Below are 144179 nucleotides of genomic sequence, written 5' to 3'. Positions count from 1 at the left end.
ATAGTTTGTGTCCCGATTCTCGGTAAATCTGCTCTATTTTGAGGAATTTGCTTCTGATTGTTGACTAACTTTGCACGTTTCTTGATCAGAAATCGTCGCCTCAAGCATTGTTGCTCCAAATGAGGGAGTTTTTTTTTGTGCGTGTGTACGGAATGTGTTTGTTATTGTTCATATGTTTACTACTCATTACGTTTGGTGCATTTCTTAGTTGGTTCGTTCAATTTTAATTTCGTTTGGTGGATATATGTGTAGTTCTTATGCTTGCTAATCTTGCTTATTGATTGTTACAGAAGGATAGTTTGCGAATTGGGACTTATTTGGCTTTGAGAGGAATCATATATGGATATGGGCATATGTAGGTAATAAGTAAGCATATTTTGTATTCCAATATGCGTGGAAGACGGCGGATTACTCGAGGAGGATCATCTCGACAGAAGGATCTAATACTTCCGGATGAAGTATTTGTCATCGATGAGGAAATTGCTCATCTCACCAGGCTTAGATCAGAACCGAGTGATAAAATGCGTAAAGTTATCCGTACAGGGAGGAAGATGCCAATCTCAATATTTAAGATGTTATCCGGAAGAGAATCTAATTGTTCCGGAATGGGGAGATTCTCGTTATCTGATCGCTCCTATCTGCTTGGTCAATACGGGCCTCATAAAGGTCCGTGCTGTGTGGATAGCATGGATAGTGAAGCTTATGTCTCGCAGTTCTCTCTTGATGGTTCGCTTTTTGTAGCTGGATTTAGGGTATGTAGTAGGATTTATATTGCAGTAGTTTATAGCTCAACTCTTGCCTTATTTAATTTCATTAAAATCTAAATTTTCTATATTGTTAATCAGGGCAGCCAAATCAAAATATATGATGTTGTCAATGGCTGGAAAGTGCAGAAGGACATTAGTGCCAGAAGTTTGCGATGGACGATAACTGATACTTCTCTTTCACCTGATCAACGGTATCTTGTAAGTCTCCATAGCAGTTAAATGACCACTTCAAAATATTAGTTGCTTTAGGTCCACCAGTTTAAATTCTTTGAATTCACTTGTATCTGATATTTATTGTAGTGGAACTGAACTAGTAAATGTTTCCCTTTTCACATGTATGCCCTTATTGCTAATCATGTCTGATAAACCAAGAAGGTCAGATCCCAATTTTGCAATCTTTAGTTTTTAAGTTGGCTGATTTGTAGTTGCCGGCATGACTTGAATCCAACTATTCACATGCACTACAAATAAGAAGCATTGTCTAAACTAATCATCATTTTTCTTTGATTGAACTTGGTTTCAAATTTCTAGTGAGGACTCGTTTGGAGCTGTTGTCTTACTAGTTGGTTGTACTCGCTAATTCTATGGTTGAGCCTGTTTCAATGCATGTGCTTTAACTTGATTGGGAAATTTGGTTAACAAGGAAAAGACATGCCATTTTTAGGCTCAATTTGATTGTTATCTGACATGAAAACCTTAAAATGGAATGCCTCAAATGTTTTTGTTATATTAGGTTTATTATGGATACATGTGGTATAAAGTTTGTGTACGTTACAAAATTCTTTCTACTTTGTTGCTAAACATCTTAGTGTGGTTTAGTTCTAGACAAAATAGTGAATAAAGGGTACCCCAATTTATGAGGCTCTTGCCTATGTGGGATTTGGGGAGAGAGATGTGCACAGATGTACCTGCTTCCAATAAAGGTTGTTTCCAAGTTTTGAAACTGTGTCCAAGAGGAAGCCCTATTGTCTTGGATCCAAAGGGCAAAACCTTACCATTACACCACGTGACATCCTCTCCTGCAAGAAATAGTAGTATATTAAAAATTTAAAATGATTGTTATACTTGATTGGGCTTATAGTGTATGATCGAACTAACTTTATGCAAGTGAAAGCCTTATTGTCTTCGCTGGCAATTAATATTACACTTAAATATTTGGAATATCTTGATTGCTGCTTAAGCATAATGGTCGGGTAGTTTAGTGACTTTTGTGAACATGTGAGACTTGTATGAAATTAGGTTAATTCAGTAGTTCAGCTTAGGCAGGTAGACAACAAATTCTTAGTTGTTCGCACAAATACACTCAAGTAAAGAGAGCCTTATATCATGACATAGATGGATGGGTTTGGTGCAAGATCTCAAACAATGTTATTGTGCTGACTCATAAGTAGTAATGAGTGTATATAAGACCAAGGTTCATAGTTTCACCTGATCTTGACCCTAGACTAGTTTCAATGGGGTATCGAGTCGGTCCGAATCGGACCATTTTAGCTGGATCAAATTCCATCTAGCCAAAACAACCTAGATATGAGACTCACCGCATCTATTAAAACACCCTGACAATCCATCAAAATAGAAGTCAAGCAAGCTCCTCCTCTGACAGATTCGATGGCACCAACTTTGACGACCTTAGGTATGATGCGAACTGAGTCAGATAGGATCGTATTATGAGGACATTGAGCTTGATTGATCGATTCTATTTATTTTTTAATTAATTCATGTTTATCTCTTATGTAAGGCCTTTAGATAAGTTTAGTTATGTCATGTAAGCTCTTAAGACAAGTCTAGTTAAATCATGTAAGCCACTAAAATAAATTTAATTAAATTATATAAGGTTCTAATGCAAGTTCAATTAAGTCATGTAAGCCTTTAAGGTAAATCTTAGCTCGAGCCATATAAATCTTTAGGATTAAGTTCGAGTAGGACTCGTTATACCCGACCTCTATATATGGAGGGACTATGCTTTTTTGTTTATTTATCCAAGCATCCAATGAAGAATTTATAATTATGTTTTAGTTTTAGACTATCTTAAGAGTAAGAGTAAGATAATCTAGGAGTATAAGTAAATTAATTATAGTCGAGCAGATCTAACTTAAAACTCTATATCTACTCCCAATCTATATCCACCATCTATCTCTACGAGTCACCCACTCACACGACCGATCACCACCATTCACGGCTGTCCGCCACTCTCCGACGACCTCCACAACATCGGTTTTTTCTATTTCTGTTCCATTCTGACCTTGCTCCACTATTTTAGTCATAACTTTCCATCTGGATCTTCGATTGACTTTATTCCAAAGCCATTAGATTTGAGACTTTCGAGGTTACTACCTGTCAAAATCTCAGGATCATCCTGTGAACGGATAGTTCCAGATCTAGTTCGTAACAAGGTAAGTCCTTTTTCTCTCTTTTTCATTTGTTTTGCCTTTTTAATTTCTCCTCTCTCTCTCTCTCTCTCTCTCTCTCTCTCTCTCTCTCTCTCTCTGCGATCTCCCCACCTTGTCTCTTTCTCCGGCAACCTCTCCACCTCTTTCTCTCTTCGACGATCTCCCCACCTCTCTTTCCCTTCTTTACTCTTCTATCTTCCTCTCTGTTCAGCACAAGAGAGAGAGAGAGAGAGAGTGGAATAGAAGAAGAGTGCAACCTTTTATTTTTCTTAGACTTCTAACACTCAGTCGAGGAGAGGACATGGGTGAGAGAGATAGTGGGAGAGAGAGAGAGAGTGAGTGGGTTTTTTTAATTTTTGGATTTAATATATGAGAAATTCATATTTTATTTTTCTTATATATATTTTAAATTTTCAAGATTTTTTCTGTATTTTAAAATAATTTTGTAGATTTTTATGTAGTTAAAATAGTTTGATACTGAAATCTGATTCTAGCAGTTGAATACGTATCATTTTTTTAGCAGCCGATCCCGATATTTTAAACCTTGTATAAGTCCTAGACCCTTACGGAGGTAAATGCAACATAGCTTTTGACTTTGAAGCATGCGCAATGCGACGTAGCTTTATAGATTATTAGGTGCACATCTTATTTGTAATTAATTTCTTATGTGTGCTTAGCTATGCTTGTTTTATTTTAATTGGATTGCCTCATCTCACCAACGGTATTGTGATCCCTATGAAATATTGGACTATCTAAATATCACTAGTATATTTGCTAGTGCTCCAAATAGTAATATTGAAGATGATAATAATATTGTTTGATGATTGATGCTTGAGAGTTTTGCCCCATAAACCTAAGATAGGTTTTAGATTACACATTCTCTCCATTTTATGTTTCTATTGCAAAATCACCTAAATTTACTATTTTCTGACCATATTACCCCTACTTTATTTTTGAGCGGGAGAAAGAAAGTTTTGCTTTTCATTTATTGCCAGTTTGTTATTTTTCAAAAGCAAACAATGCTTTTTTAGAGAAATCAGTACCTTTTTAACCCAAGGAATAATTTCTTTTCTTCTTTCTATTACCAGGATTTTATCTAAACAAACTTGCCATCATTTTTTTTCACAAACCATATAGGAGTTCATAAGCATACTAGTGAGCCTTTTTTTATATGATTTAGTTTAGTATTTAAGTTATTTTTGAACATATATATATTAGGGGTGTAAACGAGCCGAGCCTGAGCAAGCCGTCTCTGGCTCAGGCTCGGCTCGAAATTAGTTTCGAGCCTCATAATGTTGCTCAGGCTCGGCTCAGCTTAACCCGAGCCGAGCTCGAGCCTAACCGAGCCCGAGCCGAGCCCGAGCTCGTGGGTGGTGGCGACATGGACAGCGGCTTGTCAAAGGAGTCGGAGACGGATGGAGGAGGCCAACGGCAGAGGAGGAGGAGGAGGAGGCCGACGGAGAGGAAGGCGTGGCGCCGTGGTGGTGGCGTGCCGTCGTTGCCGATGGAGGCCGACGGGGAGGGAAGAGGTGGCGACATGTGGGGTGAGGTTAGGAGTGGTGATCGGGTGGATGAGGGTGAGAGTGAAGGTGAGGGTGGGGTGGGAGAATTGAGGATGGGGAAGGTGATGTGATGGGAAAGGTGAAGTAATTAATGAGGGTGGGGTAGGTGAGGGTAGGTGAGGGTGGGGTAGGTGAGGGTGATGAATGTTGTGTTACGGGTGAGAATGAGTTAGTGAGGGACACGTGGCAATATTTCTTTATGCCACGTGTCCTTAGTCATAGGGAGTCAGGCTATCGAGCCGAGCCTGAGCGAGCCGGCTCCAGCTCAGGCTCGGCTCGATATTAATTTCGAGCCTATTATGATGGCTCGGGCTCGGCTCAGCTCTGATCGAGCCGAGCCGGACTCGAGCTTCACCCGAGCCGAGCCCGAGTTGCTCGTCAAGCCTGACAGCCCTAATATATATATATATGTATATATTTTATAGGGAAATTTGCATATAGCACTCAGTCTTTTAATAAAATTATGTTTTATATCCTACATTTTTATTATTTATAAATCGAGCCCTATGATTTAGCGAATATGTGTAGAAAATACCATGTCATAAAATTAGTTGATTAAACTTAACTAAATCTCTGAGTTAAGTTAACTATACTAAAAAATTATGAAAATACTCTCAACTAAGTCATATTAAGGGCATTTTAGTTATTTTAGAACTAAGGGTATTTTAGAAATAAAATATCTCTACTTAACGGAATATTCTCATGGTGTTAGTTCAAATCTAATCCTAAGTGTTTTTTGCATATATTCGTTAAATTATAGGGCTCAATTTGCAAATAGTGAAAATATAGAGTGTAAACCATAATTATGTTATAAAGCAGGGTGTTATATACAAATTTTCCTATTCTATAACAACAGATTACGACTACAATATATATTTAATATTTTCATCATATCATTCTCATATGAATTTCGATTGGTATTATTTTACTTGCGTTGGAGAGCTTATTCAGTACTCTACAAGTTATCTCTTACGAGTATCTTCAAGTTAGACCATTTCAGGGGTTAAATATTCATTTGAAAATAACAATTTTAAAAAATAACATATAACTGAAATAATCCATTACGAAATAATGAATCAACTTTTGTTCACATTTATGCTCATATCATTCTTATATGAATTCTAGTTGGTATTATTTTATATGCATTGGAAAGATTATTCAGTCATCTACAATTTATTCTCTCATGAATATCTTTAAATTTGATAATTTCTAATGCATATAAAATTTTAAACCCTTAAAATAATTGAATTTGAAGATATTCATAAGAAATGAATTTATAGAGGATTGCATAAGCTTTCCAATGCAATCAAAATAGTATCAATTGAAGTTCATATAATGAGATGATGGAAATACTAGACATATATCATATTCAGTAATCTATTGTTATATGAAAAATTAATAATATGTTCAATAATAACTTTAGGTAAATATTTGACTACCAAAGTAAATCATATAAAAGAAGGGCTGACTTATAGGCTTATGGGCTTGTATATGGTTTGTGAAGAGTGAAGACAATAATGGTAAGTTTGTTTAGATAGAATGCTTGTTAGAGAAAGAAGAAGGAAAATATTTTATTCCTTAGGTTAAAAAGATACTGGTTTCTTTGAAAATAGTACTGTTTTTTTTGGAAAAGGACAAACTGGCATTAAATGAAACACAACTTTTTCTCTCCATCTCAAAAATAAAGCAGGGGTAATATGGTCAGAAAATAGTAAAATGGGTAATTTTGCAATGAAAACATAAGACGGGGAGAACGTGTAATCTGAAACCTATCTTAGATTCATAGGGCAAAACTCTCCTGATGCTTCTAATAAAGGCATAAAGTTTTACATACTTTTCAGAGTAGTGTTGTTTGACAACTGATGTTTTTAATGAGGGGGTGAAATTTCACATCTTCTTTCGCTCTTTACTTAGTTATCAAGTAATTGGGTAGTGAGCATGTATAAATTACATTGAAAGCAGACTAAAGAGTTGGTGCTCTTTTGATCCTTTGAGCATAATTTGGAACAATTTTTACATGTAGTCTGAGCCAGATGTTTGAACAGCATAATGAAATTGCCAGCATTTGTGTTCTTGATCTTAGGTACTCTGGAAGATAGACGACATAAGATTGGGAAATGTAACTAGTCTCCTTCAATATATTAGTACTTCAGGAATTCAATTTCAAAGTGCCATTTTGAAGTGACTAGAGACTAGAGAGGCCATTGTGCTTTCTTAATGAAAGAAGGTGTTGCACAGATTGAAACAAAACCTGTTAGGGAAATCAACAAGTAGCTATTGACTTGTACAAAAGTAAAAGGAAATCCTAATTTATGCAAATAGTTATATTTAAGATATAAAAAGCATAACATGCTAGTTTGCTTTTATAATGGTTATCTTTGAAAATAATGTGTTGAACTTCTTACATGTTGACCATAAATCAATATTTTGCAAGTTCCTGTTATGGCCTTTCTTTGGATCTTGACTCAACTTTCTTGTTTTCCTTGAAATCACAAAACTTGCAGCTTTTGACCTAGTTAGACTCTATTCCAGCTTTAGAGATTTATATGGAGGTTGACTGAGAAATTAATCAATCCTTTAGATGTTAGGAATTGTTTTGATTCAGTGAGTACAAGGTTTTGTTAGCTTGCATGCTATCAAGCAGTGTAACATCTCCAAGTGCTAAAGAATGTAGAGAAAGAAACAGATATCTTTAGAGAAATGTATGCGTAAAATCTTGTCTACATATGAGTTTTGCTCAGGTAGAAGTACAGTATTTTTTGGAATTTTTAAGAAAGTTCATCTTTAAATTGCTTCATGAATATTTTTCGGTGTTTCACACGTGTATCTCTGCTCTAAACATGATTTATAATTTATAATTTCATTCTTGATGTATCTTTCCTTGGCATTCACTTATCGTAAATATCATTGAACCATCCATACTCTATATAGTGTGTGTGAAAGACAGTCATATATGGTACTATAATTGTACCATACAATTTTCTAGACAAAAAATTTTAACATTCTTAAAAATAGTAAAAGATTAAATCGATTCATTCAGAATTACCTGTGTTAGTCACATATTTGTGATTTGGGATATTGCACTTAACAAATTAATGTTCCATAGTTAATCTTTTATGGTGTTCTCATTTAAGTTTAATTAATCCTTTTGCAGGTTTATTCCAGTCTGTCACCTGTTGTACACTTGGTGAACGTGCAGAGTGCTGCAAAAGAGTCGTGCGCCAATGTTACTGTATGTTCATCAGCAAGTTGTTTATTTCTGTTAAAAGGGTAAAACAGTAAAAAAAATGGAAGTCCTAATTTTTAGAATTTTTTTTACCGTTAGCTTATCTTTTTTAAAAAACATTTATGTTCCTCCATTTTTAAAAAAATAAATAATATATTAAAAAAATTTAAACAGTACAGAGAGTACTGTACAGGGCTAATAATTGATTGGATAGGTGTGCTAAAAAAATGTAAAACAGTATAGTATCAAAATTCCCATTGATTTTCATTGTAGCAGAACGGGCAGGCTATTGTAGCAGAACCGGGGGCCAAATGGGTGGGCTTCTAGGCTGGCCCGTGCTGCCCATGGGTAGTTTGGGCATGGGCTGGCCAGGCCCAAACCGGGCCAAGTTGGGCCGGGCACGGGTGAGCTAGGCCTTTGATCAGGTCTAATTATAGGCTTAAGCCTGGCTCAGACCCGGTTTGGGCCTAGCCGGGCATGAGCAAGCTGGGCCTTTGATCAGGTCTAATTATAGGCCTTGCATGATAACTAGTTGGTGCAGTCTAACTTCTCAAGGTTATAATGATAGTTTAACATGGAGGGCATGTTGTAAGTAAATGATTGTGTTGATGTAGTTTGAACAGATGGGCATTATTAAATTACTAAAACATGATATTTTCTACATAGTTCTTCTTTCATCATCTCAGACTATCACAATCTCTTGGCAGATAATAATTAATGATTTAAGTATCTCTAAGTATGAATATGTGAGGTGAATAATAAATGACAAGAGTAAATGATAAATACTATGTTGTTCATACCCTGATTTTTGCCAGCCTTTTTGTTCTGTCATCTTTTTTAAATTAGACCTTCTGATACAGCTGTTATATTAGTATTTTTACCTTCAATTAATGTGAGTTATCTTCTTTTAATGTTGTATTGTTTTTATTTAGGATATACATGAGGGCCTGGACTTCACTGACTATGCCGAAGATGAAGAATTATCCTTCGGAATATTTTCTGTAAAGTTTTCAACTGATGGTAGAGAGCTTGTTGCTGGTAGTAATAATGAGTCAATATATATCTACGATCTGGAAGCAAGTAAACTGGCATTGCGTTTTCCAGCTCACACAGTATGGAAATTCTCCTTTGAATATATATATATATATATATATATATATCTTTTCTAACTATACCATAAATGTGAATGTGTTCAATTAATTATAGTAGGTCTTCAAGTTCTAAAGTAAAAATATGTAGTGGGTAGAGGAATAAGTTTGGATTAATCGTTAGCATATGAATCTTTACCTTTTGGGCGAATTATCAATGAAAACAGCCTGTATGATGTTATCTTGTGGCTTTTCATGCAAATCCTGACCTGTTTCTACTGCACATATGATATATCTTCTTTACTATCATTATCTGCATCTTAATGTTGAATCACTTTGTTGGAGGCTGAAGATGATAATAACTTTTCTACATTGGAGATCTTTAGAATTTCTTCCTGGCCTTGGTCTAACTGAAGTTCATGTCTATTTTTTTGGCTTGCTGAAATCCTTTAGCTGTGAAATTTTAGCAATTTAAAGAATAACTTAATCAATTTAATTAATATATGCCCAATTTTGTTGAACTTCACTTCTATAATATGCCAACACATATTTTTCCAGATCTTGTCCATCACATCCTCCCAACGAATTGGAACTTGCTGATGATGAAGTACTTGTGAAGTATTTGTGACTCTTTCTTAGTCTTTTCTTTTCTGCAATCTAAAAATCCTTCCAAACTTTTTATATCTATTTCATGGTTATTCTTGCAAATTATTAATTGAAGTGTAACTTCTTTTCTGAAAACCCCTTTTTTTTTGGTTGCTTCTCCAGGCTGATGTCAATGCTGTCACCTTTGCTGATGAAACTGGCCATCTTATATTTTCTGGGAGTGATGACAGTCTGTGTAAGGTCAGTTGCTCCTCAGTAATCTGCTCTGCAGAAACTGTGGCATTTTCCTGGTTAATGTTCTGATTCCGCAATACGTAACCAATAATCTTAGAAAGGCCCAAATAGAGTTAGTACTGATTTGTAGACGTCCACATGGTGCTCTTCTTCATTGTTACCCTTGCCTTTTCTTCACTAAAAATGTATGGGTATATTCTATCATTCAGGTTTGGGATAGGCGTTGTTTTACAAAGGGAAAACCAGCAGGTGTTTTGGCAGGTCATTTACATGGCATTACATTTATTGATAGTCGCAGAGATGGGCGTTATTTGATCTCCAATGGTAAAGATCAAACTATCAAACTTTGGGATATCAGGAGAATGTCCTCCACAATTAAATTGTAAGTGTTCGCTTACCTTTTATATCATAAATTTATTAAATATACTTGCATCTCGATTTGTAGCAATTAGAAAAGGCCATTACATGATACCCATATTGGGTTAGAGATATCTTACCTCTTATACTTATGTTTAAAGTCACTTATTTTTTGTATGAATGTTTAAAAACACTTTACCCACTTGTACAATTTTTTGTATCAAATCAGTCACTGTACTTATAACTAAAATGAAATGGTCATTTCTGATTAAATTTAACATGATGGTCATAAATTAACAAAATACCCCCACTCGTCTTGTTCCTCACACAACACCCCACACCCACCCCCTAACAATGGAAGTAAGAAAAGAAAGAAAAAAAAAACCCTAGCTACCTAGCCGGTAGCCACTAAGCTCTTCTCCTCTCCACCTTCCTCCTTCCACTTCTCACCTGCCTCCTATCTACTTCTCTTCTTCATCCTAAGCCGATCCAGAAAAAAACAAACAACATTGAGATTTTGGCTTCAATAACAAGAATGGAAGGATTAGAAACTGTAGAACAACTTATGACAGTCTTCTTGGCACATAGAGTAATTCAACTTGTTAACCATCATGAGTAGGATAATCATCTCGACTAGTTTAATGCCATGATAGAAGTTTGTGATCATAATAGTATGTTCAGATGACAGTAGAAGTTCTCATTCCACTGCACAAAAGAATGAGATTTTGTGGTATAGTCTTTTTTTTAACATTTAATCAGTCTTTAAAATGTAGTTCTTTTCAGACTCTTGCATGCTGTATTGGTTTTCTGAGTAACTTGTTTGACTCGATTTGATATGAAGAATTGCAACTTAAGAAAAAAAAAAGAAAATAGTAGAGAAGCCTGTGGTATCATATATCTCCATCTTGGATTTGTATAAATCGCTTCGTGACACATAAGATTTGTTATGGATTTTTAAGATTGAAAGGTGGATTGTTCCAATTAAGAGATGGATATTTAATTGAGGTTTTGACTTCAATAACAAGAATGGAGGGATCAAAATTTAAAAGACAGATTTGAAGACTCATTTCAAACTAAAAATGAATACTTCCGTCTGGTGACATCAAAATAGGCAATAAAAAGGACACAATTTTGATTAGACACCAATTTTAAAGAGGGTTCCTTTTATAGCATTGGCTGAAATCTGCGAGGGTTTCTTGATTTTATTTTGTAATTTTATGAGATTTCTAAGTGCAAGACAATGTCTAATATTTGTGCTAATATTGACTGAATTAATAAATACTTTAGTTAATTAGTTTAATCTGCGAGTACTATCTCTCCTCTCTCCCTCTTACTGTCGCATTCCTTAACTTTTCTTTTCCTCCATTTCTTCTCTTCTTTTCTCTCTCCTCTATCTTCCCTCTCCCTTTAATTGTCGCAGCCCATTTCTTTTTTTTCCTCCATTTCTTCTCTCTCTCTCTCTCTCTCTCTCTCTCTCTCTCTCTCTCTCTCTCTCTCTCTCTCCCCCCCTTCTCTTCCCCTCTCTCGCTTTTTCTCCTTCTCTTCTTCCCCGTCCCTCTTATTGCCGCAGCCCACCTCTTTCTCTCTCTCCTTCCTGCACCCGTATCGAGCGTGATCAGCCGAAATGACCGATCCCAACCTGATCTGGCCGATACCTATCCGTTTTGGTCGATCTGACTCAGGATTGACTGAAACTGGGTTCCATGCGCCGACCCACACAAAGTGGAGGAGATGTTGCCGATGGTAACCAGCAAGCCATTCTCCATGGCCGACGGCCATGGAGCTTGCATCCACAGTGGTTCGAGCCATGAAAGCTATAACAAAAGGTACAAATGGAACGAGGCAGACGATGCAAGGCTTCTAGACCAGTGCGACAACAAAGCTGAACACAAAAGTTTAGGTATTTACAATCTATTTTATTAAACTTTAATTAAATATGTGGGATGGGAGAGGACTCACTAGTGAGTCGAGTTGTGCTCTTCAATTGCTTCGGTGCTTCAATCCGATGAGGCAACTCCGGCGGGGAAGAAAGGAAGAAGAAGAGAGAGAGAAGGAAGGAGGTGGTTTTAGCATGGGGAGAAAATGGGGTTTGGGGTTAGGTAGGGCTTCTTTTATAGGAAATTTTTTGAATCGAATTCAGAAATTCGACGTTTCGGCTAAAGATCACAGGACTATCTCCTCATCGTGTAACGAGTGAGAGGAATGGGAGGTGGGTCACATGCGCTGCATGTGATAAATTATTTTATTATTCTTTTCTGGTTATTACATCACCAGAGAGTTGATAGGTGGTTATTGCTTGCTTTGGCAATGCTTTGACGTTGGATCAACAACCCAGATTTTGGCGAGGTAAGGAGGAAAAAGAAGAAGATGGGTGACTGCAGCGTTGGAAAATGGAGGAGGTTGCTAGGGTTATATAGAGAGGAATTTTCCTAGGGTTTGGCCATTGACATTGCGACAATGTTGGCGGAATTGTCATGTGGGTTGATCAGAGTGGACAAGGAAAGGGGAGAAGAAAAGGAAGAAGGCAGGACCTTCCTCTCTCTCTCTCTCTCTATATATATATATATATATACACACACACACACACACACACACACTTTTTTTTTTCTTCTGGTTATTACACATAAGATTGAGGCTTTTATCTTCCAGAGGAAGGACTATTGACAAAGAAGCTATAAATCATCTCTATCATATCAGTTGTTAGATTCACTTTGTTGTAAGTCTACCATTCTTTAATCATTTTTGTACTGATGATGCAGTTCATTACCCAAGACATTTGAATGGGACTATCGGTGGATGTTATACCCAGTGGAAGCTAGATTTTTGCAACATACTCATGATCAGTCGTTGGCTACATTCAGAGGTCACTCAGTCCTGCGTACTCTAATTCGCTGTTATTTCTCCCCCGCACACAGGTCAGCACCTCATTGCTTTATTTATCAGATATAAGTTATTCTGGCTGCATTAAGGTGGATATATTGAAGATAGGATTAGCTTCCTTGTTACTTTAAGTTTAAAGTTTCTCCAATATTCTAATTTATGCTCCCGTCTCTATGGATACTTCTAGAGAGTGGAGCTTTGTACAGTTTCGAATTTGAATAACCTGAACACCAGAAAAGAATGATTTATATCTTCTTTTTCATTTGTTGCAGCACCGGTCAGAGGTATATCTACACTGGATCCAGTGACAAATGTGTTTACATTTATGATGTGGTAATCCAAATCGTCTTCTCTCTCATGTTTTCTGTTTATCCATTATTTTTATTTTATCAAGTACATTTTTCTCATAATTTCTCAAAATTTCTTTTAGATCTCATAAACCTTATTAAAATAAGGGATTCCCTATTTCTCAAAAATGGTATATTCTTTAGTATGGATTTGAGTGCTAGGCCTAATTAAATCTTGTTGTCTGGTGCTTTTAGAATTAAAATCCAACATACTTTTTAGCTGGCTAATTGATGCAAAATGTGGTGGAGAGAAAGAATGGAGGAGAAAATAAAGGGAGAAAAGGAATAGGGTTTCACACATCCACCCTTAATATGGTTTTACACCAATTTTCTCGAAGGAGAGCAGAGCTAAATAATCTTCATTATCTTCAAAAGAAAATACAACGAATCTATATATAGACCTACAATAAAAATAAGAAAAAGATATTATAAATAGAAAATAAACAAAAGATATCCTAAATAAATAATAATACAAAATTGATCATAATCAAATTCTTATAGAAGGATCATCAAAACTGTCCTGTGGTATACATGCCATCATGTTCAATCAGTGATGTCGGCATCAATGATGTACCAAGTGAACTTGTGCTTATTCTTAAGAGATTTGAAAATCTCTTAGATGCCTTTTAGATAAAGTCACTAGCTTTACATTTTGTGTATAGTTGATTCCAGGTTTTAACCTTACATGATTTTAGCCTCTTGGTGGAGTTCCATTCAGGGAATCCATATGAGCTCATGATTTTCTTAACAGATCCTGGAACTCAATCTAGTCTGAGCATTTTGTTATCCCTTTTTTTAGTATATAACTTTTTGTATCTTTGAAGTAGTTTGGTTGGAACTTGGAAGTGAAATGGCAGTGGTATGATGATATTGTTCTAAGTTTATTTTGCAACATTTCAGGTAAAGGGGAATATTGTGGCAAGGCTTTCATGGCACGGATCAATCATTAGGGACTGTAGTTGGCACCCTGAGATTCCGGTGCTTGTTAGCTCCTCTTGGGACGGATACATTGCGAAATGGGATGCTTCAGGGTATGATGCAGATCTCGCAGTATAACTTGTAAGATAGATCAAAGATATAAATAATCTTTGTGAACTAGTGAAGAATACCAGCCTGCAGCAAATCAGCGGGGATTGAAGTATTTATGCTCAATGTTCAATTGTTTAGCATAGATTATCGAAGAACGCCAGACATCATAAATAAGTCTGTACATAGTTTCTGGAAGGTACCATCTCTCTTTTCAAAGATTTGGTCGTCAAAATAGAAGAGACATTTTTGTATAATTTTTTATCCAAGCAAAATAGGCCCTTTGTTATTTCAGTACTTCGAATTATTGTTTTGTGAATAAGCAATAAATGTACCTGAAGTTGGAATATATGCTTGGCGACATTGACATATAGTAAATGGTATGATTGCGGCTCTGAGTCTCCAGTTGGACTCAGCCCTTAACTCGGCGAAGGCTAGGTCTTTAGCTCAGGGCTTCTCCCTGCCAAGCATTGCCTGTGATGGTCTCACTCTCACATAGCCATGGACCCTCCTACTCACGTACTAGCTATGAGCAACGGTTTAGCTAACCGTCACGTGCTCGCTACGACAGTTGGTTTGGGTTACGGTAACGGCTGTTTTGTCCTACCCGTTTGAGGTGATTAGGTAGGTGTTAGTTATCCCTGAGGTGAGAGGTACATGCAGGGCTGTCAAAAAATACCGGTCAGGCTTGCAGACTCAGCTCAGCTCGAGCTCTAAATGAACTAAGCTGATGTTTTGAGCTTGAATAAATTATCAAGCCGAGCTAAATTTTTTCAGCTCAAATTGTGCTCGAGCCAAGTTGAGCTTTTTCACCTCTTGAGCCGAGCCGAGCCGAGATGGGCCCAGCTATCTCGTCTCGTCTCGTTAACACCCCTAAGTACGTACATGTGAAACGCCTCAGATACATACAGATAGTGCTTCAACTTCATCCCTTTCTTGCTCATGTATTTTCTCAAACGTGGTGATGCTGGAGGTTTTAGAGCCTTTTGTAAGCTCTTGATGGTCCTCGTATTGCGTGGACTCGTCAAAAATGATTAAAAGAGTCACTTGGCTAGTTGGCTTGGCCATGGCAACAAGGCCAAGGCTAAAAATGGTTCTATCGACCCCCTATTACAAGTCATTTTTTTTGTCCCAAAAGAAAGTTATCCAAACAGTGAAACCAGGATTCTCTAGTCTGTAAATTAAGTTAAGTGGATTACACAACCCTTTTATGTTAATTCTATTTGAGGTCCACAATTCCTATACTACTATATAGGGTTGGCAAGGTTGATAAAATGGCTGCATCTCCAAAATTCCCCCCTATTTTGGTGACATCTTACTAGAGATTGCTCTGAAAGTTAGAAGTTCTTTTTTGTGGTAAGTTACGTAAGAGAAGCTTCCTCTCTGGGTTGGGCTTGGGCTTGGGCTTGGGCTTAGGCTTAGGCTTAGAAAATATAAAAGGAATATTACTTCATTATAGTAGGAACAAAGCTAGTTGTTCTACATCCAAAAAGGATCAAAATAATATCTATGATTGATAAACTTGACCAAAATTCATTATTAAACATGAACTAGGAGTATGTCATTCCCTCCCCAAAGATCGTCTCCCAAGTCCAGGACAATGATTTCAGTAACAAGTATGTTACTCAAATCTTTGATTGAGTCACAGCATCATCAACATCAAAAAGGAAAATTTAGCCTTCTGGATGAAATAAGCCTGAATCACACAGTTACGAGAAGGATCAGATCAGCGCACCCTCGCCGCATAAGCAAGGGATAACGCAGCCAAAACAGTTGTGGTGGCAGGATACAGCCAGGTCCACACTCCACCCTTCTTCTGCGCCTCCGCAACCACAACCGCAAGCTGCAAGACCTGGATCTCCCGGTTCAACTCTGCAATCTTCTCTACCTTTCCATCTAGTGATTCCTTAGCCTTCCAAAGTTCCTCATCTCTCTCAGCCTTGCTCTTCTTCAGCTCCTCTAGTTGCGACCGCAGGCTGCAGGTTTCCGATTTCTCAAAGTCGAGGTCTCTTGCAATAGAATCTATATCAGCTTGCAACTCTGCATTGATCTCTTTATAGCCTGTACAGGTTCCTTGCAGCTCTGACACATTGAATTGAAGCCTTTTGATCTCATTCTGTAGATTACCAAGTTCAACCTCCTTCTCAGTTTTCACACTCTCGATGACATCCTTGCTCTTCTTCAGCTCCTCCATTTGAGACTGCAGACTGGAAGTTTCCAACTTCTCAAAGTTGAGTTCTGATACAGTAGAATCTATCTCAACTTGCAACTGGGTATTGCTTTCTTTGTAGCCTCTACAGATTGCCTGCAGTTCCGACACATTGCATTGAAGCTTTTCAATCTCACACTGCAGATTACCAACCTCAACCTCCTTCTCAGCTTTCACTACCTCAATTGCATCCTTTTCCTCTTGAATCTCCTGCATCCTTCTCTTCAGAAGTTCCAACTCCCTCAGTGCTTCCATCTTCTCCGCATCAAAACGGAGCTTCATTTCATTCGTCTCCTTCTCTAAGCTATCAAATTCAACCTGAAGCCTACCTATCTCTTCTGTAGCCTTGACATTTCTCTCTTCTATGACAGAAATTTTACATTTCAGCGTTTCATCTTCTTCCTTCAGGGAATTAACGACGGCCTCCAAAAGATGAACTTCACCTTGCAGATAATTGTTTTTATCGACGAGTCCTCGACACTCCTCTTCCAAAGCCGATAGCTTCACAGCAATCGCCTGTTTTGCGGCTTTCAATGAGTCGATCTCCTCTTCCTTCGCCTCAACCTTCTCCTCCATCTCCCTGGCAAGATTATCCACCAACTTCTGGTACTCTATAAGGCTTTCTTCCATCACAATTTTCTCGCGATGCATGGAACACACAACTTCTTCTCTGTTCTTCACTTCTTTCAACAGATCGTCTCTGTCAATCTTTACCTTATCAAGATCTGCCTTAGTCTCCGAATTCCCGAACTCCAAAATCCTAACTTTGGATTCAAGCTCCAAGACAGAACTTTTCTTCTGATCAAAATCCCTCAGAATCATATCCCTCTCCGAGACGAGCAAATCTAGAGATTTCTTGATCTCACACTTATCGCCTTCCGTTGCTTCCAATCTCTCGTACGCAGATCTAAGTTCTAGCTCCAGCGCATCCACCTTCTCCCCGAGAGATCTCACCCTCTCCTCCTTCGCCGTCTTCTCCACCGCCATCACGTCAATCTTCGCTATAAGGTCGCGCCTTTCCCCCTCCGCAGCGAGCTCTAAGGTCTTGGAACCGCGCTCGAGGTCCGCGAGGGAGGAGGAGATTACGAGGCGACCGACGTCGCGCTCGACGTCGGCGAGGAAGGAGTGCTCGAGGGAGAGGTCATCGATCTGGGACTGGAGCTGGCTCACTTGCTCCCGCCGCTCAACCGTCTCCTTCAAGAGGAGGTGGTTTAAGTTCTTGAGGCTCTCCAGCTTCTCCGGCGAGGGGTTCCTTGTCGCCTGCGTCTGCGCCACCGCCACTACGGTGGAGGAAGACTTCTTCTTTGCCATTGGAGGAGGAGGAGGAGGAGCAGAAGCGCCGCCTAGGGTTTTGAGAGAGGAAGAGGAGACAGAGAGAGAAAGAGAGGAACATTGAGAAATGATAAGTTTTGAGTTATTTATAGGAGAGAGGACAGAAGGTATGGAGAGGGGGGAATTGACCGTTGGGTTTCGAAATTCGAATTCGTGGCGACGGAGACGAACGGTTGAGATTAACCCTAACTCACCTTATCGTCTTCCCCTCCGATTTTTTTTATTATGATTTCGTTTTCCAAAAAACCTCCTCTTTAATAATATATTTGCATTTTGCACATTTAGGGTTGGGATTAACCCTAAAGGTTTTGCTTAAAATCGAAGTATTTTCTAAAATTTTAATTATATCATTTTATTCTTTTATAATTTAGACTAAAATAAAAAACTATTAATTTTTTAATTATTAAAAAAAAATCCCCACCATAATTAATATTAAAATATCAAAATTGTCTTTTTCCTTCTATTAAATCTAACCATAGAATTGTATTCTTAGATGCTCTTTCAATCTCTATCTTTTTCACATCTAAGATTATTACAAGACCTGAAAAAAAGAAAAAGAAAATCTTAATTATTATCTAACTATCACAATATGATCATGGAGTGAAAAACTTTTATCATATTAAAAATATAAGTGGAAGATCTATATTTACTCAAATAATTAAGTTTATTATATCATACAAATATTATGATAATTTATACTTTCTCAATTAAATTTGAATGGAAAAAAAATAATACCTACACACATTAGCCTAAAAAAAATAAATTTTTTTTATAAATCACAGCCTACATTTTACCTATTTTATGATTCGCACCCCGTATTTGAGAATTTTATAACGCGACCCTTCATTTTTTCTTATAATATTTATTTAACATCCCGAGTTAACTTAACATATCTATAATCAAACTGAATGAAACTAGAAAGATAATGTTCTATTATAATCCACTAGAAAGATATGGTACACGTGGCAACATCTTGTTTGGTGTGTGGCTCAAGAAGATGGGTTGGTGATACATGTAGTAGCACGACCACTCAATTAAATGTGGTCCTTTTTATTTTACTCACCAACTCCTTTATTTTATTTTTTATTTTTTTATATCACACTTTAATGTGGAGATTGAAAGCCAGGAGAGGCACGAGGTTGGAAGATAAGACAATAATGCAAAAAAATTAAAAATAAAAATATTACCAGTGAAATAGGTAATATTGTTTTTAAATATATTATCTTGCATTTTATTTTTTAACAATTATATAATCTTAATAATTTATTATCCTCGTAAAATGGGTATTGATATCTTTTTATAATTACGACGAAAATTTAATTAAATTATCTCTTCGATTATTTTTTAATTTTTTCATATATTTCTCATTTGTTTAAGATCTATTTAGACAAAATTTTGATAATAAATAATCAAATTTAAATTGAAGTTTGTCTCCTATAAAGGTAAAGAATCAAATTTAAATTATCTAGTATTAAATAATATCTCCTTTAATTACGGCCTAATCATATCTATTACATTCATATCTAAGAGAGAAATCTTAACATAACAAAAGAGACGTGTAACTCAAAAGTTAAGGTGCAGGTCAACTAATCTTCTTGACTAATATGTCATTTTTTCCTAATATAATTTTGGAATCGATACTGAGAAAATCAGTACTAGGTGTAAAAATAGGCTATTATAGCCGTTATATTAGGATTATAAATTTTAGAAGAGTATTAAAGTATTTGCCTTAGAAATGATAATGATTGGGGTGATAATGATTTAAGGAGTGCTGTCCTAATCTATAACTGTAAATCCCTACTATGTTTCTAATATATACTATATATTTAAAGTAAAAGTATGCTTCTTATAGATTTACAAATCAATATGGATATTTTCTACATTAACTGTGCCCATATTAAACAAACAATGTAATTCCTCGTCTGGTTAGTACATAAGCTTCCTTTACTCTCCCTGATTTGTAAATAGCACCAAAACAGCATTCTTTCTCTCTCTAAAAATGTGCACAACTATAATCAGCAAGCATAACTTCAAGTAATGCATATTTTTCTATCTAAAATAGAGAGGTGTCATAAAGTTATCAGTTTTATTCGCATTTTGCTATCAGTCTGCTATTCGAGAAATAAAAGTGGATATTGATATATAATTTGCCAATATCTAATCTGTATTGGAACCACTTTCAAAGTTTCACCCCTATTTGGCAAGCAATGAAAACTGCAAAAATATCCCTACATTGCAGCAAAATTTTTAAACCAAGCACAAGATTGCAGTATGCATCACTCTCAAAAGAAAAACGAAAAAAAAAGCACAAGTTATACCTGGCAAATAGTTGATAGAGTTACTTGCAAGCACCTTTACTCTATTGACAACTCTTTCCACATATTTGAGACTTGAGAGGCCAATTTGGAAGTTCTCGTCATTGGGAAAGAAGGCACTATACCAAACCTAATCGAGTGCTACCTCTATGTTAATCCTGTATGAGCCTTGAAAATTTATTTGATTACCCTACATTACATAGAAAAGGAAAAGAAAAGGTATAACAAAGAAAAAAGTGAGTAAATTATGAAACAAACTACCAGAGTGAAAGATTTCATCTAAGCATGTATAAGAACCTGCAAATTATCATGTGATCAGGACACTAGGACTGGCTTTTGTATTGTTTGCACCAAGAATGAAATAATATGAAATATTTGAACTCCCCAAGATATAAATTGGATATTTTAGGTGCCATTTTAGCATGGAAAATGATCATCTATGAAGAAAAAAATATCTTACCATGCTATCATGATTAAGAAAAGAGATTGATCTAGCAGTTAGTCAACATGAAGTATCAGACAAGATTCAAACACCACTGAAATAAAGAAATTATGTGATTCACTGCTATATGCATTAGAATTGGAATCCATAGAGTTACTCTGAAGGCTGCGAGAAGAAGGTTTGCTTTCTGGCAATTGTTCATACCCTCAAATATTATGGTTTACATGGGGATGTTTACTTTGAAGCCCATGAAATGTAGAGTAAATACAATACTAGGTTTATATCAAGTAATTCTTATCTCATTGTATCACAACAAAGCAACCTCAATAACAACATTTTACTTTCATCACAAGAATGGAAAAAAACTTGTGCCATAGATTCTTTTCTCTTGAAGTCAAGCATACACAAGAGAAAGGAAAAGGAATAACATACGTGACAACAGATATGTAACACATGCATAAGTTGTTGGGGGATTTTTAGATTCATCTACATTGACAAACCACTGGCCAAATGTACTAAAGGCTAACATTATCAAGCAGCAAATACTTACCAAATCTGTAAGACATAGTTCAACTACTGGGGAATATAAATTTTTAATTTTCTTGCCTCAACTAAATGACTGACATGAAGTCCAATATCATAGATGTATTGCTACCTTTACCAAGTTCAGTATTCAGTGCCAATCTTGGCCAGGGAGAGAGATGGAATATGAGGTTCTGATACGAACCAACTTGGGGTCGATCCGAATCAGAAGTAGTTCTATACAGTCAGGGAAGAATATTCGCCAAATCTTCTCTTGATTCCGAAAAATTACGAAACAAGTTGGATTAGCTTCGTAACCTCCCAATCTACATTTTTGTTATTCAGACCCTTTTCAAGTTCAGATAATATCTGGGTTTCATCTGGTTGGCAAGCTGATAGTGGAGTTGGTGGCGGGTGTAGTCGGCTTGTAGAGATGGAGATGGCATGGATGGTTGATGACGATGGTGGTGATTAGTTAGATTGATATTTTAGAAAAGGAGGAGAAGTAGACTGGCCCTACGGGACTAGAAAGATCGACATACGAGGGAGATTTGAAGTAAGACGAAATGATTCCAACTAAAGAGGCGACGGTGGTTGGCGAAGAGAGAGGAGGGAGATTGCGGCTTGCGGCCAAGTTTAGAAAGGAGATAGGGAAAAAGCTAATTAATTCTTCGTTGATGCATACATAAGATACAAGCGATACGACTTTTATCGAGAATAAAACGTAAGAGTCCTAAACTTAGTTAAACTAGTCTTCTTTATCCTTTTCGGATTAATTCCTTGTTCTCCCGAATTTGCATAAACTTTGAATATGAAAGTTGTAGCTTATGACTTTACTGAGCTTATCCAAGTGGTTTCATAATATTCCGCCGTTTGATGAATACTAATTATTTTACTGAAACTGCCAGAATTTAACTGAACTAAACTTAGCTAATTAAATAAATTCTAACCTCCTAAAACTCCGACTAAATCACATAAGCAGAATAATTAAGATAATTAGACTCATCCATTGAGCCCAATGTCCCCATGATGTGATACGAGTTAACCCGATTTGCATCAATTCACCACGTTTCCGATCACATTATCCTCAATGTGCTTATGGTGATTTTCAAACCTTTCGTGATTGCCAAATTATTTCTTCCAACATCTGCGCTGAGTCCAAGAGCGCAAGACTTATGGTGGAGGAGGCTACGGCTGGGCCAAGTGTAGCCCAATGTGGCCCACTAGTTGGTGCTCGACCACTTAGTCCAAAACTAGGACTATACTCACCCGCAATCCAATGCAGACTTTGTAATAACCCAAAAAATAAAATAATAATAAAAAATAATAAAATAATAATAATAATAATAACCTAGAAAAAATAAATAATAATAATAATGTATAAATTAAATAAAAAAAGAGACAAAAAGAAAAAAAAATTTGGTGTTGCATGGCACGAGCTCGTGCCATGCAACTTGTGGGCGCACGTTGAGGGCGCCACGTGTGCCCACAACTGCCAACCCGGCCAACCGGGCCGGGCCAGCTAGCTGCGGCGGGCCCCGCCGCCGCACCCTTCCCCCTTCTCCATCGCCTTCCCTCTCTCTCTCTTTATATCTCTTTCTCTCTCTTTCTCTCTCACATATTCTCTCTCTCTCTCTCTCTCTCTCTCTCTCTCTCTCTCTCACACACACACACACACACACACACACACACACACATCTTTTCTTGCCGACGCCGGCTTACCATGGCCGTCGCCACTGCAACACCACCCTCATCGTCTCTCTCTATAGCTCTCTATCTCTAAAGACTCATTCTCTCTCTCTTACCCTCCTCTCTCTCCCAATCACCTCTCTCTCTCTCTCTCGGTCTCTCTTTCTCTCCTTTGCTTATCGATGTCGGCCTGCCGCTATCGCCGTCATCACAGTTGCCGCCGCCGCTACGGCCGAGGTGAGCCTCCCTCCCTTCCCTTCTCTTCTTCTCCTTCTTCTTCTTCTCCTTCTTCTTCTTCTTCTTCCTTTCCTCTACTTCTTTTTCCTCTCTTTATTTTACTTCTCTGGTAATAAAACACGTGTAAAGTACTTATGTTATTTAGTTAATCTAAATTAGATCTTTAATTTAATTTGTCAAGAATAGATATATCTAGTAACATGGTAAGTGTAATTAGTGTAATTTCAATTAATTATAATTATAAATATTTGTACATAAATATATTTTTAACTTCATATATTTTATTAGATTAATACATGTCTTTATAATTAGCTATATATATATATATGTATAACTTATTATACATTATTATGCATGTAATATAATAGTAGGCTTACTTAATGTTTATATTACATGATTAAGTAAAGATTATTTTATATGCAACTCTTAATTTGTTTAGTAAGGGTAGTAGTGACAAAGTAATTAAAGTATAATTATATAATATTATATAATATAGGTGCTTGTATCTTAAATGGAGCTCTTTTACGTTTTTTTTATCAAAAGAGATTGACTATTATATACTTAATATATAATTAGCAAACTATGGTTTTATAAATAAATCTACAATTAGAATAATAACATACTAATATTATTATAATTAAATATATGATATAGATCAAATTATTTAATAAAAATAAAAGAAGGAATTTTAAACCTAATAAATCATCATATGTTACACAAACGGATCCTAATTGGATAAATAACTGACCTTATATTACTTAAATATTTTTAGATCCCGAACCCTCTTATGTGAGACCCTGTGGACCTTGACGATGAGTTGATGTTTGACTGACGGACGTGAGAGATACATGGTTTGTCTTCTGATCAAATTGTGGATAGTCTTATCCCCTAGACGCCTTTTTCAAATTAGGTTATAGTATATCTTATGTACATGCATGTTTTAGCCTCCAGCATGATTATATGACTTTATATAGAGATGATTTCAGTCAAACATATTTTCTTATGCATTTGATTAGGCTGATATGAGATATGAGTACATTGGTGATATATAGAGATGATTATACTATTATGATTTTGTGTCGAGATGATCTCTATCATGAATATGCATGTGATAGACTATCAAAAGTATACATGTGTTAGATACATGGTTAGAGTCGACATTGCATCATTTTTCTCTTAGCTTCTTTACCACCTAAATTCCTGAGTTGTATGATCTATTGAAGTACTGGATATATGCATATGATGTATCATGTATAGAAAATCATAAAAGTACATATGTATGTGATGTGATGTGATATGATGTGATGGCTGAAATGGTATCTGGTCCGGACTGGTACTGGACATACTCTTAGCGTATGGTAGAGTATGGTGATGACTGATGGTTGTACTCTTAGCATCTAACAGGGTACAACTATCATTGATACCCTTAGCGTATGATAGGGTATGATTACTTTTTTCTGAGATACCTTTAGCGTATGACAAGGTATGATTTATCTACAGAGATACTCCAGCTCGTACTTCAAATGGCTCTATGTACACTGTACAATATATGTTTCTGGGATAACAAAAAAGTTTTCATTGTCCTTTCCTTTGTCTCGGCTTTCATGACTTCTCCCTCTTGCTTCTTTGCGGACTGACTTTGTCTCAGCCAAGGATGTGGATCAAAGACCACCCTCTAGATTTTCATCTTCTTCCTTAGCAGCAACAACATCCGCCTTATGTCTATCAATCAATACTATGCTTTCCGTCGCTTTCGTACACCGATGTTTGATTGTGAAGCGTTAATCACATATAAAGCATAGACCTTTGGCTCGCCTCTCCTCCACCTAAGCAGGTGTTAGAATCCAAGCAATAGGTCTAGCTCCTCCTCTTACATCAGGTGAGATCCGAAACAATGTCCTCAGTCCAGAATTAGCAGCAGCCATCTTTGGTCTAGCAGAAAAGTTATCTGTTGTCGAGTTTGACTGAACCAGGTACCTCTCACTTGGCTGGGTCCAACAGTCTGCATTTGGTTTCAGAGTCCTCTGTTTCTTTTCCATGAGTATTGCATCTTTGTAAGCCTCCTCCAAGGTCTGTGGTCAAAAAGCTTGCATGTCCGCTTGTATTTCGCTTCGCAACCCCGATATAAAAGTACTCTTCAATAATGCGACCAACCATGGTGGGAAGCAACGAGCGCTAATTTTATCGAATTCTTCTTAATATGCAAGCACAGTGGTTCACTACACCGTCTGAGTGAGAAAAGCATCGAAATCCTCATAGCTCGCTGCTCCAAACCGTTTAGTGAGGTTGAAACTAAAGATTTCCCATCGATCCAAGTTTTATGTCCTTCGGCGTCCTCTGCGAGCAAGACTTTTTGATCCTCATGCGTCTTTTGAAAGACAAAGAATTGCTCTGCATGATATAGTCAATCAACCGGATTTTTGTCGCTGAATTTTGGAAAATCTAGCCGCACTGTATGCCCTTGGATCCCATGGTTGCCATCCGGATCGTATCCTCGTCCAGATTTGACCTAGGGTGGTCGTGGACCCATTATATAGTGGTTTCTTCTCCTTTCTACCTCAGCTTGGCATGGTTCAAAGTTAAGTTCCTCTGGCCAATAGTTATCTTCGTCGAAATTCTTAAAATTGACTCAGTTCTTGCGCCAGCCATCGAGCAGTTCTTGAAAGCCAATGTTTGTTGCTCTAGCCATACTTGGATGGGGCAGCAAAAATTCCATATTCTGGTTTGGAGCTATTTGAGAGCCTTGAGAGGCCGGTTGTGGAGCTAGAACCGTCGAAATTGGTTTAGCTAATTAAATTAATTCTAGACTCTGACTAAATCACATAAGTAAAATAATTAAGATAATTAGATTCAATCCATTGAGCCTCATGTCCCCATAATGTGATCCGAGCTAACTCGGTTCATATCAAATTCATATAAGGTGCATTAAAAGAATTAAAGAAACCATAAAGATGATACCCATTGTCTGCTAAAATGGGCTTCTTCCAATGACTACAAAAAAGCAACCACATCAAACCAAGCTACATGCTTTGCTCCTATCTGAAAAAATAAATGAAGAAAATTGGCTAACCAAAAGAGGATGCAATAATGAAAAGGATGCTTCCAGCATTTACTTCAACATCTATGAAGAAGATCCGCATAAACAATCAACATATTTCACCAGTTGATAATCTTATAATCATACTAATTTTCATTTTCTTCACAAGAAATACTAGCAGTGAGTTTCATATGTATTTTCTTAATAGAATAACAAGATGCTTTATAGTTAGTTCGCTTTTACAATTCCCACTGGTGAGATACACTGCTCTACTGGTTCTTCCATCAATTATATTAGCTAATAAGCTTGGGTATTTAAGTAATTTTAAATTGCTCCTGATTATGACAGAAGGTAGTGGATGTGATATGCTACAATGCTAGTACAAGTCTTATTAGAGTGATAACTTTTCATATTAAGATTTTATTAAGCTTTATTCCTTATTTATTGTCTTTTTGCTGTCACTCTTCAAAAAAAAAAAAATTATTGTAGATATTCGTAGATCTTTCGTAAGTTGATTGTAGTCTCACACCCTTTGATATTTCTCAGTCTAAAGCATTCCTTCTGAAGATGAATAACTATCATTCTTCCTTGTTGAAACACATTCAACTTTCAAATTTGTCTTCCATTGCATTTTTTTCATATGTTTATGCTTATTAGAAAACTAAATGGAATTATCTTCAAATTCATTAACCAATTCTAAGGACTACAACACGTCCAATGACGCGATATGCTCCCAGAAACCATGCAGTTGTACTATGGCACTGCATGGTCCAAGCTTACAAGCTTGAACAGGCATTTCCAGTTAGGCCTTCATACCAGCTGAAGATAGAAAAGTCTTCTCCAAGTTCTCTAGGGGTGAATCACTAAATTTTGCTACATAATTTGCATAAAATACTTAATAATCAGAGAAAGGTCAGGAGATGAAGTGCATTATGCAACTCAAAAGAAGCTAGGAAGTAAGAACGGCCTAAAAAAGGCATAACTGGGTCGCCCATTATTTCTCAAAAAAGGACGGCCTCAAAAAGGAAATGGTACTAGAGAGGAAGTAAGAACTACATCTTAGACACTCAAGAAACCTGCACCAAAGGAAGACAAGGAATGGATAAAAACTCATACATCTTGATTTACTAGACTTGGACCCTCCCCGCAACAGGATATAAATGCTAATTACAGGTTTTCCAGAAATTAAGTCACAGATAGAACAACTAAAAAATATCAAGGCCAGTTATCACGGTTGCATGAACAGACATGTCAGGATAGTACACGTGGATTCAATTGAAATAATCAGAAAAATTACGAAACGGAGAGTACTTTTATGTATATCAGTAAAACGTAGGAACCTTATGATAAATAGAAAGTTGACATTTTTTCCTTCAAAGATATTAATGTTTCTAAAGTAGTACTCTCCCATAAAACTCTGCCACCATCTAGTTTCTTCAGATTCCCACGCTTTCTTACAAAGAGGACCAAATTAGCAGTTTGAGACTTGCAAAAGCACTTCCCTTTCACATGCATTTAAATGTTTCTGTTTACAAATGAAGCCCCAAGGACTACTCCGGCCATGAAAAGCAAAGTTGAGTATCTGTGGTCCACCTAAACCTCAGCCTCAAGCTTTACTGTCAATTCTTACAAGGGTTGCCATCTGCTAGATACTCAAGAGTCACATGAAGTTTCCTCAACAAACATTCTGGCACTGAGATTTTTCAAACTGAAATGGAGATATTTTTACAAAGATTTTTAGTATATCAGATCATGCAATTCTGTTACTAGAGGCTTAGAAAAGCTTGTAAGTTTGACCTAATTTGTTGTGTGAGTATTGCTCTCCCATAAAAAAGCCCAACTTCCAATAAAAGGTGACACATACAATCTGCTTGCTTCAACATATCTCAACTCATCAAACTTCTGAGGTTGCTTGTCGTCGATGATCAATCAACTTCCAATAGAGTTGGTGAACATTCCCTACCTATCTATCTTGTTTTCTCACTCATATATATTCTTTATCCTGACCAAATAGGCAAAAATGATGAATCAAATTTCTCGTCTTTGTTAGTTTAGTGAGCGTGCCACTCACCATTGCAAGTCCAATGCATTCTGAGTCAAGGAATGTCAAAATAGTGCGTTCATGGAAATGCTAAGGCCAACAATAATCAATAGTAAAGCAGGCATCATAGTAAGATAAAGTTGTATACATAGTGATACTTTACTTTGTTGTCTAAAAGAAATTTATATGGCCAATTGTGAAAACTAAAAGAATTGAGATTTTGCTAACTAAATGATATTTCCAGATCAAATAAAGCTCCTACTGTTCTAAAGGAAAACAAAACAATGTGGGAAGGTACATAAATTAAGGATACCCACACAATGATATATGCAGAAGTTCTTTCCATGATATATTTCATGTCAAGCATAACTTGTGTAATAAAATAAAAATGAGAAGTGAGCACATCCATAACATAGGTATTTTCTATAAGCATACTAAGGACACCACAAAGAAGACCCACACAGGAAAAACACACAAATATAAATGAAAGATGGACAACGAATTTTCTGTTGGCTGACGAGCTGAATTCACTTTTTCTTCTTCTCTCTTCCCTTCACCCAAAGAACCTCTTCTGAAATTGATTGCACACATATGTGGAAGCCCTCAGTCAAAACACTGCATCTTTTATGACTGTGGATGATAATGCTTCTTTATGAAAGCATGTTACTAGGATAAAGAAATTGGGAGAAGGTAGAGGTAATCATAATTTTAAATGCAACTATTGTTGACAAGTCTACCGAGGATCATACTATAGAGTAAAGAATCACTTGTTGAAAATCACACGGAATTAGGGGTTCTTCAAAAGTGGGCAATGAACATTTATAAAAATGAAAAATGTTGTTGATATGACCTGAGTTGAGGATAAAAAATTTGATGCCTAAACAAATTCCTTTACCAAAATTTGTTTAAGCTACATATTCTAGTAGCTCATTTGGAGTTGGAGGTGTAGGTTTGATATCAGAGAGGCATAAAAAAAAGAGTAATAAGAATGCTAGTTATTGAAAAGTCATTTAATTCCGATACTTGTAGCCAATTAAATTATGAGATTGCAAATATATTCTATTTAGTTCGGTTGTCTTTTCATTTAGCAAGGAACCTTTGCTATGTTAAGAGCCTTTCAATTTATGGCTAATAATAATATTTCTGGATTTGTACCCCAACAAAGAGAGCAAACATTGAAATGCTGCTAAACCATATTAGAAGAACATGAAGGGGGAAAGGGATAAGTATTGTATGTGATAGTTAGATTGATACACAGAGGCCGCTTATAAATATTTTAGTGTTGACTGACCTATGTTCTTGAGGGCTGTTAATTATAAAGGAGAACATAAATTTTTTCCATTTTTAATTTGATAATTAAAATGATTGAAGTGATTGGACATTTTAATGTAGTTTAAGTAGTCACAGATAATGCACATGTTTCTAAGATAGTAAGGATGCTTCATGAGGCAAAGTTTCCTTATATTTTTTAGACTTCATGTATAGTTCATATTCTTAACCTACTTTTAAAGAACATATGCACAACAAAAAACACCGAGACAAATAAAATTGTGTTTGATGAGTGTAATTAAATTTCAATAATTGCAGGGAATATAATGTGCATAAAAAATTGTATTATGCAACATTCCATGATGTTGGCTATATTTAATGCATTTGTTAACTTAATATTTATTGTTATTGCGAAGACTTTGCTGCGGTGATTATGATGTTGAAAAGATTTAGAAAATTTGAGAAGAGTCTTCAATTGATAAATGGAATTGTTATAGAGAAGATGACGTACTCAAAACAAAATTTGTCAAAGATAAAGTTCTTGATGTACTTGCCTTCACAGAGCTTATATATAATATGCTATAGGTTGCAGACACAGATAAACTATATTTATATTTGATATATAAGATATGGGATACCATGATTAAAAAAGTGAAGAAGATCATATTTATGCATGAAAATAGGAAGGAAAGTGAGGAATGAGGAATCTCTTTTCTATTTAGTGGTGCCCAAGATCTTAGTGAGGACGACCATATTTATGCATGAAAATAAAAAAGAAAACGAAGAATCTCTTTTCTATTCGGTGGTGCAAAAGATCATAGTGGATAGATAGTATAAAAATAATACACCACTACATTGCTTAGCACATCTTTTGAACCCAAGGTTATATTAATTTCTATAGTATTTTTTTTCGATTTAATGTTTTATTATTTCTTTCATTGTTATGTATTGTTTATTAATTTAAAGATTATGTTAATAGGTATTATAGCTCAATATAGCTTCAAGGGGATCCAAATCGTTCACCATTACATAAGAATTTGAAATTTTCTAATATGAGAAATAAATGCTCAAAAAGGTCATTTTCAATTGTAGAAAAATGAAAAATGGTATACAAAGAAAATATCAGTTTCTCTACAGCAACTAAAAGTTTTGTTGATTATGATTATATAGGAGATAGAAATGAATTTGATCCAAACATATGATGGGTTGCTCATGGTGCTTCTGCTTCTATTCTTCAAGATTTAGCATTTAGGTTACATAGGCAACCTTACCTTTCTTCAGGTTGTGAGAGGAATTAGAGCAACTATACTTTCATCTGTTGAATGAAAAGGAACAAGACAAGTCGATAGAAAGATAAAGATTTAGTATATATGCATATGAATCTTCGCCTTCTATTAAGGAGCTCTTCAGATTATTTGAAAGAGGAGACTAAGATGTGGGGCACCCGGAGAGGTTGTTATGATTTTTTTGATGTTGCAGAAGTATTAGAGTTTGTCGATCTCTCAATTGATAAATCGGATTTAGAGACTATAATGTTTATTGATGAAGGCCAAGGATCTACCACCAGCTGAAGATGAATAATCGACCTTATGCTGCCTTATTACTTTTTAATGATTGTTAGTTTTTAAAATTCTATGGAACTCAATTACTCAAACATGTTTTGTAGCTTGTATTGATAATTCTTATGGATTGTAATGATTGTCTTTCAATATCTCATTATCTCTAAATTCTCATGAATACTTCTTATAGCTTGACGTGTGCATATTTTGCACTATTAGATTATAAACTTTTGCTTTAGATATATCAATATACTATATGTATATATATTATTTGCCTATTTATTTATTACATTGTGTCTTGTGCCATGTCCATGTTCTATTTTTTCAAGATTTGTTATATCGTCATGTTAGTATCGTCTTGTGTCCGTGTCCTATGTCTGTGCCTGTGCTTCATTGATAACTCAAGTCTACTTGAAAGTTTAGCAAATATACATATTTTTAGATCACTGCGGTGACTTTCTTAAATGATTCTTACAAAATTTAGAGAACAGTCTCAAGCTAAATCAAAATTTATTTTTCTTAAATGACTAATCTCTTCAATGGTCAAAGAAAAAAAATGCTGTATTTATCATATAAGGACACCTCTTAATGACCATAATTGGATCCACTATAAGAAAAGGATTTGAGCGTCATTTTGAGGCTAACTTTTAATTGATGTAAATCCACGAGCACAGACCCAAAATGAGAAATACGACACTTATTGAGATTAAAAAGTTTCGAATAATAAGATTTTGAGCATGTTCTTAGCTTGTTAATTGCATTATTATTACTTGTGCTTATTACTCACGTTATGAGCATGTTGGGTAATTTTCATTCATGTTGTATGGATTCTAGGTTTTATTGGTTTTTGTGTGGATTCACCAATTGAGCTAAAACTGTTAGCTTATAAAACTTTCTTTTAAAATTTCAAATATTGGTCAACATGGAGAATTAGTGTCATGCACTGGAACTCTATCTCCACTTATTTTGGTCTTTCTACTTTCAATTACAGTAGTTATTTTAGTTTCAATTTGAAAAACTATTAGTTATCTTAGTTTTCTTTGGAATACATTTGTTGTCTAACTTGGATTTCTTTATTTCTATTTGGAGTTTTATTAGTTGACTTTGAGTTATTAATTATATTGAGTTCCTTTATATTGTGGACTTCGGAAAATTATGTTAAAGCTTTTGTATATCTCAAATTCTATTTGGTATTGTGTACAGTCATGATTCCAATTTCAGTTCACGGCAAAACAGCTGCATACAAGATATAAGAAAAACCTATATTCATAAAGTCTATGGTTCAAATGGCAAGAAAGCTTGGCAAAGTGAAACTACAATTACAGAAACCATGAAGAACACTTATAGAAATTGAGATCCTGTTGAAGGAAACAGTGTTGACAGAATCAGAAGTCAACAGAAATGCACAGTACAAAACTCAAACGCTTGACCTTAATCAGTCATCAAATAAAGTTTCAGTTGTGGAAGATATCATTGCATTCCAGGATTGAAGATCAACGAGGTAGAATCTGAGAATACTTAATTTTTTCTCAGATGATTCAAATGACATGATAACAATCAGATCACTTGCAGATTTCATACTACAATGAATCACTAATTCTTCAAGATATTTGCAAGATGTTCAAAGATAAACATGGTCAAATGGAACTAAAATGATGTGAATAGCTTTGCAAGACTAATCAAAATTGGAAATGACATATATGTACAAAAGCATCAAAATTCATACGAATATATATTTAGACTGTACGGCTGAACACAGGTGGACATGGGCTAAAGGAATGCCGAACTGCTATCAACACCTACTCCCACCTCCCCTCCCCCAAATGATAGGCACTGTCTATATCGAGCTAACTTGTTGTGTATTCCACTTGCAGTGAAAGAATAGATATTTGATCAAACTTCAAACTATCCTCGCGCATACTGTGCACAAGTGCAGATGGCCAAACTACTTGGCCTTGACCACAGAATTGGATATGCATGGATACTGTAATTCCTTTAACAGCAGACTATATAAGATATAATCAAACAATTTGACATTATTACTCATTGCTGAACCTAGTATATGGAAAACCTGTATTCGTAGCTGCAGGATACAGAATTATAGTGGATCATTATAGATGTAGCCACATCAGCAAAACTTTGAGAGTACCTTACCAAAAACAAAACTTAAAGGAATTGAATGGGCCTGACCCAACCGGTGGAGCATGTTGTTTAACTTGATAAAAAGAAAAAGAAATATTAGCAGGGCTTGACATGTTGTGATCCTCTTGAATGATGGTTGCCTTCAAAATCACAATTTATCAGAGAGAAGCTATATTCCTTTCATTTCCTAAGATCTTGAAATGAGGTCAGATATACCAAATTTTTTAGCAATTCCTAGTTCCTACCATATGTAATATCACCTAAGGTCCTCCCCTCCTCTTCCTAACATTTCACATGATTATACATGCCTTGTAAGTCGTAACAAAGCATCCTCATATTTTTTGCTATAGACGCCCATAGTATCCCAATATTCTTGTTTATTCTCTAGTCCACGTAGTATTGCTGCACATCTCGCTTACCACTTATGCTTGCCGAAGTCAACTAGCAAACGAACTACAAAATTCTCATTCCATAAGCATGATTTGAATGGATCATAACTGGAATCGTTAATGAAATGGAATAAGAATATCATAAATAAATCCTGTTCATTCAGGGGGGAAAATTCTGAGACTATCTACAAGAAAATCTCGTGATTTTGAATCAAAAAAACCAAAAATTGCAAGAACTGCAAAATGCACGCAACGTACCAGATTGCCCCTGTGAGAGCTTCAAAGAAATCTATTCTACATCGAGCAGTGCCGTATTACTCAGATAAGCCAGCATCAGACTTTCTCTGAGAAATCAGAACTAACATTGTCATTTCCATAAGTAAAAGTCTGGAAGCCAGCCAAACTAAACAGCTGACCTGAGCCACTGCTGCTCACTGATCTCTCAATATCATCCATGTTTGCAGTGATGGGTATGGGTCGGTCCGGAATGGACGGCACCGCCAAGTCAGTCTCCAGTATCTGCACAATCTGATCCATCGATGGCCTCGCATGTAATTGAGGATGCGTAGAGATGATGGCAACATGCACATACTTCTCTAGCAATTCTCTTGGCCCTAACTCCTCCATTCCTTCCTGGATGACATCTAATGTCTTCCCTTGCCGCACCAGTGACCAAGCCCAATCGGTTATCACAAAGCTCTGGCCTTCGCCAAGTGAAATGAACGCCTTCTTCCCACTCAAGAGCTCGAGGAGGACGACTCCGAAGCTATATACATCGCTCTTTTCAGTCAACTGCCCGTATAAGGCATACTCTGGAGCTACATATCCAAGAGTCCCGGCAACCCTGGTGCTCACATGAGTCATCCCCTCTGGCGCAAACTTTGCCAATCCGAAATCCGCGACCTTGGCTTCGAAGTCCTCATCCAAAAGAACATTATTCGCCTTGATATCCCTGTGGATTATCGCTGGCTGAGCTCCGTGATGCAAATAGGCCAATCCACGTGCCATCCCAACGGCGATCTTTTGCCTAATCGGCCAAGAGAGCTGGCTCTCCTCGGAGCCAAAGAGGTGGTCATGGAGGCTCCCATTTCGCATCAGATCGCAGACTATTATCCTCTGGTGTCCCTCCATGGGGGTTGTGGCGATGCAGTAGCCTCTCAGAGCGACAAGGTTGATGTGGCGGACGCTCGCGATGACCTCCACCTCGTGGGCGAAGCTGGCGTCGCCGGCGGCCGAGCAGTTCTTGAACCGCTTGACGGCGATCTCCGACCCGTCCGGGAGGGTTCCCCGGTAGACATTCCCGTACCCTCCTCGCCCGACTATGTTGCCTACAGAGAATTTCGCCGTCGCTGCTTTGATCTCGTCGAAGGTGAACTTGATCAGCGTCGTGCTGGCGCTTATCGACTCGAGGGCCTTCGAATGCGACGGCTTCGGTGGGCCCCTCGTCCGTCCCCGCCTCTGCCTCCGCCGCCGCCTGATTAAGAACCAAACAGCCAACCCCGCGAGGATAGCAACCGCGACTAAGCCGGCAACGAGTCCGTAGACCCATGCGGCGACGCCGCCGCCGCCGCCGCTGCCTCCGCCGGCAGAGGGAGGCTGGGAGGTGGAATTAGAACTGAGGAGGAAGAGGCAGAAGGCGGTGCCATTGTCGGCGGGGCCGAAGCGGTTGACTTTGGCGCCGGCGTAGATGAAGGGGTAGGCGGCGCAGCCCACGACGGTGTTGCCGTCGTCGGCGCTGGAGAGGTAGTTGGCCTTGACTCGGTTGAGGCTGGTGGTGCAGGCGGTGCAGACGGGGACGGGGAGGAGGGAGACGTTGCAGCTGCGCGCCATGTCATCTCGCGCCGTGATCGGCACGACGGCGTCGAACTCCGCGAGAGTACTGATGTTCATGCACGGATCCGCGATCCAATTGGCCTGGTAGCCGCAAGAGGAGGGCAGAGCAAAGGAGGACGGAAGAACCGGAGCGAGGGCGGACTGCAAAGAAGACCAGCAAGCAGACGCAGAAGCTTGCGGGGGGACGAAGCGGGAGGCAGCGAGGAGGTACTCGGCGAGGACGAGGCGAAGGGATTGGAGGGCGAAGCCACAGCGCGAGGAGTTGTCGGAGGGAGGCGAGGAGGCGGCGGCGGCGGAGACGAACTTCTGGAGGACGGAGAAGTCGAGAGGGCAGGATGAGGAGTTCTGGGAAGAGATTTGAGTAGGAAAAAGGAATGAGTAAAGGAGGAGGATGAAGAGGATGAGCTTGTGATCTCTTTGGCTCCTTTTCTTGATTACCATTATTGGATTTGGGGCGGAGGAGGAACAAGATTTGGGTACTGAGTTGATATTTAAGGGTAGATGGAGTGAGCTTGATGCCTGGTGGGGTGGGACTTCTAGAATTTGATACTAGAGAAGGTTACTATTATATTGAGATAGGGTGAAAAAGAGGGAACTGAGAGAGAGAGAGAGAGAGAGAGAGAGGCTTCTTGGAAAAGAGAGGGAGAGGAGGAGGGAATATCAAAGTTGGTAGGCTGAGAAGAGATTGATTTGTGATTTTTGTTGGAGAAATGGGAGGGAGTTTGTATTGGTGAAGACTGCTGCTGTGGTTGGAAGTGGAGAGGAAAAGATTTGAGAGAAGTAATGTAGTTTATTATATAAACTTTCTGTACTAAAATAGGTGAATTTATTTGAATATGTGACTTTTAATCATGTATATATATCATATAGTTTACCTTAATAATAGAAGTCACTGTAAATCTAATCTACTAATAATAGAAGTCACCTGTTTGATTCTCTTATAAGCTTTGAGTTGAAATCTAATATAGCATTACATATACTTTCATAGTTAATCTAATTATTTAGTATAGGCTGTTTAGTTGGAGGTTTTTATAAATAATGCATTAATAGATACAATATCTAATTCAAAAATTATTGTTTGGTTTGGTATATCAAATTAAAAAAACTGGTTATACTTATATGCAGTTTTTTGGCACCCATTTGATCTAAATGGATAACAAAAGACTGTATCTAGTCTAACTTATCTTTTTTTTTCTCATTTCAACTTAAATTTAATTTTTTTTTTAGTTGAGAATATAATTGCAGCCTTTTTGTTCTAAGAAATATAACTAAATACTTATAATTATAATATTAAAATAGTATTACAAAATACAATAATAAAATAGTTTTTACCAAATAAATTATTATAAAACACAACAAACCAAGCATGTGTTTAATAAATACAGCATTATAAAATATAATCATAATATCAAAATAGTATTACAAAGTACAACGATCAAATAGTTTTTACCAAATACATTAAAAGACAACGAACCAAACATGTGTTTAATAAATACAACATTATAAAATATAGGGATTATTATAAATTACACCCTACATTTTGTTTTGTGATTCGCACTCCGTCTTTGGGGATTTTATAATATTCATTTAACACCCCAACGTTACTTTAGCTAACTGACATTAACCATGTTATATAGTTTATGTGACTCTAGTTCAAAGATTACTAAAATACCCTTAAAAAGTTCTAACATAATCTAAATCCCCACAAAATCCTTCTTTCCCAAACTAAATCCTAACGCCACAAAATCTAAATCTTTTTATCTATAAATAAACTCCACCTCACAAAATTATAATATCGAAACCCACAATCCACAAGAATCCCTCAAAATTCCTACCACGTACAAGCCTTAGAAGCTTCCTCTAGTTTTACTTATTTTTCTTCGTATCTCTAGATCAAACCCTTTTTTTCTCCATCTTTCCCCAAATTTTCTTCATCTTCCTCCCCATTTTTGAGGTCACAAGCAACAAAATCGGCTTGACGTTTGGGGAGCTTTAAGATCTCCATGGCTTGGAGTTTGAAAGCTCTAAGATTGGCTTGACATTTATGTGATATTCTCCATGGTTTGAGAAAAAATAACAAGTATGAATATTCATGTTATGAATAAAATTAGAGATAAGTACAAGGGTAATTTAGAAATGTTATAAATTATATAATGGATTATAACAGAATATTCTCTTTCTGCTATCATTCAGTTTGATTATGGTTAGGTTAAGTTAACTCATGGTGTTAAATGAGCATTATAGGGAAAAAGAGGGGTCGCATTATAAAATTCCCAAAGATAGAGTGCGAATCATAAAATAGATAAAATATAGGGTGTGATTTATAAAAATTCCTAAAATATAATCAACCAAATAATCTATTTATTTTTTTAGATACATCTTCATCTTCTAGAGAAACATGTATTTCTTAACCAGATATGTATTTTGAAATATAAAAAAGCAAACAACTCCTAAGTAAATAAGTTTATAACTTATCTATTCAAATGTATATTGTTTGGCCGTGCCGACCCAGACCAATAGGAAAAAAAATGAATAAAAGGTGATGAATTTGACTGCTTACATGGGAGTTAGGATTCTTGAGAGGGAGAGATGGATAGAGACTGAGGAGTTCACCTACTCCTGAAACGGAGAAAAGGTGCAGTAGATCCGTTGTCCACGGTGTCTAGAAATCTTGGCATGAGGCATCATCTGGGGTTGTTTTCTTGTTGGATAAAGGAAAAGGTATTTTGCCTACCATCACTTTGACAAATATCTTAGGAACAATGAAGACGGCTAGTGAGGTGGAAAGAGAGATTAGTGAGAAGAGTTCAATAAATTGGCACCTAATTTTATCTCTGGTGTTTTTAGAGCTATGGATATGTACTTATGAATCTTAGGTAAGGCTAAGAAGTCAATGGTTTATAAGCCCATAATTCTATCTCTATCCTTAGAGAAAACTTACTTAAAGCCTATTAATGATGATGAAGCCTACTTTGCTCAATGTTAATCTTCTTGCTAATGGGAAGAAAATTGCCTATCCCCCATCGTTAGTGTATGTGACAAGTGAGTTTGGATCCCTAACTCTTCAGGTTTCCCTACAGTGTTCTCTATAACTAAATTTCTTAGTGAACCTAATATGGGCCTAATTTACACCCTATGTGTGACAAAAGGCTCAGGAGTTTCTGGTCCAATTAGTAAAGATAACTTGATTGGCCTTTCAGGTTTATGGACTCCTGGATTAATGGTGACTGGAGAGGCGATTAGCTTTATGTTGCTGTATTATTTCTAATGGATCCTAGTACCATTATGCTGAGGCCTTAGCTCTCAAATGAGCTTCCACAAAGGCCTAAGATTTCTCCTACTAGGCCATTACTATTGAAGCTAACTCTGAATGTATGATTCAGATCCTTTGGAAAAAGAAACAACCACCTTGGCAACTTCAGCATATCTTCCGAGATTTTTCTCATCTAATTAACTCCTTTCCTACTTTGTTTTTAAGCCACTGTTTTAGGGATCTCTCTTTCAAAATTTGTGCTGAGATTTTTGTATCCTTTTCTGACATAAAAATTGTTACTTTTTTTTTTAAACTAAAAAGACTGTGTTTGTAAGCAAAATAACATTATTCTTTGAGGGCCCATTTGGATGTGGGGTAAGAGAATAATAAGGATAGGATAAATGATGGTGTCATAAAAGTGTTTGTAAGAGAAAAATAAGGATATGATAAATGATGATGTTATGAAAGTGTTTGTAAGCAATTATTCTTTAGGACCAATTTGGTTGCAGAATAAGTAAATAACCAGATATACTATGAAAACAAATCATTGTGTTATCCTTATTAATATTTTGTATTTGGTTTAAAAATAAGAATAATGTATAATAGTTATAGGAGATAAGGAACAGTTGTTTCTTATCTCATATTGAAGGTAGGATAAGAAAATCGAACTTGGTTGAGATAATTATCATTTCTTATCACAACTCACATATCCCATGATTGGTTATAAGTTTTCTGATGGAGGGGCCTAAGGGGAATAATGTTATGGTTCGAGCAGAGTCCTAGCCTAAGTCCATGGGTTTGATTGAGTTGAATTCACTGCTTATTGTATTCAGTTTAGTCATTTGATTATTATATTAACCTAAGTTTATGTAAGATTTAATCCAAACCTATTTATGCTCTATGTTGGTATGGTCCTACTCAAGTCTGCTATATGATCTAGGTGGGCCTACCCTCCCATATATGCGGTGGGGTGCAGCGTCATGTAAGATTGAATATGACGTAGTCCTTTCTCCCTCTGTCTCCCCTCTCTCCTTCCTTCTCTCTCTCCCCTCTCCTTCTTTCCCTCTCCTTCTTTCCCTCTCCTTTACTCTCCTATTTTCTCTTCTCAACTAAATCCTAACCTAAGTCATTCCTACCTAGCACGCGTCCATTTCCTTTGCCGAGCACTACCACCAAGCTGAGAGCACCCAACTCTGGTGCCCTTGGCCTCTTGCCTTCCTTCCATTCCCATCCCTAGACATTTGCTCATCTCAACCCTCCATCATCATCTCCATGGTTGGAACCACTAGCCACAAGCCAACACGCACTACCACCCCAGCCAAGAGCCCTTATTGTGGCCCTAGCCCAAGTTGAGCCCACTATCACTTTGCTTTTCGCCTTGCCTAACCCGAGCTTAGTTACTCCCTATCCTAGGGTGGTAACATTTGATATTAGAACCACCAGTTCTCGGCCATCAAAGCTTACCACTCATTTCACGGCAGCAGAAACAACACCACAAATCTGAGCTCTTCAATGTCGAAAATAGTGTCATTCGATCAGTTGATGAAACACGAGATCGAGGGCGTCCAAGAGGAGATGCTATCAACCCTAGCCCTTGACCTCATATCCCTAGTGGCTATCAAGCACGTAATGTTCACCGAGTTGAGGATATCTATTGCGGAGAACACTCGAGTCCTCTCCAAGATAAAGAACAATAGTGAATTATGACCAATGGTTGAATCACTAATCATGGTTGTCGTAGCCACATTGGTGTGCAGCCTTATACCACCCCCCCTACAACAGTCTATGCACAAAGATGTGACCCTTCCACCCATGGAATAACAATTACCACATGTGTCGTTGCTGCCTACACTAGATGAGAGCAATCAGCACACATGTGGGCGAATACTATGTACCCACAGATTTGTGCTATCCTGCGCACAATCTGTGGGTTGAGCATTATGAGCCATGGCAACCATACCATAAGGTAGAGGAGGATCTCTACCATGGTTAAGGAGACTGTGGATGTGGTGACCCTCGTTGACTACTGATCTAAGATTGAATTGCACGACTGATTTTTTTTTTTAATTCGGTGGTAGAGAACCGCTTGATTGAGTTTATCATGTGGAGCAATTCTTCTCATACCAAAGCACACTAGAGGAGCATAAGATGTTGCTGGACTAGAGGACATTGCAAGCCGATGGTTCCAAACAGCATAACGGAACTGTCTGTTCAGGCATGAGACAAGTTTGCGAAGACTATTTGCCAACATTTTGGATCATCCAAGTTTTAAAACATTGAGGCTATTCTCCCTAAACTCACATAAACCTCCCTATTAATATCTACCAAGAGAAGGTTGAGAGGATATCCAATCGAGTCCGAGAGTAGTCGGAGTTCGCTCTAATGAATACTTTTATTACAAGACTCTGTCATGATAACCAAGCCGAAATGAAAGCAGCTCGACCTTGTTCTCTTGCTGAGCCACTAGCTGGCATGGTGGACAAGCATGGGTGGGCTCGGCCACTCGTGGCAATCACGGAGATGCATGAACTAGCACGACCACCTACAACCAACTTGGTCTCGTACTACTTACAATATTTTGGGGACACCCACAACCTCTATGCGACATCTTACAGAGCCCAAGTCGAAGAACCAAGGGTGCAAATCCTATGTTTTTATTGCAATGAAAAGTTATCTCAAGGCCCAAATGTGTAAGACCGATTGAGGAGGTGGAGGAGATTGATGAGGAGGTCCATGTCAAGATCTAGGGGTGTCAAAATAAATAAGCTAAGCTGAGGCTGAACTTATTTTGAGGCTCGATTTAAATTTCGAGCCGAGCTTAAGCTGGATTCGGCTTGCTCAGGCTCGACTTAATAGGCTCGATTACAATTTTGACTCTCTCTCGTATAGATTCACATCGCTTTTCTTATACCAAATAAATATTTTATTAATAGCATTGATGGTGGAGGAGGATGAAGTAGATGAAGTACACCAAAATCTAGGCATTTGGTCTCCATTACATCATGTCTTAGACCACCATCAATGCAATTGAGATGTATGACTTCACCATCCATGTGACATGCACATAGGTGGGCCCTCATGCATCTCATCACAATGTTTACATGGATGCCTGTCGGATGCGTAGAATGTGTAGTTTACTCAAGAACAGCATGAGTATCTGTGCCAACCATCCATCCTCCACTCAAGCACCACATGAGTACTGGTGTCAACCTCCTCCTATTCCTTCGGCGGCCTCCTCCTCCATCAGTCTCCTCCTCTTTCGGCAAGCCCCCGTAGCCTTCGCCTCCTTCTGTAACAAGCTGCCACCTCAGCTCGATCCTACTCAATTTGGCTTCCTCCTCCTCGATCGGCCTCTTCCTTTTCGACAAGCTACCATAGCCTTCATCTCCTTCTACAAGCTGTCACCTCCAACTCGGTCCGACTTATCTAGCTCGATCCGGCTCCTCTAGAATAGGGCTCAATAATAGGCTCAATTTAGACTTCAGCTCAGTTCGAGTTGAGCTGAGCCGAGCCTGAGCTGAACTAGTAGGCTCAAAATTAATTTTGAGCCGAGCCTGAGCTAGAGCCGGCTGGCTCAGGCTCGACTTGTTTACACCCCTATCAGGATCTCCCTTTATCCAAATCTATCTCACCGTGGATCATACAAGTGGACTGTATGATAAAGAAGCAACAAGTCCGTGTTCGCATTAATACCAGAAGTACTCACAACTTCTTTCTCCTTCAGCCTACTCCTCCTCCATCTGCCTCTTTCTCCTTCGGCGAGCTGCCGTAGCCTCCGCCTCCTCCTCCTTCTGCAAGATGCCACCTCTGGCTCAGTCCGACTTAGTTTGGCTTGATCCGACTCGACTTCAACATGGTTCAATAATAGGCTCGAGCTCGGGTTGGACTCGGGCTTGGTCTGGCTTTGCTTGAGTTGAGCTGAGCCTGAGCTAAGCTAGTAGGCTCGAAATTAATTTAGAGCTGAGCCTAAGCTAGAGCTGACTTGCTCAGGCTCGGCTTGTTTACACCTCTATCAGGATCTCCCTTTATCCAAATCTATCTCATTGTGGATCATACAAGTGGACTGTATGGTAAAGAAGCAACAAGTTCGTGTTCTTATTAATACCAGAAGTGCTCACAATTTCCTTAATGAGAAGATTGTTTGGTGGATTGGGTTAGAGGTGGAGCCATCTTGGATTTGATATGGCAATTGGAGATGACACGTTCTTGAGAGCTAATAGAGTATGTGGCATTGCGCTTTAGATCCAACGATACTTCTTTACTTTAGACCTTACTGGACCTTTGAGGCACTCACATATTGTCATCTAGTGGCTCCAAGGCGTTGGCAAGGTAATTTTTGAATTTGAAAATTTGATTATGGACATCTGAAGGGGCGAGCATGAGATGCATTTAGAGGGGGCAATGACTGGACTCAGGTGTAGCCTTGCATTCAGTGAGTTCATCGCCTACTCGGTGCCAATTTTTTCACTATTGCAAGAGTTGCTGAAAATCCTTCAATCAGATCCAAACGGCAAATTGTAATACATATTTTGAGATGGATTATTTATGCAAGGAACTTGCATTGTAGTGTATATGGACCCAAATTTGAGGACAATGATCATTTGACACTTTCATGATTTGCGCTTGGCCAGACATGAGGGAGTCTTTAGAACCTACAATAGGGTCTCTTAGAATTGTACTTAGAAGGGGCTAAAATGGGATGTGCGAACTTATGTGTGCAGATGCAATGTGTACTGATGCACTAAGGCTAACTCGACGAAACTAGCTAGTTACTTTAGCCCTTGTCGATTCATGGGTAGGTGTGGGAGGATGTGGCAATGGATTTAATTGACGCGTTGCCTATGACAAAGACCTATGTTTGGTATATGGCCAAATTGCATGGGATGCCCCGCTCAATTGTGTCTAATCAAGATCTAATATTTGTGGATCAATTTTGGTAAGATTTTTTCACTAGTTAGGGAACCATTTTCAGGATGAGCTCGACCTACCACCTGCAAATAAATAGGCAATTGGAGATGTTGAACATTGCTTTGAGTAGTACCTTCACTACTTTGTGGGTGATTATCCTCGATTGGCCTTCCTATTTACCATGGGTAAAGTGGTCCTACAACACTGTATACTACTCTATAATTGGCACCATTTTAGGCCTTTTACATGCGTCCACCACTTGTATTGCAGTCCTATATGTTGCCGTAGAAGAAAGATGAGACCAAAGTGGACTTGTATTACTATACCATGATGAGCTTTGAAGCAAGTTTATGATTGACAAACTAGAAGCAGTTCTTTGAAGTTAGAGATTGAGTTTATGTCTGACTCTAGACTTATTGCAAGAGTTCAGTTATCCAAAATCAAAAGTTAGCTCACCACTACTTTGGGACATATCAAGAGGAGGAGCACATTAGACTAGTGGCTTACAAACTTGCTTTACTAGTGGATTTAGAAAGTGCAATCAATGTTTTGTGTACATTACATGAGTCTTACTGACCGAGCTTGTGTTGGCTACATGCTTGACCTAGTCATGGACATGGATGAGCCTATAACAATTTGAGTCTGATCTATCTAGATGCCAAGTCTAATGTGAGGGTTGGTTGACAACTAAGGTGCTGATCAAGTGGAGTGGACGACTAGTCGGCGAGGCGACTTGGATGACCGAGCCAGATTTCATGGGTAAGTTCATCGAATTCTCACTTTGAAGTCAAGATGAATGGAAGCATGGTGGGATTGTTATAGTCTACTCAAGTTCGTCGATCTATTGAGTCAATTATTTTGTTTATTGTATTTAGTTTGGTCATTTGCTTATTGTATTAGCTTGAGTCCCATATACGGTTCGATCTTCGATCTAAACCTATTTATACTTATTGTTGGTTGGGTCCTAGCCAAGTTGACTAGATGGTCTAGTAGAGCTAGCCTTCTATATATGTTATAGAGTGCATCCAAGTTATATAAGTTTAAAATAAGTCTACTCTTTTCTCTCTCTCCTCCCTTTTTGTCAACCAAACCCTAACCCCACCCATCCCTACCTCACGCATGGCCACCTCCTAGTTGAGCATTGCCACTAAACCAAGAGCACCCAACCCTGGTGCACTTGGCCTCCTTCCTCCCTTCCATCCTAATCTCTGTCGTACTTATCTCAACCCTCCATCATCATCCCCATGGCTAGAATCACCGGCCACAAGCGAACTCGCATCACGACCCTAGTTGAAAGCCGTAGATACCTACCTAACCCAAGCTGAGCCCATTATCACCTTGCTTTCGGTCTTGCCTAGTTCGAGCTCGGTTACTCCCTAACCTAGGGCTTTAGCAATTTCTTTCTTATCCCCCCATTTTGTCCCAACAATCAAACAAAGTCTTAATTAATTTATAAAATAGAAAATAATAAATTAGCTTTATTAAGACTATGGACTAATTCATACCCTCCATTTTTTGGATAAGAAAATTTTGCATTTACTTATATAGATGGCAAGAAATTATAGATAAAAGGGAAATTGTAGCATAATTGCAATTGCACGCAGTTTAATAAACTCTTATAACTTTTATCGTTTAGTACGAATATATAAACTAACATTATTCAATCTATAGCACATTTGAAACATATGTAGGAAAAATGGGAGTAAATAAATTATAGTTCATCCCAAATAGTTTGGTTTGATTTTAATTTACCCTTATGTACTTTGAATATAAGCAACTAACCCTTTGTGTAAACTTGCAGCTGTTAACAGGGATGTGAAAATATTTAGTTATTCCTATAGAAATGCAGTTTGATTTAATAATGGCAGGAGTAGGGATGAAAACGGATCGGATAGTGCTCAACTCACATCTGGATTCATATTTTGGGTCCGGATACTAATATTGAACAAATTACTAAATTTAAAATCATATCCTAACTAAATGAATACAGATAATTTTAGAATAGATGATCTGATTTTAAACGGATGCAGATCAAATTTTAAATTAATTATGACATTTTTTTGGAAGACAATTAACACAAAATATTAAAATTTTCATTTTTTTTCGCATGTCAAATACATATAAATTTAGTAAAATCAATCTTATAAACAATAGAGAACATATTATTAGTAATAATTTTAATATTCATCATTTAAATAAGTAAACAAAAAAACTATAAATTGTTCAAAAAATAATGCAGATAAATGGATATCCGTATCCATATCTGAAAAATTAATCTGACCCATATCCGTACTCGTATTTGAGTTTTTTACTTATATTTGAATCCGTATCTAAGTTGGATAGAAATTTTTTATTCGATTCCGATTTAAATCGGGTCGAATAATGAATCAGGTCAAAGTTAATCAAACCCATTTTTACTGCTACATAGGAGTGAGTAATATAAGAATGTAAGTTGAAATCGGCCAATGCACTCGGTAAGTCAAAATTTGCCGAAAGATTAAATACAAATTAGTATATAAAATTAGAAATTGCACACAAAAAAAAAACGCGCCAAAAAAGGTATGAATGTTCCATTTTCCATTTGCTCCTTAGCTTGGGTCTTGGGATAAGATCTCATAAAAATATCCAATTTCTCGTTATTAAGGAATAAATTTTTAGAGTAATAATTGGTAAACGGAATAAAATTCTTACATTATAGCAGAATAAGGCAATAAATATCAATCATCTCCGGACTATAATCTTCCAAGATATCATTCCTTTCCTTTTCATGAGCAGAAACTTTAATAATGGAAGACAAGCTCGGATCTAATGGCTTTCAACTCAAAGGTAAATGTTTTAGCATTAAGAAACTTTGGAATTTTCCAGTGGTTGTTCATCTTCTTCTTCAATGCTCATCTTCTTCTTCATTTAATCACATTGATATCTTCAGGTAATTCAGATAGAAATAACAAGAAAGATAGCAAATACTCTGCTTCGTTCATCTGTTTCTTCTCAACGTTTGTCAAACGATCTTCTTTTCTTTTTCTGGTTTTGTGTATAAATTCACATCTACATTTGTTCTTGCATATATATGCATGAAAACCTTAGTTTTTGTATGAATAATTGATCCATTCTTTTATTTTTCATGCATACCAATCTAATTACAACAAAGAGACTTTTTTAGAGGAGTATACATGCAAGTACCAAATTTGGGTAGGCTAACTGTGAATGTATATACAAATGAGCCTTTGTTTTGTTCATTAATATCCATTAACCTCTTCATATCAATGCACAGACTATAGACAAGTGTTTGTGGAATCCACCCCTCGAAGAATTATCGGAAACTTTGTTTGGTGATCGCATTATATACTGTGGCCCAAATGGCTAGATGCAAGTCTTCTATATGTAGAGGATTCCTTTGTCTGTGGACGTCGAAGTCTAAGAGGTGCTTGTCAGGCTTTCCGCTATTTGGGGTCCCAAAGATCACCGGAGGGAAGTGGAAGGGAAGCAAGAGTTGTCGAGAGAGCCATGTTTTGAGATTGGACTCGACGAGCGAGTCTGTGAGTTTGAAGAATTTTACATTGTTAGAGCTTCAAAATGCTACAAATAACTTTAGCCCAGGTTAGTTCTCATCTTGTTTTAAGTTGTTCAAATTCAAGTTCATTTCTAAGGAACTATGAACTTAGGAGATCTCTAAAAGGAACTATAATTAGTAGTCAGACATATTACATTACATTTCATGACCTTAGTCTAGAATGAAGTTGCGAGAAGTAACTTAAATTTATCATATTAAGTTATCATCCTAATCTTGATATGTTGAGCTTTGAAGTTGGAGGTTAACTCAGAGAAGTTCCTTCTTGCCTGCCATGAATTTGGCAGATGATTTGTTTGTCTCAAGTTTTCAGCTGGTTGAAAATTTCTGCATAAAATCTTCAACAGATCTTTAAGAACTGAGACTTGAGAGAGTTAACTCAATAATCCTTTTTGTTTAATTTGGCTAGTCTTAGATGCTCATGATGATGATGGAAACTCTAGCCTCCTCAATTTTGCACATTGATTCCATATGATGTGAAATTTAGTGGATACTGGAAAGAAAGTTTCCTCTATGATTCATCATCATTCATTAATTTGTGATGCATACCAAGTTACCAACAAACAAGATATCGAAAAGGATAATTTTGCAATAGATGATTCAGTTTCTGAAATTATCCATTCTTCTTATGTTTTACAGATAACATCATTGGGAGAGGTGGATATGCTGAGGTTTACAAAGGATATTTACCAGATGGTCAACCTGTAGCTGTTAAGAAACTTACCAGAGGAAGATCAGACGAAATAGGCGAAAAATTCTTATCTGAATTGGGAACTATTGTACATGTGAATCATCCAAATACTGTGAAATTAGTTGGAGTTTGTGTTGAAGGAGGGATGCATCTTGTTCTGGAGTTGTTACCAAATGGAAGCTTATCTACCTTACTTCATGGTAACACTGTCACATTAACATCTTCAGACCAACTTTTTTATTGTAATCTTAGTATCTCTTAATCTTTTTCAACTCTTTAAGGTTCAAAGGTGAAGCTGTGTTGGGATATCAGATACAAGGTTGCTGTAGGGATAGCTAAAGGCCTCGAATATCTTCACGAGAGGTGTCCAAGGCGAATTATTCATCGAGATATTAAGTCAGGAAATATACTACTTGGAGAGGATTTTGAGCCTCAGGTAGCACTGCAATGAATCAATTTTGTTTAGATGACACATGCCAAAGAAATTTCTTCCTGTTGTCTCTCATTGAAGTTCTGATAAACTCAGCAAATTCATACTTACATGAAATATTTACACCGTTAAATACATTGCCAATAATGCTTCTCTACAAATATTTTCTTTGATTGACTGCAAATATCTTACTAGTCAAAATGCATCTGACTTGAAGCACAATTAGCCTTTTAACTAGACAAAAATGAATGTAAACTTGTACTGCTGATCCAGATTTGTGATTTTGGACTTGCTAAGTGGCTACCAGAGAAGCAAACTCACCACACAGTATCAATCTTTGAAGGCACATTTGGGTCTGTGACTGCTATCTTTCATTCTTACTTGCGTAGTTGAGATTAGGAACTCAGTTTGAAGTTTATAATTATCTAGATTTCACCATTGCTTTTGTTAAACAGTTATCTTGCTCCCGAGTACTGCACACATGGCATAGTTAATGAGAAAATCGATATCTACGCTTTCGGGGTCATTCTACTAGAACTCATCACGGGACGTAAAGCATTAGATTATTCGAAACTAAGCCTAGTAATGTGGGTAAGTTTTCTCCGTTTTCTTCGCTCAATTTTTCTTCGGTTGGATCAAATGAAAAGTATGACACTGATCATTTTCATGTTTTCAGGCAAAGCCTTTTCTTGACAAGAATAATATTGTGGAGCTTATTGATCCTTGCCTTGGTGATGCTTATGACTTCAGGCAAGTGAAATGTGTTGCTGATACAGCTCGATTGTGCATCTTGCACTCGTCGGTTTTACGACCTAGCATTAGTCAGGCATGATCCTAGCCCTAACGACGAGTCCATGATAACTGGCAATTTACCGAATATGAAGTGAATAAGTATCATGACATGAATTGGGGGAATTGGTTTTTATCTTTGCAGGTACTAAAGGCATTAATAGGCGAGGAAGATCAACCGGGGTCTCCGATAGTAATCCGCAAGTCAGTTATCCGCAGGACTTATTCAGAGGAGTTCTTTGATGTGGAGGAATGCAATACAACAAAGCATCTGAGTGATCTTAGACGGCACAAACAGCTAGCTTTCGACTTTTAAAGCTTTAGAAATCAAGTTGCATAGCCATTTATCAGTGTCTAGATTTTAGAATAGACAATCTCCTGTAGAAGCATTTGTACATAGAACAAGTCTGATGTTATCAATGACAGTTAGAAAGTAGAAACATAGTTATGCTAGTTATAATTAGATGTATACCTGTGCTTTGTTAATAGATTTTAAAAAGAAAGTTTCTTAAACTGAAACTGTTTCAAGCTCAAGTTTATCAAGTTTATATTGCTTTTGGCTTAAATGTCATTGTATTACTAATTCAATATACATTTACATATCCTTGGGAATTATCGAAGAAACATGATCAAACCAACCTCTATTGAAGCCAAATAGAATCTCTTTCTGAAATAGTGATTTTATTCAACAAGAAAGAATGGCAAACTTGGAGAGCATTTTTTGGTAATTTTTAACAAATACTTGCGTAAATAAATTTGAAACTCACTTATTTGAATATAGAGCGCTTCTTTTGTACCGTAGAGCTAATTATTTATTAGTCGGCTTGATAAATATATAATGGTTAAGATCCTCAAGGATATAATAGGAATGAAAGATATTATCGGGTTCGGTAGGTAATTATTATTTTTTAAATATGTTACCTTGCATATTATTTTTTGACAATTATATTATCTTAATATTTTATCAAGTAAAAGACATATATATCCTTAACTGAGAGTAATGCATATATATATCAAAATAAGGGTAGTGATGTCTTTTATAATTAACTTGATGAAAATTTAATTACATTTTATCTCTTTGATTATTTTTTATTATTTAGATATATCTCTCATTAGTTTAAGATTGATTTAAATTAAATTTTAACAGAAAGAGATAGAGAATCATATTTAAATTGAAGTTTATCTCCAAAGAATCAAATGATATCTTATATAATTAAGGCATAATCATATTTAAGAGAAAAGTCTTAAAAGAAGAAAATAACGTATAATTAAGAAGTTAGGCACACGTAATTAAATCTTCTTAACTAATATACTATTTTTTTTATATAATGTGGTTTTAGAACTGGTACTAGATATGAAAACTAACTATTATAGTCGTTGGATTAAGATTATAATTTTTAAATGGGTATTGAAACATTTGCCTTGAATATATTGTTTGGTTTGGAGACTTACCTTGGTCAATAACTTTTATCACCATTCACCAAGTACTTTTATCTTAACCCCTGGTTTTTCTATAATTGAGAACTCTATGGATGAATTCCAGCCTTTTTCTTGTTGACAACTATATAACCTTGAATAAATATTGTCTTAGATGTGCTTTATTCTAGCTCACAACAATTCATAGGATGGAAAAAGAAGATTTTCCATGGCATGGATTGAAAAATTCAAGTACATATCACATCATTTGGGCACCTTAATCAATTTGGAACTGGTGCTTCAATTCAAGTTTCTTTACATGTTAGCTCTAGCAACAAAAGATAAGGATTTCCTTATGGTGAACAGTTTAGGATGCAATGCTTGACGAATGGAAACCAATTTATGCAAAGATCTATTGAAATACAATGGAAAATTTGTACCAAAAACATAGTATTTTTTATTTTGTCACTTAGGTCCGTTTTTAATTTCCTTTGCAAATAAGACATTTTGCATATATATTTTTTTCCCTACCATTTAGTGCTTTATTAAGTATTATGTGACACTATAAGAATAGAGAGAAAAATTAGACATATTTTGTTGTCCTTTTCTTTTTCTTTCATTTCTCACTTTTTCTTATTTTTGATACATGTCTCTCATATACTAAGAAAAGTTACTATACTTTTCATCTACCTTTTCTTCTATCTCTCATTTCTACACCATCTTTTTTGTCTACTACTTATTCCGCTTGAAATAATAAGGAAAATGCTACCGTATGTGTTGTGTTTAATATGTCTTTTCTTAGGTTATTCATCTAAGCCATTTTCTATAAATTTATAATCCACTCTCATAATGTTTTATTCTTTCGCTTCATTGCTATTATCCTATTTTTGTAAATAGACAGGATATTAAATCTTAATTATATATGAAAATTTTCCCCAATTGAAAGAGCTTAAAGAACGAAAAACTATAATCATTTCTTACACCGTATGATTTCGCAATAGGTACCACTACACTTATATCTCCATCAATTTTACTTTAGCTACGTATCTATTTGTGTTAATTAGAAAGATGATTATTCACAATATGTGTCTCCACTAATAAATGTACTTATCAAATTCTAACAGTTATAAATAATTTTATGTAATTATGTTACTAAGTTATTATGTCGTTGATATCTTTTGTGTATTTATCACTAGGTAGAGAAGTATTTAATATTTTTTAATACACAATTTTGACTTGTTTGCAGTCCTATCGTTGAATTTGGACACATGATGCTAGATCCCATCGGTCAATATTCTTATGGAGACATTGAGTTATTCGATATAATGTGCCTTTAAAATGAATAATTTGAAAAAGTATATATAATAGTTAAATGTCTAAAAGTACTATGCTAAAAAATTTTACATGACAAATAAAATTATAGTAGAGCGGTCGGCTGTTAACTGACTTGGTCATAGGTTCGAATCCTACTTGGGGAAATTGGATTAATTCTGAATTAAAGAATGAAAAATTGAATTAAAGGGCTCGCTTTGACCATTAGGAGTAATCTAGTACATTTAGAAAAATCAGTTACATATCGAGCTCCTAAATTGGTCAACTTCAGTTATCATTTTTAGCCTCAATTACAAAAATAGTGTGATTCTTAGCTATATTTTTTTAGATCAGTATAAGTTTATGATGATGATGCAATAACTCTAAAGTTGTAGAGAAAAATAAATAGTTTATACTAATCGTGATACTAATTACCTGAAACTATTGAAAGATTTATCTTGCGCTATTGCCGAGGAGCCATAAGATCAAACAAAAATGGTGAAAAATGGTGTAGAAGAGAAGGGGAGAATAATGATGAACAAGAAATAGTTGAATGTATACGTTAAAGTTTGATGTATAAGAATGAAAGGGCAATACTAGAGAAGAAGAGAAAAGGACAAAGGGTTTGATGCGTGAGACAGAAAGCTAGGGTTGATGGTGATAAAAGAAAATACAGAACAAAGATGAAGAATGGGGTTTTGAGCAGGTAGAGATTTAATTAAATGGTTATGAAAAGGATAAATTATGTATTATGATTAAAGGAGGCCCAAAAATGTAACTCGAAAATAGAGAAACCCATATTACAATATGAAAACTGAGGGAATTTTTTGGTGCAAATTGCCTCAATAATTTCACAGTACATCAGGGGTTATCCATTAAGTGCTTATATCTAATAGTCTTAAATTTTTTTTCCAAAAATTAAATAAGTAAATAGCATTTGACTTTTAAAACATTTTATTAAAAAAAGAATTTGCATATAACACTTTACCTTTTTAACAAAATTGTGGTTTACACCTACATTTTTACTATTTACAAATTAAGCCTTATGATTTACCAAATATATATACAGAAAACACTTTATATTAAATTTGAACTAATACCGTCAGAATATTTCGTTAAATAGAAATTTTATTTCTAAAATAACTAAAATGCCCTTATTTTTAAAATAACTAAAACACCCTTAATGATTTGGTTGAGAGTATTTTTATAATTACTTAGTATAGTTAACTTAACCCAGATGTTTAATTAAGTTTAACTAACATATCTAACACCAGAACATTTTCTATAGTGAAAATGCATAGTGTAGACTATAATTTTATTAAAAGATAGGATATTATATATAAATTTTCCTATTAATAATCAAGTTGGATAGCCATTTATTGGGAGCGTTTACAATAAAAAGCTTTAAATTTTCAAAATAATAAGATTAGATATCTCCTATATAAATGGGCATTTTATTATAAGATATATACAACTAGTATAAAAATGAATGCACTAATTCCAAGAGCCCAATTTTACTATTACCAAACAATAAAACATTTTTTTATTCAAATATCCCCATAATTAGTATCTAGATTTAGAATTGACAATCTAACCTTTGATAATATACTCCCTGAGACTTATCAAGGAGAATTTGATTAAACCTACCCTTTTTATTTAACTCACCTGGATGTTTACCTGAATTTGAGAAGATTAAACAAGCTCGACCTGTTATAAACTGCAAGCTGAGCTTAATATGGAGAGTCCATCAATATTAAGTTATAGGTTTATTAAATTTCTAGATGGCACCCTGAATTATTTTTAATTTAACCCCTCATTCTTCTACAATATTAGAAAAGATCTAACGAGGACTCCACTGATGCATTCAAACCGTATGCTACTATATCACCTAGAGTACAATAGATGCGCTTTAATCTAGCTCACAATTCACAGGAGGGAAAGAGCAGTTCTTCTATGACATGGGTTGACATGTTTGAGTATAAATCACATCATTTGCGTACCTTAATCAACTCATAAAAAGGTGCCTCAATTCAAGTCAATTCCCATGTCAATATGTCAATTCTTGCAAAAGAAAACAAGGCTTTCCTGGTGCTGTACTCTCGAGGATATTGTAATGGTAACAATAAACCTGTTTAAGATATTTCCAAGTCAATTCTTAAACACGACTTTAAGCTCGTATAGGAGAAATATTTGAGAATTAGTGGCAATAAGAATATGTAGTTTCAAATTGATATATTCAAAAGTTTCAAGTCTCATCTACAGAAAGAAGAACGAAAAGTACTCTATTTAGGATGTCATAGCAGCCACACAATATTTAAATAGCAATCGCCTAAGTTAATATTAGCATGCCTTCTACATACAACATGAGATGTGACAACTTTTATACAAAGTAATTTGAACAATCTATCTAGCAGAAAAAAGAGATGTCCATGAACACATTAATACTGCAACAAAGCTTCCATGGCTGGAAAAGAGAGACCTCCAGCACATCCTTTTCATCCTTTCTGCTAAATTTCCTGCCTACTCGGCTCCAAAGCTCCCATTTAATATTGAACATTAATAAGCTCCATCATAGGAGATACAGGAGCCCATCAGAAAGTGTTAACCTGTGATTCAGGGATAAAAAGGGATAAGAGATTTATAGTTTTCTTGTCAGCAAATAAAATTAATATCAGATAATTCTGATCAAGATTGTCCCAACAAAGAGGAAGACACTGTCCTCTACAGGCAATGTGCAATTACACTTATTACACTTCTCACCTATCGATGCGAATATAAAACTGCTTTTGATACTATTTTGCCATTTTTAGACAAGATACAACAAGCTGTTACTCCCAACTACCTGGGCTCGGTTATATGGATCCTATGTTTCCATAGAGTTCTATTATATGTAAGATCCTACATTGAATCAGGCTGTTATTATGGCTTTTTGCTACGAATGTTAATTTTGGTCTTCCTATTATATAGAAGTTGTATTTTTGTAATGTTCTAACTTGTCGCAACTAATGCAGGAATTAGAAATGTGACCTTGGGATACAAGATATCATCAGAATAGCAGGAAAACATGACATTCAAGTGGGTGGGTCAACATTGAGCTTTCCAGCATTCTCAAGCAACTATATTGGTAATTATGCTTCTTAGTGAAGAGTCCCATAATCTATCAAGCTGTTAAAGTTTGCTAGGATTTCATCAGGATTGTCAATTTCAATCTGGATCTAGAAATAGTTGCCTCGAAAGCATTCTTGAAGTACCAAGACATTCACAAACTTAAAAGCCCGGCTAAGTAAAAAAGGCATCCAACAGGCATGCTTCTATGGAGTCATAGCAAGTATTTTTATATGATAAATATCCAATAAAGACATGAAATTCACATAGAGGCATCTATAATAGTATCCGTGCTATATACAACTGGATACTGTAAACAAAATAGAGACATGAAATTCACATAAAATAATCAACAGGCTTCTAGGTGGTTTAACTAATCTAGAGTATACCTCACTCCTTCCTTTTCATGCATAGCGAGTATTGCTATGTCAAGGAAAAATATTAGCAATAAAAATAACGATCATGATATAAAGCTGATTGGAATAAATCAGAACTATGAATTGATTCTGCAAAATAACACAACACCTAAAGGTCAACATTGATCTTTATATCTTGCATGTATTGCTTGAAATATATATATTTATAGATTAAAATATGGAATATTTTCCCATGGATGTGTAAATTCATTCAAGGAGTGATACATAATAGGGGCTAAATACCATTTTAATTACTAATAAAAGGAATCTGCCTAGAAAATACTCTGCTCATTTAATTTGCGTTCTGAGAATAATATCCACATTTGAATTTTACTTATTTTACTAACCCATAATATCAGTGAAAATAAGCATCAGCAAGTATTTGTTGGTGAGATCCCACAACCCAAAACTCATGTTAGGCATTGAAAATCAACAAGGACAAATGCACAAAAAAGGACAAAAAATCATTTTGTCTATATTTGAGAAACCATCCCAACTAATAGCATTTAGCGTCCAAAGATAATATCTTGAAAAGACTAATCAAAGAAATAATATTATAGTATCTCAAACCTGTATCTGGTTAAAGAATACAGATTAACAGCTCAAATTAAGAAATGAAGATATCTATATTTTCTGATAAGTCCCAATTTTAGATGTTCTTTCAAACATGAATGAGTACAGCATATTCCTTGATATATTTCTACAGTGTTTTGGGAAGAGGCCAAGGTGGCTTGGCTTGATGGGGTGGAGAACTGGCAGCCCCACAAAAGGGAATAGGCAGCTGTCGGGCCGACAAGATGGCCTGGGTGGGTCGGGCGGCCTGCTTTGGCAGAACAGTGGGTCAGGTTGAATTGGGCTAATGGGTCAAAAAACGAGTTTGAGAATTAAACAATTTAAGAGAAAAACACCCAATCCAAAACCCAATATACTTCCCTCTTCATGGAGATTTGAGCCCTAATAGAGCGTCTCCTATCTCAAGCGAAACCGAGAGGCAACATGCAGGCAATATGCAGGCAACATGCAGCACAAGTTAGTGGTGGAAAAGGTCACTGCCTTATTCGCTCTCTCTAACATGTTGGGCTGGCGCTCACTTTTTTCTCTCCCTCACCAGCTTGTAAAGGTAGGCCATGTGCTCTATCATGTGCTCAACTAAAGATTTTGAACTTAAAAGAATTGAGCTATACTGTATACAGTATAAACATTTGGGCCTTTCAAAAATTTATTTTTTTAAGATGCATTAATAAAATATATACACACACACACACACACACACACACACACACACACACACACACACACACACACAATTATACACATATCCGTGAATTGTGATCTTTTGTTGTTATGATTGCAAATTGTACTATTTAAATTTTTATATATGTTAATTAGTATTATTATATATCATATATAATTATGTTTTATTTGCTTTATATATTGAAAATGCTAAACCATCTCAGTGCTCACTTTCCACTTTGGCGCCATGCGATGGGATGACCGCCTGCGTACCACGGCCATTTTCAAAATATTTCATTTCTCTGTTAATACAAATTGGAGTTTCTGTATATAACATTACTATGATATTTCTGCATTTAATATAAGCAACTATAATATTTCCTTAGGCTCAAATGAGCACCAAAACCTCATGTTAGACATTGAAAACCAACAAGGATAAATTAAGAAAAGAAAGAAAATAACAGTGTTTGACCAAACTAAACCTCCCAAATATTTATTTTACATGCCTAGTACATTTCAAAATTTAAATACAAGATTATGTGTGTATAGAAAAACCGCTGGATCATCAAAGCATATAGAAATTTCAAATGTTACAAACAAAAATGCCAAGTCTGAGTAAAAAGTTTTTATATAAGTTGTTGATTCTGTAAAGAACTTATGTTTGGAAGTTGTTGAAATGGAAAACGATTTATATAGAAATTTCTCCCGAGATTTGGCATTCTTTAGAAGATTTGATTTTTCCATATAAGTACCTTATCCAATCAGTGACTAATACCTAGAAGTCACTAACTAGGTCAGCGGTTTCCAAATACACAATCTTGTATTTAACTTTCACGATGAATTAGTCGTGTAAAAAATATTAGGGGCAAACTTAAATAGTCCAAAACTCAAAAAAAACAACCTAAACTATATAGATGTGAAAGAACATACATTTTATCTATATATTCTAAACTACCTTCATAATATAGCATTCCATATCCAAAGATATTATAGGCACATAAATAATACTGTAATATCTCATCTAATTGAAGCATACACATTAATAGATTGAAGTTAAGCAATGCAATAATTATTTATTCCTTTAAGTCTAATAAGAGTAACTTTAAAGATCTTTTGAAACATCCCCAACATTTTCCTAGACACATTCCTGAGGTAATTCAAAAATTGGAAAATTGTCTATGTTACTATTACCATCTTTTTATTAGGCACATTATGATGCATCACATTCTCAAAAAATGATAAGATAACTCTTTGATGTGATCCAACTTGAGAAAACATTGTGATTGCTATTGCTTCATAAGCATCAGAATTCCTATTCCCATTAGCCACAAAGGAAATGCCAAATATGCATCTTATTTTTCCAAAATGTTACATTTACCTTGAATATGCAAAATATGCAGAAATATTGATATGCAAAAGATAGCATGCAGAAATATTGATGTCATGAATGATAGGCAGCTTTCTTTGCATAACACAAGGAAAAAATTGTTTAAATGTATTTACCAAAGACCTTCAATTGTATTTATTCAGGATAATCAAGAGAAAGTTCTTCCTCAAACTCCATTTTACATAGTAAGCGATCTCTCTCAAACAATAAGAATTCCTGAAAAGAAAGGAACTTCATCAAGTTATTTTTGCTTCCTTAAATTCTTAGGAGATTAGAACACTAGAAACCAACAATTGTTAAGACCAATATATAGGGTGTGAAATATCATAAATCATCAAATACAAACCTCCAACTGGTGCTGACTAAACAATTGCAGCATTTCAGATGAAGCAACTAAATCCAATAGTTGATCACAATAATCTTGTGAATCACCAGCTTCAGAAAGGAAGACTGACACCTGCGACACATAACACCAGATACATAAGAGGAAAAGATCCATAGGAATTACAGTAATTTGAAATAAAAATCTAACAGCAAGGGCAGACGAATACAACGCAAAGGTCTGGACGGGATGTATTTAACCTTGCTAGAGTACCTGCATACAACGAAGGATAATTTCTGGTAGACAGCATCTTCGACAAAGCCCTTTAACAATGTAAGTAGCAGGGTTCCCCACAGAACCATTCTCATCTGAATACCAAGCATCTAGACGTGAAATATCCGTTGTCACTCCAGTTTGGAACCGATGGAGTTCACCTGTAATAAAGATTAAGTAGCAGTTCTACAAAATGGACAAATATGCATACCATTAGTAGGTTATGATACAAACAGTACCTTTAAAACCAGCTGCCATGACAGTGGCAAGAAGACCTCCATCATTAACTGCATAAAGCCCTAGCACATCATCTGTCATCGCTAAGCAACGGAGTACTACTTCAACACAATAATTATCTCTTGACGAAATGGCAACATTGACCTGTCCATGAAATAGTCACAAAGAAACAGGGTAACATACATCATCTTCCATCTTCCATCATCTCTTATTTACATGTATACTCTAAAATTAAATTTTACGTTTATTTCTTTAGAACCCTTGGTTTTTGCATGGGTACTAGTCAAACCTAACTAACCATTAAAATAGATCAATTTGATCCTAAAAAGACAAAGGTACCTTTTTTTTTTTTTCATAAATTCCTTTCAGTCAAGGATTTTTACGTGTTCTTATCTTGTAAGTATTAAAATTTTAAATTTATAGTTATAAAAAAATAACCTGAAGGGTATCCATGCAAAAATGGATTCTAAAAGATATACACACAAATTTTAAATTTAAAAGTGACGTCTTCAAAAGCAGTTTTGGCAGGTCACCTAGGAGGCAGAATTGGCATTTGCAGCCTATGGACCGTCCCGCATATGCCATGTGCAGCCTAGAGGGATGAACTCAATGGGCGGTTTTTGGCAACATATATGCATTTTATGGAGGCCATTTGGCAGTTTAGATATAGGCTAATAGGCATGCATTGTAGTTTTCTATTCAATTAAAACATGATGCTTCCAAATGTTATTTGTGTGTACATAATATAGATCTAGACATATTATTTAGTACGTTTATACATATACTAGTTTATTACTAACCAAATATTATATATAGTATATATAATATCTTTGTAATATTTTTAATATATTAAAATGTTAAGTTGCGTAGGACATACCACCTATGCATTATGCAGTGAGCTGGGCACTTTTGGAAACAATGTTTGAAATGATATACATACAAATAAGAAATTTTGGTGGGGTACAAGAAACTTCTATTTTTGTCTTTGATGTTCAGAATTCTACTTTTCACTTTCCCCAACTGAACAATAAAAAGTAAAAAACTCATAGTTCCAATTTCCTACTCTCTGTCTCGGCTACATAATAAGAAGTGATAATTTTTTTGTTAAAAGTAAGTTCCCTAGGGACTTCCACTTTCTAAAATCACTTCACCAACTGACAACAAAACATGCCCTAAGATAATTCATAAAAATTGAGCTTATCAAATTAAAAGAGCATAATCTACAATATCCTTCATTAATTTAACTCTTTATGAGTATAGAATTAATGGCTCTAACACAAATCATCATCTTCTCTTTACCATTTCAAATGCGTAAACCAATTAGGAAAATTTCTGCAAATCAGTAACTTGCAACATTGATGAGTTGCAAATGAAAAGCTACTGATGTTCAAAATTACAAATGGACAGTAAATAATGGAACTCCTAAAATTTTTTGAATTGTCCTGTGCAAAATTAGGAAAGTTCCATTTTATAGTGTATGAAAAGTAACATTCAGGCATGAACTATGGGCACCACAGTACCATTAATAATTTCTCTCAAAAGACTCTGAATGAAGTGACTATATGAAGAGTTCTATTTTTTAACTTGTTGGAGTGCAAACTGCACTTAAAATTCAAAGACTCACAATTGCCCAATAGAAAACAAGAGATTCAAAGATTCTGCAACTTTGCAACATAAGCACATAAATAACAGTGAGGGGTGAAAACTTACCATCAACTGGTGTTTTAACACATCTTCTTCACTGACTGCAGAGTAGAGCGCACTTGTTAAGGCAGTACATAAGGTCGCATCTGGGGCAACACATTCACCAGAAGGTAGGCGGAGCATTGCAGTAGCATGCAACTCAAGAAAATGATGCTCTGTGGAATCATATATAATATTCTGGGAGGAAACCAACCATGGATTTCCTTCTCCTAGAAAAGAAAAGGAGAATTAGAACTGCAGATAAATTAACCCTTACATTCACTAGATGACTAGAATAATAGGATGCACTATCAAAATAAAGCATCTAAAAGGAAAAAGAAAATTGAGAAGTGTCCCAATATTCTAGATAAGTGTGAAAAGTACAAGGCACTACTCAAGTGAAATGAATAACCATATATTTCCATGTCATCATGTCTTATACCATAACAATGCACTTAATAATGATAAGAACTAAGAAGAATTTACTGGAAAGAACTTTAAGGTCACTGAAATATAAATCCTAATATATATTTATAGCCCTAAATTTCAAGAAATTAGATGACCCAAAGAGTAGATCCAGCGGCAACACAGTATGTGTCAAACAGCACACCTTATACACAACATTGAAACATGCTCATGATATTATTGATAAGAATTTAATGGAACAGGCTTAATCTATCAAGGTTAACTTTAATGTAAGTAACATATCACTAATATGTCCTATAATTTTTCATTTTGTTTTTATCCCAGATATTATAATAAGTCACTCCTAATATATGTTTTCTCCAATAGTCCAATTTATTGAAAAGATTTTCCCTAAGTTCAGAATCACTTGTATGAGATGACCCACTAAAGGATCAATCCACTGAATAGATAGTCCCTAGGAGCATATCCCCAGAAGATGATATGCCTTGGACAGTCAAGAAAAGAGACATTACACATAATTCCTGGGGCATTAGAGTAAGATGCCATATTGGAGAATTGATTTGCATACTTCTAGCAAACACAATGTACCAAAGATGATGAAATGGAACAATTCTAATGAATTTGTAAAGCAGACTCAAATTAAAATAAAAAATAAAAGGAAAAAGTTCCATTGTACATAAGTACAACTGATATGACCTTACTTAGTAATAGTGACAAAGATGAACTTAATGTTTCTCTAGCAGCAGCGAAAGCTCTATCCTTCTCTTCTGATGATAGCTTAGCAGGAGGAACAACAGCATTTTCCATCTCAATTTTAAGCCAGTTCCGGTAGGTTGCATCACATGAATAATACTCTTGCTGCTTGTTGTGGAATATCAAGATTAACTAACTATGTTAAGAACCGGCAAACTTAAATATGACTGGTAAATAACAAGAATAAAAATGAATGAAAGCATACCCAGTCTTTAAACTCCTGCAAATTCTCAGATACCTCATTGTCCTCAGAGGAAAATAGAGTTTCTTTAGGCTGCTTCAAAGGTTCTGCTAGGAAGCCGAGTAATGTATGTGCTCCTACAGGCATTTTAGGAACTCTCCCTATAGATATTAAGGCAAACTCTCTGAACAGTATGTTGCTAATTCACAAAGGAAAAAAAAAGCAAATTAGAAGTATATAAGTAGAAAACAACATTATTACTTTGCAAACAAAGCATATAATATACTTTCTAAACTGACGAACTAGTAAGTAAATATGTATGATATATAAAAAAAGACTACAGGATGCCAAAATAAAGATCAACTAACAAATTTAGCACCTGTGCATCAATGCCCTCATGAGAAGCTTTGCACTTATAATTTGAGAATTGGGAATAGTAGATGGTGGTGTAAAGCAAAGCCACTGAATAGCCATGGCCTTCTGAAGAGATTGTAACCGATGCTGCTCTGCCACGTCAGATAACTTCCCATCGTATAGGTTAGTTTTAGTTTCCCGAGATCTTGAAAGAACTCTGCTTGAACAAGATGAAACTTCTAGTTTAAGTGTATGCTGTGTGTAAGCTAACCTAGTTTAAGTGTATGCTGTGTGTAAACTAACCTTTCAACAATATCCTCAAAACATGCCTTGGACTCATTTTCCAAAGCAAAAGGCAAGTACTCCACAGCCGTAAGGAACAGTTTGTGTTTAATATGTACGCTGTTATCATTAACAATATATGTATTCAGAGTATATCGAGCATAAAATAGGTCATACCCATAAAACAAATACAACAAATAATTGCAGGTCATTGAATAAAAAAGTCATGGACAAAAATAGCACAGATGTCTGATATTCTACTGTTCCAAAATCCAATTACCAAAAAATCGAGGATGGGCTTTCCAAGCTTTATTAATATGTGGTCATAGAGCTTTGATGATTGTACTACAAATGAGTGTTAGACATGAGGAAAAGGATAGGATAAAATATAAAGCAAATTATATGCATATCCCTGCGAATTAGATCTAGACAATAAAACACCAAGGATTTAGGTGTCCTGACACACTCATACCAGTAGCTAGTCAGTGCGGTACTGTGACACTATGCACCAACAAAGGAAATACAGCATCACCTATCAACTTGCCTTTAGGCAAAGATCGTAAATTTTCAGTTTCAGTAGCTTGTATGGCTTCCTTGTCAGAAGTTTCAGTTTCAGTTAGAAGAAGTCCAAAATAAAAAAGAAGGAAAATATAATAGCATAAAAATATATAAGGTTCTTTTTGCATGTATACCCTTCTACAATAACTTATTTCAAACTAATTAAGGGATTTCTTGTATCACTGATTTTAGTACAGTATAAAGGTGAAAAAAGGTATAACAGGGAGATTTAAACTCATATTATAATTGAGCAACGGAAGCAGAAAAGCTAGATTTAGATGACCAACATCAGCTATGAGTTTGCACAGCTAATCTAAGGCACCCAGAAGGTCACCTCTATCTAGCTGCTATATGGAAAAGTATAGGAATTTACTTTTCCTTAACTTATATATAAGAATGTGAATATATTTCAAAGACATTCATCTTGGACTGCCTACGATTTCGGATCTCACCAACTGCATATGTTTCAAAGGGATTCCTTAACTTAATAGACCAACATAATGCAATGCCCTTCGCAAAGGACATGGTAGTTAGGTCTTAATTGTGATAGTTGATAAATTCTCTTGTAGTTTTGTCTGCCTTGACTTATTCTGAAGCAGCAATAGCCCATTTTGAAGCCACTAATAATGGCTTGGCTCTTCGTTTGACCAGTAAAAAGATAAAGTGATGTTGGTGAAACTCCCTCTTGTTTCACCTTGCTCTAGGATCTGTCTCTCAGTTGGTGATGCTGTTGTTCTAAACCATCCTCTTTATTTTCGCACAAAGACTGCATACCAAACACACTAGCGCTATTTGGTGCTGCCAAGAGACAGCATAAGCTGGTGCATAATCTGGCATCTAGACTGCATTGTCGAACTTCAATATTTAAGGTTAGAAATATTTATAGAATATGTCACAGTAATGATTGAGTTGGTGCAACATCAATAATAGATACTGATCCCTATATGTGTTTTAAAAAAATAACAATTAAATTGCAAATTAGATAAAAGATACACAGATCAAGTCATAAAAGTAATGGTTTCAAAAATAACATTATCAGAACAAATAGAACATGTACAGATGGAATAGTAATATTACCTACTATTTAACCTAAGTTCCATCATTTCAACAAACAAGTCAATGCAAAGGTGGCGGGCAAGCTGAGAGGCATATACCCCAACCAATTCCTCATGCTGCTTAGAAAACAAAAACATCGCATACCTGAAATAACAAGCATCTATCATTCAAGGAATGTGATATCAATAGAAAAAGAAACAAGTACTTTTAGTTGTCAACTACCACAAAATTGCCATCTATATCAAAAAGGAGCCATCTATATCAAAAAGGAAGGATGTATAACAAAAGAGGGCCAAGAGTTTGCAAATAAAAGGTCTCACAAAATATTAAGTACCTAGAAAATTACACATTTCTCTGTTTCACATACATGGATGTTGTAAAGATTGATCACTGTATTATGCCTGGCAAAATTTGTATAATTGGAAAATATACATTACTCAAAGATACGAATCATGTCACAACAACAATAATGAGAATTATGGTTTCACAAATGAAATACAACAATTGATGCATTTATTACTTGTGCATGAGAGGATAAGAAAGAAATTACTGTTGAAAATAAAAGTTGACTTCAGAGGTTTAATCAAATACGATTTTGAGTATTTTCATGAGTTGGGAAAAACAATGAAAAATCAATTAGATGTAAACCAGCCACTGCTCAGTAAAATTTTCTTATTTTTCTGAACATTTTAAAGTTTTTTTGCAACTTTTGAAATTTGTAAATATTTTAAAATAGGCAAAAATAATGGAAACCTTGGCCAAACAAGAAGAAATAGCTGAAATTTCTCTGATTATCTCTTCATATCATGTGAGTAGTAAATCCTTTTAGTTACTTGTCTGATCGTGTTATAAATTTATGTAATTTAAAGGATATTTGGATATTTCTTAAGTTCTCTACAAACCTGAAAAGGCAGAACTCCTGTCCAAAATTCTGAAACTGATCTAAACTCCTAATGTTTCATTTTATCCTAACCAAAAACCAAAATTTCAAACCATTATGATAGCTTTTCTCTTGCCAAGTATGACAAAGAGATCATAGAGAATCTTATAATGTTGATAAGTCCTTATATTAGATAACATCTTCAATTCTGGCTGACCCCAATCCAAATCGGTGAAAAACAGATCCCAATCTCGACCCGATACTAACCTAATCTGTTTCAAGTGAGTTTTGGTCGTTTCTGCTGTCAAAGTCCTCCAACAAAGAGATGGTTAGACCTCATCTCTCTCTCTCTCTCATTGATATACCCCGGCGAAGTCGTCCAATGCCGATCCGTCAAAAATAGAAGTCTAACAAGCTTGAGCTAGAGAAGTAGAGAAGGCAGGGGAGGCCTCATCGAGCGCCAGCGGTGTTGACGTCGAACACCGGGCACAAAGACCGATTGAAGAAGAGAAGAGGGAGAACAAGAGTAAAAGCAAGAGAGAGAAAGATGAAAAGTGACTGTGAGTGGGAGAGTGGGAGAAAGAAAGAGACAAAGGGGTTGATGGAGATATTTTTTTCTCCGACTAAAATTGACAAAGGGGAAGAGAATAAAACAGAGAGATTGAGTAGGAAAGAGATAGAGACTGATTGAGTTTTTTTAGACTTATCATTTAAGTAATTTATATTTTAATTTTTCTGTTATTTTTTGAATTTTTCTAATTTTTCTGTAGTTTAAATAATTTTTAAATTTGTTACCTAATGAAAAAATAATATAATACCAAAATTGGATAATGATGACCAAAACAGCCGATATATATTGTTTCTTCAAACAGCTAGACCCAATCCCTGTATTTCGAACATTGGACAACATGTCCTTGAGCACATGCCCCTCCAAAATGTTAAATCCTAGAATGAAATTAATGGATGAGTTCTCCAAAGCTACCCGCCTACTAAGGAAATTCACAAGCAAAGGACATGCCAAACATAATCCTTTCCAACTAAGTCCAACGAGAGGACCCTTTCATTGATGGCGCCTTCCATCGTTAGCAAGAGGTGGCCGACAAGGCACTTTTCCCTAGATATTTTGGCATGGGTTGTGTCGACACGAGACATACTGTGTGGCATGGCTTGTTACATAATCACCATGTCCCATGGAAGCTTAGGGTGGATAAAAAAGTATGTGGATGTGGAAGTACAAGCAAAGGAAGGTGCCACAAACAGACAACGATATAGATTAGGAGTTTAAAACTGAAAGGATACTGACAGAGGGTAATAGAAAGAGAGAGGAGACACTGGCTAGGGCTCATAGGAAATAGGAGAAGGAAGATAATTGGTTTTTGGTTGGATTTGATCTGAACCTTCCCAAACCTGACCCAGAACCTTATTACTTAATAGGCTTTCTGGTAGCATTGGATTCACCAACATTTGTTCCAAAACCTTTTATTTGAAACAATAGGGTTTTGGTTCGGAATCAAATGAATCAAGCCCAAATGCGACCCAAACAACATTTTCACTCTGACAACTTTGCCTCTCCTTCCGTCTTGCAACTGAGCCCTAGCTGCCACCTCTCTCCTTCAACCTCTGCCACTGCCGACATCCCTCTCTCTACAGCTATCTTTTCGAGTTTTGATGATGCCTTTCCATGTTGGCATAAGATGTGCCACCCGACATGTATAGTGTCAGGTGAAACTCAAATCATCTCTTTGCAGATTAAACAGCATTAATTAAAGAAAAAGAATGCGACTTTGAGCAGAATCATGGCAATTAATAACCAATAGACCATAGAAAATAATTTAGTTTAAGATCATGGGAGATAAAGGTTACAAGATGATTAAAATTTAAAACAAACTTATAGACAAAAGAACACAAACTTCATTAAAAAAAAATCAAGTTAAACTATGAGGATACACTTCTCTTCCATCAATTTTAGAAAACAGAAACTATAGCATCAAGCCATCAACAAGTGCAACTTCAATACTATATTAAGAGGGATCTAATAGGTAGACTTACATATGAAGAATGAAATCGCCAACAGTCATAAGCTTCTCTCTAAAAGCATCCTTCATTTCATCATCAAGTAGATATCTAAGAACAAGAACTATATGTGCCCCAAAGCGTAACATTTGAGGATCACCATGAGGCCTGTGCGAGTAATGTTTCATCTTCTAATCAAAATCTCAAACAGATAAAAAACATTGTTTCCAAGTTCTAATCTATGAAATCAAAAATAAGTAAACACCTCAAAATATTCTGATCATCTTCTGAAGGTGATATCCATGACCATAGAAGGTCAAGAAGATGTGCAACGTCTCCAACCATGAGACTCATCTGCCAATAAATCAATATTAAGAGTGGCAAAAAAAGTGACTAAGTTTGTGACTTGTCTAGAGAAGAAAATGAAGTATTATGGTAGAAGACCTAGAGTGCATATCAAGATGCAAATGGTTGACTTGACCAACATTTACAAACAACAATGGATCTAAAATTAAACTTTAAAGCACGACCAAAATTTCCAGCAATCATTATTAATAATAATCACAGGGAAATCAACAGTACAGCCAATAAAATATAGGAAACAAGAATAAACAAAAATGGAGCAATTTTCCCTTGAAGCGAACATTATTTACAGCTATAACAGAAGCATAGCTGCAGATATTATCAAGTAAAAGTTGTCATGGAATGTATGCATCGCACCATATTAATATGATTATATATAGTTTCTAGATTACAACAAAATCAAATGGCAAAAGACGATCCACTTTCATTCTTTTTAAAGAAACTATTGAATTTGAAGGATACTTATACCATTTGGTTCAGCCATATAATGGAGTTATTGGAGACTCTAGTAGAAATGCAAGGTACCATCCTTGTGAATAACTTGGCCAAGTGGCTTTATTTATGAGGAACGAGAAGATTTTTGCTATGTCACCTTGTTCGCATTAACAATTATTTACTTGGAGCTAACATGAAAAAAGTTCCAGATTGTGCTAGTTCCAACTTCCAACAATAAGTCTACAGGTATGAAAAATCTTGCCAAATGTCACGCAGCATACAAAATGAAGCCTCTTGGCAAGTTAACTTCTTTTCAGCATTCACTGGCATCTTCAGAATTGAAATGAAATCTCTCATATGAAAGAAGGGAATGAGTTGGTGATGCATTATAGCAGTACACCTACAAAATAAGAAAGGAACTAATACAAGTTGTCCTAGTCGCAGCTTCATTACTCTATCAGAAATCTGATATCTTTATTATTTATCAGAAAGAGAAAAGTTAACATCAAGGACTTTCGAGTAACTCCACATGCATGTGAGCATTATTTCTATATTTCACTAAATGTGCATGTGTTCGTAAATGTGTAAGCCCCTCATGTATAATAGACTAATAGTGTCATTCCTGAGATGTAACACAGCTGGATCCGAGTCTACAAATTCATCTGGGAATTCAATTGGATGATCAGAATAATTCAATGAAATCCGAAATTCACCAAGTCATGTAGAGTATAAAGATTTGCTACATATAGCATTCTAATATTAGACAATATTTGATTAATTTAATATAAGCTAGCAAAGACCTAAGTTAAATCTTCTTGGTATACTCACATGTGGAAACAAACCTCTTCATACGCAATAGAAGCACGGTTCCCTCTTAAGGCTCCAACTAAAGACAGAAGTTGAATCTGCTAGAACCCAGATCCTTGTTTTCAACAAGGATCAAAGATTTAGGTGAATGGACATATACATGTAATACTAATATTAAGTAGACTCAATGTTATAAAAAGCGTGTCAGAATCATAGTAGCTAAGAGGATTCATGGCACATAGCGAGTCCACAACAGACGCCGTGAATCCAAGGCATAACTCAAACCTTTTATAATTGCCTGATAAAATCAACTGTAAAAAAGAAAATAGAAGAAGAAAACTGGAAGAAAGTAAGTGGGTTAAGAAAGAAGGAAGAATGTAGAAAATTAATAAAGAAAAGGTAGACAAGGGTCTTAGGGCACTTGCTTATGTGGGTCCTGGGGGAGAGGAGAGATATATGCAACCTTACCCTCATTTCAAAGACAATAGATAAAATGAATATAATATATAATACATACAAGTAATTATCGATAGTGGTGGATGAGCTACAGCTATAGTGAAAATGGGTGAATACCAAATGAAAGAAATGATCATTGATAACCCCTCTAACAAATAGTAAACTTGAGCTTTTTGAGCCCTACCATAGTACCATCTTTCAATTTATTAATTTCTTCCCGATACAGTCAATCCGACCGATATGTATTGTTTTTTCGGAAGGCCAATCTCAATCCCAACCCCGATTTTTCGAACCATGGTTTCATCCACACCTTAAACTGAAATGGTTAGCTAGAACTCGAAGCAGATATGAAAGGTATCAAATTTTGCTTGTTCTGCCTACTACATTCTCCAACAATGGTAGAGACGAGGACGACAATTGCAATGACAATGACAAGTATCACCTCCGATATTCTCTCTCCATCTTTGTTTCTCTAAGTTCCTTCCTCTCATGGAATGCCACATATGCCGGGCAACATGGGTCTTGCCATCTGGCATGACCTATGCAACAACAAAATTCCTCTTTTAAAAAAAAAAAAAAAAGCTGAAGGAATATTAAAGCCTTATCTATCTGGCTACTATTTTTGTTGTTACATTAAGCATCCTAAAATATCATAAAATTTTCATTACATTCCAACATTAGTAGTTTAGTTTAAATCTTTCTTCATTTCCCTCTTCTTTAACAGAAATTCCTACAACAAGTAGGTGCCAATTCAGATTGGTAGGCATTGCACCATAGTTGCTATTAATTAGATAACATGCTAATTATACAGTTCTTCAAAGGATATCTTAATAGCTTTTACCTCATTGGATGAAGTAATTCCCAAAGAAATTATAGTGAACCATTACCAGAATACCACTATCCTCTATTTCCTTCGCAACCAAGGCCCTTTCTAGTCTCTGACTTCCTCTCATTTCCTGATGGGGTCACATTGTACTCTCCACTTTTTACCCACTTTTCGCTGCTTCTTGTACGTCAAGAAATGACATTACGACATAGCTTGTAAAGCATTTATAATGGAACCAATATTCAATCATAGGCCCTATCTTACGTGTTTGAGCTTCTTTTGTTTAAGGAAATTGTTATTAGGGTGTGGTTGGTTGAGTGAAAGCAAAGATCAAAAGTGACCACTGTAGAGTGATCTATTATGACTGTTTGGTTGCATGAAGTGGAGTTTGAAAGTGGGTTCCTTAATTTCCCCCAAAAGATTCACTCAACCTTTTTAACTTCGCCTGAGGAGATGAAGTCACTCTCACTTCTCCAGTTGCACAATGTGCCCACAATATGACCAACCAATCCTTCAGATCTGCTCAGTCCTTGCCCTTGAGAACTATACTAAAACATCTACCAACAACTATAGCAACTCCGCCACTTTCCCCAAAGGTTCCAAATCCATCCATGCCCTCTTTTCATGGGGAGAATTTCATGATTCGCACTCCAATCAAACAAGTGGAACTCAAATTCCACCCATGCCCTCTTCTCCATTGCTGCAAACTCTGCAACAATCCCTTTCCCTTGTATTGCTACATATACAGATATTGTTTATGGCTTAATACATATTGAAAAACATAAAGATATCTATATATAACATTTAGAACCTTTTGGGAACATTTGGATGCAGCATGGGCTGAGGAGGGATAATCCCATCTCTAAATTCTTGTCCGGTGTTTGATCTGTATTGGATTATGCATGGGATGACTAAAATGGTGCGAACTATCCATATGAAATGGCATTACTACCTTCGATAAAGGAAACTAATAATATTAATCATTTGTTCCAAGATGATGATTATCTCAAACTTGAATTATACAGCTAAAGTACATTATTTTTAATTTCAATATGTACAATAAAGATAAATACTACTTATTCACTATTTAATAAATAATAAAAATAGACTAAAAATACTATGCTTTTGCATGAGTGAGATTGAAGATCCAAGCATGTTATTAACTGACTCAGGTCAGGGAGGAATCCCCAAGGTGTGGTTCCTATTGCTTCCAATGCAATGCTTTTAACTTATCCTTCAGATGCTCACCCGCCTTTCAATGCAAGGCTTCATTAGTTAATCAAGTGAATTCATTTACTATTCCATTATGTATTCATCCTCTTTTTAGGTCATTATATCCATCGTTCACAACTAGTCTAGTTATTGGTTTCGGTCTGGGATTAGCAAATTTCAGCCAAAACTATTTTTTTCTAGAATTCAGTTCAAATTTAAAATGGATTTGACCTAAGAGACATTAGTAATAGATGTCCTTAATTGTCTTCTTTTCAAATTTTTAATTTTACCATCTATCTCTCACACACACTCTCACACTTCACCGAGCTCATTCGGCGGCCAATCTGGTGCGCCCCTCGAGCTCTTCCACACCTTGGTGAACTTAAGTAATTGTTTTTTTTCTCTTTTGTTTTTTTATCTCCTCTTTCTTCTCTCTTTCTCGCTTACTCTTCAACTCTTATTTTATTACTGTTGTAGAACAACAATGAAAAGATCTCTCTCCATATGTCGCTAATTTTTATGTTCTTATTTTTTCGTTAATTTTTCTAATTCTTGTATTTTAAATAATATTTAGAATTTTACGTAACTAAAATATAGTCAAATCTAATACGGGCGGCGATACAACCGATATAGCTGATACGATGATGTATCATTTTTTTCTAGCGGTCATTCTCAATCCCAATATCAATTTTTAAAACCTTGATATATCCACTTTGTTCGACATGATAATCGTTAATTTCATTGATTTTTTTGCCGCACTAGTTTATCCTCAGTTCTGTATAATGTATCTCAAGCAATTGCACAATTAGTTGTACATCAATATAGTTAAAATATAAAATACAAATCTAATTGACATCCAATAATGCTCAAATGTCACCTTGCCTATGTCCCTTACCTCAAGTCGTCGATGTTGCTCTTTGCATGCTCGAGATACATCTTCATGCACAATTTCACTGTGTGAAACACAAACAATTTAGAGGGTATATGGATGCAACAATATGTTGTACCAGTTTAATACCTTGAGTGCAGTTTCTGAAGAAGAGCTGGCATATCACGTGGTTGCTGGTCAAGGACATGACATGGCCAACTTTCTGGACCAACTGAAGGTAACATAGATGGGCTTCCCAGTGAAGACGACTCGTTCATATCATCTGCATATGGTTTCAATTCAAGTCGATTTTGTTGAAAGTGACTTAATCCTAAATCCACCTGGACATCAAGCCAGGACTTTGCAATAGCCCAACAAGCTGACTGAACAAACAGAAAGATCATAATGTGAGATAGATATGATAAACTAAGTAAAGGAACCACACCAAAAAGATCTATATGCTTTTCAGAAGAACAATAAAACAGAAGGATAGATCCTTAAGTATTATCAACTATGAACAATCCAGAATAGGTCAATATTGGAATAATAAAATACTAAAAGACAACCAGCTGACTACATTAAAAGATTACCTAGTCGTAAAATGTGAAGATTACGTATTTAACCAAAAGAATAAAGAAGACACTATAAGTCTATAACATCAATTCCTATAAATGATTTATCATTTAATGATTGGACCAACAATATGAGGTAGACTTTCTAAATCCATGCATTAAATATATATGTATATATAGATGCAAAATAAAAAAATACACATACATATAAATAAATATGTGCACGTTACAATCACATACAAGATATGAAATGTATATGTCTGTATACATATATAAGTGTAGTCTATTTTGGAGAAAAGAGCCAAATAAAAGTTAAGGGCAAAAAACAATCATGAAGAACATATTACGAAATATGTGCACATTACAATCACATACAAGATACGAAATGTATATGTCTGTATACATATATAAGTGTAGTCTATTTTGGAGAAAAGAGCCAAATAAAAGTTAAGGGCAAAAAACAATCATGAAGAACATATCGTAGGCAATAAACTGCTTGCCAAATGCAATAAAATTTAAGAATATGACAAATAACTTGACCTCATAAAAGGTCTAACAAAGTCCAAAAGTACTACATTTAGTTCCCTATATACTGAAGGCCTACCAAGCAAGGATTTCAGTGCCAGCCAGAATAATGCTAATCTACATCAGATCCATCTAATTTGTTCCTTTTCTTCTTCCGATGTTTTAAGAGATTGCAAGGCACCCCGTGGATGATAGCACTCAACTTCTCATCAGCAGGATCGACATCATCAACCATCCCACTCTGGAGCAGCTAGTCATAGACCGCCAGCATGCACTGAAACTCAAGAGTCGACGCCGAAGAGCAAATTGATAGTCTATGCCTGAGCTCAGAAAAAGACCAAGAAGTCCCCTTCTGTGGTACAAGGTATACTATTCATATCATCTATACCTACCAAAGATCTTAGGCCTCGTTCACTTCAAAATAAAAAAAAGGCAATTCTAGAATACGTATTATTATTTATTATTCCGAAAATAAGGTCTTTATACTAGAAATAACTATTTCTATATTCACTTCTATTCTTGAATAAGAGTAGTAATTTTTCTATTGTGATATAAAGTGAAAACAAAGATTAGAAAAAAGTATTTTATCTTTTATAAAATTACGATAGATATCCTTTGATTTGATATAAAGTAGATTGATGGAATAGATATCAAGGGTAAATAGGTAATTTAGTTAGTGTATGATATAAGATATAATTATGATGAATAATATTTGTTAGGAAAGGCAATCATGATGTTTAGCAGTTATTTTAAAATATGAAATTATATTCCGAAAGTAAAAAAATTTATTCTTGAAGTGAACGAAAGCTTATAGACTTCGAAGCTACTCATTCTATGCTACTCCTACTTTTATTCAACTCATGCCTTTTGTATTTGAATTTAGGAGCAACAATGGTCGTGCCGACCGGCAGGAGGCATCCCAATTGGCACTTACTGTGCTGGCAATGCTCCGTCACGTGGTACGATTGACACCTCTCCTAGCAGTGATGTACAAAGTCATTGCTACTTGCCTTCACCACTCGCAATCGACCTCGTCGTCATGCTCGCGGTCGAGCTCGTCGTCGCTCGTGGACCCGAGCTCGAGGAAGAAGACTCATTGCTAACGTCTCTTGCCTTAGCTCGAGGACGAAGAATGCAAATTGGTCGAGTCAGGTCGAATTAAAACGTAAATTGCGAATCTTCCTTGAGCTAGGGAACGCAAGTGACGAACAATGATGAGTACGACGACAACAGAAGAAAGATGAAAGCCAGTAGTCTCCCTCTCTCCTCTTTTTCTCTCCCTCTCTTGTGGCACAGTTGGCAAGTAGGGCGGCCTTTGCCATGCCATAGACATGACTATCCTTGCTTACAACTATATGTTATGTAATGACTCTTAAGTAGTATAATAACCCAATTCTCTACGATTATGCATTTTATGGTATTATCTTTAGTTTTCTAGTATATTAATTTTACTTTCGAGGACGATTTTTTTTTTTGGGAATAGTTGTAATATCCAAAAATACAAAAAAAAAAAAATAGTGGGCACATACGCTAGGCACATGCGCCACTATTTATCTTCTTCCCATCCCCTCAAAGCCATTTCGATATCGCAAAATCCATAGTGAGATCACCGGGTAAAGAAATCATGCTAACCCTAAACTCTTCCCCTTTAAAACCCATCCACACTCCTCCAAAGCCACATCACCTTTCCCTCTGCTCTATATCTTCTTCTTCCCAAGCCAAAGTCATCTTCATTACATCTAATTATTGGAGCATCACCAGAGCAAGCGAAGACAACCCAGCGAATAGTTATTAGTTCATGGGATTTTCACTTCTAATATTTCACGTTCTAATTAGCGTGGCGACTGAACGAGATGCACCGAGACCCCACCTCCACTTAAGATTTATCCGTGTTTACTTTTCAATTCTTTTGGTCTTTATATTTTAAACTATCTATTAGTGGTGAAATTGATTATTTCTATTATTATTGGATTAAATTTATCGAAGTCAAATTTTCACATTAATTATTATCATTGTGGACTTAGAAAATATTTGTTTAGGCTTCGTGTATCCCAAGCATATTGAGGTACATGATCGGTCATGATTCTGATTTCGAGTCGTGACACAACCTGTATTAAGTGTAGTGAGTGGGCCGTCCAGCCAAATGTTTTAAGCTTTTTATTAGCTCAAATAAATTAGTTTTACTGCTAGAAACTTAGTTTATTGTTAAATAAAAATGTGACTATTTATAGATAAAGGTGAAGATTTGTACCCGCACTTGGATTAGGGATTTAAGTAATTCCATTTAGACCACAAGTGCTCATGTATTTGTTCATCTTGTATTTCATGCTATTGCACCATCGTATTATTCTTTATATTATTAAGCCATTATATTATACTTTGTACTATGTTCTACTTCGTGCAATGATCTTACTTCTTGCCATGCTACACCTCGTGAAATAATAAAGTTAGTGTATTCCTATTCTTCAAGCAAATAGCTTATATATTGATCATCAATAGCTTGCAAAACATTGGTTTTGAGTAAATAGGATTTTGGGAACAGTAACTAGGGGTGTAAGCGAGCCAGCTCTAGCTCAAGCTCAGCTCAAAATTAATTTCAAGCCCTATTATATTGTTTAGACTTGGCTTAGCTCAACTCATGCCGAGCCTAACCAAGCCCAAATTGAGCCCGAGCAAAGCGATGGCGGCATGTACAGCAGCTTGCCGAAGGAGAAGTAGGAGACCGATGGAGTAGGAAGCCAACACAGCTTGCCGATGGAGGAAGCCGCTAAAATAGGCTAGAGGAGACAATTCAGTCAATAGAGGAGGAGGCCGACAGAGAGGAGGTGGCAGTAGCTTGCCGATGGAGGTCGACGAAGAAGAGGAGGCCGGATAGGTGAGGGTGGGGTGGGGTGAGGGCAAGAGTGCTAGGTGATGGTGGGGTGTGGTGAGGGTGACGTGCTGGCTATTGGATGGGAAGGTGTGGTGAGGGTGATGAGTGATGTGATGGCTATTGGATGGGAAGGTGTGGTGAGGGTGACAGGTGACGTGATGGTTATTGGCTCAGAAGGTGAGTAAACGAGCCTCTCGAGCTGATCCTGAGAGAGCCGGCTTCGTTTCAAGCTCGGCTCGAAATTCAAATCGAGCCTCAATTTTGAGCTCAGCTTGAACCGAGCCGAGCTGAGCCCAAGCTTTAGTCAAGCCGAGCCCGAGTTGCTCGTTTATTTTGACACCCCTAATAGTAATAGACTAGATATTCTTTATGCATCTCCCTGTAGTGAGTAGTGACTTATGTCTACTTTGAAGTCTAAGGTACAGACTTATTTCTAATCATATAATTATTTGTTTAGATAACTCTGATGTGATTAGCATACGATCCCAGGATAGACTAAGATCTTCCTAGGGTGACCCTTAAACTCTCTCAACAATTAGTGAAAAATACATAGTACATTTATCAAATAGTGACACCTCCTAGTGACTAACCAAATCAGCTATAAGGAAAAGATCTTATCATCATCTCAAGGTAAATTCTAATTGATATGGATCAACGGGCACGTTCTAAAATGAGAAATATGACATTTATTGAGATTAAGAAGTTTTACATCATATAACTTGAGCATGTCATCAGTTTATTACTTGCATTATCATTATTTGTGCTTTCTTATTCTTGTTGTGAGCATGCTTGGTATTATTGGCTCATTATAAATTAATGAGCTTTGGATTATATAATCATGTGTTATAGATTCTAATTTTAAAAGTTGTTAGCCTAATGCAAGGGGAAGTGCCTAATGTTGGTTAGAGAATCGGAAATGTGGGGGGATCAATTGTAATTTGTTGCCTTTCAGTTAATACCTGATGTTTTATTAGTCCTTATTTTGGGACTTCTCCTTTATCCTGCCCATTTATGTTTGCAATATCTTAAGCGAGCATCAAGCTATCTCACCATGCTACAGTTGGGAGGTATTACATCAATTCTCAAGTGTTTAGGTTAAAAATCTAGGGATTGTTAATGACATTTAATAGAAACAATTAAAATCCCCCTTAATATTTCAAATGCTAATCAGCATGGTACACAGAGACTCTAACTGCACTCAGGATTTAATCTTTACACCTTCATTTTTAGTAGTTGTTACAATGGTAATTGCTAATTCCTTTAACTAAGAATAAGCACTGACATATCACCTACCAACTTGATGTTGACATGTAGTAGGCATGAAAAGGGGTTGCTCACAACTGGCAAAAATAAATCCGTCAGGGTATTGTTAAATAACTGTTCTCATAAAGTACATTTTCTCTCATTAATTTTTTACCAAAATCTTACATTCTATCCTTCCCAAAATCCATAAATTGGCACCAATTGGCATGGAACATTCTGGAATATATATACTCCAATATCTAACTATATGTTATTAAGAATATTTCAGACACATAAAAGGAGCATAGGTCAGATTTGCTATCATCCCAAAAGTTAAATTGCGTACAAACCCATGTTGCAGAGTCCAGGATTCAGCTTCAGAGTTTTAGACTAATTAATAGTTATGCAAACAAAGTTAAACAAGATAAAAAAAAAACATGTTTATACTAATGTAGAACTTTGTTTTCACAGTAGACCTCCTGATATCTCCAGTAGACTAGCATTCACAGAAACTATGAGAAACTTACCAAGTTAAACCAAAGTTGCATGGCAATAAACATGTCTATACTAACATGGAATTTCTGATTTCCGGGAAAAACACCTCATGATACCTCCAGGAGATCAACATTGACAGAGACAATGAGAAACTAATTTGCTAAGATATTAGCTCAGCTAGAGCTTAGAAATCAATCAGTGCCTCAGATCAACATTGTACATAAACATAACTGAAAGTAAGAAGTAACAAAGAAAAATACCTCCCAATCAATACAGATTGGTAGCAAGCGTTTTAAGTTACTACACTGTGCAGCATAAACAGCCATCTCATACCTACCACCATCTTGCTCAGCAATTTTCTGGACAGTACAAAAGGTACAGTTAGGTTTGTAGAAACTTATAAATATATGTGCTATTATGCTAAAATCTAAGCTGACCCATATAGTTGGGCCGAGAGGCTTGCATTTGTCGGATATGCTTAAATTGAACAGACATGTGACACTCAGACAAGAAGCACAGAATAGATCAGAGTTCTCAAGGATTCCAAAGTTTAGAGAGAAACCATGAATAAGGAAACCATATGTTTCTAGTATCTTTTTTCAGGAGATGAAGTACTCCATAAGAAGACATGGTAAAGGAATTAGGACAGTGAAGTAGGATTTGGCCAAGCCAAAATTACACAATGCATTCAATGCATAGATTAGAGTGAATAACATTCTTTGTCAGCGTAGAGCACCAAAAAGGAAAACTTACCATATTTCAAACAAACATGGACAAACTGTAGATATGAGCCAATAGCAATGTAGATAAAACCATACTAGGAAAAAACAGGCACAAACTTAGATATGCTTAGATATGAGTCAATAGAAATGTAGATAAAACCATACCACGTAAACCTGATGTATTATATTATTAATGAAAGGTGAAAGAAGTGATGTCACATGAGGTCTCTACTGCTATGCTTATCATGATCCTATTGCTTAAAAGAAGGTACAAATCCTCAGGCTTGAGATAAATTCATATATGAAGTGTTTTATCTTGCTTGCTCATTTAAGATAGAATTCAGTGCTAAAAGAAAAAGAAAAAATAGTACTTTATTCTACATGCTAACTAGAATGAAAAAGAAAAAAGTAACATATTTTTGTATTATAGATATGTTTTACAAGGATAATGAATATTATAAAACTGTAGATATGATAAAGAACTATGAGGAACAAGCAAACACAGCAAGTAAGCCTATGTCTCACAAGGTATGAAAATAATGATTCAAAGGTCAATTACATTGTCAACCGATCATAAGATGAATGCTAAACATGGATTGGAAGCAAAAATTACCAGAAACCAGTTATGCAAAATGCCATTTCTGCAGAAGTACGAACGAAAGATGGTGAAAACAAAGACCAGAGACCTAAGGAATGTTTGCGCATTGTGCATCTAAAACTGGCTGCCCTGTGGTTAGTGTCACCGACCCATTTAAAACGTTCAAAACTTTGTTGTATGACTACTTTTGAAGAAAACATGTAAAATTTCTTTATCTTTTCATGATTTATCTCATATAATATAACTTCCAAATATCTGCACTTCCATAATCTGATAACTGCACTATCAGAAAGAAGATTCTGTACAGATTTTGGAGACACCAAGTAGTACGAACTTTTAATTGATCTTTGCAAATCAAGGAGATTACTAAATGTCAATGTCTTTGTCAAGATAAAGCAAATAGGAAAATAAATTTGAATAGAAAATAGCAAATTAGAATAATTCTAAGAATGAATAGCACAGGATTAAACATAAGCACATATAGTAAAAGAGGTCTCATAATTACAGATAATTAAGGCCTACCTCTGAAGCACAATATGATGCCCATTTCCAAAGACGCAACTGGTGCCCAATGCCACTTTCCAATTCAATGGCTTGCAAAGTCCTTGACTTTCCATTCTTGTGCATAGCATCAACCGAAGGAAATAAGTCTAACCCACCAAATGGGCACAGACTTGCAGCTCTCCATGCCTAAATGTGCAAAGAAGTTTATCAATTAAGATAGATCAATAACGACGTAAAAAAGCACCCTAACAATCACACAAGGACTTTGGTGAGCTGGCAAACCTGCCCAGCAGAACGGCATAGCTCACATGCCTCCTCTAGCCTTCCAGCCCTTAGTAGCATCCAAATGTCTTCTAGAAGTAACTCATCTTGTTTCTGTAATGATATAACATATTATCCATCATAATAAGTAAAAGATAGCAAGACCAATAAAAGAAATAGAAATGAAAAAGTAAGACTATAATTATAAAAAATTTAATACCACCATTCCTTATTACCATTCATTCTCTAAAAGAGTAGAACACTTATATAATTGCTTCCACTGACCAAAATAATTTCAATCAGTCCATTGCATCAAATGATATAATAGATTATCCATCAAAATAAGTTTGTGATAGAAACTCGAAAGACCACTAAAAGAGATAGAAATGAAGAGGTTTTGACTATTTTGAGTCTGCATCTAAATTTTTTTACATGTCTAATTCATTTTGAAATTTAAATACGAGACTAAGTGTATTTGGAAACTATTGAACCCACTCAACAACTTCCAAATATAATTCATTGACAGAGTCAACAATTTATATAAATATTTCAAATCTTCTAAAATATTTGCCAAAGTTTGAGAAAGAAATTTTTATATAAGTCGTTTTCCGATTCAGCAACTTTCAAATATAAGTCATTTTTCGATTCAGCAATTTCTATAAAAATTTCAAAAAAATTCTCCCTCAGTCTAGACAATTTTTCTAGAGGATTTAAAATTTTATAGAAGTCGCTGACCCAGTCAACTACTTATATCTGGAAGTCGCGAACTAGGTCAGCGATTTTCAAACACACCTAGTCTTGTGTTAAAGTTTTGAGTATATTAGACATATAAAATAAATATTTGGGAGGGCTAGGTTGGTCAAAAACTCTAGAAATGAAAAGTAACTTAGAATATACGATTAAAAAAAAAGTTAACACCTACTGTGAGAACCAAAAAAAAATTTGAGAGAGAAGAGAGTGCACATGAGCTACACGTGCAACCCCCTCCCTCTCCCTCTCCCGCCACGCGGCGAGGCGCAGTGGAGATCTCGCCGAATCTGAATCAAATTAGATTTGGATTTTTAATCTATAAATTAAACCCTAATTCCCTCTTTCTTTCTCTCCTTAACCCCCCAGCTTCCTTTCCCTTTTCTTCTTCTTCTTCTCCTTCGTTTTCTTCTTCCTTACCGTCGGATTCACAACGTGGGTTTGGCCCGTCAGAGTAAATAGGGACCATCACACTCCTCCTCGATGGTGATTTTTCAGCACGTGGACTAGAGACTAGATATTTCAATTATCTAACCTAGAATCAGATGAGTGGGTTCACTTACATATTTATTTTTATTATACTTTATATCTTTATCAGATCATGTAATTTGCTATGTGCAAATTTATTTATTTCATTCTTACGTGCAAGATTAATTGTTAATTTTATTTCCTTTAGAGACATTCTTTTATGTTTATTACAATTAGTTTAAATTAAATAAAGCAGATCTTCTTCGTTTATTTATACTTGCCATTGTACTCTTAGGAAGTATTAGTGAGACTTCGTGTACTCAACCGTATTGAAGTGCATGGTCGGTCTTAATTCCAATTTCGGGTCGTGACACATTCATCCTATTACTATTCATTCTCTAAAGGCATAGGCACTTATATGATTGTTTCTGATGACCAAAATAATTTCAATCAATTCATTGAATCAAATGATTTAATCTTCTTCTGGCTACTAAGAGATCTTTTTAACTACACAGGGCACAAACCTTGCTGGTTTTGAGAGTTCTGGCATTCAGAATTCCAAAATAACTTCTTTAGTTTCTTAATCTTTTATATCTAAGACTTCTTTGACATCTTATCTCTATTTTAAAATCCTCGCACCACATTGCTAAGGTATTGACCAACTTGGATACATAAAGGTATCTTGACAAATTGTAATGCCATAATTTTTTCACAGGTTTCCCGATATTGTGGCACTATGTTGTTCAAATGAACTAAGCATATGAGTTATACCTAAGAAATAAAATACTCAGAGTTCATCCTCAATCTGAAAAAGAACAAAAGTTTTAAACAACATTATGTCAAATAAGATAACAGTCAATAGCAATACAAACAAAAGGATCTGCACCATTTTGATATGTCAAACATGACTTAAATCTAGAGAGAAGGATCGCATTACATCTGAAGGTTTCAAACCCATAATAAAAAGATCTTAAAATAACCATTATCTATATAATTCAATTAAAAAAAATGACTAAGGACAATAAACATAAGACAGACTATGTACTTTGTCATCAGAAAGTATACGAGCAGCCTCACGTGTTGGAGCATCAAAATCCAAGTGTTGGACTACAGTAGAATCATCATTCTTTTTCTTCAAGAACCTCTGTGTATGATGCCAAACACCAAAACTTGGAAGATAGGAACCAACATGAGATCCTCTCACCTACAAGAGTATAACTCCGTTAAACCATGGTTGATGAAACAACAGCTAACGCTTCTTGCCGAAAGTAAAGAATATTTTATCTAATTTAACAATTAACATAAAGAAAAATAATCCAATAACCATATTGTAGAGACTTTCACTGACTAAACAACCTAGCATCTCTTAGACAATCTTTTACAGTACAGTTACAGAAAATTATGTTATCCACCAAATAAGAGCATTTCCAATGACATTCTAACTGCACAGAGATTTTCCTGCCCATAAAGAACAAAAATAATAAGGATGACTGGATTTCTGCAAATCTTCAACCATCACCACATCTAATTAGTAATTGCACATTTCATATAACTTCCGTCATCTTGCCAAAATCAACAGTTAAGGTCCTGTTTGTAGGCAACTACTCAGTGAAAGTAAACTGAAGGCCACCATGCCTAACTTAAGACTGTAACTCATATCAAACTATAGGATTTAACTCACAATAAGCATGAGAAAAGCCTTAATGGATACCCTCAATTCTGTTCATGGAATATCTAGCGTGCACCAGCAAACCTGTGAGCCACAGCATGTGCCAGCATTACATAGCATGTTGAGCCAAGGGCAGCAAATGCCTGGCATGGCAATCTTTGTTAAGAACTAATATTAATTTATGGAGAAGACGGCACTACTTTATCTAACTGCATGTCTATGCCATCGTCATAGCTTCTAGGCTTCTAGCTACTCATAGTAGCAATATCTGAAGCCGACATTCTACTCCATGAAGTACCTCCATTCTTTAGGTGATGTATCTCCTTTCTATTTGTTTACATTGTGAAATTGGTAAACATTTATGCATCAGCAACATTATCAATTGATAGCTGTATTTCTTATCTAAAAAACAAAGAGACCCCATTTTTGAGCTAGTGTTTACATTCTAAATACAGTCTTGCTTGACGGAATGCATACCATGCCATGTAGAAAGCAGCATATTCATCATAAAAATGGAAAATCAATGAACCAGCTTAATAATTGAAGGGAAAACAAGGGGAAATTAGGTGGAAAGCAAGTTGCAACTTGCAAGGATTGTTGTGCAGACAGGGTATTGGAACATGGCACAGGGTGTGCTGAAGATACCCCCCATGAAGTTAGATATCAAGTGAAAATGAACTAAATTAATAGAAAACATCAAACTTCACTATAATTCTAGTAGCATTCATGGATTTACTAATACTGCTCGATCTCATGCATCAATTGGGTTTTCACTGAATTCGTGCCTAATCTTGAAAAATCCGAAAAAGGAGTAGGGAGATCATCAAAGCGGAGTCCAATTGGGGCAAATTAATGGAGAGAGAAAATACTGTAGCATGAAAAGTAGGAAGAAAGGATTTCATCAATGTTAGTTAGAAAGGCTGACATTCTTTCATCAGCAAACATGTAACTATTATGCTCAAAGTGGTTAAACGACAACTCTCAGTTGTTCTGAAATTAAAATGGTTTTAACAGATAGACCATTCAGGGAGTACGGTTTGAAATTTTAACGTCCTCAAGAGAAACAAGTCAATCAAATTCTTTCCAATTACCAAGAGGTTGATTGTTTGCCTTCCATAATATTTTTATTAAAAAAACAATCAAGTCATTGGTCCCAATTATCTGGTGTTCAATGTATGGAGCTTTCCTCCATTCCTACTACTTAGAGAAAGTGACTGCCAAATCAAGTGCTACGGTATTTCTTTTCTAACGTAAACTATGACGAAGTAACAAAGTTAGTTAAAAGAAATAGGATATTTTCTCATGGAAAAGGGCATCCAAAACTTTCATAATATATTAGAAAAGGGATGGGTCATCACTCATCATTGACACTGTTCTAGAATGTCGTCTACACACCCCCATAAGCAGCCACAAATGTTCTTCTAGTCCCTAGCCGCTCCGCATCAGGCTAAGTGTGCAAGTATGACTTACTTGAAGCCTTAGTAGTGTACCAATTTTAACTACAAGTATTGCACGACATACACAAGAACTCCATGTGTACAGCGATGTGTCATTTTTTCTATCTTTCACTTTCCAACTCCTTCTCATATATTTATCAATTGAAGTACTACTACGTATCAAATTCCCACATGTTTCCAGCAAAGCACAAATGCAGTATGCTGGCCCTTCACCACCTGCATACCATGCTTGCCTTTAGAACATTGACCATTTATTTGTTAGTTTGATTACACAAGCATTGACTAGATAGAAGAGCAAAGGGAGGAGGTAGGTAATCAAAAAATAACATTAGCAACAGAATTATGCAAACTAATCTGATACCGACAATAATATCATGCAACACTTGGTATGAGCTCTAGTTCCCAATGAAGTAGATCTAACTAAAAGATATCATGTCATTGTTGTTCTGAAGATATGCGAATAGGCAGCACTTGTAAAATATATCTGTAAAAAAATAAAACCATGAGATCATAGGAAGCAATCAAAATGAGCCTAACATCCAATCACCTTCTTCTCCAAATCAAGAGATTCCGAGGCTAGACCTTCTAGCCAAAGGACGATCCGAAGACACAATTGTGCTGTATGATCTGTCATAACATATTGACACGCCTCCTGATGTGAGGTTGGTGGAGACTGCAGAAAATAGAATTGTACAAGCAAGATAAAAGCTTAGTAATTGTAAACATAGAAAAAAGAGCATTAGATAAATAAAAGATCCCATTTTATAAAATGTTACCAAAAGTAGGTTCTCAGGAAGTTCCTCATTTCCTGTAATACACAAAACAAATTCAAAGCCAGAAAAATGTGTCAGGGATCTATAAGGAGCAAATATAAAATAATTACGGTGCAAATGAAGTATATAACTGCCACATCAAACAATATCTCACTATTTCTAACAACACTAAGATAAAGAACATATGGAAACTAAAGTACAAAATCTACAAGTACCTATAGGAGGTCCCAACTGCAGCAGTATAAACACCATATAAGATATACTAATCATGCTTCATTTCCCTTGTTCAATAGTTGTTTAATCATGAAAGTACAACTCCATTTTTTATAGGCAACTAGGCAAGTATGTTTTATCTTTCACTTTTGGAACTTCACATGCAAGTAACAAATAAATTAAACTGAATTTACTACTGAAGATGTGTAATGTCAAGGCCACATAGTAATATGTTGAGAAAAACTAAAAACAATGATGTAAAATTATGTTTCTAGAAGGGATGACCTAAAGCTAAAGAAAACAACTGATAGTACGCGACCAGTGAATCAATAAAAAAGACATTAAACTACAAAACCAGGGATTCAATTTAAACTTCATTTAACTAAACTAATAGTCTATCAAAACAAAAGAAAAAGAAAAGTAACATGACCAACAAAATAGCAAATTGACCTGTGCATTTGAAAATCAAAGTCTATGCACGTCTGAAAAACAAGAAAAGAAACACAGGAATTTCTTGCAGTTATCTCACTCATGCAACCCAAGCAGAAAATTCCTAGTTCCTGCAAAAAAGGTCAAAATTTCCTGCCCCAACACTGTAGATGACTGCAGGAAATACCTGCTGTTGGGACCATAAATGACTTGCCACACGTGTCCAAGAAGAGATAAGAAACAATTTAGTATGATAATTAATGAGCTACAGAAAATAAATCTCACATATTACATAAACATCAACAGTTAAGAGGCACACATTAATATAGTTGCTTTTGCAAGCCGCTGTTGTGTGACTGTTGCTTTGTAGAAAAGATGGCATCATAAAATGATGAAATGGTAGAAACTGTAACTCAGAAATCAAATTACATATAGAAGAAGCTTCAAGATAGATGGTTTATATGGTTATAAAGTGACTTCCTTTCCCAAAGAGGTACCAAAGAAGAGACCAGGAAGCGGCCTCATCAAGCAACAGCCGAGCTTTATGCTGCATAAATTTGTCCTCAACCATACGGTGCCTTCCAGTATTGCCGAACCTGCAGAAGAAATAAAAATAGAAACAAATAATACACAGAACTATCCCAGAATTTACTTCCTTCTCATATTATCTGAACATGTATGCAAAAAAAGCAAAATGATCTGGCAGAAAGATTATCACAACCATGTCAAACACAGCAAGACAAGATATACTAGAGCATCTAATCATATACTGATTTTACATATGAAAATATGTTGCAAGACTAAATTTTATTTAAGAATGAAGAACATTTTACTTGGGATCAAAGAAATCAGAATGTCGTTCATTTAAGATGAATTAAGTGATTTAACATAATATTGGCATCCAATGATTAGAATAGGTGAGGTAAAATATGATTCACTTGCTAAAATGACATAACTTCCACCACTATATAATCTTTACACCTACCAAATCTAACATCTTAACTAATCTAATGATTGGAAAAATCTTCTAAAACCTATGCCATTATGTTAGCAGATATCATATTAGAATCATTAGATTTAACGCTTACAGCATTATAACTTAAAACTTAAAATGCAAGGATCAAACTGAGCAGCTCCAAAGCACAATAAAATATATAGATGCAAAGACGAAGAAAAGGGTGTGAGTGTGGATGGCTGAAGAGGCTTCTTCCGGCGATAGATTTGGTGATTCCTCTCTAGGCTTGGTTAGGTATTTCCTACTCAAATATGAGGGGCGCCTGTGACGTCCCATCAAAATTTTGGTCGAAATTGAAGTGTTATGGCAGTCCAAAAGCATAAGCAATGCAATTGCAAAACCTACCTCAAGGGAAACTATGGTGGATGGACAAAAATAAGGAATAGTCTCACTTGATCTTATCCTTAGCTTCCTAAATATTTAAGAAAGATATTTAGAAAACCTAGTAGCTCAGTGTTATTTTACCTATATAACAGCATGAACACTTTATCTGTAATCTATCTAAAATTTTAGTAAATAAAATAAAAGTGAGACCTTCACCAAAAAAGCTTGTCTTCTCTAAGTGTTATTAAAGTTTCTTTCTCTTTTCTTACTGTTACACTATCTTTCTTTCGAAACTTAATTCATCTTGCGAAGAAAATGGAGTGTCGCGCAAACTAACAAATCGATCAAAAATGTTAAGTCTGTAACAGGCCGCTCAGTTAGCCCTCCCACCATATACCCATCCCCTTCACTTAGGTTCTATCCCCAAGCTGCTCCCTCACTCGTTAGAGGCCTCGTTGGTCATTGCAACCGAGGATCCATAATCCAACCCAAAATTTCGAATGGAGACGATATGATCAAATGTAGACTAAATGAATTCAGCAATATAGAGAACTGAAGCAATAAATGATCGTGAAGCCTTCTAGTAAGCTATAAGCAAGATTAAATCCAGTTCAAGTTAAACTTAACAAACCAACAAACTTGAAATTTATAACCAAAAGATAAGGCCAAAGAGAACAATGGATCGACTACTAGACTTAGAGCAATTAAGAGTGGGCTAAAGGTACTTCTAGGCTTCAAGAACTCATACATGGCTGCAGGATGGACCAAAATAAGGTATATATAGTAACAGAATATAGTTCAATCCCACTCAATATGAAGTATCTAGTGTTTAACCTTAAGAATTGCCTTCGTCTTCAACTCCGAGCACCAATAGTCATTGTTTTATTACTGGAAATTCCTCAAAACAGCAGCAAATATATGGATAAGAAAGTGTTTCATAACCTTCCAAAGATGACCCCCCTCTAGGGGTTGCATAGGATTTATAAAGAGGAGGGGAAGACCAAAGATTTTCTTTGGGAGGTCCAAAAATTGAGTTAAGGAGTCATATTGAAAAATTCAAAAGTTAAGAAGAAGTCTAAGAGTTGCTTGAGGACTCTCAAAAGGTTAAGGCAGCCTACTAATCTAAACTAACCTAGCCCGAATCGACTACCTAGTCCAATAACCAATCCAATAGCCGAGCAAAATCATGCAGACATCCTCCACGGATTAGGTCACCATTTAGGCTAGAAGTGCCACAATCATCTCTTGAATACCTAGAAACCCCCAAACCTCGTAAAAAGAAAAACATGAGGACATTGGATAAGGATATATTGACCCGCTTACCTGGCTGTGGTCGTCTAACAATCTCTCATGGGCCTCACCAGTGCTTCCAAGTTGAGAATCATGGGCTTTTAGCTTCTTTTAGCCTCTTTTCTTCCTTTTCTTTCTTAAACTGTTATTCTTGGCTCAAATCCATAGTCAATCCTATTTCCTATAGGAGCAATATAGCAAATAAATAATTTTATTGGAAATTGATGGCATATCACTCTAGTGTCAACTGATCGAGTTGTGGCCTTATTTGAAGGGCCTTCCCTAGGCTTATCAACTAATGAGGCTACGTCCTTGATTGGAGGGCCTTCCTTGTGCTCCTAGGCCAAAGTTCTTGAACTGACTTCCTCTAAACTGAAGTGACGAACCAATCATCCCTATCTCGTCCTAGTGCACATCCTAGAGATGATTCAGGAGGACACCTCTGATTGGCTGGAGGTGGACTTGGAATTGTTGGCGAGCAGCTACGAAGAGTGGAAGTTCTCCCTTTACGATAAGTTTCTAGGTGAGTTGGTGCCCGTTGACATATTATGATCCATTATGTCTAGGATTTGGCCAATGTTGACACCATTCCTAGTTGCAGACATTAATATGACATCAATTTCTAATTAGATTATTTACTTGTGTTTTTGAAAAATTATAATATTAGCCAAATGTGTTGATGATGTCCACACCATTTCGCTTGGCCATTGTACCGGCTATTAGAGTAGATAATCAATTTGGCTTAGGTTAGATTAGGTTACCTCAATCTTTTAGGAATCTTCAAGAAAACTCTAGATTTTTTTCTCAACCTCTGAACTTCCCAATATAACTCATTAACTACTCAACTTTTGGACCTCCCAAAACAAAATTTTGGACTTCCCAACATAATGCTAGTGGTGAAGGCCCTATTAAAGCTCCAGATATAGTTATGAAGGTTGTGGAGACATCTCCGAAGGAGGGTGAGGATGATAAGGATGAGTTTAGCTTTGGCCCATGGCTTCAGATGGAGCGAGGTTGGCGGCAAGGTGGTTGGGGCTAGGCGAGACACTTGGCTCATGTCAAGGCATCCACTCACGCCAACAAGATGACCGTGACTCGAGTCAACGTGCGGTCTCGAGCTCGGACTAGACCTAGGCTCCAACCTTTCCTTCCTACGCTCGTGTTGTGCACGTGGTTAAGGCACATCATCCGAACATTCTGGAGGTTGTTAGCGCTTTTGATTCCCATTCGAACCTTGGAACAGGTAAGGGTGAGAATAACGAGCTTTTTGTCCCTTCTACCTCACATACCCTTGTCATTTCTTAAGGTGGCAAGGCTCCTATAAGGATCCTCAAGGTAAGATGTATGTCGCTGCCTTGGGGTCTGGCATACAGACCACTTTGGGTCTGAAGGGGCGACCTCTTCACATGGCATTGGCCACATGGCAAAGAAGGATTCGACAAGGCAATTGAAAAGTCATGATTGTGGGTTTGGCTAGGCGAAGGGTAATAATTGTGGGTTTGTGCTGGCTCATGTAAATAAAACTATGATGTACGTCGAGGTGATATCTAAGTCAATCATTTTGGATTCCCAAGGAATGACCCCCTCCACTAAGGGAATTCGCATTCTAGTATGCACTCGTCTTTCTTATCTTCATCTCTTTTGGTTGCTCAAATTACAATGGGAGTCACCTCTTTGAAGCCTGGCCTAGGTATTCTTCTTTGACTATTCCTATTTCTCGCCTTCCATTGTCTCCCTCAACCCATCTATTCGTTGATTAATCTAACCAGACTGGATTAGGTGTTCGGATCGGTAGACTAATATATGGACTACTAAAGCGGTTCAATTTTATTATCAGACTGGGTAAGCAATCAACCCGATAAGAACCAACCAACTTGACGATCAAGTCGATGACCCATGCAACCCGACTATTTTTTGGTGAACTGGCCGAGCCAACTATTTTTGCAAAATTACCTAATTATTCATAATACTAAATTATTCTATTCTTTATCCTAAGGATATTTTAGTCCTCAAATTTGGAAAATGTTTAGTTAATAACATATTCATATTTCAAAATTATGTCTTTTTACACATATACCCTTAAAAAACCCTTTATTTGCTTGTATACCCCTCTAAAGTTCACATTTAAATGTACATTGTTAAACTTATACAATTTTTGGATGCATACTCTTTAATATCCTTATTTTTTCCATGAATATCCATTTAGGTAAATTGCCATTAAAACTTGAACAATTTAAATATGAAAAAATAAAAATATTCTTAAAGTTTTCAAGTATTTCTCTTAGTTAAGGATATTTTTATCCTTCTCTATTAAATGACTTAACTTGAAAAGTAACTAGGAGGGTATATATATGAATAACGTATATTTTGAGAGGTATACATACAATTACACTGTTTTTATAAATATTTTTTTGTTTTCAGAATTATTTTAAACTATTTATATATTATCTATTTATTTTTAGAAAACTAGCGATCTAATCGGGTGAATTATTAGTGGAACCAATAACCCAGTGACCCGACCTCTAACCCACCGACTGCATGGTGATCGGACAGGCGAAATCGTGACAAGCAAAGCATTATTTGGAAGCATCTTGATGATGTGGAAATCTGCTACCCCTTTCTTCTTCTATTTACAATCACTGTAAGGAACTGTCTTCTTCCAAGTTAATATTTTGTGGATTAAATCTGGGCCGTACCAACTTTGTTGCTAGGTGAAGGTTCTAGAATGAATTATTTGTTGTTTCTGTTAATACTGCCCCTATTTGTTTTATTGGTGATTTTAATATTATATCCTCTCTTGATGAGAGCGGGAGAACCATTTTCTCTTAATATTAAAGTCAAAGAATTTTGGTCATTCACTTCTAGATGTGACCCTATTGTTGTGGGTTGTTCCAGCCCTCATTTTACATAGTCCAATAATCAGGAAACGAGGGCTCATATCTAAATCAAGCATGATCGTGCCTTGCGAATGAAGCTCGGCTAGAGATCTTCCCTAATTCTTTAGTTACACATCTAGAATGTACTAGGTTCAACTATGCCCACTTACTGCTCTCCCTGTTTCAAGAGTCCTTGCGAGTTCACAGACCTTTCAAGTTTGAATCGTTTTGGCTTGAATATAAGAGCATCTTCAATGCTTGCTCCATATTTAGAGCTCAAAGGCTCCAAATATAGAGCCAAAAATGGAGCGAGAGCCTGGTGCACTCCAATACACCGAGCTCCATATATATTAAAATAATAATATAATATATATTATTATATTAGCTATTTTAAATTACTTAATATATCATCTTAGCGTTACTATTTTTTATTAAAAAATATATGGTTAAAAAACTCTCATTGAGATCTTTAAAATAAGACTAATATTTAATAGTTTTAGAAGTAATTTTAAATTACTAATTTTTTAATTAAACGAATCGAAATTACATTACACGAAATAAACATCGAAACATAGAGAGGCTCATTTTGAGCTTCGAAATGCACTAATTGAACACTTATGGCAGAGGCACGGAAATAAAGGAATATAAATTTTAATGTAATTTTTATTTGATGTATTTCATTTTTAATGTATTTAATATTTGATGTATTTCATATCTAATGTATTTTAGTTTTTAATATTTGCATTAGGGATAATTTTGAGTAATTATATTTTAGGATACATAATTTATTAGACTCATTTTTATAAATAATAAAAAAATTTAAATTTAAATTAACTCAAAAATAATTTAATATTAGACTCATTTTTATAAATAATAAAAAAATTAAAATTAAAATTAACTCAAAAATAATTTAATATTAGACTCATTTTAAAGGTCTCGATGAGACCTTTCCAATGGTATTATTTTTGTTAAAAACCGATTAGTAAAACTAATTATATACTTAGTTTAACTAACTAAATTATGTAATAAAGGATACAAATAGAATTAAAATTATTGAATATAACAATTATTGGACAATTTTGGCATTTTCAAAAAGTTGATGTGACAAATAGAGCCCGGCTCCATTTTCATGGTGGGGCTCTAAATTTGGAGCCCCATTATTCCTAGCTCCAAATTTGGAGCCCGGTTGAGCTTTAATTTGGAATTTAGAGCCCGGTTGAGTTGCTCTAAGGAGGTATGCAGCTTGGTCTCTTGAACTTGGGCAACCCAGGGGCAATTACCAGCTGAGAGATGTCCAGGCTTTGTTATCCCAGTTAAGTTTAAGGTTTTGGATTGGAACGGGATTAGCTTAGCTCGAATTGAGAATCGAATCGATAAGGCTAAGGCTGTTATTTTGAATTTGGAAGTTAAAGATAAGGAGGAAGGCTCCTTCTAAGATTGTCAAGTTGCAGGTTGCTTATAGGAGGCACATTGCCCTTCTTAGACAACTAGATCATACATGCCAGGCTAAGGCTAGGGCCAATTAGGTCTTAACTAGTGATTAAAACACGAAATTTTTTTAAGATTATTACTTTCTTTAGACGTAGACAATATAAAACTGTGAGCATTCTCAATGACTAGGGCGAGAAAATGGATTCTTGGAATTATATTGTGGCTTGCTTTTCTTGGTTTTATTTGAATTTGTGGTCTGATATTTCGATTCATCTTTCTCTCTCTGTGTGGCTTGCTTTTCAGTCCCATTGTTCTGATAAACTCAAAAAGCCCTTCTCAAGTGCTAAAATTTGACATACATTACGGGCCATGCCTATGGGAAAGGCTCCAAAGCTGGATAGCTACCATGTTGAGTTCTTTTGAAACTATTGGGATATTGTGGGAATTCGGTGTGTGAAGGTTTCCACTCTTTCTGCGAGACTGCTTGCCTCCCTAAGAGCTAAGGTAGAACCCATATTGTGGTTATTCCTAATTCCTTCTATGTTCATGATTTTTGCCCTATCCCCTTTGCAATGTCTTATATAAATTACCTACTAAAACCTTAGTCAATCGCCTCAAGCCTTCCTTTTTCTCCTTAGGTAATCTTGAGCAGTTTGTCTTTCTAGCAATTAATTCCATCATGGAGAATATTATTTTGGCTCAAGAGCTAGTTCATTTTTTGCATGTCAATAAGACGGATGACCCGCATATGGTAATTAAGTTGGATATGAAGAAAAACCTATGATAGATTTAGGTGGGATGCTATCTTTCAATCTCTTAGTATTATGGGCTTTCCAACTTTGTGGATTGATTGGGAATCTGTGTGTATTAGATCTCCTTCCTTTGGTTTTGTTAGTTAATGGTCTTCTTCTCCTTAGATAAAGGAGTCCTGTGGAATTAGGAAATAGGATACATTATCTCCATATTTACTCATTCTTAGTGGCCAAATTTAGTTGGGTCACTAAATTTTACAATGCATGAGGATTCTCTAGATAATTTTATGATGAAAAGCTCTACTAAAGCTTGTCATTAATGTTTGTTGATGATATATTAATTGTTACCAGGGCTAACCAAAGTAATTCTGAAAACCTAAATATTGTGTTTAACAACTATTGCACGATAACCAAACAGAGACTAAACAAAAGTAAATCAGTTCTTAATCTCTCAAACTGGGCCAACCATATTATGGGTCGGGATATTGTCGGGTGGTTAGACATTAGGCAGGGATCTTACCTGGTTACCTATTTAAGGATTCCTATCCAGCTTGTTAAAGCGAAGATTGTGCACTATAACAGTCTTGTCGACAATGCCAATTCTAAGTTAGTCAGGTGGAGGGTCTCTCAATGGCTAGATGGTTCACTTTGCTCAAATCTACTATTCATGCACCTCCTACTAACGCCATGTGCAGTTCCTCGGTTTCATTTTCGGTGGCTAATAGGATTGATAAAATTGTTAGGTCCTTTCTTTGGAAAAGAGAGACTCGAAGTGTCAGAACCAGAAAAAAAAATGGAGGTTGAGAGAGGAGGGTGCACGTGCAGCCCCTCCCCTCTCTATCTCCGGCACGCGACGAGGCGCAGAAAAGAATTTCATCTAATCCGAATCGGATTAGATTTAATCCTCTTCTAATCTATAAATAAAACCCTAATTCTCTCTCTCTCTCCTCAACCCCCAACCTTCTTCTCCTCCTCCTTCATTTTCTTTCTTTTCTCACTGTCAGAGTCGTCGCTGTGGAATCGAATCGTCGGAGCGCCGCCGGAGCAATCAAAGACTATCATACGACTCGTTGGTAAGCCCTCTCCCACCCATAAATTTTAATTAAAGTTTAATAAGGTAAATTGAAAATACCTAATTTGGGATTTTGGCTTCACCGGCAAATCAGGCCGACCAGCGGCTTCGAGTCGCAACTGCATCGTCACCGGAAGCTTCGTGCTCCAAGCCCGGTGTTGGTGATATCTTCTAGGGAGCCCTCGTGGCTCCAATCGACGTCGGCCTCAGCGTCGGCTGTCGGTGGTGGGTTCTCCTCCACCACGTGAGAACGACGAAGTAGAGAGAAAGAGAGAGAGAGAGAGAGGGAGTCGGTCATGAACTGTCGCCGGCAGAGTCGCCGACGGCCACTCTCTCTCCCTTCCTCACGTCGAGCGCGAGAAGGAAGAAGAATGGGTTGGTTGGGCTCGGGTTTAACCCGAGCCAACCCCTTTTCTATTAAGTTTTGGGTTCGGGTTCGGGTTGGATTTCGGATCCAAAAACCCGACCCAAACCAAACCGTTTATTTGGGTGGGCTGCGAGCCGAATCCAATTAATTTTGGCTGGGCCTCGGCGCAATCCGATTAATTAGATTTTTTTTGGATTGGGCCGGGGCAGCAACAGCCCAGCCCAATCCAATGGGTAAATTAAACCCATTTTAAATTTTTTTTAGTTTTTAAATTTTAGAAATATTGATATTATTCAAATTAAAAATTTTATTATTATTTATTACAAAAGGTGGTGATTTTTAGTACGTGAGCTAGATATTTGAGATTTCGGTTGTCTTGCCTAGACTCAGGTGAGTGGGTTCACTCACATATTTATTTTTTATAATTCATACCTTTGTTAGACCATATAAATTTTCTGTGTGCAAATTATTTATTTCACCCTTACGTGTAAAAATTTAATTGTTATATTTTCTGTGTGCATTTAATCATTATACTCAGTGCATCATCATATTTCGTGCAGATATTGAAAATTGTGAAAAAAAAATGAGACTAGTATTGGTACAACTTAGAGAACAGTCTTAGTATAAATCGCTTGCGATTTTTCGTGGTGACTCAAGTCTATCTAAAAATTCAGGGGAAAGTCCTAAATCAGATCACTGCGGTGACTTTTTTTTGACTCTAGCAGAGTTAGGGAACAGTCCTAGGATGAATGAGAAATTTCCTAGGTGGCTCTAACTTCTCTTAACGGTTAGTGAAAAAGACAGAGTGTGTTAATCACATAGTGATACCATCTGATAACCCTAACCGAATCAGCTATGAAGAAAAGTCCCGAGCGTCATCTCGAGGTGACTTCTAGTTGATGTGGATCCACAGGATTTAAACCTATTGAGACATATGACATTATAAATATTGAAAAGATATTAATATGTTGAAACCGTGCAAGGTTACAAGTTGTGACTCTCTATTGTTATCATTGTTATTATTTAAAGAGCATGCTTATTGCAAATTGTTATGAATATTGTTGCTTTTAGTTTAATCTTTTCTAGCATTAATAAATGTAGAATTTATTTAGTTTTCGAGTGGATTCCACTCATTGAGCTATAGTTGTTGGCTCATGGATTCTATTTTTGTATTTATTTATCTATCTTAGGTAATAGTCAGCGGGGCGACTGAGCGAGATATACCCGGACTCTACCTCCCCTTAGGATTCACCTATTTACTTTTCTGCTCTTTTAGATTTTATGATTTAGATTAGAAGTTTTATTTATTTAATTTAGAGACTCAAAAATAAAATATTAACATTGCTTTATATTTATTGCAATTAGTTTTTAAATTTAATAAAGTAAATTTTTATTTTATTTATTTATTTTGCCATCGTACACGTAGAAAATATTAATAAGGCTTCGTGTATCTCAAGCATATTGAGATGCATGGTCGGTCATGATTCCTATTTCAGGTCGTGACACGAAGTAACAATCTTCACTTGGTGGGTTCGAACAAGGTGGATCGATTGGTTAAGGAAGGCAGGCTAGGGGTTCATGCCTTTGATCTACCAAGATTGGATTGGCTGCACCTCATGCTTTGGACCTCTTACGTCGTGTTGATAAGTATGGCCCTTGTCACCCTTGGAAGCAGCTTCATACAGCTAACAATAAGTCTTACATGTCTCGTCACTAGCATTATTCCCTTGTTTCGATCCATGAGGGTCTTTCTAAATCTATCAAGCATGAGGCTTTTACCAATATGTTGGTTCACCCTTGCATCGTCAATGTTCCTTTGTCCCTTAAACCCACTTTTGTTAATGTCAATGCTAGCCTTTAGTCGAAGAAGGTGAGTGGCTTATTTCCAACCAGGTCTAAATCAACCTAGAATTCTGTTTTTCTTTAGTAATACTTTGGGTTTTGTTATCCATGACACTACTCTCCCATATGTTCCTTCTAAGGATGTGTGGGTTTGGACCCCCTACCCCCTCTTGTCGTATCATGCCAAGATCTGTTGCTAGATTCCTGCCCAATGCTAACCACTTAGCCTTATCTAACTAGGAAGGTTGGTGGATTATCTGGAGTTTGTTGATTGCACCAAAAGTAAACTATTCTTCTAGAAAGTAATGTGGGGAAGGCTTCCTAGTAATGTGCGGTGGTGCTCTATTGGGCCTCAGTTGTTGAATGTGTGATAGGCACCCCGAGGAAATTAAATCCATTGAGCACATTATGCTACATTACAGTCGAGCGAGGTCCTTACGGGGGCTCGTTAAGAGGAACCTTGGCCCCCTTTCTGGCTCTATAGAGGTAGTGCGAGGCGATTGGATCCTGGAGGGCCCCAGCCTCGACAAGGAGGCCAAAGAGTTGTTGCAGGTTGTGGTGGCTAAGTAATAGTATATGGTATTTGTGGAAGGACAAACAACAAGGTCTTTAGAAGCAAGCAAATGCCCTTATCTTTTTTGTAAATGATGGTTATGTCTATGGAGACTTACTCCCAAGCCCCAATTCAATCATCCGGCTAGAATGCGCAACCTTCAATGCAATCAGTTGCCTAGTTCCCTCCCTTGGACCAGGAGCTTAAACTTAACGTGGAATGGGGCTTTTTTTGGCAGACTCTGGTAAGGAAGGCCTGGGTTACCTCATCCATAATTCTTCAGATAAACCTCAAATCGCTAGTGCGGTCTAAATTGTGGGGTTTGATCTACTCCAGTGCTAGCCAGAGATGTTAAGGATAGGTCTTGTCAAAAAGAGATGAAGGATTCCTAGGTGGGAACTTTGGTTTTGCTATTTTGCAGTAATGATGTTATTTTTTTACCAAAAAAAATAATGGATGCAAAATGTGGGTGTTAATTAAAATTTCCCAAAACTCTAAAATTAGTGTTTTCTCGATTTACAAAACCACAAGTTTTGATTTGCAAATAGAGATAAATAAAAATTGGGCAATGTTGTGAAAAGCTAGTAGTCACCCCATAACATAGCACATAGGCAATATGCGGGCACCTGTGCAACCTAGTTATGTACTATATGTAAAATTTGGTTAGTACTTCGTAATAAACTACTATATGAGTATATATATAAATGTACAAAATAATGTGTAGAATTATATTATATACACACAAAGAACATTTTGGTAGCATCATGTTATTGTCAGATATAAAAAACTACAACTCAATACTCGCTAATCCAATTCACCAGGCCACCAAAACTGCATATATAGTCCAACAGTTTTAGCGGTCCACCAAAAGCTTCGTTGGCACAAAACCTACTTGTAGTTACACACACAATCTACCTGTAGTTATATTTACATGTTTGTACCTTTTTAGAGGGGTTAGGATGCTTAGGATGCATACAATGCCCTATCAAAATGGAAGAAGACCCAACTTGGGAGAAGAATTTGGAACTATCCCTTGGTCTAAGTTATTCATGTTTAAACTTTCAAAATTTCTCAAGCCCAACACAAAGCCTAGAGCTAGGCTAGACCTGTAAACTATTATGTACATCAAGACTGAATTGCCAACTCTTGCTAATATCCAGTGATACATAATTCCTGGATGAAGATGCAAAGAGGTGGCACTTAGAAATTACTGTCTAATGGCATGAGAGGTGCATAGAAGTCCAACCACAAATCAACCAAACAAGTAACTGAATCTAAGGAGTTCACTTTTAAATAACAAATTAATAGAGCTTTGGTCAAAGCAAAAATACCTGATTGACTCAGAAACATGACGACAAGTCTTCTCAAATTGTAAAATAAGATCACCAAAGGACAACAACCCTACAATTTTATAGTAGTTATAAGTTAGATCACCATGACAAACTTCTCGATACAATAATTTTAATTAATAATGTAACACCAAAATTGAAGGAACAGAATTCTAGAATGAATGTTACCTTTCTAGATGCACTAGTTAGATCTTAAAGGGCAAATCACTATGTTTTTATTAAACTATTTAATATAAGAACAGACAATGAAGAGGCAAGTTTTTCAGTATGTAGAAAAGGGCCATCATTTCAGATTTTCTGTGCAGAAGACAGGAAGGCAATCATATAAAAGAACTTCCCAAGAAAGTTCTCAGTGCCTTTTAGACAAGTTTTAGTATTCGAAAAAGTTTCTCCATGAAATCTTTAAATGCATAAATCTTCTTGAGATCCAAAAATGCAACTGCTAAAAGCCAACATATATAACTCCAATTTCTACTGCCAAAGACGAGCAAAATATTGACAATGTTTGCTAGCTGATGGACACATAGTTCAGCATCACATGTTTGTCCATCTTTAGATGTGTCTATGTCCCTCAAGTGATTTAGGTGGTCTAGAGGACAAGTGTTGTAGATCAAGATGTCATCTTAAGAAGTGGGACATATCCAGCTCAGCGAATGCACAATATGTTCCATCATGTCACCCATTTTTTCATTTTAGGTCTGCTTGAAAGTGAGATCGCTGAGAACTGGAAGATGCCATGATGAATTGACATGACATATGCAAAACTAAACGCATCAATAGTTCATGTTAAGTGACAATTCCACAATGGACTTATTAAATAGTAGTGCAATATTCTGATTAGGGGCTCTTAACAATTTATACGAAACAAAAGACTGACTCTTCAACCCTCCTACTCACAATTGGTTGGTGTATTTTATCAGTACACTGCCCAGTTTTCCTTTCAATGCTCATCTTCCATGTTACTTTGGCTCTTCCTACTTAGTAGGGACATCAACGAATCACTTATTATAGGACAGTTCAGTTCAATCAAAAGAGCCTTGAACATCCTCTCTCTTCTATCTCTTACTAGCATAATCTCTCTCTTCCAGTCTTTTTCAACCAATTCTGCCCTTTTCTCTGCTTCAGTAATCTGTTCAGCTGCTTTTCTTCCCAACACTTCTATTATTTCCTTACTTGGCTTCTATTCACCAGATATCCATAAAGATCCTTTGAGACAATGGAAACCATAGTTAATAATGCTACAAGTTCTCCACAAGATAAGACTATTCCAACATGGAACTTTCTGATTTGACAATAGCCAGCACGAATCAAGAATGTAGCTAATTAAATCAAAGATGATCCTTTACAAGAATGGAAAGAGAATACGTCAGCAGAGAAAGAAAAGCATCTGGCTTGGAGTGGGTCAAAATTTCAAGGTCACCATTGTTATCTGAATGTCTCTTTTCCTCTTTAAAACACCTTATATCCTTCAACGTATTTGGAATTAGATTTTCCAATTACTTACCATGTTATATCCTAGTGGCATAATTGGAGCACTGGAAGTTTGGAGCAACATTACACTCATAGATCTCAAGAGGATTTCATGCTTCATTAAAATTTTGATGGAAATATGAAACTACACGAGATATAGGAGTGATTCAATTCCTTGATGACTGGGTAGCAAGGTGAAGCAAACACATGGTAACAAAGCATAGTCTCAAATGATTTGTCAAGAACGACATTCTATATCCACCAAGGTAAAACGAAGGAGATGTTCAGGTGCAATTCCTTGTGACCTTTCAAAAATAATTTCTCTAATGAATGGAAGTGCAACAAAACCAGTTCAGCAAGTTCTGAAAAAACATGAAGAGAAGACATTTGTGCAGAAGAAGGAAGCATTTACAGATTGTTAATGACCAACAAGAAGTTGGAGCACAAATATTCAAAAACCCCAATTTAAACATAAAAATATTTTCCTTACATAAGCAGGAACAGGGAATTAGTAAAGTCCAGATAGAAAATCAAGACATGCTGGAAGATCACACAGAAATTGAAATGCTTGTTTCACAAGATTCAATTAAATATAAAGTTCCAATTAAAAAAAAATAAGGATGAGCTACATCGTGCAAAAGAAGAACTAATAACCTTCTAGCTTAAATCCTCTTCTTCGAAGATATTTATCTTTAAGGAACCTTAATTGAAGTGTCCATCGAAGAACTTAACACTTAAAATGAGTAGATGCAGGGAGCACAAATGCTAGAGACTAGAAGGTACCAATCAGAAAGTTGAAATAATGGCTTGGGGAAGGGAATTCATCATCAAAGTTGAAAGCAAAAATTATTGCAACATGACCTTGAACTCACGACATCACCCTAAGTAGCAAAAGCAAACATAGTAGGAGGGACTTTCCTTTTTTTCCTTATGTTTTTCAAGGAAAATTCATAGAATATTCCAAACAGGTGGCTCTGATATTAACAAATGTAATAAATGACCAAAAAAGCCTTCTTTTTTAAAGTTTAACGTGTGAAACATTTGTCATTGATTTTTTCTCTTGCATAAAAAAAGATTGTGTTTTCTTGTCATATTGATAATTTTAGAATTTTGGACTATTGTAAAAAATCTATACATTGGCAAATTACTATTTTCATAATATAAGTTTAGTTTTAATTGTGATTAGTTAGATTTAATTGAAAGAGCTCAATGATTTCAATGGCAATTATAATATTCTGAAAAACATAGTGCTAATTATGATATTTGAAAAGTTTTCAGTGGCAATTATATAAAAATCTCATTTTTTTCATCTAAAGACTTTTTCTTTTCAAGTGGACGAAAACGCTTCATGTAATAACTATTGATTGATAGAGGCCAAACTATCTTTCATGTGTACAGGAGGTGCCGAAAGAATCAACTATTGGAGTCAAATCAGATAAATGATGGTTGGACCCAATTTTGAGTCTGTAACATAATATTGGGATCAACAAAGAAAACCTCTCAACAGAAAAAGGAAGTATATAGAGAAGAGTAGGAGAAACATAACACAACATTATAAAGAGAGACAGAAATTTTAGGAAAAATTTTAGGATACATAAAGATATGAAGATAAAGGCAATAAAAGAAGATGGAGAAACATGAGATATTGAAAAAAAATTCTTCCTTTATTTTTTTTCTTTAAAGTCTTCTATTCACTACCAAAGTATAGGAAGATTAAAAATAAGGGAGAGGCATGTACTCAAAGTCATATCAACCGATGAAGCTTTTTCATCTAGTCATAATGATTAATGTCATATGAGTTCAGTGCAAGGGCTTCTTGTTTTCCAGAGAAGGTAAGGGAACTTGGAATGTCTCCAAAGTCTTCCTTTTCGTCTCAAACTCCTTCCTCAAGTGATCTCAACCATATGTTCGTTCCCTTACTACAAGTCATGACTCATATACAATCCCTTAAACAACCTATTGCCTGCTATCATAAGTCGGCAAAGACCCAAGAGTCCAAGTCAACACCCTTCCATAGGATGATCAAGCCTCTTTATCAAGGAACTAGGAAAGTTTTTCTTTTTCTTTGAAGATTAGGAACTAGGAAAGTTAAGCCTTAGCTTTTTTAAGAAAAAATAACTTTCTCACATTCCAATGATTTTTCACCCAAATGATCGAGCAGACTTATTCTCATGCAAGTCTCTCATAAAGGTCCTCAAAATGCCTCGCAGATAGCACTCAGTAATATTCTATCACCCAATTTACCATAAGATTCCATTAACCATTTTCTAAAGTCATTATATAGCAAATCACACTATAAGTAATTCTTCAACCAAACAATCTCTCAGTCCAACTTATTCATTTTTCGTCGAAAGGAGAACTGAAGTGGAATAGCCTTGTTAATCCTCATTATCACATTCACAGTAACACATCTGTCAAAACAATAAACACAGTTGGAATTTAAAACGAAATGTATCCAGTAAATAAAATGATGCACTGAAAATTATTCAGTCTCGATTTTATCCAATAAGGAGGCAAAACCAGCCTGTCCCCAAATACAATTTTATAAAAAGTGTTTCTTTGCAAAAAGAAGAATAAGTGTTGTGATAAAAATATGAAATAAAATGGTGCTTGTTTGCGATAATTAGGATAAAAAATAAAAATGATCAAATTGACCTTCTTGCCCTTTACCTAGCTTAATGTGAATATAAATATTTGTCATTTCTTTTCTTTTGGAGAAAGATAGGAAATAGGATAATTCAACTTAATTTACCATAATTTACACGATATAGATACAATCACAAATAGCATTACAAATAGATATCCCATATAAAAACACTTTCACTACAAACATATTCTAATATATTATATTATAATCACATTACAATTCGGTAATTATAGTATAGTCACATTATAATTTGGTAATATATTATAGTCACTACAAATGTATATTATAGTAACATTACAATCCGGTAATTTGGCTTTTTCGGAGGCGGTTGGTAATTTGGAAAGTTGGGATAAATGAATGAGATATTTCAATTTCCTTATCCTAGCTAAAAGCGAGGATAAATATAACCAGATAAGTAAGGTTTTTTCCATTTTCTTATCCCATTTCCTTATCCCTTGTTTGGCAAGGGTTTTCTAAAATAAACGGAGTTTATCCCGGATAACCTACCTTATTCCAACCAACCAAACAAGCAGGCTTGAGAAAGCACATGTTCATCCTGAAACAATGAATTGCAATTTCATTTAAGATGAAGGGAAAGATTTATTTCACCTCTACCCCACAAAAGGATACTCTACCATAACACTGTGAAAACTACACAAATATAGAAATAAAGAGAGGATAAGAAAGGATAATTTCATCATTTTATGTATATCAAGCTACCAATACCTTATTGATTTCATGGTAGCCTTTTAGTTAATAACTGTGCAAATGAAAAATGTGGCAGTGTCTGTCGTGTACTAAAGCAATATACTCTAAGACGGTGGTGCATGTTGATAAGAAGATTATTGAAGATAGATATGCACTCATTGAGAATAGGCAATCTATTGTCATGCTATTATCTTTATTGGGTACATATTGAATCAAATAATCATCAAATGTAGAGAAAGGGGTTAGTTTCGAAGGTTGCTTTCAATCTGCCCCATAACTAGGTAGTGCGTAAAAAACTTCTGAAATTATCACTTAACTTCATTGAAAAAAAAGTAGAACAAAATTATGCTTTTCAGAGCAAATTCATGTAATGAGAGGATAAAATTGAAATCTAGACAACTATGACTGTTATAGAACAAGTAACCAACCTTGAAGTGCTGAATCAAGAAGAGATGCAAATAAAGAAAAGGTTGACTCTTCCCCATCTGGCAACACCTCATCTTCCCTCTTATAAGATTTCAATGACTGGCTAGCCACTTTTTGAACTGAGCCAAAGCCACTATTATGCTCCGAGATTGCATCACTATCAACAAAAGCTCTTCGTTTTGCTGAATTCAATACTTTAGGTCCATCCAAGACATCAGTGTCAAAATTATCAGTCTCTTGCTTGATTTCTTCAAGGAGTAGTGCAGCATTTGGTCGTCTTTGAATATTATCACCATCATACAAAATCCTTGCTTCAGAGAATTTTGATACTGAGGTTCCTACCAGCGGTGAAACGTTTGAGGTAGATTGTCTTTTCCTGAACAGGCCAAAAAAATGAAATACTATATTGTGAAATTTATTCAGTTACATGTTGTTTTGAGAAAAGAAAGGGAGAGACAAAATGGCATGGAATTTATAGATAGGAGAGACAAATAAATATAGCTTTTCTATCATGATACATACGCAGTTATAGAAATTATGATTACAAGTAAACCCTCTTCATGCTTACTAATACCAGCACAAAAATTAAATTCATCTTCACAAACAAGATAAATGAAACAAACTTCCCATTAAGAAAATAGCAAGCCAATATAAAATTACAAAAAAATCCACTAGTATGCATTACAATAAATTTAACAACCAAAGCAATTGCAAAATCTCAATATTTTCCTGCACAGTATTTAGTCAAATATAAACCAAAATTTTCTTCTAGATGAGAACACCAAGGAAAGAGGGTCACACTAAGAGCCAAACCCACATAGAAACGCTAACATCTTATGTAGAAGATACATCCCCCTAATGTTGCCCAACACACGCTCAAAGAACTCCTCTCTAATTCTTCAACATCACTCCTACTACTACTTGGTGAAAAATTAGAGGAGTACTTTGTGTGTCAGGCAACAGGTAGACAGCATATATTGAAGAATTAGAGAGGGAGAAGAAAGGAAGATTAAGGAACACAAAAGAGACAGGATGAGGGGGAAGTAAGGTAAAGTAAGACAGTTGATAATCCATCCATTGAAGATAGCAATCAAATTCTTTAGGCATCACAATTAATTACAGGTACAAAGTGGTCTACTCCATGGATCGAATGTACTTCTTCTTTCTACTAAGATCCTCTCTTCATCCCTTTGTAATTATGTGAAAAATAATATAAAAACAAGCGAGGTAGAAATTCAGCAGCAAGAATCACTGATGAGGTATATAGTGGAGGAGGTTTCCTATATTACTAAACCAATTTTTGGATCCATAACAAGGGTCTTAGCCTATAGCAAGGCCTCTACAGTACTTTGGCATTTTAAAAACTCATCATCAAGTTCTACAAGTGTAGGAAGCATTTCCAAGAGTAAATGCAAGACGTGGATACACAAAGAAAAAAAGATAAATAGACTAAATATACTTCAAGATTTAGTGACATGAAACATCATATGATAATCCAGAAAAGGAGTGAAAAGCCAACAAAGTTAGCAAGGACTTGTTTGATCTTCTACATGCCATGGTATACTTTCGAGAAATTCATGATCTGAGGATATACAACTGAAGTGTTGTTGAATCAATAACAAGTAAGTAGCATCAAAGTTCTCAGCACATATCCTTTTCAAACCATACTCCAATATTCATCTGAATACGAGCATTCAGCCCAGACTCTGAAGAAGTCAACAAGTTGATTGAAACGAAGTTTCCAGAAAGGAAAAAAAGCACAAAAGAAAGACGCTTGTCATTTAATTCATTTAAAAGACCATGAGAGACATCAAAAGCATTCTCCAGACAAGACCCATCCGGATAGCACAGTAGAGTATCCTAGTCAGAGCACCTGTGCATTTCTATTCCCCATAGCACAGGCCATGGGACAAGCACCTGAGCAAGCCTTCCTACCACAGAATTTTTTATAAGAAGTCGCAAACTTTCTCCTACTTTTAATTCAATTCAGTGATTCACTACAATCTTTAACGCCAACAATACCCTAAAATCTAACTCAACAACAATAAAATGGAGGTCATTGCACCTGTAGCGACGGAATTGCTCCCTGCCGCTAAGATTCTCGGGATTGAAGTAGCTCGGATACGAATCCTTCTCCTCCATCTCTCCCGATTCCTAGGAGGCGAATCTTCGAACCCTACACTTCGAAGAGAGGAGGAAGTGAAGGAAGGGTGGAAAATAACCACGAGAAATCTGGACGCATCCAGGATTCAACGGCGACGTTGGGTTTGGAGGAGTGATCGGATCGGTTAAACCCTAATAAAAACCTCGCGGCATTTGGCCGAGGTTCGAAATCCGAGAGTGCTCGGAAGGGAGCCGCGTAATATTCATGTAAGTGGCGACAAGCGTTTCGGAGATTGGACTGGGCCTTTTGATTTCCTAGCCCAAAGGCCTTGGGCTTTTAATAATAACGGATTATATAATTGGGTCAATTTGGGCATGCATACTTAAATCTAACTATACAAAGGACCGTTCACTTGAGAAATAATTTTATTATTATTCTAAAATATAACTATTTATTTTAAAATAATCATTAAATATTATAATAATTAGCATAATTATTAATTTATCTTTGATATTTATCATATAAATCTACTTTATATTAAATCAAGGGGTATTTATTATAATTTCATAAAAGATAAAATATATTTTTCTATCGTTTTATTTATTCTATATGACATCAAAAAGAGTTATACTGGAATATTATTTTAAAACACAAGTGAACGTAGAAGAATTATTCTTAAAATAAATACTTTATTTTAGAAATAATATTATATCATTACAAAATGGTATTTCTTAAATATGTTTAGAAATAAGTTAAAAGTGTAAAGCAATTTTCCTCTTCCATTTCCCACACTATTTGAATATAATCTTTCGACTAAATGCTTAAAATTGTATCATTAAAAGAATCAGCATTGCAACTCTCTCTGGATTCAATCATCTCATCGACAACTTTGATCGTATCCGAAAGAAAATATAAGAGGCTTTGGATTAAAGCAAGCATGATCCGAATCATCGGATTGATGCGAGTGATAGGTTTTGTTAAAAGACTATGAAAAAAAGAGAGAGAGAGAGAAACTGTTGATCGATCATCCTTGGATTAATTAATCACTGGTAATTAACGAGGAGTGGTGTCCGTATACCCGATCCCTTTCCTGTACGTCGGGAAGACTATGAAGACGATGCTCGACAAGACCCCGGCGCCCAGCGGCAGATTCACTTGCAGCTCCCTCGCGTCCGCGCCGAGGTCGGCCGGGAAGAAGCAGCTCTGTATCTCGGCGTCGCTGAACGCCACCGTCAAGAACACGAGAACGGAGAAGAAGGCATGGACGCAGTCCAACCACCTCATCCGTAGCCTGCCGAGATCGTCCAACACGAGGCCCCGGTCCTCGTCGGGGCCGTCGTAGTTGAACAGGCGGAAGCCCCGGAGCGTCGCGACGCCGTAGTAGAGCTTGCCGTCGCGGCCGACGAGGCTGTCGGTGAAGGAGAAGAAGACGCAGGAGACGACGCAGAAGTTGATGAGGAGGGCGGACAAGTACTTGTTGGAGGTGAAGCATTTGCCGTGGTTGGTGAAGGAAGGGGAGAGGGATTGGAAGGCGAGGACGGTGCCCGCCGGGAGGAGCTTCGCCAGGTTGGCGACGCGCCCCAGTGTCCGGTCGATCAGCAGTGGGGGTTTGGCGGGGTCGACGGACGCCGTGCTCCTTGACGGAGCCGGCCGGTCCGGCGGAATCCGGTCGAGGTCCCTCAGTTCTCGGAGTTGAGGGATTTGTATCGCAGGATTCACACCTGACGATATTGATGCCATGATTCTTAAATGCGTATATGCGTACAAATGAGAGAGGAGAGATAGAGAGAGAATAGGTATTGCTAATAAAATAAGATAACCTTGTGACGTTAAAACTTGGAAAGGTTTTGGTCACTTTTAATGTCTTTATAAATATAAATACTACCGACATATACAATAGTTCTTTTAACAGTTTTAATAATGATTATCAGATGCATGCGATTAATATTCTAACTCCACGTAAAGTTTTTGCTCTAGTGATTAATACATTGGCATGCTCATGCTAATCTAAACGGGTCGATCGGCACAAAATTATTATTATTCTATTATTCATTATTTTCTTATGTATTATGCTTTTATTTCTTACTTATTAGTAGCATTTATAAATAAGGTACCACTACCCAATACTCATATGTATGTTAGGGTACTGTGAGATATTCTTACTACTCTCACACGCTAAGTAGTGACAGACAAAAGAGCTTACCTTTAACTAACCAGTTAAAAGTAAGCAAGGTATGGAGTGAGAGTAAAGGATATAGATTTGATGCACGAGTTGTGCAGTGGAACGAGTGGTTTCGATGCTAAATTGGGAGGATACCCCTCAATTTATGCATGAGTTGGTACTTGGCAACTCATATGATGAGCTATAAAGGTATTATTTTTAGCTTCTGCATAGGACTTGGTGCAGATTTCAGTCCCTTTTTATTGTTGAGGTGTAGGCAGATATGATCACTTGTAAGGAGATAGATAAATGTTAGCTACAAAATATGAAAGGGACTTTGTGTGAGAAGATTAATATGATATTTTAAGTGGAGTATAAACTACAAAGCAAAGCATCCATGGGAATGTCATCCTGAGATGCCATATTTGAGACCACATTACATTGGTATTCATTTTTAGCCTATTGAGCCTGGGCTCTGAGAGAATCCGTTTAGTTTGTGGGCTGTTCAAGAAGACAATTGATCGTTTTTTTTCTTTGCTTGTGATATGTTGTCTCATTTAGTTCTATTTGGTTCGTTGGGGGCAACCAAACCCTTCATGGATTGAAGGCACCTTGAATCTCATTTAAACGTAATATTAATAGTTCATTTTAAAGTCCTAACAAGCCGCTGTTAAGCTCCCCGATTACAATTGACAGTCATTGTGGGCATTACCAATTCATATTTGTGGCTGAAAACCAACGCTCTGTGTGGAGTTCGTGTGGAGTTCTACTCTCTAACTATAGTCGATGCATCTCCCATTTGGTTATGTAATCAAACTCGCTGCTATATGTGAATATTTTAAAGGGCGTGTATGCTTGTTACAGGCCAGATCTGGACCGATTCGAATATAAGAAAATTATGAAAATTTATGTGGTGGTCATGATTTAGGGGTTTAATGGCTTTTATTTTACGTCAATCAGATGTCTAGATAGAATGATATAATTAAAATAGTGCAGCAAGGTTAAAATGGGGTAGAATAGTAATTATCCGATATTGCGTCGATCGTCCGAGGATGGCGGACTGCCAAGAGTGGTGGTAGACGACCATAGGGTAAGGCGACTATTAGAGGAACGTGGTGGCTAGGGTTTGGAAGCTTTGGAGATTCTACGACTATGATCTACTACTAGAAAGGTAAAGACAATTTAACGGCTATGATAAAATGATAAATACGGTAATAAGAAAATAATTAAACTCAATTAATTCTCAATGCTTGAATTCTTAGATGCTTAACAAAGGAGCCCAACTCCTATATATATAGAAGTCGGTTACAACGAGTCCCACTAGAACTAGCTTAAAGGTTGACATGACATGAATTAGGACTTGTCTTAAAGGTTTACATGACTTAATTGGACTTGCTTTAAAGGCTTACTTGACTTAACTAGACTTCCCTTAAAGACTGTCATGACATATTTGGACTTGCCCTAACTAGACTTGTCTTAAAGGCTATCATAATTTATTTCGACTTAATGACTCATATGACTAAACTAGACTTAAAAGATTTACATCATGAAATAATTAAAAGATAAATAGACTTGACTCGACTTAACCCACGTGGTCGGATAGTAACAATAACAATATTTTTTCCTTGTCTATTGTAATTTTCCGTCTCTTTTTTTAATTTTTTATTATTTCATATCTTTCGAGAAGCTAATTAATCTACAGATTTGGACGGCAAACTAGGGCAAAATAATAAGCGAAGGTTGTATGTGGGAAAGCTCTTTTTCTCTCTCATTCGTAGCTCTTTTATCGATTGATGGCAGCAATTTGTTTTGCGATGTGGGAGTTAATTAATGCAGTAGTTCCTTCTTACAAAAAGAAAGAAAAAAGAAAAACAAATGATGCGGTAGTGGCATTAAAATATAGACAATAGTCAAGTCAAACCATATGCCTTTATGATTTGGAGAACGTATTCAATCTTACATCACATAGAAGTCTTGAGAGTGCATGAACATATGACATTACTTCTAGCAATTACTCTTCGAGCGAGCTAAACTTCAATCTTACACCTTGTTGCTTGATCATCACATCAACTCTCTAAACTTTAAGTAGTATTTAATAGGGCCGTCAAAATAATCAAAGTCGGCTCGAGCTCGGCTTTTAAAAATAGGTTTAAAAATAATTTTAAGTCAAGCTTGATTATAAGCCGGTTGAACCAAATTAGCTTGATAAGACTCAAAATAACTATATAATATGAATAATATTTTTTATACTAGACTATAATTTTGTTATATTCTAAAATTTACTTAAATAGATTATTATATACTCTGATTTTATAGAGTTTATTCTAAACTTTAATCACATCATATCTTTTCTAAATAGATGGATATTTCTATTAGTTTATATTTATTTTTAATTATGCCTTAATTTTAAGTTTGGTTCAAGCTTAAATTAAGCTTAATATAATTCAAGCCTCGTCAGACTCAAAATTTAGTTTAAATTGATGAAGACTTGAAATTGCTTATTGATTGGCTCTGAGCTCGAAATTAACTCAAAATTGGCTCGAATTGATTGGAAATATAGGCTCCAAGTTAATTTTAATTTTAAACTTAGCTAGGCTCAATTACACCCCTAGTGTTCAATCGAATAAAGGGATGTGTGCCTTAGAGTTAAGGCTGTCAAAAAGATCAAGCTGGCTAGGTTGTGAATGAATGAAGCGAATTTAGACCCAAAAGTAGTTTCAACTAGAGCTCGATCAGAAGCTGTCATGCTTAAGCTCGGCTCACTAAAACTTTTTAAAATATATTTTTACCAAATTAATTATCTCTCAAACTTTATTTACCACACTCCAAACTTAATATTACCAAAAAGAGTTTATTTTACTGCAACGAACCGTAAAATGTTGAATGTTTCAATGCTTTACTAAGGGGAAAGAAAAACTTTATCTTTCCCACATAAAATGTTGAACAATTAACTATCTTATTGTTAGAAACGCTACATTGTTCGGCATCTTAATTTTCTGAAATTAATTTTCTAAAACTTGATCAAGAAAAATGACGATAGTTCTTCCAAATTAATATTATTTAGTTTTTTGCTAAAAAATTGTTGAACTATTCAAAACTTTCTAAAATATAAGACCATGATAAATCTAACATTTTACTGATAGCTATGGTTTACCAAACCTCTTTTTAGTATTAAATTTGGGGTGTCTTCTATTTTGTTAAATAAATTCAAGAGAGAGAGCTATTTTGATTAAAAAAACTCAAAAAAAAGAAGCATAAAACCTCTTTTTTTTCTTGAGAGTAAACTGATTTATTGGGATTGGAGTGATCCAATCTCAGGGATATCAAGGTATAGATCAGAACAAACTAACATTTAATCCACAAGCAAATACAAACACAAAAATGATGCAAACAAAAGAGTTAGGTAGTTCAACTTATACCTTAAGGGTGAAGACAACTAAGCAATAAGCTATCAAAGAAGGAGTACACAATAGAGATCAAACACAACTCTTATTTATTAATGTTAAATTAATTTGAATCCTCTAATTAATAATGTGAATTAACTGGTTAGACAAATATCGTATGTAAAATGATAATTTTATTCTTTAATAGGTGAAGGGATAAAATCTTACTCTACCAGTTTTTTTTTTATATCAAATCATTTCTCTTCCTCAGAAGAAATTTTAGAGGTAAAAAACTAAAATAAAAAAGAAACCTTGGGGTATCTATACTCTATGACCTCATTTATTTTAGGAACAAGATTAATTTTATAAATGAGATTTTTATTCTAGTAATAACTAGTTCTACGTTCACTTGTATTCTATAATAAAAATATAATAATTATCTTTGATATAATATAAAATAAAAAATATTATATTTTTATGAAATTACTATAATACTATATGATTTGATAAAAGTAGGTTGATAGGATAAATATCGATGATAAATTATTAATAGAGTTAACGTGTGATATAATATATAATATTTTGATGAGTAATATTTATATTTTAGAATCAGACTATTATGATGTTTAGTTGTTATTCTGGAATAAAAGATTATATTTGAGAATAAAAAAAATGAGGTAAAATATGATTGAAGGAGTTGTGCAAGGAAGCTTCTCTTTAGGTTTCCATAGTTTTTATGGGTGTTTGTAGCCAAATTAGTCATCTCCCAAACTTTAGTTATGGAAATAGACTAAAAACTAAGGCTAAAATAGACCAAATTAGTCATCTCCCAAACTGTTAGTAAATTATTAAACATTTAAGTCTTACTTTTAAATAAAAATATTTAAAAAAAGTTCTTACTTTTAAAAAAAAAGTGCTAAATAGTTAAGCATTTTATTAATAAAAAATTAGATATAATCTAAAATTAAAATTTAGAGGACTATAGTCAAAAAAAAATTCTATTAATAAAAGTACTGATAAAATAGTGGACTCATCTAAAGGTAAAAGAATGAACTTGTCAGTGATTTATTTAATAAATTGTAATAAATAAAATTTAGAAGAGAGTTAGTTTAGTTATAAAAAAAAAACTCTTTTTCTACTGAGATATGATTTGGTACAGATTCCAGTCCCTCTTTATGTGAAGCTTAAGTATGGTAGACATGGCCAACTTTGAAGAGAGAAGACAAAAGTTAGCTACAAAATATGATAGAGACTGAGAAGATTAACAAATTTAGTTGAGTATACGCATTCATAATTAGGTTAAGATACTCCTTCTGAGATGGCATATTACATAATGCAAGTAGTTCCACATTAAAATGTGATAGTGACATTAAAATATAGAGAATATATCTCAATCTAATTAAGTCAAAACCACATGCTTCCTTATTAATGATTTGAAGAATGTGAACCTTCTATTAATTAATTCAGTCTTACCCCTTGTTGCTTGATCATCACATCATACTCTCTATACTGAGGTAATATTTAACTGAATAAAGTGTTGGAGATCAAGCCTGATGGTTGTTTGTAAATGAGCCAAACTTGAGTTATTAATTTAGATTCAAAGTTAATTTTAAATTGAGATTGATCATAGACAGGAGTGCTCAAATTTAAATGTCTTTGCTTTCTCTCGGAAGAATTTTCCTTGTGAGATAGATTTGGTCAATGTACTTAAAGTGTGGTAAATTTAAACTCGATTTTGTTTCAATTAAGTCTACATTAACACCCCAAGGCATCAGGTTTAGGGATTAAGGTTTAGAGTTTAGAATTAATTATCCCATTAATTTGTTCATACGAAGGCCTGTAATGGAGCTAACTATTTATTTGTCTGTCGTCCCTAAATAAACAAAAGGCTCTATCTACCAAACTTAAGAGCTTATTTTACTTTATCAATGAGGAAGAATAATATTATCTTATAAATCAAAGCCAAATACCACTCTATCTAAAACAAGTACATTATCATAAACCCCTGCTGCTCTATACCATAATTTATTTTCTTAATTATTTTTAATGTTATTCGCAAGTCAAACGGCACCCTTTTTTACCAAGCATCAGCATATTAGCATACGAACCAATGAAATAAGGGCCATACTAGCATTAAATTTGAGGTGTGATTCACTTTTTCTCGACTCTTTTCTCCTACCTCCTTGGTATTTTAAAAGATTTAAGTAAAATTATTCTTAATTTATATTCATCTTTCTTATGTTCTCTTTCTCTCCTCTCCTCTCTCTCTCTCTATATATATATATATATGAGTATCCATCTGTCTATCTATCTATATCTCTTACACATTAAGAACACATATGGCATCAACATCATCATCATCTGTGATACAAATCCCTCAAGGCCAAGAACAAGAATTGAAAGAGCTGGAACCGACCGTGCTGGTCTCAAGTCCTTTGCGGGGCATGCCGGCCCCCCGCCCATCGTTGACGGCGACCGCTACTGCTCCGATGCTTGACCGGACTCTGTCGAGCATGGCAAACCTCATGAAACTCCTCCCCACCGGCACCGTCCTCGCCTTCCAATCCCTCATCCCATCCTTCACCAACCACGGTTCATGCTACACCTCGAACAGGTACTAATTCACCGACTACTTTAAAACCTTAAACTGTTATATAACGATTTGGCTAGTTTATAACACCAGGTACATATCCGGGTTGCTTATCCTCCTCTGCGCCGTCTCCTGCGTCTTCTTCTCCTTCACCGACAGCCTCATCGGCCGCGACGGCAAGCCCTACTACGGGCTCGCGACGTTCAACGGTTTCTACGTGTTCAACTACCGTGGCGCCGACGAGGAGCGGGACGTCCTGTTCGGCGATCTCAGCAGTCTCAGGATAAGATTGTTAGACTACCTGCATGCCTTCTTCTCCGCGTTGGTGTTCTTGGTGGTGGCCTTCAGTGATTCCGAGATACAGTACTGCTTCTCCCTCGGCGACAATCCGAGCGCGAGGCAGCTGCTCGTGAATCTGCCGTTGGGGGCCGGGTTACTGGCGAGCGTGGTGTTCATGGTCTTTCCGACGTCTCGGAAGGGGATCGGATACACGGATACCACTCCCAATTCAAATTGATCATCATTTTCAAGATTAGTTTTCTCATTAATGTTCTCAATTGGTTTGTAATTAAGTTGACTTCTAAACGTTTATTCATATCTGAAAGGCAAGTGACAAAGACAAGAAGGAATTGAAATTAAAAGGGGTGAAGACTTTGAGAATTATTGCCTAGACTTCTTGGTATTTTATTAGTTGCTTCTTATCCAGATTATTGCAAGTCTACGTAATACGTAGCTTGATTTCAGAGATAACTATATATAGAGTAGTATTATACTTGGAAGAAAAAAAAAGTCTTATATTATATACTTGGAAGCACTTTTTACATAACTGCTTACAAATGAGATCCAGTGAGTATTTCCATTCATGCATGCATGCATGCACACATAGATAGTGTCACGTACGTCTACAATATTCCCAAGTTATTTAAAACTTAATAGTGGCTAATAAAATAAAGAATATTTCATTACTCTTAAAAATATAAAAGAAAAGAAAATTATCTTTAGACGCTCAAAAGTCCTGCTTATTTTATAAACCTCTCATAATCTCCTTTTTATGATACATTGACCTTCTTAACTATCACTATATAAAATACAGGTTATACTGATAGTCACGAAATGCCACTATAGATTAACACCAGTATTTTTCAAAATGCCGCTTAAAATCATATCGGTGTTGTGTAACACTGGCATTTCTATAATATTTAGCATCATATATTCTAAATAGTGACATCTACAATACTTTTAGTGGCATTTCTGAATGCTGGTGAAAGTTTTTACTAATAGTTAGTTAAAATATGGTATATGCTATAATATTTAGTGGCATTTTGCCGATTGCTGCTAAATATATAGTGGCATTTTCTAAATGCCGGTGTAAATCTAATTCATGCCATTTTAGAAAACACCAATAAAAGCAACTAATAATTAGTGACATTTTATGAAATGCCGATAAATAATTAGCGACAATTGCATAAATGCCAGTAAAACTGATCAATTTAATTTTATTATTTATTTAATTTTTTTTAGCAATATAATTATGCTAAATTTAAATATTCTATGATAGTATAATCAAACATAATATTATTGTCTACTACATATCAATAAAATTATATATATAATAAAGACAATTCTATAAAGAAAAGTTCACAACTGATATTTATATTGACTTTTTAAATGAAAATACAAAAGTGTCACCAATTGGTATTTAACTACTTCTATATAAACTTTCCAAAATTCTTATTTAAGTCTTTTCCCTCAAAATAGTATTGAGTGATCTTTATTATAAACCACTCAAAATGTCACCAATTGGTGATGACTTTTAATTGATATTAAAATAACTTCATCAGTCTAGATACGATTTATATTATTATTACATATGATATAAATAAACTCAAGAACTTAAACACAAATATTTATAAATTTATCTTGTTTGATACTTCATGATTTTTTCTTGCCTTCTTTGCTGAAAGCATATGTTAAAATTAAAAATTTATATAATCTAATTGAATAACAATTTGCCATATGAAGAAAATAAAAACAAAAGTATTAACACATATACATTATAAAATATATGTCAATTAAATAAACAATAAACAATAAGTTATTGTAAGATGTATAAATCTACAAAATTTATAATTGAAATAGAAGAGTATAACTCATTAATCTTATCACCTAAGAAAATAAATAAGTATAACTAGATGCATTATGCCCACCATTAGAATTACGAAAACCTTGTCATTATGGAAACATGTAATAAGTGACATTTTAAAAAGAAACATAAATTATAACAAGGTAGTTGTATAATACATGTTCACCACCTGATGTATCCCTTGGCTCTTTGTTGGTTTGATTATTCTAAATCGATCTATTCTAAAATGCGATCATCATTGCTTTTAACTCCGCAAGCTCAACTTTCATATCGGCATGCTCTTGTGTCATAGCATTTAATTTTTCTCTCAATACACGATTTTTTTATATATTTTCTTTTTAGCCTCTAAGGCAATTCTCATGCATGTTGCTGATAAAGATTTTTATCCATATATATTGGAACGGGGAGACCTAAATCTAAACAACGAACTTGGTCATATTTTTCTTTTCCAAAAACTTAAGAGTATATGGCAAGAAACTAGCCCACCACGGATTTGGGCTACAATAGCCCAGCCTAAGTGGTGGGTTAGGCTGCACACAACCCAGCGTGAGTTTATGGTGTGGTTGGGCTACAAGCAACCCATCCCAAACTTGTGGTGGGTTGGGTTGCAGGCAGCTCAGGGTTGGGCTGCAGCGTAACCGAAGTGGCTTTGTGGATAGTTTAAACTTCGGGCCCAATCTTAGTGGAGTTATTATGGTTTTTGGTTGCAGCTCAACCCATTATTCTAGGCTTTGGATCGACCCAAATGGATTAATTACTCTTTAATCTATTTTAAGTTACTTTAATCATATTATTTAGTTAATCATATCAAACTAAAACTTAATTAGTCATATTTTTAGGGGATCGCTTGCTAGTTATAATAATTATTGTGAATTAATTTTAATAGATTAGACTGTGGGCTGAGAGCGCTGATCCTAATGAAAAATTAACTCTAACCGGTTCATTATAATTTCTATCTAGCCTGGTTTCCTTTTCATTAACAGCTTTTTGAATTTGACTAATTTTCTATGGCAGTAACATCTCTAGAAGAAGTCTTGGACTTTGGTCAACGTTCACTATTGGAACATTTTATTCTAATTCCCGTTTATTTTTATTTTTTTTCCGGAAGAATTCTATTTCATCTCAAGCATGCATTTGCATGTGCATATACATATATAGGTGGCATAATTTGATCCATCCCAATAATTCAACACTATAATCTAGTATTTAAATAAATTTAAGTTTAATCTAATTAGGTTCGCATCTAGCTCGACTATTAAAGTGGTCGTATTTATATTTATGACCTCAACCCGATTAACATATTTATGACTCGATTTATAAATTCATCTATGACACAATAATTTATTTATAATCTGACTAATTCGTTTATGATCCGATTGATCCGTTTATAATACAAAACAACCTATTTATAATCTTAAAAAAATTCGTTCACAAACCAAATAAGTAAGTTTATAATCCAAATAACTAATTAAAGTTTTAATAATTCTGATCGGTATGTCGTGTTTGTATTATACATTTCAACCCATTAATAAAATGGACCAAGTTCACATTTAAAAATTCTGAGTCATTTAATAAATGAATTGTGTTCCTGTTTATATTATCATGATTTAACCTGAATTAAACCCGAATAACTAGACCCGAATGAAACTCTTATAACTCAACCCCATTGCTACCAAGTAGGCTGTGTTGTAAAAGTTGGGAGAGTTGTCTCACTCTTCCTAGTGCTTGGAAGAGAAAGGTTGAAACTAGAAAGCTTCTTCTAGGTTATTCCCTTTTATATTTCAAAGATTAATTTTGATTGATCAAACTAAATTTATCTAGTGTGGGATCTGCAACAATAAGGAGAGAAGGATATCCCATTTGTTCACATAAATATTTATATGCGATATTATTATGAGCGCACTCGAAGAGGATGATCGTCTATCTAATTTGTTAATCTGGATAGAACTCAATACAGAACTTGTGGAAGCAATAAGGATCGATCCTACTGCTGGAATGATCTGAGATTTAGATATGTTGTTTCTCTAGAAGTTAGGCATCCAACGAAACCAGAATCTCATCGATCGAAAGCTATGAAGAAAATAATGAGTAAATGTCAAGAGGTGGCCGGATGAACATGGATTGTGTGGTTAGGGTTATAGAAGATGATCATGGCTAAGGTGGATGGATTAGTACCTTGAACAAGATGAATGTGGGAGAATGGAGCTTGTAGGTATAGTTGGTAGGTAGAGGGAGGGCGGAGAAGCAACGGATGATTAACCTCGGCCATAGACGAGAGCTTGGGTTTGATTCCAAGAGGTTGGAAGGAGGAAGGAGGAAGAAGGAATGAGAAATTGGCTCAAGCCTAAATGCAAAAAAGTTTCAATAATCAATAATCCAAATATATTATTTTTCTACATATTTAGAGGCTAGCAAATCATCCAAAAACTCTAAACAAATTCTATTACGATTCGACTTATACGTCACACGTTTGAACAGCCCCCGGTCGTGTTCGAACTCCCAAAAACAGGGCTCTAGATGTGTGAATGCGAGTCATGCGTTCAAACGCCATTTACTTGAGTTTGAATGCACTTGCCAGAAATTATCTTATTTTTCTAAAGCATAAACAAAAAATAATATAATTTGAAGCGGTTTTATTTTGTCCAATACGCATCTAAATCAAGAAGAACAACATATATATCTATTTAAACCCTCGCGAACTATCTATCATTTGTTTACATATACTCTTTGAATTTTTTTTTAGTAGTCACTGCACCCCCTAAAATAAAAAAATAAAAAATCATAAATACCCCATTGAACTAAGAAAAATAAATAATACGAACCTCTAAAATAAAACAACTTTTTATATCATGGGTATATGTGGAAAAAAAATCAATGAGTGTATGTAAAAATTAGTAATAATCGACGAAGTATATATATGTATGTATATATATATATATACCTGTCTACCAAAAGGTCAAAAAAAAGTGAGAATTGAGGAGAAAACGGGCAGACAAAAACGTTCTTTTCGATCCTGCTTGGCATCCTTTTCATTAACAACTTTTTGAATTTGACTAATTTTCCATGATAATAACACTCGTTGAAGTCTAAGGCTTTGGTCAAAGTTCACTATTGAAACATTGCCCATCTAATTGAGTTTTTTTTACCAAACTAGCCTTTGGTCTAATTTATTTTTACCGAAATAAATTACTTCTCAAATTTATTACTAAACAATATCTAATTTACTGTAGCTCGGATAAAAATGCTGAAATAACTAGCGTTTTATCTATCTCTGAGCAAAAATACTAATTAGTTCAACATTTTTGGCTGGTCCTAAAATATTAAACTGATCAATATTTTATGTATATAAATTTCTTAAACATAATCTTTCAGCAGTTAAGAAAAAAAAAATTATTTGACGAAAGAAAATACTAATTAATTTAGTATTTTTACTAGGACTACGTGGAATTAGATCTCATTTAATAATAAATTTAAGAGAGAACCTATTTTGGTAAATCAAAATTAAAAAGAGGTCTAGTTTGGTCAAAAACTCCATCTAATGCCCTTCTCTCCTTGTTGGAAGACGAGCTCCTCATTCACCTCAAGCATGCATTCACATATATCTACGACGTGGTCAACTCATGCTCTCAAGACCTTGACTACTTGTAGACTTGGGAGACTTATTCCATTTTATGTTTTGATGATTAATTTTCATTGATCAAACTAAATTTATCTAGTCCAGAAATCTAAAGAGTAATGAGAAATTAATGTCACATAACCATAGAAAAATATGACCCATTTGTTCACATAATTGGACTCCAAGGTTATTATATGTTAGATAAAAAAAGTCACTTTTCTTCTCACTAGCTTGTAACTAAGTCAATCCTCTTAAAATAGCATATAATAAATTTAAACTATGTATATTAAATATTTAGCCTTTGATTATTTTAGGAGTAACTTTTATTTTTTTAATTTCAGAATGACAGCTAAACACAATATAATACTCTCATTCTGGAATATAAATATTAATCATCACAGTTACATCTTATACAACACACTAACTCAATTATTAATTTATTATTTATATTTATTCATCAACTTACTTTATATCAAATTAAAAGTTATTCGTGATAATTTTATAAAAAATAAAATATTTTTTATAAAATTTTAAACTATTTTTTTATTATTTATGAGCCTAAAAGCTAGATATGAGCTGGACGAAGGACCAACTTCTATAGATATAAGAGCATTTAGACATCACTAGACTTTTAACTAATATAGTAAGCTATCTAGTCTAAGCTTCTAGTTATGTCTATCGTCGAACAATTGCTCTGAACTAAATGCCATTGAGACTTATTCCAAACTATTGCGTTGCCGAGCTGGTCCTCCAAGCTAACCGTATCGCTAAGCCATCAATCGAGTCGAGCCATTGAGCAAAACCACAAAAAACATTAAACCATAAAATAATTTTTTTTATAATAATTACTTAGAGCTGTTGTGGATGTCTAACCTCCTTGGTCCATATTTATTCAATGGTTGGTAAATAAATTTCAAACTTGCACGTCGAGTAGAAAATTGAAGGTACTTAGGCAAACGATCTTCTCCACAATAAATATGGGACTTATATAATTTATATAAACATGGGATTATCCTCGCAAGTTAGCATAGAAACCAATCCTTCCATACCTCAACTTCATAAAACACCAAACAAAAATCTTCTTTTTTTCTTCCTTTGTCCTCTTCTTACCTCACCTCGCCTACCTTTGGATGATGCCCAGCATCCAACTCTTTCTCCTCACGCCTTCGTTTCTATAACACTAATAACGTAATCCCTCCTCTCTTCTATCTCTCTCTATAAATATCGATCCATCCATCTAATTTGTCTACCATTACGCAAGAATTAGTATGGCATCATCGTCACCATCCATTGTGATCCAAATCCCTCAGGGCCAAGAACAAGAACTCAAGGAGCTCGAACGGACTCCGCTGAACCAGAGCCCTTTACGGAGCACGCCGGCACCTCCGAAGACCCCGCCGTCGGTGCCGGCCGCCACGCCACCTCCCGTTCTCGACCGGACCCTGGCCAGCGTCGCAAACCTCGTGAAACTCCTCCCCACCGGCACCGTCCTCGCCTTCCAGTCCCTCTCCCCTTCCTTCACCGACCACGGGAAATGCTACCCCTCCGACAGGTAATAACTCACCGACCACTCTCAAAGCTTAGATTCATCAACGAAACACTGATTGTTATTATTATTATTTTTTATATTCAGGTACATGTCCGCGCTTCTCGTCTTCTTCTGCGCCTTCTTCTGCATCTTCTTGTCCTTCACCGACAGCCTCCTCGGCAGCAACGGCAAGCCCTACTACGGCCTGGCGACGTTCAAGGGGTTCTACGTGTTCAACTACCACGGCGCCGACGAGGACCGGGGCGTCGTGTTCGGCGATCTCACAAGGCTCAGGATACGATTCCTAGACTACGTGCATGCTTTCTTCGGCGCCTTGGTGTTCTTGGTGGTGGCCTTCAGCGATTCCGGGATACAGAACTGCTTCTTCCCGGACAGCGGGCCCAACACCAAGGAGCTGCTCGTGAATCTGCCGCTGGGGGCCGGATTCCTGTCGAGCGTCGTGTTCATGATCTTCCCGACGTCGAGGAAGGGGATCGGGTACTCGGACACCACTCCCCATTCGAAGTGATGGCGAAAGCGACGAAGGACAAGGGAGTGAAAGGGGCACGCGATGTCTTCGAGCGTAGACTTTGAAGAGTATTGTGTACGACTTCATCTTGTTTGATTAATTATTTACATTTTATTCGTTTTTTTTTTAATACTGCAGTAATTTATACGTACGTAGCTCTGGGACTGGGAGGTATTCGCCTCCAATTTTGACTGCCATTTTTATTCAACACAAATTATTTAATCCTAACCACTAATTTCTCTCATCTCATTCAACCGTTAAAAATAGACCAATAATTTAATACTAACCATTAAATTTTTTTTTTCAAAAAAAAAGAAACTTTTTCACGTTTCGATCAATGTAATACTTACAAACACTTGTGATTCTCTTGGTTTCTCACATCATCTCTATTCCCTTTTCTCGATTCTTTTAGAATTAGCCTCATAGTTAGATGTGTTACAAGAAAAAAATTGAGAGATATACGAAAAATGGTGATAATTCATATATATATATATATATATATATATATATATATATATATATATATATATATATATATATATATATATATATTCAAATTTATGATCTCGTCGTCCAAAGTGCACCCCGTGACAAAGACAATAATATATTGAGTTTCTGGCCCAGAATGGGCCCAACTAAAGGCCCATGCAAGGCTGCCCTTGATTTTTCTATAATATATATATATATATATATAATGATTTTTTAAACTCTATTTTGTTTCTTTCTATCACCAAGAAGAATTAAGAAAATTTCAATCGCAATTATTTGTCTTTAAATGTTGAAGCAACCATTGGTAGGTGGATGTAATCATGTAATCATAGTAGGTTAGTAGTTGAGGTGAGAGGAATTTATCAAATTAAGTTTGCAGGTTAAATAATGTATCCAAATAGGTGATTTGCATTATTTTATTATTTGAGTAAAATCATTGTAACGAATTTTGGGGGCTTTTGCAATTTAATTATATTTATATTTTTTATTTTTAATAATAGATTTTAGTGTGCATTGTATATGTAAATTGTGTGTATTCGAGTATAACAAAATATGCATTAGGTATAAAAATATATATATATTTAGCTTTATATACTAAATTGAATTATTAAATATAATTAAATTGTAAAAACTCTGTAGGTTAGAACTGCCACGCAACATGAGTCTTAATTTATTTGATAATCTAAATTAGACTACATCTATTAGACTTTGTGTATATTTGGTTGATAACAAATTGAGATTAAAAAAAGTGGTAATTTTTTTTAGTAGAATCACACTTAGTAATTGCCATAATTTATTCCTGTTTGAAAATATTGAAAGTGTTTAATAAAAATAAACAAAATAATAATAATAATAATAATAATAATAAGATTAAAAGATGAAAAATATGAATTGAAGTTTTTGGTAGATTGCAATCGGTATTACCGATACAGAATCGGATCGTCTAAATGGAACGGTCGAGACGATCAATACATATAAGTTTTATTATTTTAGTGTCAATTCCTATCTCAAAACCAATACTTAGAAGTGGCTTAAAAAAATGCTACTCCCTTTCTTTATAAAAAGAAAGTAGAATGAGCTAAAATAATTGAATCTAAGTAGTTTTAAGAAAGTGAAAAGAAAAACACTCATTTCCCACACCCACTCTTAAGAAGTTATTACATTTCATTTGGTTTTATACTTCCCAAAAACCAATCACTCTTACTGGAGTATTTCTTTTTCATCAAATTTGGCTCGCTTAGCCAAGCTTACTATCCAAATAGGTCTCTCTATTATGATTATTATTATGATTATTATTATGATTATTATTAGAAAATAAATATTATTAGTGTTTTATGTTACACATAAAATGCTAATTTGATCAACGTTTTATTTGATACGGTAAGAATATAAATTCTCGAATTATGCGTAAATTTTCACCATCTCATGTTACCATTAGTTTACTTATTTCTTGATTGTGTTTATCCCAACTCTCTCAATATAGTTAACATTCTATAAATAAGATGATGCTCGGAAGTGAAGAAGATTAAAGTTGAAATATAAATTGCTCCTGTAAGCACTGGAAGCTATCAGAGATGATGGTTGATTTTTCTTTACTCATATACAGTGAATAATAATGAAATGTTTGCAACTCTGATCACTTAATTTTTCAAAGAGTTGTTTCCTTGCATTTACAAGATATTGTATACATTCAAACACTTGATCAAATGAATCCTGGATACCATGCAAATACTGTCAATCCTGTCAAGTTTCCTATCTTTCTTTCCTATTTCTTTTTTCTTTCCACAAAATCAAGTCAATCCTACCTCCTATTCAGACTTTCAGGTATACAAGCTTTTACAATGTGAATTTGAAACTCATGGAGAAAGTTGGTGTTGGTGCTGAAAATTCAAAGAGCATAGGGAATGACATGAAATCCCTACCACATAGAAGTGACTCAAAGGTAAGTTAGTAAAACTTCTTTTAGTTGGGTAGTAAATAAATAAGGAAAGAACAGATGTAGAATCTGAATGATTGCCTATGTTTTTTATTCGCCCTTATTTATTTTTCGTGACGCATTGATATTTTTAATTATATAAAAATATCCGAAAGAGATAATGTTTTTTACTCTTTGAACTATCGCTTTTTTCTATAACGACTCTTCAACTTTTTTTGGTACATAATGACCTCTTAAACTATAAAAAATATCTCACTTGACTTCTTCTATTAGGGAGTTATTATGTAAAAAAAATTCAGGAGGTAAAAATAGAATTATCCCTATCTGATGTACTCCTTCATTAATTTTCTATTATTTTTTGTCTATTAAAAATATTATGTGATCAATTTTAGATATTTTAGACACCATTTACCCTTATTTTAAAAGAATAAAAGAGGAAAAGAAATTAAGGATAAAATTGCCCTTTAAATATTTTTTTTCCAATTAACAGCGTGGGAGACGAGAGATACTAGATAATCAAGAGGGCCAAAATACCTAGAAAAAAATAAATAAGAGAGTCTATATGAAAATAGCTAATAGTTTAATGGATCTAAGATATAATTAGCCCAATATAATTAAGAAAGATAAGTCAATATATACCAATAGACTATGTAATCCTTCCCACATTACATACAAATAGGAAATATCTATTGGGGGGAAAAACAAACACAAGCTTAAGTTCCTTATTCTCTAGATCTTGCTACCAAGTTCAAGATAACCAGTCATTTTCTTTCACAAAGTATTGTCATTTGTCATGCATAGTCCCTACTTTTTCTCAACTAAAGTTCTTGCCAACTACCTTGGCCATAGTTTTCCTTGGCCCAGAAATGCACATCTCCATACCTATCTCTTTCAGTTTCACAAAACTTCTCAGGCTTTCACACTCATTGACTGTCAAATGACAAGTTAGAATCACTAGGGATGGTTCTACCATTTGGAGTGTAGATTACTTGAATAACATTTATGCATACACAATTCTGGAGTATTGGATTCCCTCTTAAGCCAACTCTTTGACTCTGGCTGTAGTTGGTGCTATTCTAAAATTTATTTCTGAAGTACACCTAAAAATGACATGAATGTAGTCTTTACTGCTTTATGGTGCTTTCAAAGGGATGATTATATATCCATTTAGATTACTTATCTTATCTTCTAATTTTAAGTCCACAATACTTAGGATGAGATAACTAAATAAAACGATATTATTATCCGCGACAAAGAAACTAATAATATTGATTATCTCGAACTTAGTTATATCGTCCATATATATTATTTTATATTTCATAAGAATAAAGTAAAAAATTAGACACTGTAGGAAAAATTTTAATTCAAAATAACTAGATGTGAAAATAAATAATAAATAAAGTTAATATAAAAATATAAATTTATAAAAATAAAAAAGTAAAGACCCAACCACGGAGCAATGACTTGTAAGAAAAGAGAGCTTATAATATAGTAATATTTTAAGTAAAAATCAAATTGAGAATAAATAAAATTTAAATAAAAATAAATTTGGAGTAATTAAGATTGTTACTTGTATATCAAAATTTATAAACTTAGCATTTCTAATATCATAAAGAAAAAAGTTGAGGGCAATATGATAATAAGACTCTTATCCATTCACTTGGGATATATAATCTCATTCTCTTATAGATGTTATATCAGCTCATCTAAGAGAAGACATTCTATTTGGATTCCTAATCCGACCCATTATTTTATACCAAAATAATTAAATATATGTACAGAAAGAAAAGAATAGAAAAGAAAGAGAAATTAAAAAAAAAAAAGAGAATAAACAAAGACATTAGAATGCAAGCAACCTTCAAAGCCATTTGAACTTGTGTATCACTGTAGGAATGAGGGCCAGACCAGGAGATAAAACGTTCAAATAGCATCCTTAAAGACCTCAGGCTTTTCGAGTGTATCGAGAGAGAGAGAGAGAGAGAGAGAGAGAGAGAGAGTTAATAACATCACTAATAACAGTAATACGACTGGCTTAATTTAAAGTAACCCTCTTCCAACTAGCAAGTTTATTTTTAATTTTTGCAAGAAACTTCTCATGATCTTTAATTAGCAACCTCTTAGGAGAAATCTTAGCCCGAGGCGAGAGAAAGGAAAGCAACTTCCCTCATTTGAAGGACGTCTAAGATATCCGACTTACCAGCATTTGGAAAACTTTCAAGGGAAAAAACTTCTGAGTTTTTATTAAGTTACGGAACAATTCCTTCAAGCTATGAATTTATTGTAATAAGCAGTGCGCGCAACCGCAGGAAAATATTCAGCAAATATTTCTCTATATTTATGGAATTGATCCGTAACTCCCTGATATACGTTTTTCATATTTATGCCCTTCACAGATTCAAACTGCAACTGAGACGAAAATAAGATATATTATGGATGATGGTGGTGGTGACGGGTGGAGTAAAACTTTGGGTTATGGATGATAATGAAGATGAGGGTGGATGGTTGATGTTATTTAAGGGATAAAGACGAAGGAGAAGAAGTTGTCGAGATCCCAAAGAAGAGGGATGACTCGACAAACGAGGGAGATTAGAAGTTAGGAGAGACATTGCCAACGGTAGAGGTGGTAGGTTGGTGAAGAGGGAGGAGGGAGATTATGGTAGATAAAAGATAAAGAGGCAAGCAACTAATATTCTAATAGCATAATGATTTTGGCTGCCATCCATATCTTTATAGAGGCTAGCCAACAAGCCCTAATAACAATAACTAACCCTAATCCTAGTGGAATCCCGTCAATCGCGTTCGAACACACAAGAAATGTTCTCTATCGATGTGAACACGATGCATGTGTTCGAACATGGGATTCGAATATGCCCGACTGCGTTCGAACGCGCATTTTGCGTTATCTATTTTTGCAAACCTAATGCAGGCGCTCGCAATCGCAAAAGCGTTTGAATGCGATCCTTTCCATATTCGAACGCGACCTACATGAATTTTATTTTAATAAAAATAAATAACTAGTGCAATAAGAAAATATTCTAAAAAGATGTATCCGTTTTAACGATTAATACACATTTTTGTCAAATCAAAATACAGTTTGAAAATATGATTAATAGCTTAGCATGATGATCTATTGGCCTGAAATACAAGTAATAAATCATCTGCATACATCAAGAGTGAAACCCGATAATTCTTGTCGGCTGGTGAGGCTCATGAGCTCAGCTCGTTTAGAGATCGACTTGAGCTTGGCTCAAGCTCTAATTAAGTCAGCTTCCTCGAGCTGACTCTAACTAGATGCACCTTGTCTTATACGAGCCGAGCTAGAGTTAGCTTCCTCGAGCTCGGCTCGAACATGGCTCGATATATAATATGTGAGATGATATTATATATATATATAGACTAAAATAAATTTATAAATATTAGATAACATAGTTGGTTAAAATAAATTTAATTACCCGGCCGGTCTAGGTTCGAATCCTACCTACTAAATGCTATTTTTTTTTTCCATAAAGACTATTAGATGTTAGTCACATATCGGAACCGGCCCATGTAAGCCCACGAGCCGTCAAGCCGAGACAAGCCGAACTTTTCCACCTCGAATTGAGCTCGAGTCGAGCTGAGCTGGGCCCAACTTACTCAAGCTCGGCTCGTTTACACCCCCCATTGATAATAATTATTTATGTAAAACTGAGAGATATCGTTAAGAAAGATAGTCTCCATGATTACAGCCGAGAAAATTTTCAAAATCTTCAAAATCATCAAAAAGAGGTAAGGGGATTGATAAAGATCACCTTGTCTAATACCCCTTTCGCCCTTGAACCACTGTGAGGAGGTACCATTCATATTAAAAGCAAAACTAACATATGAGATACAAATAATAATCCACTTAACAAACAAAATCAGAAATCCCATTCTAGTCAAAACATCTAAAATAGCTTCCCATTTAACCTTATCATAGGCTTTTTCAAGGTCAATAACCATGATGAATTGCTTATTTTTGTCACAACGATTAATGGATTGAGCTATTTCCTGCACATTTGCAATGTTATCATGGATTTGTCTACACGCCACAAAGGTTGTCTGCTAAGGAATAATAATATTTTCTAAGATAGACTTCATCCTCTCTGCGGCTAATTTAGCCAAAATTCTATAAATAATATTACAAAGAAAAATAGGCCTATAGTTGATGACACAAGCCATATTAGCCTACTTGGGAATTAGGGTGATGAATGTCTGCCCCTAGCTTAGATGGAGGGTACAACTAATTTGAAAGAAAGTCAAGAACTTACTAACATCTCTCCCGGTAATATTGGTCTCCAGCTCCATCATCACAGAGTCTTCAAAGCACTCTTTCTTTTACCCCAAGGGGTTCCACCGTCTTGGTAGTGTCTGTTTAGTGTCTTTTGAAGTTACTCTTGCTTTTGCAACGGCTAAGTAGAGGTCCAATATTGACAAAGTAATGAGCCCTCGGGATTGCTCGTTGCTGAGCCCTCAGGATAGCCAGGTCAACACGCTTATCAAGGGGAGTCAAAACATTATTGGTTGGCTGAGCTCCAGCCACCATAACCGACGACTCTAGAGAGACAACCTTGGCAACTTGAGCCCCCACAGGGATCTCAAGGTAGTCGGATCATCATCATTGACTAAACTAGCAGCAATAGTACTATAACCCTTGCGACCCTGTTTAGGAACCTAAATCCACAACCCAAAGGAATTCTATGGTAGAGCCTCATAGGGCACAACCAACCGAGCCTAATTGGGTAGATCTGGTGACGGGATTGCCACCTCCAAAGGAGCTTCAGCTAATTTCCAATGCTAGCTTAGGGTCGAATAGTTATTCAGGTTGTGTACAATGTAACCATAGCATAAGCATACCACTGGGAGATTCTCGTAGCCCACCGCTTGGAACAACTTTCGCCCCTCAGGTCCGACCTACGTGGATTGTTTAGGAGAGCTGATTAAATCAATCTCTATACACACTTAGGCAAACTTACCTCTGGTCCTAGCCTTATTATAGGCATCGATTTTAATGGGGCACCCTTTAATAGAGGCTTTTGCTAATATTTTTTTATTACCCACATGGACCCTCTAAAGTAAGAAAATTTCACATATACCCGCTTTGAACCAAGGAAGAGAACTAATTATGTGGACCTTCAAACCAAAACCTTTTCGTTTAGGGGCTGCATATTGTAAATAAAAAGTTCAGAAAGCGTAAGTGAAAATGGTGATAATTTAGGAGGTCTAAATGAAACTATCTATTTACTTAATCCATATAATGATTGGAATGACGTAGTGCTTATATTAAACTGACTTTTAGAGAAAGTTTGATGGTAATAATGGAAAGAAAGAAATAATAGAATCTAGAATGAGGCCTTAATGAAAAATTAATATTTTAATAATCAGTTTAAAATAGTTACACATTTAAGTTCCTATTTTTTTTTACATAAAATAGAGAGTATCCAGGTGGCATGCTAGCCAGACTAAGGTGATGGTGGTGAGTTGGCAGCCAGCTAAGATTTAGAGAAAGTTTGGTGGTAATTATGGAAAGAAAGAAATAATAGAATCTAGAATGAGGCCTTAATAAAAAAATATTAATTTAAAAATTGCTTTAAAATATTTACACATTTAAATTTATTTTTCTCTCTACGTAAAATAGAAAGTATCCAAGTGGCATGCCAGCTAGCCTGGGTGATAGTGGTGAGTTGGCAGCCATCTAGCCTGGGGTGATAGTAGTGAGTTGGCAGCCAGCTTGCCTACGGTGACAGTAGTGAGTTGGCAGCCAGCTAGCCTGGGGTGACAGTAGTGAGTTGGCAGCCAGCTAAGATTTAGAGACATCGAACATTTCAATGTGTTTAAATGATATAAACCTACTCGCACTATTAGATTCTCTATGCTCTTTCTTTCTTCCTCGCTCCTTTTCGTAATCCTAACCTAGAGAAAGAAAGCTAAACTTAGTAAATTTCTTTCTTCCCCACTCTTACTAGCTCTTCCGATCAGTTTCTTTCTTCCCTACTCCCACAAGCTCTTCCTTCCCCACTAGCGCGAGCTTTAATTTCCAGTGAATTTCACCCAAAAAGGTATATTATCAAGATCGCTCTTACTTTTTTCCCTTCTATCTTTTTTAGAATTACTAATCAATCTGTTTTTTTTCTTTTTATGAAATTAGATTGTGGAATTTGAGATGGCAATTATTACTTTTGATATAATTTTTTTTTGGTTATGATCCTGTGGTAGATCATGAGATTTAGTTATTATGATAAATTGGTTTAGTTCATGGTAGAAATTTGGTTAGATTATATGATGGTTGTTATGTGATGATTATGCGTGTAGTAAAGAAATTATTTATGCTTGTGGTGTGGATTATAGGGTTTGAGATGAATAAATTCCTTTACCTAGAAGCTTGTTTTGCATATTTTTTTACTCTCTCTATAAGGCTGTCAAATACTTGTTTGTTAGTTACTTTGTACACAACTGTGGATGATTATTCAAATAAACAATCTTTTTTGGCTGAGGAGCTGATGATATTGTTTTACTTTGAAATTCTGACATATTCAGAATAGTTAACAATCATAATTGAGAGCTAGATAGTTTACATAATAAATTATTGAACTTTAGATGTACTACATGATAGAGATAGCATTTATGACCATATTTGAAACTTAGTTCTTATTTAAACAAATATTCTTCTATTGGAGTATTACATTGGCAAAGTTCTCTAGCTCATACCATCATCATCATCATCGTCGTCTTCAGCCTCAAGGAGAGTGTCAATATTATCCTCGTAGGACACATCTAAGTAGTCAAGAAAGTCATTGTTTACTATTGCTTCATTTATAATATAGTAATTTTCTTTAGTTTATTATACTAATATGATAATTTCAATCATACTTATCTCACTTAAACTCGGTTGTTGATAATCATCATCCACACCCTTAACATCGAAAGACTGAGTAGGTTCAACTGCATATTGATATTACAACATACTAACATTTGTTGAAACGTAATGCGTGATGATTTATTAGGTGGAGTGCTTTTATTGGTGATACAAACCACCTAAGTGGTACTCTAGCTCTAATACCAATTGGTACGAATCAGCTTGATTTGATTCATAATAGTTTCTAGACATATTTGAAAAAGAAACTTTTAAAGGCAATTATGTAAAATTTATGTTATCGCTCTTAAGAGAGCTTTCCAGCAAATCCAAGACCTTAGGATTTGACTGATTAGATCTTAAGATATCGATCAAATAGTAGTTGAAGGTCATAGTACGTGCAGTATTGCAAATTAGAGGATAACCGAGAGAAAAAAAAAAGATGAAGGAGAGGAGGCCAACCCGACCCTTAGGGACAAAGGTAGTGTGCTCAACGAGGAAGATTACGGGATGGATGAGACCATTCCAATGGAAGAGGTGGCGTTGATTGGTAAAGAAGGAAGAGGGAGGAGTTGTATCCTTAAGCTAAAATGAGAGGGAGGAGATGGGGTGACAATGGCTTAAGTCAATAATCATTTCTTAATTCATTGATTCATTAAATTAGAGCTGCACTTAACTATATATATAGAGGCTAACCCTAACTTGACTCGTATTAAAATTTATCTTAAGGGTTTACATTAGAGATAAATATAACTTAGCTAAATTAGTCTTCCTTATTCTTTTCAGATTAATTTTTCGTTTCGCCACAGATAGAATTTTGAAGAAACTTTAAATACAAAAATTCTAGGTATTTGATACATTTTCTTGAAGCTTCATCATTGTCTATAAGCATGGTAAAAAAGTTTCTTTAATTAATAGATATCTTATACTTAATCTCTAAATCATACTTTTCCTTAGTTTGGTAACGTATAACTTTTCATATAATTATTGATAGATATAATTATCATCTTAATTTTGTCTTGCCTTTTTCATATTTCAACTCTTGCAAACCACCATAAAAAATAATGTTAAGAACAACACTCTAGTAACAACAAAATTGCTACTTTGTTATTATTTTAAAGCCTAAAATATTCAAAATTATAAATACAATATACAGGAAATTCAAATTAAATTTTGATAAGCATAGATCTAGATTAGAAATTGAAATGTAAAATTAGCACAGATTTATATTAGAAATTGGAATGTACAATCGGTATAGATCTAGATAAATACAAAATCACGATGCTAAATTTAAGTGTTAAATCTAAATTGGAAACTTGTAACTATTTAAGTGCAAAATTTGGATTGTAACAATCAAATCTAAGTGCTAAAAAACTCTTATAAAAATCACAGAAAAATTGACAAACTGCAAAAGAAAAGTAAACCAAATCTACTATAAGAAAAACCTAATTTACTCATGTAATCATAATATACCAAAATTTATTACACTTTATCTAAATAATAAAAAAATGAGCATAACCTACTCTCTATTCATGTAATCAATATCTATCACAAATTTTCTTAATTTATTCTAAAATGATAAAGAGATGAAAATAAAAAGAGGAGGTAAAAAGAGTAGGTAGAGAAAGGAGAGAGAGATATGGAGAGATCTTAATAATGTACCTTATAGGAAGGAGAGAGGAGAAGAGCTTCTGAAGAGCTTCTTCTTTAGGGCTTTTTAACCAAATGTTTGTAGAGGTATAATTTTCGAGTGACAAAGAGCTTGATTTTGGAACGAGATTTGCTACACGTGGCTAACAAAAAGAGAGAGTGGAGAGAGTGGGAAGCGAGAGAAAGAGCAATGAGAGAGAAATAGAATAGGGAAGATGGTTAACCGCAGTAGGGTTGGGTGGGGTTAGGTCGCAAAGACCATAGCGGTTATATAAAGGCACTGGAAGTTTCAATATCTCTAGTTGGATTTTCTGTGGTTTAGTCTAAGAGGTTGAACTACTAAAGAGGCTGAAAGTTTCAACGTCTTTATAAACACCATCTTCCCCATCCTAGCTGGCTTGCCACTTTGGAGTCTCTAATTTATTTGAAAATCTAAATGTGTAAATAATTTAAACTATATATTAAAGAGTAAATTTTATTAAAATAATATTAAATAAAAAGTCATTAAGGAGCATTTTCCTTCATGAGATCGAGAGATAGTAGACATTTATTTATCATTTGACAGTTATATATTATAGTAGAATTAGAATTTGAAGATAGTACCACCATAATATCCCTTGTTTGCTTCGAGTTTAAGGATCCCCCTAAACTGGTTCAGGGACTCCTTACCTGATTTAGTAATTAATTTTTTTTAATTTTTTTATATATCTTACTAAGTTCACTCTCCAAAAAATTAAGATTAAAAAATAAGATCAACTAATCAAGTTTAGGACTTAGCATCAAATCAAACAAGACTCTAGCAACATCTATTCGGGCAAGAGTTTTCTTATCTCTCTCTCTCTCTCTCTCTTTGAAAATGCTCTTGTTGGTGAGTCCTTGACTCTTCTAGAGGGACTCAAAGACTTTTTTGATCTCAATCTTTACTTGCCAAGATGGATCTTTTAATGACTCGTTTCTTCTTTGGGGGCAAGAGTAGTTCTTTACCCTTTTTCTAATTGTTAAATAATATGTTTACGGATTCTTTGATAAAAAAAAGAGTTAGAATATTTTATCCCTTATACTTATGCCCAAAACTATTATACTCTCCTGTATTTTAAAAAGTCTTACACTAGTATTTGTAATTACGACTAAATTAAAATCGTCTATTTTTTTGTCAAAATTAATGGAGTGCGCCCAATGCTCATGTCATTTTATTAGGCAAAATAGACGAATTTTTTATCTAATTTTTTTAACCTCATATTTGTCTTCTTCCTCGATGATAACTATCAAACTTTATAAAAACTAGGTTTAATAAAACTTAGTATATAGTTAGCACAATCTAGAAAGTAAAAGAATGAAATGTGTGGGTAGTATTTGAAGAGAAAGAAATGCTTATATAAGAGGGAAATAACTTTTTTGTCCATAAAAAATTAAAAATGGAGGGAATTCATCCCGCAATTTAATTTTTAAAATTCTTTAGGTGTGCTTCGCAATTTGAATGAAAAAGCTAACCGTTTCATTTTACTCGTAAGTATCGAAAATTAATTTGAGACTTTTTGAAGTTAGATGGTAAAGTGATTTTGGTCATAGAGTAAAATGTATTTAATAAAAAAAAACATAATATCCTAATTCTGTCCGGCCTTATGAGCCCTTACGTGAGAGTTTCGTGATGGATTCAGATGTTATAGATAAGAATCCTAAATAGTTAGGCCATTAAATTGATAGATAAGATTATTCGAATTATGAGATTAAATTCATATTAAGATCCAATCCAATCCAAATCCAAAGCTCCACAAAAATTGTAGATCCATTGATTCAGACTCATTGGGCCACAACATCATGGTCTAAGTACATTGCAACCCTAGCTCATTGCATCACAACATTATTAGAAATAAGTATATTGTAAGATACTCTATATACATAGTGGTGTTATGTCACATTAGTTTTGTCACAGACTCTATAGGTATCAACCAAAATAAGAGATACCCGGAGAGGAAAGGACAAAAGAAACTAAGAAAAAAAAAGAGAGAAAAAAGAAAAAAAAAAGAAAAAGAAAAAGAAAAAGAAATTATAAAAGGAAGAGGTGATCTTTCTTCGGTCGCTCCTCTCATCGCCTCCTCAACCTCTTCCTCTCTTTCTCTCTCTCTCTCTCTCTCTCTCTCTCTCTCTCCCGATTCTTTTCGTTCGACGCGTCCACCGATCGTCCAATCTCCATCTCTAGATTGGGTGGGTTCCGATCCATCTCCCAATTCTTATTTGATCCTTCTTCACGTCGATCGTCGGATTGCTCCTTCGATATGTATTTGGTCGATCGATTCGATTGTACTATCTGATGATCTGATGCGCAATTTCGATGCTTTTATGATCCTGGCTTTGCTTATTTTTGATCAAATTGATTTCTTGATGCAGGAAATTGACTCCTGAAAGCCCTAAATCTTCGCAACCTTAAGGTCAGTTTCCTAGCCGAGTTTATTGATTTCTTAGTTGCTTCGTTAATGTATTTGGATTTGATTGCCAATATATAGAGTTATCGAGAGAGAAACATATAGCAAGAATGGCCGCCATGGTTGCTAGAGGTAGCAGCAGTTCTCTTCCTTCTTTGTGTAATCAAGAAAGCGGGAGCAGGAATAAGAGGAAATTTAGAGCTGATCCACCTGTCGCCGATGCGAGTCCTCTTGCTCGGCCATTTCAGTCAGAATGCCCCAACTTTGAATTGTTCCAAACGGAGAAAGCTCCGGAGAATTTCAATCTCGAACACCTTGCGAGCGTCTGCGATATGTGTAAGACGCTTATGTGTGGTCCCAAAGATGGTATAGAATTGGAGGACTTCCAAGATGCAGATTGGAGTGACCTTACAGAAACCCAGCTTGAGGAGATCTTGCTGGGTAATTTGGACACAATTTTTAAGAATTCAATCAAGATAATCTCCTCTTATGGGTACACTGAGGAGGTAGCGATGAAGGCCATATTGAGTTCAGGGCTTCATTGCGGCTGTAAGGATGCTGTGTCCAGCATTGTGGATAATGCATTGGCATTGCTGAGGAGCGGGCAGGAGATAGATCCTTCTCCAATGGATAACTTTTCTGAAGACTTGCAGAAGTTGGAGAGGGATGTTCTGGCAGACATGGTGAATGTAGTTAGAGAGGTCCAACCATTCTTTAGCACAGGTGATGCAATGTGGTGCTTGCTAATATGTGACATGAATGTCTCCCATGCCTGTGCGATTGACGGCAATCCTTTGAATGGTATAGGAAATGATGATACATCAAGCAGTCCCATTACAAACCAATTGCAATTGGATTCTACTTTTAATACTGGGACTTCTCCAGCTATTCCTGAATCTGTTGTTAGTAGACCAGAGAGGCTGAGAGCCAGTTTGCCTTTTCAAAGGGATATGCAACCTGAAGTGCCTAAAGTGCTTGGGGTCCCAAGCTTACCATACGGGAAGTTTTCAGTCTCAAGCGATGTGCAAAGCAAGATTTCAAATCTTAAGCTGACAGAAAATCCAATTACTTCACCTGATCAAGTGGAGAAGTCTTCTTCTCCCTCTGTCTCTAAAACTCTACTAGAAGAGAAGCCAGTTAGCAGAATGGTACATCTAAGAAGTTCTAAGAAGGAATCAATTCTTCAAGAGAAAATCCATCTTGAAAAGAGTTACCGAGCATTGGGATCTAAAGCAGCTTCAAGAGCATGCAAGCACAGTGGTTCGGGTAAAATGATGTCAGATAGAAAGTATAAGTGTACTTCAGATTCTAAAGGTTTAAATCTAAAGAGCTCACTAAAGGTAGACAAAGTAATGGGGTTGAGTACATCACAAGCAGATGTGACACTTAATCCTGCTTTTCCTGCTGGACTTTCTTCCAATTCATCATTCAACACAAAATCAATTAGTCCATCTCTGATGCCAATGGCAAACACTGAACTCTCATTATCACTACCATCTACAAGCAGCTGTCCTAGTGCCAAACAGGATAGTAGTGTTGAGGCTCCAGATAATGTCACATATGATAAGATTTGCAAGGACTGGGTTCCGAAAGACAAGAAAGATGAGTTAGTCTTAAATCTAGTCCCATATAAGAGAGAATTGCAGGCTCAAATACAGGATTGGATAGACTGGGCTCAGCTGAAGGTGATGCAGGCTGCCCGTAGGTTGGCAAAAGACAAGGATGAGCTCCAATCCCTCAGGCAAGAAAAGGAAGAAGTGAGGCGTCTTCAGGAAGAGAGGCAGAATTTAGAAGAAAGTACCAGGAAGAAGCTTACAGAGATGGAAACAGCAATAGCAAAGGCTAGTGGCCAAGTTGAAAGAGCTAATGCTGCTGCTCGACGGCTTGAAGTCGAAAATGCTCAACTTAGGCTTGAAATGGAAGCTGCAAAGTTGCAGGCAGCAGAATCAGCAGCTAATTGTCAGGAACTTTCATGGAAGGAAGCAAAGACTCTTAAGAAATTTCAGTCATGGGAAACACAGAGGGCCTTGTTGCAGGAGGAGCTTGTGACTGAAAAGCATAACCTATCTCAGCAACAGCGGAAACTCGAACAAGCTAAAGAGCAACAAGAACATTTACAGGTAACTCCTTTTTTTAACCTCTCCAAAATCTTTTTTTTTTTTCAATCTATTTTGTTAGTCATGTGTATTAGATGCTATAGTTGATGGCAGTTAAGTTACTTAGTCCTTGATCTGTATTTGGTTCGTCTTGATATACTTCTCATGCAGAAAAGGTATAATGTTTGGCTAATTCTGACATATTTGATGATGAAATAAGCTACTGGAGTCATGATAGTTGACGATATACTTAAAACATAACATGCCTAAATTTGTAGATTATTAACTATTAAGCTAAAGAAAAGATGCTCTGGATATGTAGAGTTACAGTATTTATTACCATCTCCTTGTTTCACTTGAAACTTGTCCGATCCATTTTCCTGGCACTACTCTTCACCATTTGTGCAATCTGAAATCTTTAGTTAATATGGATGGAAACTATTGTGATCGTTGCATCTAACTATCTGCATTGTAAGATTATTAATCTATTATAATTTGAATCATTTCATTCTTTCCAAATTGAGGCCCCTGCTTTTTTTGTTCACATTGCAGGATTTACCTTACTGTACTATACCAGGTACAGTATACCCAAATAGCACATTATGTCTTTCCCATGTTGGGGGCCAGCTTTTTTTAGTTCTGACCCTTCACCCTCTTTCCAAGGTGTAGATGCAGCTATACTGTGCTCATCTATGGTTTGTGAAGCATAGGTTTAGGCTAGGGCGTGATACCATGAAGAAGGAACTCAAGGTGTTTTATACTTCAAATCAAGAAACAGAAGGCAACAGCCTTCTGTTTCTTGATTTGAAGTATAAAGTAGTGTGGTGTTTTATATATGTTTAAAGGAATGGTATCCACTATCCAGTCATTTAAATTTTATTTTTAAAATTTTATTTTTAATGTAACATAATATTATTAGAATGATGCATTTCTGTTAGGTTGCTATAAACTTAGGAAGTATCTTGAGTATTAACAAAAGAACAAAGTGCTGGATTTAGAGAGTGAAAAGGTAGGACTTGAATCACAATATCGTCAGAACGTAGTGTGCTAAATAGTAAATACCGTTGTCCCTGAATGATAAACTGGCTTTAAATTAAGGATGGTTCTTAAGCAAAAGAATAAAACATATTTGTGACTTTGTGTTGACAGCCTTGTGGTTGAGACCTGTTTCTCAACTATTGAGAAAACAATATATCACATTATTATAGTAAGAGTATTTATTTGGGATGACATTTTGCACATGCAAGAAGGTTCTAGAGTTGTACAATCTTCTGTGTTAGCCTACTTTTGGGTATTCTAAGCCTTTAGAATACATCTAATACTGGTGATTTTGATTTCAAGACTTCCATCCTGAGATTTGAAGCTAGGTGTCTTCTCTCTAGTCAACACTATTATATAGATGCTCCGACATATAGTACATATTTGATTGCATATAGACTAATAGAATCTAGATTATCCTCGGATAGTCTAATCCTATATCCCATTGAGATGATTATTGTTCTCAAAGGTTGTATCCATTTATTAAGTAGATCAAATGGGTTTCGTATTCTCATGATCACATGCTGAATTTCTATCCAGTAGAGCTGCAATATTTATATATATATATATATATATATACCCATATCGGTAAAGATTTCTAGAACATACAGAATAACATATATAAAACATGTAGAATAGAGAAATTTATGCATCTATAAGTATAAAATAATGACATCCATATATACATATCAATCGTGATCTTCTGTTAAAGCATTTTCTAGGTTTTTCTTTATAATGTTTTTCTTATCTTTCATGAGACAGATTGAAACAATTGTATCCTATCTTTTTCTTTTCCTTCTGCAGAAAATTTTATTAACTGCATTATATTTGATTTACTAGGTTTTAATATTTGATATACACAAAAATAAGATAACTGTCTTTTAATCTGTTGCATTTAGTTTAAAAATAAAGGTTGTTTTTATCTAGTCCTTTATCATGCATTTTTTGAATCAAAATTTTATTGTTTTGTGTATACATATACCCCCCGCATGGACTGCCCTTCATGTAAGATTGTTCATGGTTTTATACTTTTGTGTGGCATAAGGTATATGATCAATTAGCTTACACATCTCTTTGTGGAGCCTATAGTAGCTCGAGAGTACTCCTATTTAGAGCTGTATAGACTACAAATCTTTATGTCTAGAATTGAATTCAGAATCATGATCAACCATGTGGCCCCAATGAGAGCTTAAGATACACGAAGCCTTAAATATTTAATTCTCAAATTCCAAACAAATAAAAGAACTAAATGTAATTAATTAATAAAACTTTTAAGGTCCAAACCCAACCATAGCGCACCCACAACACCTTGGGTTGGGCCCTCCCTTGGCCTAACCATCGAGCTCACCCAAACCCAAATTGGGTTTAGGCATAAAGATTAGAGTATACCTGTGAAGGGTACTAGTTGACTCACGGGTGAGTTGGGTGGTCTTCGCTTGCTCCGGTGATGCTCTAGTGGCTCGAATCTAATGACTCAAATGAAGAAGAAGAAAGAGGAAAAGAGGTGACAACAGTATTGGGAGGAGGGCTTGGATTTTTAATTTTCATAGATAAGGATTTTTAGGGTGACTAAACAGGTTGAATTCAAACTAGTTCATTTATGTAGCTTACTAGCTCTTAATAGTTTTGTGAAGTTTGTTTGGCAGTGCTCTTAGGTTGATCTCAACATGAGCACATTAGAGATTCAGCCTGTAGTGTTTGATTGAAGCTAAAAGACTACACTACTCTTATGTGGTGGATGGAGACGTACCTGTTGCACAAGTACAAAACTGTCTTAAGGAGCATATTGATTTTCCACACACAACGAGATGCAAGGCTCAGTGCAACTATGATAGTCTATATTTATATAATAGTAATTTTTTTGTTACTAATGAGGTTTGTCAAGACAAGTTGAATCAATCAGCAGCACCATAACTATATTTACAATCAGCCCTAGAGTAATAACCAGTTGATGGACCTAACATGGTCAGAAATATTTTTTTGAAGTTTTACATGTCGAGAATGTGAGCTTGCAACATCACTACACCAGAACATCATTATATTTTGTTTTGAAACCTTTATGTTACAGTAACTAGTTTTTTAGTTGCTCCTAGTAAGACATTTAGATGTATTTTTCTGTGTCTTTATTTGGTCCCTTTTTATCATATCTGCAGTTGCCTAGCCTAGTGATGTTTGTCTTTTGTATTGAGCTGTTAGGTTTCTTTCTAGCAAATTAGACCTACATCATTTTAGCACATTATACCTAGTTATCCATATTAGAGAGCCCAGGAATGAAAATTTGGGGTTCAATTTGACTATCAGAGCTTAGGAGCTTTCTTCTTTCCTTTCTACAATGCCCTATTAGATTGGCCATTTTGAGTAGAAGTGATTAAAAACCTAAGCTCCAATATTGAATATTCAGAAAACCAAAAAAGATGACTCAGTTAACAAAAGAGGAAGTAAGTCAAAAGGTTTAAATTTAGGTGTACTGGTAAGAGACCAAATAAAATGTGGACTTGAAAGTAAAACCAAGCCAATATTACAATGACTTACAATAAAGAAACTATGAAAGTGATTGTGTAGAAGAAAGAAATCTTGTAAATGTGTGGAACTAACTAGGTGACTTGATTTTTCCAAAAATGTGAAGTAAATATTTAGAACATGGCAATGAAGGACACATGCAAGCCTGCATATATGGCAAATGTATGAAGTACATAATACGTGGCATATAGAGCTTTGAACCTCCTGCTTTAAGATGAAGGTTGGAAAACCACAATCTTGACTAATAAATGTTATGTTAGAGTCTGTGTGTCAGTCAGGCATCAAATAATCTCAAGAAAGATGATGTTTTTGGTATGACAGAGTATGATAAGATCATGACAAAAAAAAATGTAGTAAATATTTGGAACATGACAATGAACATGGGCACATGCATGCCAGCATACATAATACATGTATGAAGTACATCATATGTACTGTATCAAGCTTAGATACTCCTTTATTACAAAACCAGAGACTTGACAATAAATGTGATATTAGTATTTGGATGATTAGAATCATTTTTCATTTACAAGCTAGATGATGCTAAAACTCAGTACTGTCATATGTTATTTTTTTCCTCTAGTCATGTCACACTCACACCTTTTAGCTTACCTCATATATGTAACTTGATTTTTCAACTTCTATTCCCTGAATGAAGTAAGGTGTAAACTCCTTTATATTACACTCCATTTTATTTATCATATGGATATGCCAAGTTTGATGATCTGCTTTGCTTGTGGATCCTTGATAGGACATCCTCTCAAAAGCCATGTGCATAAGTAGATACCTGCCTAAGCACATATGTATATAGGAGGGAATTATATTGATCTGTTTAAAAGTTAATGCTCTGTTGATCTGGAATGAGAAAAAATGGTTTGAAATTGGAAAGAAAATGTTAAGTTGCAGTATGAAAAAACTAGGGTACCGGTCCAAATATATATAAACAAGATAAGACACTGCTTTTACATTTCCTTTTCCCTGTATTTGAAGGTTTCGTTTCTGCTCTATTGCCTTTTTTTTGTCTCATTTTGAACCTTTACAGGTCTTGTGTTTTTCATTTAGGATCTTCTATTTCACTAAATTGGTGGCTTTTACTTCTGATTATGCCCTTTGCATCTTGCAGTCTAGGTGGAGACAAGAAGAAAACTTGAAGAATGAAGCAATAACTCTGGCCAATTCAGAAAGGAAAGAGCGTGAACAAATTGAAACTTCGGTAAAATCACAGGAAAATATATTGATGTTAAAAGCAGAAAATGATTCTCAAAGGTACAAACTAGATATTCGAGGGCTTGAACAGAAGATTTCACAATTGAGGTCATCAATGGATTCTTCAAAGATTGCGGCACTACGATGGAGTACAGATAGAAGCTATGCTTCCCAGCTCTCAGATGGAAGGAAGAATGGGAACTCCCAATTTCTTGTCAAGGCTATGGATTCTCAGGAATTGGGATTGGATGATATACAGCGAGAAAGAGAATGTGTTATGTGCTTGACTGAGGAGATGGCGGTCGTTTTCCTTCCTTGTGCACACCAAGTTGTTTGCACAAAATGCAATGAGCTTCATGAAAAGCAGGGTATGAGAGATTGTCCTTCTTGCAGAACCCCTATTCAGCGAAGGATTTGTGTCCGTTCTGCTGATTCTTAGGTTGCATATACCTTGGCATCGCAGTTAAGAATCAAGAATAAATATATCTGTGGGACCGATAAATGAATAATGCATCCTTAAGACATTACATATTGGGTTTGAAACAGTCAAAATCTCAACGAGTTGCTGAGTATTCTAGTGCGTATTATGTTCCATTTTCTGATCAGGATCATAGTTTGAAACTTTGAATGAAAGTTGCTCAGAATGAGAACTTATACCTTCACATATTGAGTGAGATACTACATTCACTGAACAGTCAAAGTGGATGTATCTTTGTTGATCATGAATATAAGGTGGTAATGGTAATTACAACTATTGGATGTTTCAAGTGATTTTGTCAAATACTACTTGAATTCTCAGTTATTCCTTCTATAGCCACGATCAAGTCTTTTGAGTTTTTGACTATTTTAAGTCTTGTGCCTACTTTTTTTTACACGTTTTAATTAATTTCAAATTTTAAATACGAGACTAAGTATGTTTAGAAATCGTTAACTAGTCAGCGGTTTTCAAATATAAGTGGTTGATTGGATTATCAGCTTTCCAATATAAATCATTATATGAAAATATCAGAAATATAAGTTTGTTTTCTGATTCAGCGATTTTCAAATGGAAATTTTTTCTTCAGATTTGATAATTTTTTAAAGAATTTAAAATTTCTATATAAGTTGCTAATTAAAAGTTGTTGATTGGATCAACCGTTATCATACAAAATAAGTACTTGGAAGGGCTACTTATGTCAAAAACTAAACTATTTTCTGGTTATTTGTTCATCTTCCAGTACATTAAGTTAATATTTGACTCTCAGAAGGATTTATTGCTCAAATGTACACTTTGTGAAATGATTGTTACTCGCATTTTTTTCTTGGACTAGCAGGGTTGCAAGTGACTTGCAAAACAATCAGCATGTATATGCCATCTCTTAAACAAGCGATAACTCTTTTCTGTTCTATGATCAACTGAAATGTATAGCTATTTTATTGGATCTAAACAAGTCGATGTTAGATTTTCTAATCTCCTATGGAGAGTCTTGATCAAGTTGGATTTCTCTAGTTAAAACAAGTTATGCTTGAGATCCTCCCAAGTGGCCACCCTTGTGAATAGCTTCTCCTCCGTCCCCATTTGCCTTTTGGTCTCTTAGCTCAGGATCTGGGTCATTTTCTTGAGATGAATATTTCCTTAGTTTCAATTTGGTGATCACAACTTCCTCTATGTGAATAAGAATGATCTCGACTGACCAACTATAGTAGAGTTAGTAAGTACCTTCTTCATGACCAAAAAGGTCATGGGTTTAACTCTAACCCCAAATAATATTGTGGAGATTGTTTGGTGATTTAGCTAAACAACGTGATGGCTTGGAGTAGATCTCAACGGCATTTGATTCGGAGTAATTGTTCGATGATGCGCATGACTTGAAGTTTAGACTAAACAGCTTATAATATTAGCTAAAAACTTAGTGAGGTCTAAGTATCTCTATATCTAGGAAGAGTTGACCTTTTATCCAGCTCATATCTAGCCTTCGAGCTCATGAAAGATTAAAAGAAAAAAAAAATTGAGAATGGTCTCGGGCTTGACAAGAATGGTTTCGGGCTTGTTCATCACCTTTGAAAAGTCCAATCTCCTGACGCTATCCTCGTGAATAAAGGCAATCTTTTAGTAGGCAATATAACAACACAAAGTACTTGGGTTTTTGTAACACCAATAAACATAAATTGACCGCTTTCTAAGATTGACAGGAGGCTGAGAAATGCCAGAAAATGCTATGAGTGGCTTCCCATTGGACTTGGTCAAACGGTTCCC

The 144179-nt window shown here is 35.5% G+C and overlaps 9 protein-coding genes across 20 annotated transcripts in view; 5 read left to right on the top strand and 4 right to left on the bottom strand.

Moving 5' to 3' along the window:
• Positions 1 to 14832, top strand: part of LOC140799218 (LEC14B homolog) — a 15045-nt gene extending 213 nt beyond the window's left edge. Inside the window, exons 1-11 of one of the 5 annotated variants that reach the window (XM_073153413.1) lie at positions 1 to 3; positions 90 to 137; positions 291 to 752; positions 846 to 965; positions 7874 to 7951; positions 8878 to 9057; positions 9802 to 9879; positions 10083 to 10255; positions 12990 to 13145; positions 13383 to 13443; positions 14358 to 14832. The exon at positions 1 to 3 is cut by the window's left edge and continues 69 nt beyond it. In XM_073153413.1, coding sequence (XP_073009514.1) covers positions 390 to 752; positions 846 to 965; positions 7874 to 7951; positions 8878 to 9057; positions 9802 to 9879; positions 10083 to 10255; positions 12990 to 13145; positions 13383 to 13443; positions 14358 to 14513 — 1365 coding nt within the window. In that variant the 5' untranslated portion in view covers positions 1 to 3; positions 90 to 137; positions 291 to 389 and the 3' untranslated portion in view covers positions 14514 to 14832. Of the gene's footprint in view, positions 4 to 89; positions 212 to 290; positions 753 to 845; positions 966 to 7873; positions 7952 to 8877; positions 9058 to 9801; positions 9880 to 10082; positions 10256 to 12989; positions 13146 to 13382; positions 13444 to 14357 lie in introns of all 5 variants that reach the window. The other 4 variants (XM_073153410.1, XM_073153411.1, XM_073153412.1 and 1 more) reach the window with 4 other exon arrangements.
• A 1085-nt stretch (positions 14833 to 15917) lies between these two features.
• On the bottom strand, positions 15918 to 18348 carry LOC140799445 (uncharacterized). Its single transcript, XM_073153790.1, has one exon. The coding sequence runs from the start codon at positions 18001 to 18003 to the stop codon at positions 16210 to 16212; it is 1794 nt and encodes a 597-aa protein (XP_073009891.1). The 5' UTR covers positions 18004 to 18348; the 3' UTR covers positions 15918 to 16209.
• A 9389-nt stretch (positions 18349 to 27737) lies between these two features.
• On the bottom strand, positions 27738 to 36184 carry LOC140799300 (probable LRR receptor-like serine/threonine-protein kinase RKF3). 5 transcript variants are annotated; one of them, XM_073153561.1, is made up of 3 exons: positions 33925 to 36184; positions 28064 to 28268; positions 27738 to 27974 (listed from the first exon to the last, which is right to left on the bottom strand). In XM_073153561.1, the coding sequence occupies exon 1, from the start codon at positions 35938 to 35940 to the stop codon at positions 34000 to 34002; it is 1941 nt and encodes a 646-aa protein (XP_073009662.1). In that variant the 5' UTR covers positions 35941 to 36184; the 3' UTR covers positions 27738 to 27974; positions 28064 to 28268; positions 33925 to 33999. The 5 variants fall into 5 exon arrangements, with proteins under 5 accessions (XP_073009662.1, XP_073009663.1, XP_073009666.1 ...); XM_073153562.1 differs by having other exon boundaries at positions 27738 to 28268; positions 33925 to 34010; positions 34083 to 36184; XM_073153565.1 differs by lacking the exon at positions 28064 to 28268 and having other exon boundaries at positions 33925 to 34010; positions 34083 to 36184.
• A 10835-nt stretch (positions 36185 to 47019) lies between these two features.
• LOC140798969 (receptor-like cytosolic serine/threonine-protein kinase RBK2) lies at positions 47020 to 49457 on the top strand. The gene is made up of 7 exons (XM_073153061.1): positions 47020 to 47260; positions 47871 to 48122; positions 48204 to 48358; positions 48626 to 48705; positions 48808 to 48943; positions 49029 to 49178; positions 49287 to 49457. Exons 1-7 carry the CDS (start codon positions 47020 to 47022, stop codon positions 49455 to 49457), a joined length of 1185 nt encoding a protein of 394 aa, XP_073009162.1.
• Positions 49458 to 54069: 4612 nt separating this feature from the next.
• Positions 54070 to 105991, bottom strand: LOC140798916 (nuclear pore complex protein NUP107). The gene is made up of 25 exons (XM_073153003.1): positions 105729 to 105991; positions 103666 to 104039; positions 98395 to 98464; positions 86024 to 86137; positions 84903 to 84936; positions 84674 to 84799; positions 82046 to 82204; positions 79807 to 79899; positions 79543 to 79710; positions 77961 to 78059; positions 72145 to 72377; positions 72022 to 72079; positions 67293 to 67381; positions 67064 to 67195; positions 64156 to 64278; positions 62542 to 62640; positions 62264 to 62455; positions 61909 to 62083; positions 61652 to 61808; positions 60552 to 60754; positions 58844 to 58985; positions 58605 to 58765; positions 58356 to 58466; positions 58126 to 58225; positions 54070 to 54474 (listed from the first exon to the last, which is right to left on the bottom strand). Exons 1-24 carry the CDS (start codon positions 105803 to 105805, stop codon positions 58145 to 58147), a joined length of 3270 nt encoding a protein of 1089 aa, XP_073009104.1. The 5' UTR covers positions 105806 to 105991; the 3' UTR covers positions 54070 to 54474; positions 58126 to 58144.
• A 639-nt stretch (positions 105992 to 106630) lies between these two features.
• Positions 106631 to 107507, bottom strand: LOC140798968 (protein DMP2-like). Its single transcript, XM_073153060.1, has one exon. The coding sequence runs from the start codon at positions 107505 to 107507 to the stop codon at positions 106821 to 106823; it is 687 nt and encodes a 228-aa protein (XP_073009161.1). The 3' UTR covers positions 106631 to 106820.
• A 6122-nt stretch (positions 107508 to 113629) lies between these two features.
• LOC140799239 (protein DMP2-like) lies at positions 113630 to 114561 on the top strand. Its single transcript, XM_073153442.1, has 2 exons — positions 113630 to 113925; positions 113995 to 114561. Exons 1-2 carry the CDS (start codon positions 113651 to 113653, stop codon positions 114416 to 114418), a joined length of 699 nt encoding a protein of 232 aa, XP_073009543.1. The 5' UTR covers positions 113630 to 113650; the 3' UTR covers positions 114419 to 114561.
• Positions 114562 to 120726: 6165 nt separating this feature from the next.
• Positions 120727 to 124129, top strand: LOC140799089 (protein DMP2-like). 2 transcript variants are annotated; one of them, XR_012110947.1, is made up of 3 exons: positions 120727 to 121212; positions 121294 to 121792; positions 124023 to 124129. XR_012110947.1 is itself a non-coding variant. In XM_073153233.1 (2 exons), exons 1-2 carry the CDS (start codon positions 120929 to 120931, stop codon positions 121715 to 121717), a joined length of 708 nt encoding a protein of 235 aa, XP_073009334.1. In that variant the 5' UTR covers positions 120728 to 120928; the 3' UTR covers positions 121718 to 121847. The 2 variants fall into 2 exon arrangements, 1 of the variants encoding a protein (XP_073009334.1); XM_073153233.1 differs by lacking the exon at positions 124023 to 124129 and having other exon boundaries at positions 120728 to 121212; positions 121294 to 121847.
• Positions 124130 to 134727: 10598 nt separating this feature from the next.
• On the top strand, positions 134728 to 142710 carry LOC140798786 (putative E3 ubiquitin-protein ligase RF298). Of its 3 annotated transcripts, none has more exons than XM_073152830.1 (4): positions 134728 to 134865; positions 135049 to 135089; positions 135165 to 137203; positions 141861 to 142710. In XM_073152830.1, the coding sequence occupies exons 3-4, from the start codon at positions 135194 to 135196 to the stop codon at positions 142380 to 142382; spliced, it is 2532 nt and encodes an 843-aa protein (XP_073008931.1). In that variant the 5' UTR covers positions 134728 to 134865; positions 135049 to 135089; positions 135165 to 135193; the 3' UTR covers positions 142383 to 142710. The 3 variants fall into 3 exon arrangements, with proteins under 3 accessions (XP_073008931.1, XP_073008932.1, XP_073008933.1); XM_073152832.1 differs by having other exon boundaries at positions 134771 to 134961; XM_073152831.1 differs by having other exon boundaries at positions 135049 to 137203.
• The last annotated feature ends 1469 nt before the right edge of the window (positions 142711 to 144179 follow it).

The sequence above is a fragment of the Typha latifolia genome, chromosome 12 (genome assembly GCF_019914945.1).
Source record: "Typha latifolia isolate L0001 chromosome 12, TyphaL0001v2, whole genome shotgun sequence".
NCBI classification, from domain to species: Eukaryota; Viridiplantae; Streptophyta; class Magnoliopsida; order Poales; family Typhaceae; genus Typha; species Typha latifolia.
This window is presented reverse-complemented; position numbering and strand designations above follow the sequence as displayed.

Coding starts and splice junctions, on each gene's coding strand:
- LOC140798786 (XM_073152830.1), top strand. CDS start 135,194: ATGGCCGCCATGGTTGCTAGAGGTAGCAGCAGTTCTCTTCCTTCTTTG. Junction 137,204..141,860: donor AGCAACAAGAACATTTACAG/GTAACTCCTTTT, acceptor TGCATCTTGCAG/TCTAGGTGGAGACAAGAAGA.
- LOC140799239 (XM_073153442.1), top strand. CDS start 113,651: ATGGCATCAACATCATCATCATCTGTGATACAAATCCCTCAAGGCCAA. Junction 113,926..113,994: donor TCATGCTACACCTCGAACAG/GTACTAATTCAC, acceptor TTATAACACCAG/GTACATATCCGGGTTGCTTA.
- LOC140799445 (XM_073153790.1), bottom strand. CDS start 18,003: ATGGCAAAGAAGAAGTCTTCCTCCACCGTAGTGGCGGTGGCGCAGACG.
- LOC140798968 (XM_073153060.1), bottom strand. CDS start 107,507: ATGGCATCAATATCGTCAGGTGTGAATCCTGCGATACAAATCCCTCAA.
- LOC140798969 (XM_073153061.1), top strand. CDS start 47,020: ATGGCTAGATGCAAGTCTTCTATATGTAGAGGATTCCTTTGTCTGTGG. Junction 48,359..48,625: donor GAGAGGATTTTGAGCCTCAG/GTAGCACTGCAA, acceptor CTGCTGATCCAG/ATTTGTGATTTTGGACTTGC. Junction 48,944..49,028: donor AACTAAGCCTAGTAATGTGG/GTAAGTTTTCTC, acceptor TCATGTTTTCAG/GCAAAGCCTTTTCTTGACAA.
- LOC140799300 (XM_073153560.1), bottom strand. CDS start 35,940: ATGGTAATCAAGAAAAGGAGCCAAAGAGATCACAAGCTCATCCTCTTC.
- LOC140799089 (XM_073153233.1), top strand. CDS start 120,929: ATGGCATCATCGTCACCATCCATTGTGATCCAAATCCCTCAGGGCCAA. Junction 121,213..121,293: donor AAATGCTACCCCTCCGACAG/GTAATAACTCAC, acceptor TTTTATATTCAG/GTACATGTCCGCGCTTCTCG.
- LOC140798916 (XM_073153003.1), bottom strand. CDS start 105,805: ATGGAGGAGAAGGATTCGTATCCGAGCTACTTCAATCCCGAGAATCTT. Junction 78,060..79,542: donor CATCATATTGTGCTTCAGAG/GTAGGCCTTAAT, acceptor TGTACTGTCCAG/AAAATTGCTGAGCAAGATGG. Junction 72,080..72,144: donor CTTCAGAAACTGCACTCAAG/GTATTAAACTGG, acceptor TGTTTCACACAG/TGAAATTGTGCATGAAGATG.